The following is a 143,213-nucleotide window of genomic DNA, read 5'->3' as shown; positions in this document are numbered from 1 at the left end:
CCTGTGCTGGGTGCCCTGTGTTCAGACCCAGGGCATTGGGTGTCTGAACCTGGAGGGTGGGGTCAGGCTGCTCTGGGCCCACTGCCCCCACCTGCAAGCAGCACTGGCTCCTTCTCTCAGGAAGGGAGGCAGGTGAGTGGCCCCTGAGTCCTGCAGGTCAGGCCCCAGACCCTTTAGGGCGGGTGTGGGTTGTGCTGCCCAGCTGCCGTGGGCAGTTCTGGGCAGAGCTCTTCTCACAGGGGTAGTCCCAGCTCTATCCACTGTGATTCAGGGCTGCTCAGAATCTGTTCAGGACGTCAGGCCTTTCTTGGTGAGCAGTAAGTAAGGTCTCACGTGAGTAGGGCTGGGTAGACTGGCTCATTGGGAGGGGGGATGTGGCCGACAGGCATGGGCCACTTGGGACTAGGCAGACCCAGGGTGGGGGGGGGAGGTGGCCGGTTCCTTTTCCTGGGGGTCGTCTCAGCGCAGACAGCAGATTGGAAGGTTTGTGCTCTTCAGCCTGCACCTGGGAGCCCACGTGGCCAAACACAGGCAGCACTTCATAGTGCACCGTCACACAGCCTCGTAGCAGATGGACCAATCCTCTGGCTAAGGGTCACTTGTCCTCAGTACTCCACGCCTTCCCAGCTTCTCACCTTCTGGAGCCTAGGGGAGTTTGATGTTTCTGGAACCCTCTGTGCTGGGCACAATTCACGAGCCACTTGTCAAGCAGAAATGATCTTTATTTTTAGAACACACAGGCCGCACCACATGAGCTATTCAGGAATTCCCTCAGAGCGCAACTGCCACCACAGGCTTCTGGCAAGCCTCTCAACCGCCCACTCCTCCTGCTCTTGAGGCTGATTGGCTGGGTCACGTGGGCAGAGTCAAAATAGTCCCCCAATGAGCAGCTCCGTGGTCTGAAAGGGCGGGGAAACAGCCCAATGAGCATCATCACAGAGGAGCCAATCAACTGGCAGCTGGAAGTTTGCTGGGGTCATTGTGAGCCAATCAGCTTGAAGTTTGCTGGGGACCCTCCAGCTGTGGCTCTCAACAGGGGGGGCAGGAGGCAGGCCCCCCTGTAACTGCAGCCATAGGGCAGGTGTGAAGGTGTGGGGCTGCCCCACAGGGCTGTCTTGATGCAGATTGTGTCCTAAGGGTGTCCCCAAGGACTGCACTGGGGGGTCCTGAGGGAGGAAGATAGGATCTCTGGAAGCATCCCTGTCTTTGAGTTTGGAGCTAGCAGCTCGGTTGGGTGCCCCAGGTGAGTGGAGTGTGGTGGATGGTGTGTGGGTGTGGGGTGGGGTGCAGAGTGTGGGCATAGGGTGAGGGTGGCATATCTGCTGTTGCTGGCAAGCAGGCCATGACCAGGGGCTGGGCAGAGACAGTGCACGGGGCCACCCCCATCCTGGAGGGTACTGCAGACAGGGCCTTTAAAAATCTTTCTGCTCCTTATTATCACAGTAAACTTGGTTAAAAACTGCTAGAAATATTCTTGCCATTGCTTGAAAATTCTCCACTAGATCATCATCTTTAATTCTCATGGCATGGGAAAAAATAAGTCAACTTCTTTTCCAGAATATAACATGGTTGTCTCTAATTCAACTTTTAAGAGAATCTTCCTTTTCCTCTGAAATCCCTTGAGCCTTGTCTTTACTGTCTGCCATCCTATTGTTACCGCTGTTGACTGGAGAGGACTCCTTGCTTCCCCAATGTTGAAGAATAACACCAAAGAAGCCTGCTGAGTCAAGGTCAGGGTAGAAATTAGAGTTTATTAAAGGACAGCAGAAAAGACTTCTCCAGGAAGAAGAAGGGGACCCAAGAGGTGGAATCCATGGAAGTGTGGTTGTCTCCCCTTTTTATAGTTTTGGTGATGGAATGTAAGGGGGAAGGGTTGGGACACAGGTGGGCCAAAGAAGTAATCTGGGCAGGAAGGACTTCATTAACACTTCTTTGGGGTGGGCTATCTCCCAATCTGTTGGGGGCTGTTTCCTGAGTTCCATTAACATTCCTTTGGGGTGGACTTTGGCCTTGGGCCTTTCCATTCCATGAGCTGTCCTGCATTTTCCCAGAATCATTATCAGAATGGCCTCCATTTTGGATTTCACTGATATTAGACCCCATTTACCTAACTACACTGACTACCTAATTTTAAATCTGGCTTCATTCCCCCCTCTAATTTTGGGAACTCCTTACTGCTATAAGAAAAGGGGGTGAAGAGCCTTCTGGCTTTTTCAGGCTGAAAAGTGACGATGTGGGGCAAGCAGTTTGGAGTCCCCTTTAAATATCGGGTCCATGATAAAAGTCCGATTGAGAAGTAATAGGCTGGAGGGCCATGTGAGTGATGGGTGGTCTATAAGAGAAACAAGAATTCATTAGTACTGGAACCAGATTGGTGCAGCAATAAATGCCACAGCACAGGAATATGCCAATGAGTATGATGCCAAAGACAGATACTAACAATGTTTTCCACTAGGAAGTACCAAGAACCAGGAGCTAAGATACTGTTTCCATGACAAAGTTTCTGAGGACATGGCTTCTATCTGAGCATGTAAATCTTTAAGGATATTTGTCAGGGATGTAAACACAACATTTAACTTTTAGGGTTACAGATCTTCTTTCCCTTAAGATATAGTTTTAGTAATTTAATGTCATCTGATCTTGCAAAATCCTTTTACTAGTATGACCTCTGTGTCCAATAGAGAAATCTTTAATTCTGTTACTTAGGGCTGGATAACCATACTAGCAAATGCTAAGCCTTCCTGTTTAGGTAAGGAATATTTGTAGGCCTCAAACTAAAAACTACTCTGGCAGTTGCTTTTAATAGTTATCAGACATTTTTGTCTGAGAATCTCTTTTGCAGCCTCCAGTTTACTCATTCTTGGAAGTTACATTTAACTATTATTATCATTTAAAATGCCCAGGAATAGCTGTGTTTTGGCTTTGACTGTCTTTGCTAAGTATTTAAGATTAAGTAGTCAAACTGACTTTTGTTTCTATCTATTGTTAACCGTCAGCTGAGTTTTCCTGGGAGTCCTGGGGGAACTTTACTGCAGCTTCTCAGTTCCGCTAATGCCATTTGCGTTAGGATATGTCCAGGCCTTGCTTGACCATGTGGATTCCCTTGGAAGCTCAGGGATGTCTCCCTTTTCTGATGACCCTCCTCTTCATAGCACATGCACTGATTGGCTTTCTGTTCTCCAGCAGTCTCATTAATCTCCCTGATCGGGAGGTTATGTGGCCCAGAGTTGCAAAGCTCTTTGGAGATATCCCCTGTTCCCTGGATTCAGACTGACTCAGAGGGCAAGAGCCAAACATTGGTTTTCTTGGCCCTTTTAATTTAACTTTAATTTTAAAACTTAATCTTAAACATCCATCAAATAAGTTTCAACAGCTTTATATTAAAAGTACTGGGCTTTAATGTCTAACTCTCTCTCCTGTAGGTGATAACTCCTTATCTTAAATTAATCCAGGTTGTGTGTTCTCTGCAAAACATTAACAGGCAATCTTTAGACCATTTATAAGAAAACTACTGAGTGCCAGGGATCCCAACTGCAGCAGGACCAGGGAGATCCAGGCCAACTGATTCACGCGGCCTGCCCTGCGGCTACAGAAGGTGTGGCGCCTCAGTGAAGCCATTAATTAGCAAGCAGGGAGGTTAGGGACTGCCATTAGGTGGAATCCCGCCAGCCAAGCCCACACAGACCCTTGGGCCGAGCTGGGATCTCAGAATGGGAAGGAAGCGTTACAGTCCCATCCCCCAGAGCGGACACTCCACCGAGGCAGTCAGCGGCCACCATCCGGTAAAGCTGAAGGATACACAGCCACTCTCCTTCAGAGTTCAACATCAAAACAGGTTGGTGTCATTCAGCTCACCCCCCAGACAGCGGGAATTCGCATAAAATCTCTCCTAGGCTTGCCGGGAGCGTGAGTATCAAGCTAAGCCTCCATAAAGACTAGGGGGAAACTAGAGACACCTGACCTCCAACCCCTCCTCCCAGAAGCGGCCAAAACGAAACCTGGCTAGCCAGCGCTGGGGGAGGGGCAAGCAGAAAAAATCAAAGTGATAGAGTGCCAGGGATCCCAACAGCCTGCAGCAGGACCCGGGAGATCCAGGCCAACTGATTCGCGCGGCCTGCCCTGCGGCTACAGAAGGCGTGGCGCCTCAGTGAAGCCATTAATTAGCAAGCAGGGAGGTTAGGGACTGCCATTAGGTGGAATCCCGCCAGCCAAGCCCACACGGACCCTTGGGCCGAGCACGGGATCTCAGAAGGGGAAGGAAGCGGTACAGTCCCATCCCATCCCCCACAGCGGACACTCCATCCAGGCAGTCAGCGGCCACCATCCGGGAAAGCTGTAGGATACACCACCACTCTCCAACAGCTTGCAACATCAAAACAGCCAGCAGCAGGACCCCGGAGATCCAGGCCAACTGATTCGCGCGGCCTGCCCCGCAGCTACAGAAGGCGTGGCGCCTCAGAGAAGCCATTAATTAGCAAGCAGGGAGGTTAGGGACTGCCATTAGGTGGAATCCCGCCAGCCAAGCCCACCGCCCACGCCCAGAACAGGCCCAGCGACCTGCCAGCATGGTAGTCACGACACCCCAATTGGAATAGGGACAGAGAAGAGCCGCCTTCCACTCCCGGAACAGGCCCAGAGAGACGCCAGCGTGGTAGACACATCACCCCAATTGGAGTAGGGGCACAGCCGCCGCCCGCACCTGCAAGGGAGACTTTTCAACTATACAAGAGCAACATAAATAAATAGGGGGTAAATTTCAAAAACACAACAGTTGCACCAAGCAGAAAGAAACGTGAGCAGTATGAAAAGACAAGGAAAGAAAGGACCACAAGCAATGCAGGTCAACTCAACTTTAGAAGAGGTAATAGCTGCAACAGATGGAATATCAGATAAAGAGTTCAGGATATATATGCTTCAGATGATCTGGAGTCTCAAGGAAGACATGAGACAGCAAAATCAGACAATGAAAGATCACATTGACAAACAAATCCAGGAAGTAAAAGATCAATTTCACAGGGAGATAGAGGTAATAAAAAACAAACAAATAGAAATTCTAGAAATGCAGGAAACAATAAACCAACTTAAAAACTCAATTGAGAATACTACCAGCAGAGTAGATCACTTAGAAGAGAGAACATCAGACAATGAAGACAAAGTATTTCAACTGGAAAAGAACATAGACAGCTCAGCAAGTCTGCTAAGAAACCATGAGCAGAACATCCAAGAATTATGGGACAATATCAAAAGACCAAATTTAAGAGTCATTGGGATACAGGAAGGCACAGAGCTCCATTCCAAAGGAATAAACAGTCTATTCAGTGAAATAATACGAGAAAACTTCCCAGAATTGAAGAATGAGACAGAATCCCAAATCCTAGAAGCCTACAGGACGCCGAATGTGCAAAATCATAAGAGATCCACACCTAGACACATTATAATGAAGATGTCCAACATACAGAATAAGGAGAGAATTTTAAAAGCTGCAAGAGAAAGAAAGCAGATTACATTTAGCGGTAAACCAATCAGGATAACAGCTGATCTCTCAACACAGACTCTGAAAGCTAGAAGATCCTGGAATAACATATTTCAAACACTGAAAGACAATGGGCTCCAACCAAGAATCTTGTATCCGGAGAAATTAAGCTTCAGGTTAGAAGATGAAATTAAAACCTTCCACGATAAACAAAAGTTAAAAGAATTCGCAGCTGGAAAACCATCTCTTCAAAAAATCCTTGGCAAAATATTACAGGAAGAGGAAATGGAAAATAACATTGAAAACCAACAATGGGAGGTAGGACAGTAAAGGGGGGAAAGTAGTCAAAGAGGATAACAAATCAGGTTTAGTAACATCAATAAACAAATATGGATAGAAGAACAAACCATATCTCAATAATAACCCTAAATGTTAATGGCTTAAACTCACCAATTAAGAGACACAGGCTAGTAGAATGGATCAAAAAACAAGACCCAACAATATGCTGTCTACAGGAGACGCATTTGATAGGAAAAGATATACATAGACTGAAGGTGAAAGGTTGGGATAAATCATATCACTCATATGGACTGCAGAAACAAGCAGGAGTGTCCATACTCATATCTAATAAAATAGATTTCAAGCCAAAGCTAATCAAAAGGGATATAGAAGGACACTTCATACTGCTCAAGGGAACCATACACCAACAAGACATAACAATCATAAATATATATGCCCCAAATAATGGTGCAGCTTTGTTCATCAAGCAAACTCTTCTCAAGTTCAAGAGTCTAATAGACCACCATACAATAATCATGGGAGACTTCAACACACCTCTCTCACCACTGGACAGATCTTCCAAACAAAAGTTAAATAAGGAAACTATAGAACTCAATAACACAATTAACAACCTAGACTTAATTGACATATATAAGACTATACCACCCAACATCAAGTAGCTACACTTTTTTCTCAGCAGCACATGGAACCTTCTCAAAAATAGACCATATACTATGTCACAGGGCAACTCTTAGACAATACAAAGGGGTAGAGATAATACCATGCATCTTATCTGATCATAATGGAATGAAACTGAAAATCAATGATAAAAGAAGAAAGGAAAAATCAAGCATCACCTGGAGAATGAACAATAGGTTGCTGAGTGATCAATGGGTTTTAGAAGACATCAAGGAGGAAATTAAAAAATTCCTAGAGTTAAATGAAAACACAGACACAACATATCGGAATCTATGGGACACATTGAAAGCAGTTCTAAGAGGAAAATTCATTGCTTGGAGTTCATTCCTCAAAAAAAGAAAAAAACCAACAAATAAATGATCTCATACTTCATCTCAAAATCCTAGAAAAAGAAGAGCAAAACAACAGCAAAAGAAGTAGAAGGCAAGAAATAATTAAAATCAGAGCTGAAATTAATGAAATTGAAACAAAAGAAACAATTGAAAAAATTGACAAAACTAAAAGCTGGTTCTTTGAAAAAATAAATAAAATTGACAGACCTTAGCCATGCTAACGAAGAGAAGAAGAGAGAGAACCCAAATTACTAGCATACGGGATGAAAAAGGCAATATCACAACAGACACTTCAGAAATACAGAAGATAATCAGAAATTACTTTGAATCCTTATACTCCAATAAAATAGAAGATAGTGAAGGCATAGATAAATTCCTTGAGTCCTATGATCTGCCCAGATTGAGCCAGGAGGATATAGACAACCTAAACAGACCAATAACAATAGAGGAAATAGAAGAAACCATCAAAAGACTACCAACTAAGAAAAGCCCAGGACCGGATAAGTATACAGCAGAGTTTTACAAAACCTTTAAAGAGGAACTAACACCAATACTTTTCAAGCTATTTCAGGAAATAGAAAAAGAGGGAGAACTTCCAAATTCATTCTACGAGGCCAACATCACCCTGATTCCGAAACCAGACAATGACACTTCAAAGAAGGAAAACTACAGACCAATATCTCTAATGAACCTTGACGCAAAAATCCTCAATAAAATTCTGGCGAATCGGATTCAAATACATATCAAAAAAATTATACATCATGATCAAGTAGGATTCATCCCTGGGATGCAAGGCTGGTTTAATATACGGAAATCAATAAATGTTATTCACCACATCAATAGACTTAAAAATAAGAACCATATGATCATCTCAATAGATGCAGAAAAAGCATTCGACAAAGTACAGCATCCCTTTATGTTCAAAACGCTAGAAAAATTAGGGATCACAGGATCATACCTCAACATTGTAAAAGCAATCTATGATAAGCCACAGGCCAGCATCATTCTGAATGGAGAAAAATTGAAGGCATTCCCTCTAAGATCTGGTACAAGACAGGGATGCCCTCTCTCACCACTTCTGTTCAACATGGTCCTCGAAACTCTGGCCAGAGCAATTAGACAGATAAAAGAAATTAAAGGCATAAAAATAGGAAAAGAAGAACTTAAATTATCACTATTTGCAGATGATATGATTCTATACCTAGCAGACCCAAAAGGGTCTACAAAGAAGCTATTAGAACTAATAAATGAATTCAGCAAAGTGGCAGGATATAAGATCAACACGCATAAATCAAAGGCATTCCTGTATATCTGCGACAAATCCTCTGAAACGGAAATGAGGACAACTACTCCATTCACAATATCCCCCCCAAAAATAAAATACTTGGGAATCAACCTAACAAAAGAGGTGAAAGATTTATACAAGGAAAATTACAGAACCCTAAAGAAAGATATAGAAGAAGACCTTAGAAGATGGAAAAATATACCCTGCTCATGGATAGGCAGAACCAACATCATCAAGATGGCGATATTACCAAAAGTTCTCTATAAGTTTAATGCAATGCCAATCAAAATCCCAGCAGCATTTCTTGTAGAAATAGATAAAAGAATCATGAAATTCATATGGAATAATAAAAGACCCAGAATAGCAAAAACAATGCTAAGCAGGAAGTGTGAATCAGGCGGTATAGCGATACCAGACTTCAAACTATACTACAGAGCAATAGTAACTAAAACAGCATGGTACTGGTACCAAAACAGGCGGGTGGACCAATGGTACAGAATAGAGGACACAGTAACCAACCCACAAAACTACAACTATCTTATATTTGATAAAGGGTCTAAAAGCATGCAATGGAAGAAGGATAGCATCTTCAACAAATGGTGCTGGGAAAACTGGAAATCCATTTGCATCAAAATGAAGCTGAATCCCTATCTCTAGCCATGCACAAAAGTTAACTCAAAATGGATCAAGGAGCTTGACATTAAACCAGAGACACGGCATCTGATAGAAGAAAAAGTAGGGTATGATCTACATACTGTGGGATCGGGCTCCAAATTCCTCAATAGGACACCCATAGCGCAAAAATTAACAACGAGAATCAACAAATGGGACTTACTCAAACTAAAAAGTTTTTTCTCAGCAAAAGAAACAATAAGAGAGATAAACAGGGAGCCTACATCCTGGGAACAAATCTTTACTCCACACACTTCAGATAGAGCCCTAATAACCAGAATATACAAAGAACTCAAAAAATTAGACAATAAGATAACAAATAACCCAATCAATAATTGGGCCAAGGACCTGAACAGACACTTCTCAGAGGAGGACATACAATCAATCAATAAGTACATGAAAATATGCTCACCATCGCTAGCAGTCAGAGAAATGCAAATCAAAACTACCCTAAGATACCATCTCACCCCAGTAAGATTGGCAGCCATTAGAAAGTCAAACAACAATAAGTGCTGGAGAGGATGCTGGGAAAAGGGCACTCTTGTTCATTGCTGGTGGGACTGCAAATTGGTGCAGCCAATTTGGAAAGCAGTATGGAGATTTCTTGGAAAGCTGGGAATGGAACCACCATTTGACCCAGCTATTCCCCTTCTCGGTCTATTCCCCAAAGACCTAATAAGAGCATGCTACAGGGACACTGCTACATCGATGTTCATAGCAGCACAATTCACGATAGTAAGATTGTGGAATAAGCCTAGATGCCCTTCAATAGATGAATGGATAAAAAAAATGTGGCATTTATACACAATGGAGTATTACTCTGCATTAAGAAATGACAAAATCATAGAATTTGGAGGGAAATGGATGGCATTAGAGCAGATTATGCTAAGTGAAGCTAGTCAATCTTTAAAAAATAAATACCAAATGACCCCTTTGATATAAAGGGAGTAAACAAGGACAGGGTAGGGACGAAAGTTTGAGAAGAAGATTTACATTAAACAGGGATGAGAGGTGGGAGGGAAAGGGAGTGAGAAGGGAAACCGCATGGAAATGGAAGGCGATCCTCAGGGTTATACAAAATGACATATAAGAGGAAAGGAGGGGCAAGACAAGATAATACAAATCGAAGAAATGATTTACAGTAGAAGGGGTAGAGAGAGAAAAGGGGAGGGGAGGGGAGGGGAGGGGGGATAGTAGAGAATAGGACAGACAGCAGAATGCATCAGACACTAGAAAGGCAATTTGTCAATCAATGGAAGGGTAACTGATGAGATACAGCAATCTGTATATGGGGTAAAATTGGGAGTTCATAACCCACTTGAATCAAACTGTGAAATATGATGTATTAAGAACTATGTAATGTTTTGAACGACCAACAATAAAAAAAATATATTTCAAAGATATTTTGGCATAGCAAATACTAAAAAAAAAAGAAAGAAAACTACAAAATAAAATTATCAAGAGTAAAAACATATTTAGTTCATATAATAGCTACCTTGAATTTTGGTGGAGTTATACATTATATCTCCTGTTTGAAATCCTAGTAATCTTGACAAAAACCAACTTTTGGACACAACTTTAAATGTACTGAAATCTGGCCTACTTCTTTCATAGTCACTTTCACATGCAGTGAGATGGGACATAGAGCTTTATCACAGGTAAGGCAGGGTTCTTCATAAATCTTAAGTACTGTAGTTCTGAAACTGATCTTTGCTTTTTTAAACATCATTTTACAAAGCCTACATAAATTGTTGCTCAAGTTCACATGAATATTAGCTATCACAATATAATATCACACCTAAAACATGAATTAAATAAAAGGTGAAAGCTTTTAACCTTTTGTAGAAAAGTAGGAAAGTACTTTTGTGTTTTGCAATAAAACCTTTACATAGATTAGGCTCTCATTAACTTAAAAATACATTTAAATTGTATCTCAGTGTAAAAAGTAACATAACTTTACATAACTTATTGAAAACAAGTCCAGTTATAGAACAAAAATGATATAAATAAATCTCCAGCGTGTTTTTTCTTTTAAGACTAAAAGTACCATACAACTTTAGAACACAGCTTGATATAATGCTCTTTCAAAAGCTTCAACCTTGAAGACTTGTGTACCTGGAAGATATGAACACATTAATAGCACCACAATTACATTGATGTTTTTATATTAACCAAGTTTAGCTTTTAAAGAAATAACATACCACAGTTCTCTAAAACAACAGCACTTGTTTAACCAGCTGTTTAATTTCTTTAAGATTATTTGCTCAAAAACTTACACTAATAACCAACTTACACAGACCTTCTTTATCACTTACTTAAACCCTCTTAATTACTTAATCACATAGACTCTCTTATCCAGAAACACATTTTCCCTCTATTAAATCCATACCTAGAACCTTCTAGTTTCTCTTTTTCATCTGTTAACCCCTTTCTGTTCACATTTTGAAACAAAACAATACTTGTAAATTTTTGAATTTAGGCAGATTATTTCATAGACATCAACATTTTATTAGGGCATTTTTTGAACACCTAGAAAAACTTATAAGCTTAATTTTAAAGACATCTTTTCTTTCATCTGTTTACCAAATTTAAATTGAGCCATTTGAATTATGTGAATCAAAGATATTTGGATCCACTGTTACTTTTAATTTTTCATGAGCGCTCCTCATATATCTATCAATTGTCATATCACTGCATGATATATGGACATACACACACACAGACATACAGATGTACAACATGTAACACAAGTGTAACACATAACACAATAGTAAAGGCCTTGCAGCGTTTTCTCAGGTGAAGTCTCATTGCAATGTTGTTTTTTTTTTTTTAAACTCCAGTTGATCAAAAATAGAACTTATCAGAAAAACATTAACTTGTCTGTAGGATCAAAATCAGGAGCTCAAAAAAAAATACAGAATCTAAGAAAAGGCAAAAGTCCTAGAAAAAAATGGCCAGCCAGTAATTAGTAAATGTCATACAATTTACTCTTTGGTTTAATCTAGTTTGAGTTCAGATAAAAGACACCTTTACTTTTTTTTCCTTGGGCCTCAGATCTGTCTCCTACTGAGCTCCAGGCTTCTTCTATTTGCATTTCAACTTAAGTCCTGGCTGAGGTCTGGAAGGAACTGGGAAAACTGAATTCTGAGGAGAAGCCTCATGCCTAAGGCATTTTAACCATAAGTCACAATTTTCAGGTTTGGATGTTGAAAATTATGATACAAGTTTAAGATACAATTCACAAAATCTTATACCTTTACATCTTCCTACACTAGTAAAACTTGCTCACACAAAACTGAAAATAGGATGTTAATAATATAAAAGCTAAGATCAGAAAAAGTTTCTGGATCATTGAGCCACTTCCTTTGCTCTGAAGTTCCTAAGGTATTAAATTACATTAAATCACCTGAAAAAATTTTAAAAGAGAACCACACACTACCACGTATATCCACAATTAAGCTTTAAAAATTTCCAAGACTGTTGCTATTCAATGTTATTTTAATATGTCAGACCAACATCCCAATCCAACACTTTCCTTTTCTAAATCTTACACACTGAGGGGAACAGATACCATATCATAATTTATTATTGTTGCCCAAGTTAATGCACTGGTACACCTAGTGAAATCTTCTCAGGCAACCCAGTTCAAAAATTGATGAAAAAAATGAAACTAAATGATTGGGAGTTACTTGCCAACTTGGAAATAGAGTTCTTTTAATTTTCTATCCTAAGTATTTAAGTTCTCTGGCATGAATTATCTGAAATCACAAACTAAACAATTACCTAACCCCAACGTTTAACTGCAAGATTATGCAATGCTTCAAACTCATTTAGATACCAGATTGTTACAATAAAAAATCATCTTTTAGATACACATTCAGCCAAGATCATCCCCAAGAAACAATCTCTAATAACCTTTAAAACAGACCAGTAAGAGAAAAATCTCCCCAGGTTTCTAACTCCCATTTAATTATGACTCCTACATCAGTGGCACCATAGATTTCCCATGAGTGGACCAGATGTTTTCACATAGGGGCAACTATAGGTGTAAAATCAGGGTCTCAGTGTGGTGACTTCACTGCATTTAGTGTCCCCTTCTTTTTAAGTAGACAGAGATGGAGCAATCCTTACAGTGCAGGGGAGGAATGAGGAAGTTCCCCAAAGTGAAATGGCTTTGGCAGCTGCTGGGAGCCCCTCAGTCTCTCCTTTTACTTACAGGGTTAGCTCCATTGGTTAGATCCAATTCCAGGCAATCTGCATATCTCCTAACCTTCCAGTAGAGTCAGTTTTTATCTGCCTTCGGTCTTCGGGGGAGGGGGGTATGTACTTTGATCGGCCCAAATTCTCCTGGATTCTCCTGGAGTGGTAATATAACTGGTTTGCCTGTTGGGGCAGACCCAGAGAGGCCACCAAATGGAGATTTTGTGGATCCTCCTGATTCTTTTTCCTCAGTGAGTCCCCAAGATTTTGTCTCTTCATGGCAGACATCATAGGTAAGTCTACTTTACACTGTTGGCATAATTTAGGATTTTCCCTTAGAGCAAAGAAAATCTGAACATACGGCACCTCACACCATTTCCCATTTTTCTAAACTTTATCAAACTGTAAAACTGTATTAAAATTGATATTTCCCTCTGGGGGCCAGGTTTTCCATCAGAGAGTTTGTATTGAGGCCAGGCCAAGAAAATGAGGCACTTTTTCTTGAGCGTCTGAGGGTCAAATCTATCCCAATCTTTCAATACACAGGCTAGTGGTGCACCTGGCGTATTGGAGAGAGGGAAGCTCCCATCTGAGTGAGAAGAGAACAGGACTCAGGCACCCATGCCACACTGGAGAAAACTGTTCTCATTAGGGCCGTCTCCCTAAGCTTGAGCTTCCTAAATGGTCCAGAAAACCTGTCTTTCACCTTGGTTTGCCAAGGGTGTTTCTGGTCTCCTTTAGCAAAGTGCTAGGGTCTCAGTAGGCTCTGTGCCAGAGACCCTGGGAGGATTCAGACTTAAGGGCATTACTGCTTATCCTCCCGGCCACTAAAAACCCATTGCAAAAGAGAAACAAGCGCTCTTTTTTGCCTTTGCTCTGTAGACTAAAGGAATCGCCTAAGGGTTAAGGGAAATCTACACATTGTAAGGTAGCGCTTTCTATCAGAGATTACCAGAGGAGTTGATTCTAAAAATGTCTCTCTAGCACCTTAAAGAGAACACAGCTCATTTTAAACATTGGGGCAGTAAAACAGACTAGTGAAAGTTACCTATGCACCTTAGGGAACCTGGGCAGATTTTACTAATTATTCCATGCCTTTCTCAGTCCTACAACCTGAATTGCTAACATTTCTGACCTGCAAAGGAAGGGGAGCATCCAGGAGGAATGGATGCGAGGTTGGGATTATTGCATAGCCCATATGGAAGCAAATGTGATTGGGGCTTTCCCTCAGTGCCATTCATCTACTGATCACCCTAGATACCCCTTAGGGAGATATCTAGGAGGGGGCTCAAGAGAAAGGAACCTTAGGAATATGTCTGACTGTAGCCCAGACCGTAATTCTGCAGTTGTTCCAAACTACATTTCCCTGAGTCATTATCAGCATGGCCTCCATTTTAGATTTCACTGATATTAGACCCGATTTACCTAACTACATTGACTACCTAATTTTAAATCTGGCTTTACTATTGGTATTCTTGTCTTCCGGGATCCCACCAGAATTGCCCATTAAACTCTGCTTACCACATTCTGAAGTTTTTCCAGCTTGTATCACTAATGTTTCCAAAATTTCTCCCTCCACAAACCAGCTCCAAAACCTTCTGTACCACACGGTAAGGTTAGTCACAGCAGTGACCCACTCCTCCCACCAACTACTGTTTTATTCATTGTTTTCATCAGTGTGGCTGAGCACCTGACAAGGACAATTAGAGAAGAAAAAAAGTTTATTTTGTCTCATGGTTTCAAAAGTCTCAGTCTCTAGATGGCTGACTCCATTCCTCTGGGCCCAAGGTAGGCAGAACATTATGGTGAAGAGTATGGTGGGGAGAAAGAGCTTAGGATGTGGCAATCTGGAAACCAAGAAAGACTAAGCCCACCAGGGACAAAATATAAACCCCAAAGTCATGCTCAATGACCCACCTTCTCTAGCTACACCCTTCCTGCTTATAGGTATCATCTAGTTAATATATTCAAGTGGATTAACTCACTGACTCAGTTAAGGCTCTCATAACCCTATCATTTCCTTCTAAACTTTCTTGCATTTTTTTACACAAGAGTTTTCAGGGGACAAATTATATCTAACTTATAAAGCCTGGAAGGAGGAGAATGTGATGTAAGTCGATACCAGAAGTGACTCTACACAGGTGTTTCCATGGCTTAATCTTTGTCACCTTTCCCTGCTGAGTCCTGGGTGATATTCTCTGTGGGCTGCTCATCCTTGGGGCTCGGGGTTCAGTGGCTTCGTCTGGATATGGAGACCCCTAAGGCAGGTGCTGGACCTCATTCTGGACAGTTCTGTAGGGCCCTTGGCCACCCTATCCCCCACCCTCATTCCTTGCAAGTGTGGCTGCAGGGACACTGCAGGGAGCTGTTGGACAGCCACTCTGACCTCCTGTAGCACAACCCTGGACGGGGCTCCAGGTCCCATTAGGCTGGCATGATGGTGCTGCCATATGGCAGCCTCTGTGTCTCCGGGTTCTGCCTGAGCCACTAGGTTGTGCTTTGTAAACGCAGCAGCACTGGGGCTGGGGAAGCAAGGCTGCTGCACTTCAGCTCTGCCCCTTGTTACTTTTGGTGGTCACTCTAGAGGTTCTAACATAGCTCTTCTGCCTGGTATGCAGCCTGCCTGGCATGCACCTGGGTCCTGCCTGCCACGTGCTGCAGCCTGTTAGCCCCAGATCTTGGTGCCATATGTACGCTGTCACGTACACTCACAGCTCCCTCACCTCACCCTGATGCCTGTGTGCCCACCTTCTAAAGGCACAGGGAAGAAACAACCATGGGTCTCCTGTACTTGCACAGTGTGCTTCTGACCCCAGGCGTGTGGGGGCTCCCTGCACAGCAAGCAAAGCCACCAGCTCTGCAGCAGCAGCAGCAGCAGCAACAGCCTGGGTCCCCTGATCCTATGAGACCTGGCACTGTCCACCTGGAGACTTGCAGATCGAGGACTGGGCCCTAGTAGGTGGCCCATGTCCTTGGCTGTGATGTGTGGCTTTCAGTCAGGCTTCCCATGACCCTCTTGGGATGAGGCCTGGTGCGGCTCCCAGAGCTGGGGACTCTCACTGTTGGGCAGGTTACTGTGAAGTCATCACCGGCTTTCAGAAGAGGCTGCAGGAAGGCACAGGAAGGGTGCAGGTCCCCTGCCTCGGGCACCTCCTGATTCAGTGACAGGAGTTCCCCCTTGGGTGTCCCGAAGGCACTAGCGTGCAGGCAGGATCCAGTGCGCTGGCCATGGATGGCCCCTCAGCCTTCAGCCCCTCTCCCCTCCCTGGGGCTGGGGCAGGTGGGTGGAGTCCTGACCCTGAGATCTGACCCCGCCAAGGCCCCAGGCACACCTCCCTGTCACATGGGGACTCTCAGCACTGGCCATCCCTAGTTCAGGAGCCAGCCCCAGGACCAGAGGGGAAGGCGATCCGCGCTGCAGAGCTCCTGCTCCTGGGCTCCAGGAGGCGCTGTCTTGCCCCACGGGTACCATGTTCTGTCCTGGGTGAGTGAAGTTGTTCAAATAAATAATTCCATTGTCAATACCTATACATGGCGAAAAACAAAAATAAACAAGGCAATCCTACACTTACTTTATTCACGTGTAAATCTGTATATTTATGTAGAGTTTCCCCAGTTTGTGCATGTGGAAAATGGATTTTCAATGCAGTTTTGCTGAGCATAAAGTTCTTGGATCCTGTTTTGTTTTCAGTAGAAGTTTATAGACATGGATCACCTTATTTATTTATTTATTTATTGGAGAAATCTGAGGCTAAGTGGGTTTTCCCGTAGAAGGGATTGGATGTTCCTGCTTTGAGGGAGATGCAGAGTCCTGGGCAGTCAGGGGAGGTTTGTGAGGAGGCAGGTGAGGGAGGAGGTCGGGGCAGGGCCAGGCAAAGACGCACAGGGAGGTCAACTTCCTGCTGGACAAAGTGCTCATGGGCACACCTGGGACCCCAACAGACAGACCTCTCCCTACTCATGCCCCTAAGTGGGGGACCTCAAAAGAACTAAAACATGTGGACACAGGGGACACCCATCAATAATGTTGAGGAGCACGTGGACAGGGAGGAGAAAAGGAAAGGAGGAGACTCCAAGGACCATAAGAAGAACAGGCCCCAAACCCCCCCTGACTCCCCGCTGGGCCTTCTCTTGTAGAAGTCTGACTCTGCATCTGTCACTTGTGGCCTCTGTTTTCCTGGGCCTCACTTCTCTGCTGGACAGAGACACTGCCCCCTGCCCCCTAGAAGGTAACAGAATCGGGGGCTCATCTGGGATTGGAAACATCGACTGGGTCAGTAGCAGTCACATCAAACAGCTGATGGGCCTGGAAAGTGACCATGGTCCGCTGGCCCTTCTGTGGCTCTCTGAGGCTGGGCAGCCCAGCCATGGTAGCACTGATCCCAGACTGACTGGGCTCCTCCTTCTCTTGTCTCGGCCACACCGTCCACAACAGGATCAGCGAGGTTCCCTCCCTCCTGTGGGACACAGGTTTCAGTTAAGATCACAGTGCTCTTCACTCATCTTTACCTTATGCCGAAACCTGTCCTTTTTCAGCATCGTGATCCCTGATCAAAGGCCCCATGACAGAGGAACTCCGTGTCTTTTGGAGACATTGTGGAAACCCCTGTCTCCCCTCCTTGTGGGTTAAGGACCCTCCAGAAGGAAGAAAAACAAACAAGACTCTCAGTGGCTGATTCAGAGCAGCTGCTGGGACCCGCCTTGCACAGGAAACAGACCCCTGAATGTGGGCTGGCTGCTCTTATCTCAGACTCCAGCAGAAACCCTTTACAGACAGAGGCCCACCCAGATTCCTGTGCTCCTGGGAATTCTGAATCCCTTTTGACAGGAATAAGGTGGGAATACAGGCTTTCTAGGAGTGAAAGCACAGAGAGATCCGAGATGCAAAAAGAAATATCGGGGACATGGAGGACAGGCCACGGGTAGGCTTGGGTGGTCCCTACCTGGACACGGTCCCCTGTGGAGAGATGCTGGGCAAGCCAGTCCACCCTCTGGATTTGTCAGGGTGAGGTGGGGGTGGGCGGCCCTGTCAGCACCTCTTTCTTTTTGTTTCCAGAGGGGATCCCTTTCTTCCAAAATCCTGCGACTTACCCCTCTCCCTTCTGCTCTAGAACTGGGAGTTTGGACCCCAGTTAAAGAGAAACCTGGATCTGCTGCACTGAGGCCTGGCCCCAGTACCCATTAGGAGAGGGAGGACAGTGGCCCCTGGGGACCCTAATCACAGTACTATGCAGCAAGGAGACCTCTTCTGTAGCAGGAGGGTAAATGGATGAAGCTCCTTAGCCCACTTGATCCTTTACCTGAGACGTCGTCCTGAACTAGAGGACTGCACGCCTGACCCTCAGACCCTGGTCGGCTGCCCTGAGCCCAGAACAGGAAAACCTGGACAGAGGACAGGGACCTTACCAGCTGCTCAGGAGGTCCCCTGGGTCCATCGGAAGGAGAGGTCATGGGTCCTAAGACGGCTTTCCCTTCACATCCCAACTTAAAAGGACGGGAGCCCAGGCCCCCTCCTCCAGGGACCCTCCCCCTGTGATCCCAGAGGTGCTGGGACATCCACTGCTCAGGGCTGTGTCCTCTCAGGGCGATGCTGGGGCAGGGGTGTGGACCTGAGGTGGTACATGTCCCCTTTCTCTAGCTGAATCGGAGGACATAAAGAAAGTCCTAGGGCACTGAGCCACAGCCACCTTCCACCTTCCAGTGGACTTCAGTCTCTAGGACTGTGCAGGACAGGTCCCCTTGACCTCAGTACACTGGACCTTCCTTGAAAAGCACAAGGTGTTAGAGAGGGCTGTGCTGCATCAGGAGGAGAGCAACCCTGGCTGGCAGAGTGGGGCCTCCCCGGGGAGCCTGGAGTCCCCACCCTGGACCACACTGGGACGCTGACAGAGAGAGCAATGGGCCAGACATCACTGTATACATTGGGTCTCAAGAGGGTCTAGGACTGGGAGGGACGTCACTGTGTACACTGGGAATCAGGAGGACCCAGGACCAGGACAGACGTCACTGTATACACTGGGTGTCAGGAGGACCCAGGACCAGGACAGACGTCACTGTATACACTGGGTGTCAGGAGGACCGAGGACCAGGACGGACGTCACTGTGTACACTCGGTGTCAGGAGGACTGAGGACCAGGACGGACGTCACTGTATACACTGGGTGTCAGGAGGACTGAGGACTACGACGGATGTCAATGTGTACACTGGGTGTCAGGAGGACCGAGGACCAGGACGGATATCACTGTATACACTGGGTGTCAGGAGGACTGAGGACTACGACGGATGTCACTGTATACACCGGGTGTCAGGAGGACCAAGGACCAGGATGGATATCAATATATACACTGGGTGTCAGGAGGACTGAGGACCAGGACGGATGTCTATGTATACACTGGGTGTCAGGAGAGAGGACCAGATGGATGTCACTGTGTATACTGCGAGTTAGGAGAGGACTTCACTGTGTACACTGGGTGTCAGGAGGACTGAGGACCAGGACTTATGTCACTATGTACACTGCGTGTCAGGAGGACTGAGGAGATCCCACACTAGTTCCATTCATGCCCTGCTGACCACCGTGGTTCCAGGGGAGTGAGCCGTGGTGACCTTCCTGTGGAGGCCCTTTCCACACAGGAGCTCTGGGTCCCAGAGACGGAAGTGATTCCTACAGGTGGACTCTTTCCCAGTCCTCTCCAGACGTGGGGAGGGAGCTGTGGACACGGGCTGTGGAGCCAGACGCGACCTTGGACCTTTGGCCCAGCTGTTGGGGTCTTTCATAATAGAGGCCTGCAGAGGAGAACCAGGAGGACAACGGACAGGGAGGACAGACGGCAGCCTGCAAGGGGGTGCCCGGGGTCCTCCTCCACTCCTGTGTCTCTTGAGGGAGAGAAAGCCACTTCTAAAGGATTGTCCCCAGAGGTGTTGACCATGTGTGGACTGCCCCCCTGACCTGTCCTCTGTGTCGGGAACCACTGGTGGGCTAGAGTCCTGGGGACCTGAGGGATCGAGGCCACCCTTACCAGTTCCCAATGACAGGTCCTGAGACTGAGAACCTTGGTGTCTCCTGTGACTTTGGTCCAACCGGAGGAGCTCTGGTAACCCTGCTCATGGACAAGCCCAGGTAAAATTCCTTCTGGACACAGGAGCCCTGCTCTGGGCTGGCGGCACAGCTGACTTTTCTGTGTGGCAGAAAGGGATGGAGTGGCACTGGGAATGTCACTCAATCACTGGGGGCCCCTCCAGGCAGCGAGATACCTAAGTGAGGAGTTGGACGAGGTGGCCAGGGTGGCCTGGGTGTCCCGGAGCCGTGTTACAGTGGGCTCTTGGTGCCCGAGGCACATACACTCACCCTGGGAGGCCCCTCCTGTACTGTCCTCCCAGGGCATCGAGCATCCTGAGCTCTAAGGGCAGCTCTGACTATGGACAGCCACACTCTCCAGCAGCAGGCCCCGCAGGAAGGACCTGGAGTGACCTGAAAGGCTTGTCACGACCTCGGTGCCGCCGCGTTCTTACCTGAGGTAGAGGAAGGCACTCCACTCCGTGAGGAGTTCTAGTGGACACTTGGCAGGCCAGAGGGACCTGGTCATCCTGTAGATAGTCCAGTCGACCCTATCCACCCCGGGGGTTCATCAGTGACCCACGGGACTCGGGGATCTGGGTACGCAGCAGGGACAGACTTTGAGGTGGGATCAGGGCCACTTCCTGTAGTGCCAGAGCGCAGGAGCCAGAATCGGTTGTCCCCCGACCCCTGGCCTTGGGCCTTCTAAAGACAAGAGGGTCGAGGTGCACAGGAGCTACACATGCCCCCTCATACCTATGCTCAGGCCGCTGCCTGGGGAGGGGCTTGCTCACCCCCGCACACTCCTGTTGGCACGCCCAGGAGCTCTTGGCCTCCTGAGGCCACCTCCTCCTCTAGGCCACTCCTGCCTCATGTTCCTGGACAGGAGACGTAGCAGCCAAAGCAGCTGTTTACCACGTCCCACAGCCACCTCGCCCCTGTGGGAACTTCTCTCCTGTCCCCTGAGCGCCCCAGTTCTCACTGGAAGAGGCCCCCTGGCTGCCCCTCAAGGACCCACCTGGGTCGTAGAGGATGGGGTTCTCCCGAGGGCACCCTGTTCCTTCCCCAGCACCCGACGGGAGGTTTTCAAGTCTCCCCCTCAGCCCCACCGTTGGGAAGAGGCCATACTCGTATCCTCACTGAGAAAATCTTCTCAGGAAAAGGTGCAGAGGACACTCAGTCCCACAGCCCATCCCCAGCTGTGACACTTACCTCCCGGTTTCTTCCTGTCCTTGGCCTCGGGTGGCCTGTTCCTTGATCTTCTCTTTGGTCCTGACATTATCAATTTGCTTATTCGTGTTGTTTCCTCTTGTGTAGAGACAATAAAACTCCAGGTGGTGTTACCAATGGAGCCCGTGGTCATCCCTGCACCCTGACCACGGACCCTCACAGACCCACGGATGAACGTCATCATTGCTGGCCTCTGGACCAGCCTGCTGCTTCCCACTTGCCCTAGACCTTCTGCAGAAGGCCATCCTGGTGACTCCAACAATGCCCCTTGTCAGCTTGACGTAGAAAGGGTGGTCACTGAGCCAAATCCCAACAGTGGTCGGGGTATCCGCGAGAGCAGGGATGAGGGACATGTAGAGGCCTAGGCAGCCAGGGCAAGATGGCGAGGGAGGGGGCCAGGCAGGTTCAGGTCAAAGGAGCACGGAGAGGGTCTTTGGTGAGGTCAACTTCCTGCTAGGCAAAGTGCGCGTGGTCACGCCTGGGACCCAATCAGACAGACACGTCCCTATTCGTGCCCCTAAGTGGGGGACCTAATGAAAGAACTAACACAGACGCGTGGACAGAGGGGACACCCATCAATAACGGCAAGGAGCACTTGGACAGGGGGGAGATAAGGAAAGGAGGAGACTCCAGAGACCATAAGGAGAACAGGCCCCATGTGCACCCAGAGTCCATGCCGGGCCTTCTCTCTGCAGAAGTCTGACTCTGCATCTGTCCCTTGTGGCCTCTGTGTCCTGGGCCTCACTTCTCTGTTGGACAGAGACACTGACCCCCAGCTCCTAGAACGTAGCAGCTTAAAGGTTTATTTTCTCATTTTTAGTAATGAAATATATTTTTAATAGACTCTTCTGTGTTCTTTTCTTCTGGGTGTGGAGAGAAGTTTCTGGAACATTTGTCTCTGGACTCCTGGTTTCCTTTCCCGTATTACTTGGCGGCTGGTGTGATGGAAGTGGACATGTGGCCCTCCTGCCCTCCCCAGCCCCTGGCCACTGAGGGACACGCAGGGGGCTCTGGGGCCTCCCTGGAGAGAGAGGGAGAGTGAGGAAAACCGGAGACAGGGCAGAGGACAGAGAGTCAGTGTAGCCACGAGTGAGTGGGTCCCACGGGCGGCCGGTTCAGGAGACGCTAACCCTCCAGGGCACCTGCCCGTCTTCCAGCCTGTGGCCAGGCTCCCCTGCCCCCAGGACCCGCTCCTCCCAGGAGAGAGGTGTTAATGCACAACCCTCGGGCTCCTTTCCTGCATGTGGTCATTCCCACCTTTAGGCAGTGGGGTGAGAGGAGGGGGCAGGAGAGCAAAGGAAACCTGAAATCCAGAAAAGGGCCAGACACCCCTCTCCCTCGGGGACAGCTCTGGGTGCCCCCTCTCTGCAGGGTCCCTCTCCCTTTCTCTTTTCTGTTTCTTCACTGAAATTTGCTTTTCTCTCTTGCCTTGGAGTTTCCTGGGTGTTTAATGTCAACGTGGGGACAAGGGCTGGTCCTGACTTTAGGACCAGTTTCAGAGCCACACAGAAGGACTCTCAGGAGACCGTGTGCAGGGCAGCCCCAGGTTGGCACAAAGCTGCATCTGCCCATGTGCTGTCCTGTGCAGAACAGGAGGGAAGGAGGGCCTGGCAGGAAGGGGTGGCCGGAAGGGGGCTCTCACCGAGCTGGCCCGGAACTTATCTGCTTCCTGTGAGCTGAGGTACCCAGGGGGAGGGTGGCATCTCTTGTGCCCTAGTCTGGCTGAGCTCCAGACTCCAGGAGGGCAGGGCATTGGGTGTCTGAACCTGGAGGGTGGGGTCAGGCTGCTCTGGGGCCCACTGCCCCCACCTGCAAGCAGCACTGGCTCCTTCTCTCAGGAAGGGAGGCAGGTGAGTGGCCCCTGAGTCCTGCAGGTGGAGGCCCCAGACCCTTTAGGGTGGGTGTGGGTTGTGCTCTCCAGCTGCCGTGGGCAGTTCTGGGCAGAGCTCTTCTCACTGGGGTAGTCCCAGCTCTATCCACTGTGATTCAGGGCTGCTCAGAATCTGTTCAGGACGTCAGGCCTTTCTTGGTGAGCAGTAAGGAAGGGTCTCACATGAGTAGGGCTGGGTAGACTGGCTCATTGGGAGGGGGGGTGTGGGCAACAGGCGTGGGCCACGTGGGGCCAGGCAGACCCAGGGTGGTGGGGAGGTGGCCGGTTTCTTGTCCTGGGCGTCCTCTCAGCGAGGACAGCACATCGGCAGGTGTCTGCTCTGCATCCTGCACCTGTGAGCCATCGTGGCCAAACACAGGCAGCACTTCACAGTGCACCGTGACACAGCCTCGTAGCAGATCACCTAGGCACCGGGTGCCCACATGCCACCCTCCTGAATGGTGTCCCCACCGTTCTGTGGAAGGGGACAAGAGGACAGAAGAGAGGGAAGGGATAGATGCCGTCTCTGGAGAGAGTGCTGGCCTCATGAGGACCCCCCAGGTGACTGTCCTCCCTGTTCACACTCTGAGGGTTCCCCAGGAGCTCTGTGAGGAGTGGCTCCTGTCCCTGTGGCTTCCAGCTGGGTGGGGTGGAGCCCCTCTGCCCCCAGACAGGGCCTCTGGGGTGCGGGCACCTGGCTACATCGGGGCATTCATAACCTTTTCTGCCTTGGACAATGGGTGCCATCAGGGGCTGGGTGTGGCCAACCACCGTGTTCTGGAGCCTGCTCTGGCTCTGCAGCTCCAGACAGCAGCTGCTGAGGAGTCAGTAGCCTCCTAAGTCTATTGGGAGAACCGGTGGAGGTGACCAGCCCAGCCCTTGTGAATGGCAATGGCTTTAGGACATGGGTCACATCACTGTGGTAGTTGCTACTCCATAGACACAGTGACAGAGGCCACAACAATAAGGTATGTCCCCAGGGCCTGGGGTAGTCTGCCCCATCTCCCCTGGGCCCCTCAGAAGGATGTGCTCTGGATGGTGAGCTGTAGGTGGGGCTGGGAGGTCATCCCCCAGAAGTGACCCTGAGTCCCCCTAATGCCCAGGTCTTAGCAAGAAGGGGTTCACCTGCAGGTTGGTCCCCAAAGCATGATGTAGCCGGGTTGCCTGGCCACCTGGTCACCTGGGTCCTGTCCTCTGCCCTGACCCTAGTTTTCCTGCTGTGGGGGGGTGAGGGTGGAGCCTGGGGAGGGCCAGTTCCTGTGGGGCCCGTGAGCCCTGGAGCAGCCTGTGGGCCTCTGAGCTCCTGCTACTCACCAGGACCCTGGGCCTGGACCTATCTCCGCTCAGGCCTGGCCCTGCTGTGGCCTCTTCCAGATCACCCGGGGGCTGCAGGTACCACCTGGCCATGCTGGCGGCAGGCGCACTACCAGTCCCCTGCAGGACCCCATCCTGTCTCTGTCCTGGGCCCTCTCCCCATATAGGGGCTCTGGGTTTCTCTCTTCCTCACCCCTGCTCTGCCCCTCCAGCCACGCATGGACATGAGGACAGTTACCTCTGCTCTAGAATCTGGACCTCCCACTAGAGCGGCCTATCCTCATGGCCAAGGTCAGGTCAGTGGCCTTGAGGGTGCCCAAGACCCAGAGGGGCAGCTGCCAGGCTTGGGGCTGTGGAGGAGCATCCAGCATGCCCTAGTTTCTGCTCTGGGCAGCATCACTGTGGTAGCTATAGCCAGCTACACCGTCTGATGTCCCCTGACAATAACTGAGCGTGGCCCCGGAGGGAGGGCTGGAGGGGGCTTCTAGGGAGTGTGGGGGAGGAGTCCAAGCAGTGGGCTGCTCCAGGGGACTCCAGGGCTGAGGAGGCCAGCCTGCGAGGCTCAGCAGGACTGGAGTCCAGAGATTTGGGTGGGGTGTGAGCTGACTGTGAGGTGCTCAGGACCCTGGAGTGGCTTTGGGGGACGCCAACCTGTGCTCCTCGTCTCTGCACACTCAGAGCTGGGCCAGGGCCACTGGGGCAGCCTGGACATCAGCGTCGATGGTCTCAGGTGCTGGGGGTCCTGAGACAACCTGGGGAGCAGTCTGTAGCCTGCTGAGCTTAGGACTCCTGCCCTGAGAGCAGGGACAGTGGAGTCCGTGACGTGGCTTGCCTCAGCCTTGGAGACCCAGGAGGAGCTGTGTGGCCTTGCTGGGCTGCATTGGCAGGACAGGTGTGTTTCCTGGTGGCCCAGCTGTGACACACAGTCCTGCACCTAGAGGAGTGAACTGCGAGGGTGAGGTCGGATCAGCAGCCTCGAGCGCCCACACCTGAGGAGGGCCCCAGGCCAGGGACGGGGACTGTCTAGTGGCTCTGGTTCCTGCTATGGGTGGCACCACTGTGGTGAGGACATTGTACTTGGATATAAGACATTGTATCCAACCACAGCCTGAGACCCCCTGGCAGTAACTAGGTCTGGGCCTGGGTGGGGCTAGGGGAGCTTCTGGGCAGCAGGGGACACTGGGGTGGACGAAACTGGCACCGCAGAGGCCAGGGCTGCCCAGGGACCCAGACCTGGGCACAGTCCTCCCCTAGAAGGAGGCCTTGCAGCCCTGAGTGGTCTGAGACAGGCCAGAAGCCCCACCTTCCTCTGGTCAGTGCGGGTGGGGTGCCCCGGCCCTCCCTGAGCCCTCTGGGTGCCTACTGGGAAGCCCCCATGCAGCAGGGAGTAGGCCGGCTCCAGGGCCGTCCTGTGGCTTCCCAAGGCTCCCAGGAAAGGCCAGCACAGGCCCCGCCAGGCCCCAGGTGGTCCATGACCCCCTCTGAGGCTGCCAGTGGAGCTGGGGCTCCCAGGAGACACCCTACTTTGTGAAAGGTGGGAACATCCCCCAGACAGCCCTGGGAGAAGGGAAGGGCCTGGGGTGGAGGAGGGAGGGAAAGTAAGACATTACCCTTCCCCAGGGTGCATTAGTCCTGGAAGGAGGGAAATAAGTAAATGTGAAACTCCAGGAAACAAGGAATCCCAGAGGAAGAAGAAGAGCAGTGGGTGGGATCTGAGCCCTTACCTCCTCCTGGTAACCAGGAGTTTCCAACTTTTTAAAATTGCCTCCTCAGTTGAATTTTAACCTGCACAACTAGTTTCAGCACTGTCCAATCCCAGGTCCTCAGTCTCCAATGACTAAGTGCCCTCCTTGTACCCTGTGAAATTTGCTCCCCTTCTGACACCAGGGGCCATTTCCTGCTCATAGAGGGAGCCCTCAGGGCCTGAGGGATGGACTCTGGGAGTGAGAGCTGACCTGTGGGCTCTGTTTCCGTCCTGGTTATCTGTGCTTCCACAGGGTGCTGGACCTTGTGGCTGTTTGTGCTTACACTTTGGGTGTCCCTCCTGTGCTTCTCACACCTGTTCCTGGATGACTGAGTGGGGCCTGGAGAGTTACCCTGCTCTCTCAGAGGCAAAGGTCTCTGGGGTCCTTCCTGTTGGGAGGTTTGGGGGTGCAGCCCACTGGTTCAGGGCAGGATGAGGCTGGAGGCCTCTGGCTCCTGGGGTGGAGAGCTGGCTAGGCTTCTGCTGGGGCTTCCAGGCTCTGTGGAGAAGCTGCTGGAGGCCAAGGGCAAGGTGCTCTATGTGGCTGTGCAGTCACCTCAAAGCCCCAAAGCCTTCAGCTGGTGGGCTCCTGCTGTGCACGGGCTCCAGCTGGTGGGCAGAGATGCTGGGACCTGGTGTGGACTCTCCAGTGCTGGCCCCTGCTGCCCACAGGGCTGTGAGCTCAGGACGCCCTTGGTTCTCGGGGTTTTTGCTGCTGGGTCTACCCCTGTGGTAGTACCCATAGCTACACAGTAGGAGAGCCCTTCACAAAAAGCCCTGCCAACAGAGGCCCCTCCCATCTCCTGGGCCAGGCTTCAAGGAAGTCCACAGACAGCAGTGCCCAGTCACTGCCCAGTTTGCGGGGGTCAGGCCACTTCCTGGAAAGGCCAGCAGTGATATCCTGCTGAGGGTGGGCAGGAGGCAGGCCCCCCTGTAGCTGCAGAAATGGGGAAGGTGTGAAGGTGTGGGGCTGCCCCACCGGGCTGTCTTGATGCAGAGTGTGTCCCTCCAGGTCCCCAAGGACTGCACTGGGGGGTCCTGAGGGAGGAAGACAGGATTTCTGGAAGCATCCGTGAATTGGAGTGTGGAGCTGGCAGCTTGGTTGGGTTCCCCTGGTGAGTCGAGTGTGGTGGATGGTGTGTGGGTGTGGGGTGGGGTGCACAGTTTGGGCGTAGGGTGAGGGTGGGGTATTTGCGGTTGCCGACAGGCAGGCCGTGACCAGGGGGTGGGCATAGCCAGTGCACGGGGCCACCCCCTTCCTGGAAGCTGCTGCATACAGGGATTCCTGGACTTCCAAAGGGCATCTTGGAGTGCCCAGCTGTGGGTCCCTGTGTTCTCCAATCCCAAGCGGGGAGCCTGCTGGGCAGCCGGCCAGGCACCAGCACTCTGAGACAGTGGTGCACTTCCCCTTTTGAATACAGCCCTTGTTGTTTGAGGATTAAAAGGGCAGTTTTTTTCTCTCTTCTCCCCTCTCCCCTCCCTAAGGAGATGGGGGACTGTGTTGTCTTTTGTCCCCCTAGGTGATTGTCCTTGGACACCCCCACCTCAGGAAGGAGGTGTCTGCTGAGGGTCTCAGAAGTGAACTCACCTCAGGGCACAGCTGGGACCCTGCAGGGCACAGCTGGCCTGTAGCCTTGATTGGCTCCTTAAAGCCCTTGGCTTCCCTGAGGGGCAGAACCTCAGCCTCTGGGACTGAGTCCTCTGCCCTTCTCCTTTGCTCCTCCCTTTCCTTTTCCTGAAAACCATGTCCTCCTTATTAAATGGGCATGAATTGGCATCCAGGACAAGGTCTGAGCTCTCTGTGACAGTCTGGGTGGGTGCAGTGGAGCTCCCCCACCACCTTGGTGGTCTTGGGGCAGGAGCCTGGTGGTGAGGCCTGCTGGGTCTGGGGGAGCTGGCGTTGGGGCTTGCTTTGGCGACAGCTGCCGCTGGGGGATCGCAGGTTGCACTACCACATGACCACTGCCCCCATGGTGTGTGGCCCGTGCAGAACCCTGGCATGGTGCCAGCTGGAGCGCTGGGCTTGGCCTCCCAGGGGGGTTTTGGTGGACACTGAGATGAGGTAATGTCACAGTTTGAAGCCCCAGCTGCAGTCCCACTGCCAGCCAGCAGCAGAAGGGGACCTGGGACCTCAGAGTGGCCTGGGCAGCCAGTGCCCCATGGTGTCCTACTGGGAGCACTGGGAAGACCTGTCCTTGCAGGTGGCCAAAAACCTGCTTAGTGGTGTCCTGGGCTCCACTGCAGGCCAGGGTCTCCCCCCAAGGAACCACCCTTTGTGCTGCTTCCTGGTGGGTAAATCGCCCCCCACATCTGGGTGGGTCACTCTGGGCCTTTTTCACTCCTTCAGGGAGCAGGTGGCTCTACCCAGGAAAGCCTGAGGTCGGCGAGGTCGGGGGCCACCTCTGTGGTGGCTGACCCAGGACTCTGGATCTGAGACATGCTCCTGGGTCTGGAGGTGCCTGTGAAGGCACCACAGGCTTGGTGTCCCAGGACACAGCTCTGGGGTGCTGCCTGGGCTGAGTGGCACTCACTGGCTGTGTTCATGCCCCCGGACTTGGGCCTTCTCTAAAGTCTATCTGGAATTGGCCACCCTTGTGACCAGAGGTCTCCCTGGTTCTTACTTCCAGAGGACCGTCCCCATCCTGGATGCACTGTGTTCTTGGTACGAATCCAGTCCCAGTGGAATCTGGACCAGGCACAGGTGAGGTGTAGGTGCAGGGAAGGGCCAGGTGCAGGGAGGGCCAGGTGCAGAGGAGGGCCATGAAAGGAAAGTGACCACAACACTTGGAGCGACCAAGAGATCTTTATTGCAGCAGTGAGAAAGAGGAGAGAGAGAGAGAGAGAGAGAGAGAGAGAGAGAGAGAGAGAGGGGAGAGAGGGAGAGTGAGAGAGAGTAAAAGTGAGAGAGAGCAAGAGAGATCAAAAAGCAAGAGAGGGGCGTGTGGCAGGAGGGAATTTTTGTAGCCCCAATCTAATGGGGTCTCTGGGTCTGCAAGCTGCCTTGTTGCTGTACAGTGATCGGATCATATGGTAGTTTCTAAGGGTGTCATCTTCTACCTTCAGGAAGATGGGACAGGGGTCAGATGTGGGTTTCCTAGATGGGTGGGGGTCAAGTGTACAGCCTCGAGTGGAGTTGAGTCTTCAGACTTGATGCAAACAGATGATAAAGGACCAGACAGAGGGGGGTTTGAGTGCCTGGGTTATCCTGCAGCTAACATTCCTTCAGCATGTCCTGCAGACAACTTAGTGCAGCCTGTCCTCACCTAACAGCCCAGGACCATGAGTGGCCCAGGTACAGAGGAGGCCCATGTGCAGGGGAGGGGCAGGTGCAGAGGAGGCCCATGTGCAGGGGAGGGGCAGAGCAGGGGACAGGCAGGAGAATGGGAGGGGCCGAGCGGTGGTGGGGGTGGGGGTCACTGCAGGAGCAGGTCAGTGGATTGACTGTTCCATTAGCTGAAATTCATTGCATTCTAATGATATTAGTCCTTTACGGTTGGATTATTTTTTCTATATTTATTATTTGCTTTAATCTTTAATGGTGTTTGAAATATTAAGAATCTTACAGAAAAAGCGTTGCGCAGTTTCACAATTTGGAGTAAGAAGAGAAGCCTGTCCCACTTTGGGTGTTCTTTGGTCCATCCTGGATCCTGGCAGAGCCTCCATTTCCCTCCAGGGGTTGGGGAGATGTCAGTGCTCCTGGCTGAGAAGCAGGTCCCTTGCAGGACCAACCCTCCAAGACTCCAGTGTGCTGGGACCCCAACCAATGAGTGTGTCTTTATTTCTATGATGGTGGCTGGGTGAGGAACATGCTCACCTGTCCAAGCCCAAAGAGTGGGCTAGGAGACACGAGGGACAACAGAAAGCAACGCTTTACTTCAATGATGGTCTTGCAAGATCAGATGCCTGTTGGTCAGGGACCCCCAGAGTGTCCAACCAGAGTTTCATTCCCTGGAGCACAGGTCCCTGGCAGGGGACATTGAAGTTAAGTTATAGACATTGACGCTATCTGAATTGCTAAAAGGGGAGGACTCATTATTATGGGCAATTGCCACCTCAACAAGCTAGTATGTCTAGGATGCAGGGCAGGACCAAAGGGCACAAGAACAAAGGAAAGTGAGCCCCAAAGCTGTAAAGGGGGGTTGTGAGAACTAGGAAGTCCAGTGGTCCATATTCGGAATACAGCTTCCAGCCTGACTGTGATGTCACATCCAGTCAATGCCATTTTAACTACAGGCCCTCCCTTTCCCGCCCCAATTAGAACTAGCCAGTTGTGTAGGTGTAGCCCCAGCTCCCCCATGAGAGCCAGGGCAGAGTGGTCTGGGGACAGAGCGGGCGCACTCTGCCCAGGTGTGAGCCAGAAGCAGAGCCTGTCTGCCCAGCCACTTCCCAGCCCAGGTGGGACTCCTTGGGGCTCCAGGTGTTTCTAGTAGGAGAACACCCCGAGTCCTGCATCCTGGTGCCACAGGGGAACAGGGAAACCCCACTCCTCGGTTCTTGTGTTCCAATGAAAGACAATTCAAAGTCAGACACCAACATCCCGCCAGAGGCCTGTGTCACAAGTGAAGGGGAGGGAAGGCCAAGGGAGCCCGCAGAGCCCCTCAGGGAGAGGGCGGCTCACCTCTGAGCAGGGAAGACAGAGGGGGTCAAACTCATGGTTTGCCTTGAGGACTGGGCCCCTTCCGCAATCTTCCCTAATCAGGAGTCCACCTCCTCCTCCGCCCCGGGCAGTGGAGCTTTTGACCCTAGTTGGTCCTCTCTGGAACGGTGGTGGTGGCCATCCTATTCCGGGGCCTTCACTACAAGTGAACCCATGGTAATGTCACAGGGTCAGTCGCTGGCCAGAAGTCACCCCAGTGGACCAGGGCTACTAGAGCAACCTCCCTTCCCCACAAGTGGGGACTCCTATGGCCAGGATCCCCCGCTGCACAGCAACCCCAGTGGACCCGAGAGAGTCAGGCCGCTGCACCCCTCCTCCTGGTGTGCTGTCCAGTTGGCTTCTTCGCTTCTGCTGGGCCGACATTGGCTGTTGTCCACTTTTAAAGAAGGTCATTTGAAGAAGACTCTGAAATCATTTAAGGGGCACCTGGGACCTAGTCACGTGTCTCAGTGGTCACTCCAGCTCCTTCCTCACTCCGTGACCAGCTGCCTTCCCTGGAATGGCACCAGTGTCCAGTGCTGCCCCTGGTGGGAAGTGACCCTGCAGGCTTCTTGTTGGCCCACTGTGGGGTCTTTGGAAGGCAGACTTCTCAGCTCCTCTTTTCAGGTCACCTCCAGACCTCCAAGAGGCCAGCAGAGCCTCTCGTGGGGACCACTGCTTCTGCCAGTCTTGCGGGCAGCTTCTCTTCTGGGCAGCTTCGACTACTTGCTGTGTCTCCCAGGTTTCTGTGCTGAGCTCTGAGGTGGGGCTTTTCTTCTGGGCTGTGACCCAGTGATGCTGCACCTGTCCCCACAGTTTCCCAGACTGCCCCAGGCCATGCCCGGCCTGGTGGCCCTATGGTGGTGCCAGGGTCAGCCTTGTGTCCGGTCCCCTGGGTCCAGGGAGAGTGATGGCTGTACTGCTGCGTGCTGTGTTGGGAGGGACCAGCAGAGCCCTTCCTGGAGGAATCCTGCTGGACCCAGCCTCTGGCTAAGGGCCCCTTGTCCTCAGTACTCCACGCCTTCCCAGCTTCTCACCTCCTGGAGCCATAGGGGAGTTGGATGTTTCTGGAACCCTCTGTGCTCCCTTGGAGGACCTTAAGGTAGGTAAATAGAGGGTTGGGAAAAGCCACGAGCCATTGGTGATGACAACCTCACAGAAGTGACAAGGCTGGCCCTGGGAAAGCTCTGTCACCTCCCTGCACTCCCTGGGACTCAGCCAGTAGCGGGGCATATGTCCTTGGACTTCAGGCTGAATTCTGTACCTGCTGAGCTCCAGCGTCCCCAGCAGAGCCTCCTTGGCCCCCAAGGGCTGCCCTTGCTGCCCATCCAGGTTCCCAGGTGTCCAGGTGCTCAGGGCCCAGGGTGTAGAGAATCAGATGTGACTGCTAGCTTGGAAACCTAATGCTTACTATCCTTGATGGAGTCTGCCTGCACACGGGATGTTCTGTCAAGGTCTAGATAAGGTGACACCAAGCAGAGTTGCACAGGAGATGGTTGTTAACTTTGATGGTGTCTTGCTCACAATCAAGAGGTTCCTCCAATGTTTAGGTAGGTAACAGGGGACAGCTTGAAAACGAGGTGTCTGCTGTCCATGGGAGGACTTGCTCACAAATGGGATGTTCTGCAAAATGGGCTAGGAGGGCGCTGAGAAAATTTCTATCTGTTCTTAACAAAGAGCAGAGCTCAGCATGCTCCGGGCCAAGAGTAGATTAGCCATGAGAAGGGGGTCACCTTTGATTAGAAAGTAGGACTTGTGTATGCCATGTTTAACCAGCTGAAAGTCCTCATCTATTGCTGTTGGAAGGCCGCCTTCTTTGTTCACAATACTATAAAAGATGCTGTATTCAATAAAGGACGTTTTTCCTTCTGCTGCTTGGCTTCCTCTGCTCCTTCTTTCTTTCTCATGCTGACCTGTGAGTGAGTTACTTACAACACAAGGTGAAGTGCAGCTGGTTAAACATGCCAGCAGATGTGCCCAAGATGTCCTCATGCAAATGGCAGCTGCTGGGGACCAGCCCAGGGCTGTGGGGAAGAGGGGCCACTCTAGGTGAGGCTCATGGCGTCTTCTTGTGGGCACCCCTCAGCAGGGTCTGCACAAATCAGACCCTTCCCGTGGGCCCCTGCCCTGGGGGATCTTCCTGCTCCACTCCTCAGTGGGCTTCCTTTCTGGGTGTCCCCGAAGCTCTAAGACTCTCCTCTTTGGTCAATCTGTGAGGTATTCATACCTGTGTCCTCAGCCGCTTGGGCTTTGGGGGCAGTGGTATGGTCCTGGGCACCCTCCTTGCCCAGCCCACCTGCCCTTGTCCAGTCCCATGGGGTCGTGTGTCTGGGCTCTGCTGGTCCCACCCCAGCCCCAGCTCCACCCTCCCCAGGATGCTCTGTGGTGGCCTGAATGTGCAGGAGCCAGCCAGGGCCACCCCTCCTGTGTGGGGTCTTAGGCCCAAGTCCCTTCACCAGGATGGGGGGAGCCTCTGCCAGCTCTCAGGGTGCCCGGCTCCTTGCACGCCTACTCACAGCCTGGGGCTCCTGTCCCTACCTAGGAAGCACAGAACAGGGGACACAGTCTGCCTTGAGCCAGAGCTGGCCTCTGCATTACCCCCAGCATCGGGAGGGACATCTGCCTCTGCCTCCTCTGCAGTCAGCTCCGGATCCTGCAGGGACAGAATGTGCTTCCTAGAGTAAGTCTCAGCTAAACCAGGGTCTGGGTTGATAAAGATCTAACAAAGGGCAATAGGAGGTGACTGAGACCTAGGATCAGGGACACAGAAGGATGAAGACAGGAGGTAACTGAGGACTAGGACCAGGGACACAGAAGAATGAAGAAAGGAGGTGACTGAGGACTAGGACCAGGGACACAGGAGGATGAAGACAGGAGGTGATTGAGGCCTAGGAACAGGGACACAGGAGGATGAAGACAGGAGGTGACTGAGGGCTAGAAAAAGGGACACAGGAGGATGAAGAAAGGAGGTGACTGAGGGCTAGGACAGGAACACAGGAGGTGAGGACAAAGTGACTAAGGCCTAGGAACAGGGACACAGGAGGATGAAGACAGGAGGTAACTGAGGCCTAGAACCAGGGACACAGGATGATGAAGACAGTAGGTGACTGAAAACTAGGACCAGGGACACAGGAGGATGAACACAGGAGGTGACTGAGGACTAGGACCAGGGACACAGGATGATGAAGACTGGAGGTGATTGAGGACTAGGACCAGGGACACAGGAGGATGAAGACAGGAGGTGACTGAGGTCTAGGAACAAGGACACAGGAGGATGAGACACAGGTGACTGAGGCCTAGGTCCATGGGCACAGGAGGTGAGGACACAGGTGACTGAGGCCTAGGTCCATGGGCACAGGAGGTGAGGACACAGGTGATTGAGGCCTAGGGCCAGGGGCAAGGAGGTGAGGACACAGGTTACTGAGGTCTAGGTCCAGGGGCACAGGAGGTGAGGACACAGGTGACTGAGGCCTAGGTCCATGGGCACAGGAGGTGAGGACACAGGTGATTGAGGCCTAGGGCCAGGGGCAAGGAAGTGAGGACACAGGTGACTGAGGCTTAGGGCCAGGGGCACAGGAGGTGAGGACACAGGTGACTGAGGCCTAGGTCCAGGGGCACAGGAGGTGAAGACACAGGTGACTGAGGCCAAGGTCCTGGACACAGGAGGTGAGGACACAGGTGACGGAGGCTTAGTTCCTGGGAGACAGGAGGTGAGGACACAGGTGACTGAGGCTTAGGGTCAGGGACACAGGAGGTGAGGACACAGGTGATTGAGGCCTAGGTCCAGGGGCATAGGAGGTGAGGACACAGGTGACTGAGGCCTAGGTCCAGGGGAACAGGAGGTGAGGACACAGGTGACGGAGGCTCAGGTCCAGGGGCACAGGAGGTGAGGACACAGGTGACTGAGGCCTAGGTCCAGGGAAACAGGAAGTGAGGATACAGGTGACTGACGCCTAGGTCCATGACATAGGAGGTGAGGACCGAGGTGACTGAGGCCTAGGTACAGGGACACAAGAGGTGAGGACACAGGTGACTGAGGCTTAGGTCCAAGGGCACAGGAGGTGAGGACACAGGTGACTGAGGCCTAGTTCCAGGGGCACAGGAGTTGAGGACACAGGTGATGGAGACTCAGGTCCAGGGACACAGGAGGTGAGGATACAGGTGACTGAGGCCTAGGTCCATGACACAGGAAGTGAGGACACAGGTGACTGAGGCCTATGTCCAGGGACACAGGAGGTGAGGACACAGGTGACTGAGGCTTAGGTCCAGGGGCACAGGAGGTGAGGACACAGGTGACTGAGGCTCAGGTCCAGGGGCACAGGAGGTGAGGACACAGGTGACTGAGGCCTAGGTCCAGAGACACAGGAAGTGAGGACACAGGTGACCGAGGCTTAGTTCCTGGGACACAGGAGGTGAGGACAGGAGGTGACTGAGTCTTAGGTCCAGGGGCACAGGAGGTGAGGACACAGGTGACTGAGGCTTAGGTCCAGGGGCACAGGAGGTGAGGACACAGGTGACTGAGGCCTAGGTCCAGGGGCACAGGAGGTGAGGATACAGGTGACTGAGGCCTAGGTCCATCACACAGGAGGTAAGGACCGAGGTGACTGAGGCCTAGGTCCAGGGGCACAGGAGGTGAGGACACAGGTGACTGAGGCTCAGGTCCAGGGACACAGGAGGTGAGGATACAGGTGACTGTGGCCTAGGTCCAGGGGCACAGGAGGTGAGGACACAGGTGACTGAGGCTTGGGTCCAGGGGCACAGGAGGTGAGGACACAGGTGACTGAGCCTCAGGTCTAGGGGCACAGGAGGTGAGGACACAGGTGACTGAGGCCTAGGTCCAGGGGCACAGGAGGTGAGGACACAGGTGACTGAGGCCTAGGTCCAGGGGCACAGGAGGTGAGGACACAGGTGACTGAGGCTCAGGTCAGGGACACAGGAGGTGAGGACACAGGTGACTGAGGCTTAGGTCCAGGGACACAGGAGGTGAGGATACAGGTGACTGAGGCCTAGGTCCAGGGGCACAGGAGGTGAGGATACAGGTGACTGATCTTAGATGCAGGGGCACAGGAGGTGAGAACACAGGTGACTGAAGCTTAGGTCCTGGGACACAGGAGGTGAGGACACAGGTGACTGAGGAGTAGGGCCAGGGTCACAGGAGGTTAGGACACAGGTGACTGAGGCTTAGGTCCAGGGGCACAGGAGGTGAGGACACAGGTGACTGAGGCTTAAGTCCAGGGGCACAGGAGGTGAGGACACAGGTGACTGAGGCCTAGGTCCAGGGGCACAGGAGTTGAGGACACAGGTGACGGAGACTCAGGTCCAGGGACACAGGAGGTGAGGATACAGGTGACTGAGGCCTAGGTAGGTCCATGACACAGGAAGTGAGGACACAGGTGACTGAGGCCTATGTCCAGGGACACAGGAGGTGAGGACACAGGTGACTGAGGCTTAGGTCCAGGGGCACAGGAGGTGAGGACACAGGTGACTGAGGCTCAGGTCCAGGGGCACAGGAGGTGAGAACACAGGTGACTGACGCCTAGGTCCAGAGACACAGGAAGTGAGGACACAGGTGACCGAGGCTTAGTTCCTGGGACACAGGAGGTGAGGACAGGAGGTGACTGAGTCTTAGGTCCAGGGGCACAGGAGGTGAGGACACAGGTGACGGAGGCTTAGGTCCAGGGGCACAGGAGGTGAGGACACAGGTGACTGAGGCCTAGGTCCAGGGGCACAGGAGGTGAGGACACAGGTGACTGAGGCCTAGGTCCAGGGGCACAGGAGGTGAGGATACAGGTGACTGAGGCCTAGGTCCATCACACAGGAGGTAAGGACCGAGGTGACTGAGGCCTAGGTCCAGGGGCACAGGAGGTGAGGACCCAGGTGACTGAGGCTCAGGTCCAGGGACACAGGAGGTGAGGATACAGGTGACTGAGGCCTAGGTCCATGACACAGGAGGTAAGGACCGAGGTGACTGAGGCTTAGGTCCAGGGGCACAGGAGGTGAGGACACAGGTGACTGAGGCTTAGGTCCAGGGGCACAGGAGGTGAGGACACAGGTGACTGAGGCCTAGGTCCAGGGGCACAGGAGGTGAGGACACAGGTGACTGAGGCTTGGGTCCAGGGGCACAGGAGGTGAGGACACAGGTGACTGAGGCTTAGTTCCAGGGACACAGGAGGTGAGGACACAGGTGACTGAGGCTCAGGTCAGGGACACAGGAGGTGAGGACACAGGTGACTGAGGCCTAGGTCCAGGGACACAGGAGGTGAGGACACAGGTGACTGAGGCCTAGGTCCAGGGGCACAGGAGGTGAGGATACAGGTGACTGAGGCTTATGTCCAGGGGCACAGGAGGTGAGGACACAGGTGACTGAGGCCTAGGTCCAGGGACACAGGAGGTGAGGACACAGATGACTGAGGCCTAGGTCCAGGGGCACAGGAGATGAGGACCGAGGTGACGGTGGCTCAGGTCCAGGGGCATAGGAGGTGAGGACACAGGTGACTGAGGCTTATGTCCAGGGGCACAGGAGGTGAGGACACAGGTGACTGAGCCCTGGTCAAGGGGCACAGGAGGTGAGGACAAAGGAGACTGATTCTCAGGACTAGGGGCACAGGAGGTGAGGACACAGGTGACTGAGGCTTAGGTCCAGGGAAACAGGAGTTGAGGACACAGGTGACTGAGGTGTAGGTCCAGGGACACAGGAGGTGAGGACAGGTGGTGACTGAGGCTGAGGTCCAGGGGCACGGGAGGTGAGGACACAGGTGACTGAGGCCTAGGTCCAGGGACACAGGAGGTGAGGACACAGGTGACTGAGGCCTACGTCCAGGGGCACAGGAGGTGAGGACACAGGTGACTGAGGCCTAGGTCCATGGGCACAGGAGGTGAGGACACAGGTGATTGAGGCCTAGGGCCAGGGGCAAGGAGGTGAGGACACAGGTGACTGAGGCTTAGGTCCAGGGGCACAGGAGGTGAGGACACAGGTGACTGAGGCCTAGGTCCAGGGGCACAGGAGGTGAAGACACAGGTGACTGAGGCCAAGGTCCTGGTCACAGGAGGTGAGGACACAGGTGACGGAGGCTTAGTTCCTGGGAGACAGGAGGTGAGGACACAGGTGACTGAGGCTTAGGGTCAGGGACACAGGAGATGAGGACACAGGTGACTGAGGCCTAGGTCCAGGGACACAGGTGACTGAGGCCTAGGTCCATGGGCTCAGGAGGTGAGGACACAGGTGACTGAGGCCTATGGCCAGCGACACAGGAGATGAGGACACAGGTGACTGATCTTAGATGCAGGGGCACAGGAGGTGAGAACACAGGTGACTGAAGCTTAGGTCCTGGGACACAGGAGGTGAGGACACAGGTGACTGAGGTGTAGGGCCAGGGTCACAGGAGGTTAGGACACAGTTGACTGAGGCTTAGGTCCAGGGGCACAGGAGGTGAGGACACAGGTGACTGAGGCTTAGGTCCAGGGGCACAGGAGGTGAGGACACAGGTGACTGAGGCGTAGGGCCAGGGTCACAGGAGGTGAGGACCCAGGTGACTGAGGCTTAGGTCCAGGGGCACAGGAGGTGTGGACACAGGTGACTGAGGCTTTGGTCCAGGGACACAGGAGGTGAGGACACAGGTGACTGAGGCCTAGGTCCCGGGGCATAGGAGGTGAGGACACAGGTGACTGAGGCTTAGGTCCAGGGACACAGGAGGTGAGGACACAGGTGACTGAGGCTTAGGTCCAGGAGCACAGGAGGTGAGGACATAGGTGACTGAGGCTTTGGTCCTGCAGCACAGGAGGTGAGGACATGAGGAATGTGGCTTAATGGCTCTTCTTTCCTGTGGTTGGCCTCCTCAGTGGCATCGTGACAGATGTAGGTCTTCCTCCTCTCTCTGGCTGTCCTGCTCAGGTGACCTGGGAACCTGCACTGGGAGACTCACCTCCTCTGGGGCCCTCCTGTCTCTAGCCGTCTGAGGCTCTCAGATGGGCTGTGGCCATGAGCTGCTTGTGTGGAATATGCACGCTGAGGGGAGATGGTGTTCTTCCAGCTGAGGGCATTTGCGTTGCAGTCCTCTCTGCCGTAGTCCCACCTGTGTCATGGCTCCTGGCCTGGCTTCTTCTAGTCCCTTCCTCGTACTCCCCTCCTGCCCTCCTGCCCTCCTCCCCTCCTCCTCCTCCTCCTCTACCTTCTCTTCCTCCCTTCCTCCTCCTCCTCTGCCTCCTTCTCCTGTTTCTCGTCCTCCACCACCCCTTCTTCTTCTTTCTTCTCCTCCTCCTCCTCTTCTCTCTCCACCTCTTCCTTATTCTGTTTCTTCTTATCCTTCTACTCTACATCTCCTCCTCCTTCTCTTCCTCCTCCTCCTGCACATCCTTTTCTTCCTCCTCTTCTTCTTCTTCCTCCTCCTCCTCCTCTTTCTCCTCCTTTTCCTTGTCCTCCCCCACATCGTCTTCTTCCTCCTCCTCCTCTTGTTCTTCTTCTTTTTCCTCCTCCTCCTCCTCCTCCTCCTCCTCCTCCTTCTCCTTCTTGGTATTGGGGATTGGACCCAGGGGTGCTCTACCCCTGAGCTCTACTCCAGACCTTTTTATTTTACTTTGACACAGGGTCTCTCTAAGTCACCAAGGCAGGCCTTGAACATGGACTTGGGTGGCTCGGGTCATGGGCATGGCCCCTGCCTCTTACTCTTGGAGGAGGCTTGGTGGCCTAGACACACGCTCTCGTCCCCCCTCAGCATCCTGCAGAGGCCACCTGTTGTTCTGGTGTCCAGTGTGGATGGAGAGAGGCCCAGGTCAGCCCATTTCCTTTGTAGAGGTGATCTGGTGTCCTTGAATGTGCTCAAATGAATAATTTCCAAAATTAACTGCCGAAAGTCGCTGCAGAGGAATAATAGTTAAAATGTAACTGAAAACTCTACCTTGAAATGGAGTTGGACATTCTGTGTGTTGGGGGAAATGGCCAGGGCTGGGGGACGACTTGCCTGGTGTCCGTACCGCACTCCTGTCCGGGGATGGGCCTGAGCGATGGCGGCTCTCCACCTGACTCTGCCTGCCACCTCTCTTCAGTCTGTGGTCTCTAATGGGCTCTGCGTGTCCCCTCAGTCACCCCCCCAAGTCTCTTTCTCTCAGGCTCATTCCACTGTGGACCTGAAATCTCCTTTTAAATTTTGCTTCTTTCCATGGCCTTGGCCAGGTCCCATGTGCCTCTCTGTCCTGTCCTTCTTGGGCACAGCACTTGGGTTCTGGTTTTCCTCATGGCTCCGGTCACTGCGTCACTCACCCTGGGCCTGAAGTCACTTGTGGAGCTCTGGGGCGGTGCTTTCCTGGGAACAGGCTGTTGGTGGCTGCTTTCCTGCTGTCTGTGAGGCTGACACAGTTCACGCACATTCCTGTTGCCTGAAGCTCACTCCTCTGGCTGGCTCTTTGTGGGACCTTCCTTGGTTGGGCAGGACAGCAGTTTGGGGGTTCCATTCTTGCTCTGGGGTCACAGTGGACTAAGGACTGTGTCCTGGACATGTGTCCCTGAGCGCATCTCTCTAGGCCCAGCGGCTCTGCAACTCAGAGCCCACGGGAAACGCCTCTGTGCCTTGCTGGCTCATCCTGAGGCCTCTGCCACACCGGCAGGTCCCACCTGTGCTGGGTGCCCTGTGTTCTGTTTTCCTACATTAACGGTGTCCAGTGTGGCTGGTGAGAGGAGTTCATCCAGGGAAACCAAAGCATGTGCTGAAGGGGCATCGCCGCCGTGTCCATGGCCCCAACTCGGACTGAAGAAAGGAGGGGAAAACATGCCTGAGTGTCAGTGGAGGCTGCTCGGCCTCCCAGAGGAAGATTCTGTCGTTGCAGCCCGTGATGAACCCCAAGAGCATCAGGCCAAAGGAATGAGGCCAGGCACAGCACGCAGTCCCACCTTCTAGTGGAGCCTGAAGAAGGGAAGGGTGGTGGCCCAGGCTGGGAGTGGGCGGAGGGTGAGGGAGGGCCCCAGAGACACACTCCATTAGGGGCCAGGGCTCAAGGCTGTCTTACAACACAGTGGCTACAGGTGAAGACAATGTAACTTCACGTATTTATTTTTTGTACCAGGGATGAAACTCAGAGTTGCTCAACCAGTAAACCACATCCCCAGCACTTTTAATTTTTTATTCTGAGACAGAGTCTCCCTAAGTTGCTTAGAGTCTCTCTAAACTGCTGAGCCTGGCCTTGAACTTGTGATTCTCTGGCCTTACCCCCCTAAACTGCTGGGATTACAGGCATGTGCCATAGCACCCAGCATGTAACATGTTCTTGAAACTCTCTAACAGAGTAGAACTTAAGTGTTCTTATCACAAAGAATAAGTAGCATCTATTAATTGGTTCAATGTGGCCATTGCACAAAAATGTATACATATATATTATCAAAAACTAAATTAGTTTAAAAAACAAAAACAATGCAACTCTACATTTTGCCTCTGCAGAGTGTTGTAGTCAGCCTTTTTGCTTCTGTGATTAAAAACAAAACAAAACAAAGCAACCTGGCAAGGACAATTTTAAAGCAGGAAAGTTTATTTGGCTCATGGTTTCAGAGGTCTTAGTCCATAGACCACCAACACCGCAGCTCTGGGCTTGAGGTGATGCAGAACCTCATGGCAGAAAGGAGTGGCCACCAGGAAGCAGAAAGAGCTCTTGCTCAATAGGGACAAGTGTGACCCAAAGGCACACCCAGGGACCTATTCCTCCAGCCACACCATACTGCCTGCAGTCACCACCCAGTTAATCCATGTCAGTGGATCAGTGCACCAACTAGGTTAACACTCCCCTAACCTAATCATTTCACTTCAGTGTTCTTGCAACGTCTCATAGGTGAGGTTTGGGGGGACACCACATTTCCCGACCTGGCCCCCAGAGTCCATTTCCTAATGTACTCCATTTCCAAGAATCCCACAGTCTCAACAGTTAAACATTGTCCCAAAGTCCAAGTCCAATCTCTCCTCTGAGATTCAAGGCAAACTCTCAGTGAAAGCTCCTGAAGATATCAAAAGCCAGTTATGTGGAACAAATAAATATAAAGGCACATATTCAACATTTCCATTTCATAAGGAGAAATAGGGGCACAGAAAGAAGGTCTGTGACCAAGGCAAGACTGAAATCCATCGGGGCCAACAAGTCCTGGAGGTCCACGTCCAGCATCTTGGCACAAGGCATGTTGATGATGTGTCCAAAGGGCTTGGGTAGCTCGGCCCCATGGCTTTGCTGGTTGCAGCCCAAGGGGCCTCTCTCCTGCCTTGTCTCTGTTCAACTCCTGCAGCTTTCCCAAGCCCTGGAATTTCTTAATCTTGGAGGTCTCTACTGCAGCTTTAGCTTCCTGCTCACATCTCCACACATCACCCTCTAGGAGGCTGCCCACAGGGACTCTGACCCTGGGCACTATGCCTGGCCTCCTAGGCCTTCCTTTGACACCTCAGTGAAAGCCTTAATGACCCCCTCCAGTATCCTGCCATCCTGCAGAACCAGAACCACATGGTTGATGCCAAGGTCTGCTACTATCTTGAGCAGTAGCTAAGTCTCCAGGGACCATGTCAGCAGATTTCCCTGAGTGTAGGTGGCTGAGCATGGGAAATAACTTCCTAGGCTCCCTCCCACTACCTGTGCAAGCAGGGAGCCTCACTGGTCTCTTCTCAGAGGAACCTTTGCTTTTAACTCCCTTGAGCCAGAGATGGTGTGATCTTGAGATGCCCTCAAGCCATCTTTTCTAATGTCTATGGGTACAGTATTAGCATCTCTTTCATGGCTACAATCTCTTTAACCACCACAAATTCCTTAGCTCCCATTGTACTTGCCAAACTACAAGTTTTAAAGAATCTTTCTGTACCTTATTATCACAGTAAACCTGGCTAAAAGCTGCCAGATATATTCTTGCCATTGCTTGAATTTTTTACCTTGAAATTTTCTCCACTAGATCATCACCTTTAAGTCTCAGGGCATGGGAAAAAATAAGTCAACTTCCTTTCCAGATTATAACATGGTTGTCTCTCCTTCAACTGTTAAGAGAATCTTCCTTTTCCTCTGAAACCTCTTGAGCCTTGTCTTTACTGTCTGCAGTCCTATTGGTATCTGGTCTTCTGGGCTCCCACCAGAATTGCCCATTAAACTCTGCTTACCACATTCTGAAGTTTTTCCAGCTTGTATCACTAACGTTTCAAAAATTTCTCCCTCCACAAACCACATCCAAAGACTTCTGAACAACAAGGTCAGGTTAGTCACAGCAGTGACCCACTCCTCCTACCAACTCCTGTTTTAGTCATTGTTTTCATCAGTGTGGCTAAGGACTTGACAAGGACAATTAGAGAAGGAAAAAAATTCATTTTGGCTCATGGTTTCAAAAGGTCTCAGTCCCTAGATGGCTGACTCCATTCCTCTGGGCCCAAGTAGGCAAAACCTTATGGTAAAGAGTATGGTGGGGGGCAGCAGCTCAGGATGTGGCAATCTGGAAACAGGGAAAGACTAAACTTAGCCCACCAGGGACAAAATATAATCCCCAAAGTCATGCTCAATGACCCACCTACTCTAGCTACACCCTTCCTGTTTATAGGTATCATCTAGTTAATATATTCAAGTGGATTAACTCACTGGCTCTGTTAAGGCTCTCATAACCCCATTATTTCCTTCTAAACTTTCTTTTTTCACACATTAGCTTTCAGGGGACAAATTATATCTGACTTGTAAAGCCTGGAAGGAGGAGAATGTGATGTAAGTCGATACCATATATGACTCTACACAGGTGTTTCTATGGCTTAATCTTTGTCTCCTTTCCCTGCTGAGTCCTGGGTGATGATCTCTGTGGGCTGCTCATCCTTGGGGCTTGGGGATCAGTGGCTTCGTCTGGATATGGAGACCCCTAAAGCAGGTGCTGGACCTCATTCTGGACATTTCTGTAGGGCCCTTGGCCAGCCTATCCCCCACCCTCTTTCCCTTGCAAGTGTGGCTGCAGGACACTGCAGGGAGCTGCTGGTCAGCTACTCTGACCTCCTGTAACACAACACTGAATGGGGCACCAGGTCCCATTATGTGGTATGATGGTGCTGCCATATGGCAGCCTCTGTGGTTCCGGGTTCTGCCTGAGCCACTAGGTTGTGCTTTTTAAATGCAGCAGCACAGGGGCTCGGGAAGCAAGGCTGCTGCACTTCAGCTCTGCCTCTTGCTACTTTTGGTGGTCACTCTAGAGGTTCTAACACAGCTCTTTAGCTGGATGCAGCCTGCCTGGCATGCACCTGGGTCCTGCCTGCCACATGCTGCAGCCTGTTGGCCCCAGCTCTCTGTGCCGTATGTATGCTGTCACATACACTCACAGCTCCCTCACCTCACCCTGATGCCTGTGTGCCCACCTTCTAAAGGCACAGGGAAGGAAGCAAGCATGGGTCTCCTGTACTTGCACAGTGTGCTTCTGACCCCAGGCCTGTGGGGGCTCCCTGCACACCAAGCAAAGCCATCAGCTCTGCAGCAGCAGCAGCAGCAGCCGGTATCCCCTGATACTATGAGACCTGGTACTGTCCACCTGGAGACTCACAGATCGAGGGCTGGGCCTTAGTATGTGGCCTGTTACCTGTGGCTCTGATGAGTGGCTGTCAGTCAGGCCTCCCATGACCCTCTTGGGATGAGGCCCTGGTGTGTGCAGGGCAGCCCCAGGTTGGCACAAAGCTGCATCTGCCCATGTGCTGTCCTGTGCAGAACAGGAGGGAAGGAGGGCCTGGCAGGAAGGGGTGGCCGGAAGGGGGCTCTCACAGAGCTGGCCCGGAACTTATCTGCTTCCTGTGAGCTGAGGTGCCCAGGGGGAGGGTGGCATCTCTTGTGGCCTAGTCTGGCTGAGCTCCAGACTCCAGGAGGGCAGGGCACTGGGTCTCTGAACCTGGAGGGTGGGGTCAGGCTGCTCTGGGCCCACTGCCCCCACCTGCAAGCAGCACTGGCTCCTTCTCTCAGGAAGGGAGGCAGGTGAGTGGCCCCTGAGTCCTGCAGGTGGAGGCCCCAGACCCTTTAGGGAGGGTGTGGGTTGTGCTGCCCAGCTGCCGTGGGCAGTTCTGGGCAGAGCTCTTCTCACTGGGGTAGTCCCAGCTCTATCCACTGTGATTCAGGGCTGCTCAGAATCTGTTCAGGACGTCAGGCCTTTCTTGGTGAGCAGTAAGTAGGGGTCTCACATGAGTAGGGCTGGGGTGTCAGCTGGGCTCTGTGTGGCTTCCGGGCAAGTTTATGTGTGACATGTGGCACTGTGCGTACCCGCTACTATAATATGCACAGTGTCTCAGGCCTGCACAAATTCCCTTCCGCCTCTCAGGAGGGCCCAGCCCAGAGAGGGGTGCCTCCTGGCTGCAATGTGAGTAGGGGATGTCTCCTGGCCTGAGTTCCGAGTTCCGGCATGGGCTGTCCTTGTTCTCCTTGAGTGCAGAGTGGGCATGGAGTCCTTGGGGAGGTGTTGGGTGGCCTGCACTCTGACCCAAATGCCTCCTCTTGCCCGTGGAGCTGTCCTGGGTGCTTCTTGCTTGCTGGGACCCTGTGGGGCCAGCTACTCCACCTCACAGGGACATAAACACCAGCAGAAACCCCAGGCCTGTGGGGTCCCTGTAGGTGGGCTCAGTGTCCCTCTTGGTCCTGTCCAGCTGTGAGGAGGTGTCCCTGGACCACTGGGTTCTTCTCTACTCAGCATTAGAAGTTTCTGGTCTCAGCGCAGCTGGATCCCCTGGGGCATTCGGTCCTGTCCTGTTAGTGCAGGTCAGCTGTCTGCCAGCCTGTCCTCCTCCCAGGTCTCAGCTTGGGCTGGCCAGGTGATAGCCAAACCTCCAGCCCAGGCCTTGGGGCTCCAGTGTCCAGCCAAATCGCCCGATAGAGCTCTGGCCCAGGTGCCGTGGGGTGTCGGGTCCATCCAGTCTGAGGGGTCTGCTGCTCCACTGGTCACTTTTAGGTTAGGGCTGGGCTTGTCAGGGGGCTTTTGGTCCTGGCCTGAGCCATTGGGGGTGTCCTACTGTGAGAGAATCCCTTGCAGAACCTCCTTCCAGCCCCAGGCACTGGGCATAGGGTGAGCCTGTGGGGCCCAGTGCAATGGTGGGAGCCGGGGTGGGCCAACTCAGTTGAGCACCTGGACTCAACTGAGTGTTGTTGGAGGCCCAGACCCTTTAGGGCGGGTGTGGGTTGTGCTGCCCAGCTGCTGTGGGCAGTTCTGGGCAGAGCTCTTCTCACTGGGGTAGTCCCAGCTCTATCCACTGTGATTCAGGGCTGCTCAGAATCTGTTCAGGACGTCAGGCCTTTCTTGGTGAGCAGTAAGTAAGGGTCTCACATGAGTAGGGCTGGGTAGACTGGCTCATTGGGAGGGGGAATGTGGGCAACAGGCGTGGGCTACCTGGGGCCAGGCAGACCCAGGGTGGCCCAGGGTGGGGGTGGCTGGTTCCTTAGCCTGGGGTCGTCTCAGCGAGGACAGCACATCGGCAGGTGTTTGCTCTGCAGCCTGCACCTGGGAGCCAACGTGGGCGAACACAGGCAGCACTTCACAGTGCACCGTGACACAGCCTCGGAGCAGATCGCCTAGGGACCCCGTGCCCAAATGCCACCCTCCTGGATGGTGTCCCCACCGTTCTGTCGAAGGGGACATGAGGAGAGAAGAGAGGGGAGGGAGAGGCTCCGTCCCTGGAGAGAGTGCTAGGAGGACCCCCCAGATGACTGTCCTCCCTGTTCACACTCTGAGGGTTCCCCAGGAGCTCTGTGAGGAGTGGCTCCTGTCTCTGTGGCTTCCAGCTGGGTGGGGTGGAGCCCCTCTGCCCCCAGACAGGGCCTCTGGGCTGCGGGCACCTGGCTACATCGGGGCATTCATACCCTTTTCTGCCTTGGACACTGGGTGCCACCAGGGGCTGGGTGTGGCCAACCGCCGTGTTCTGGAGCCTGCTCTGGCTCTCCAGCTCTGGACAGCAGATGCTAAGGAGTCAGTAGCCTCCTAAGTCTATTGGGAGAACCGGTGGAGGTGACCAGGCCAGCTCTTGGGAGTGGCAATGGCTTTGGGACATGGGTCACATCACTGTGGTATCTGCTATCCACTGATACAGTGACAGAGGCCCCAACAATATGGTGTGTCCCCAGGGCCTGGGGTTGTGTGCCCATTTCCCCTGGGCCCCTCAGAAGGATGTGCTCTGGATGGTGAGCTGTAGGTGGGGCTCGGAGGACATCCCCCAGAAGTGACCCTGAGTCCCCCTGAGGCCCAGAAGGTAGCAGGAAGGGGTTCACCTTCAGGTTGGTCCCCAAAGCATGATGTAGCCAGGGTGTCTGGCCACCTGGTCACCTGGGTCCCAGCCTCTGCCCTGACCCTAGTTTCTCTTCTGTGGGGAGGCGAGGGTGGAGCCTGGGGAGGGCAAGTGCCCGTTGGGCCCGTGAGCCCTGGAGCAGCCTGCGAGCCTCTGAGCTCCTGCTTCTCTCCAGGGCCCTGGGCCTTGGCCACCTCTCCGCTCAGGCCTGGCCCTGCTGTGGCCTGTCTTAGACACCCTGGGGCTGCAAGCACCACCTGGCCATGCTGGTGGCAGGCGCACTGCCAGTCCCCTGCAGGACCCCGTCCTGGCTCTGCCCTGGCCCTCTCCCCATGCAGGGGCTCTGGGTTTCTCTCTTCTTCGCCCCTGCTCTGCCCCTCCAGCCACACATGGACATGTGGACAGTTGCCTCTGCTCTAGAATCTGGACCTCCCGATAGAGGGGCCTATCCTTCCCTGGCCAAGGTCAGGTCAGTGGCCTTGAGGGGCCCAAGACCCAGAGGGGCTGCTGCCAGGCTTGGGGCTCTGGAGGGGCATCCAGCTGCCCCAGTTTCTGCTCTGGGTAGCATCAGTGTGGTAGCTATAGCCAGCTACACCATCTGATGTCCCTTGACAATAACTGAGCGTGGCCCCGGAGGGAGGGATGCAGGGGGCTTCCAGGGAGTGTAGGGGAGGAGTCGAAGCAGTGGGCTGCTCCAGGGGACAGCAGGGCTGAGGAGGCCAGCCTACAAGGCTCAGCAGGACTGGAGTCCAGAGATTGGGGTGGGGTGTGAGCAGACTGTGAGGTGCTCAGGACTCTGGAGTGGCTTTGGGGGACGCCAACCTGTGTCCTTGTCTCTGCACACTCAGAGCTGGGCCAGGGCCACTGGGGCAGCCTGGACATCAGCGTCGAGGGTCTCAAGTGCTGGGGGTCCTGAGACAACCTGGGGAGCAGTCTGTAGCCTGCTGAGCTTAGGACTCCTGCCCTGAGAGCAGGGACAGTGGAGTCGTGACGTGGCTTGCCTCAGCCTTGGAGCCCCAGGAGGAGCTGGGTGGCCTTGCTGGGCCGCATTGGCAGGGCAGGTGTGTTTCCTGGTGGCCCAGCTGTGACACACAGTCCTGCACCTAGAGGAGTGAACTGCGAGGGTGAGGTCGGATCAGCAGCCTTGGGCGCCCACACCTGAGGAGGGCCCCAGGCCAGGGACGGGGGCCTGTCTAGTGGCTCTGGTTCCTGCTATGGGTGGCACCACTGTGGTGAGTACATTGTACTTGGATATAAGACATTGTATCCAACCACAGCCTGAGACCCCCTGACAGTAACTAGGTCTGGGCCTGGGTGGGGCTAGGGGAGCTTCTGGGCAGCAGGGGCCACTAGGGTGGACGAAACTGGCACCGCAGAGGCCAGGGCTGCCCAGGGACACAGACCTGGGCACAGTCCTCCCCTGGAAGGAGGCCCTGCAGCCCTGAGTGGTCTGAGACAGGCCAGAGGCACCACCTTCGTCTGGTCAGTGCGGGTGGGGTGCCCCGGCCCTCCCTGAGCCCTCTGGGTGCCTACCGGGAAGCCCCCATGCAGCAGGGAGTAGGCCGGCTCTAGGGCTGTCCTGTGGCTTCCCGAGGCTCCCAGGAAAGGCCAGCACAGGCCCCTCCAGGCCCCAGGTGGTCTGTGACCCCCTCTGAGGCTGCCAGTGGAGCTGGGGCTCCCGGGAGACACCCTACTTTGTGAAAGGTGGGAACATCCCCCAGACAGCCCTGGGGAGAAGGGAAGGGCCTGGGGCAGAGGAGGGAGGGAAAGTAAGACATTACCCTTCCCCATTGTGCATTCTCCTGGAAGGAGGGAAATAAGTAAATGTGTAACTCCAGGAAACAAGGAATCCAGGAGGAAGAAGAAGAGCAGTGGGTGGGATCTGAGCCCCTACCTCCTCCTGGTAACAAGGAGTTTCAACTTTTTACAATTGCTTCCTGAGTTAAATTTTAACCTGCACAACTAGTTTCAGGACTGTCCAATTTCAGGTCCTCAGTCTCCAATGACTAAGTCCCCTCCTTGTACCCTGTGAAATTTGAGCCCCTTCTGACACCAGGGTCCTTTCCTGCCCAGAGAGGGAGCCCTCAGGGCCTGAGGGATGGACTCTGTGAGTGAGAGCTGACCTGTTGGCTCTGTTTCCGTCCTGGTTATCTGTGCTTCCACAGGGTGCTGGACCTTGTGGCTGTTTGTGCTTACACTTTGGGTGTCCCTCCTGTGCTTCTCGCACCTGTTCCTGGGTGACTGAGTGGGGCCTGGAGAGTTACCCTGCTCTCTCAGAGGCAAAGGTCTCTGGGGATCCTTCCCATTGGGAGGTTTGGGGGTGCAGCCCACTGGTTCAGGCCAGGATGAGGCTGGAGGCCTCTGGCTCATGGGGTTGAGAGCTGGCTCCGCTTCTGCTGGGGCTGCCGGGCTCTGTGGAGAAGCTGCTGGAGGCCAAGGGCAAGGTGCTCTACGTGGCCGTGCAGTCACCTCAAACCCCAAAGCCTCCAGCTGGTGGGCTCCTGAGATGCTGGGACCTGGGTGTGGACTCTCCAGTGCTGGCCCCTGTGCCCACAGGGCTGTGAGCTCAGGACGCCCTTGGTTCTTGGGGTTTTTGCTGCTGGGTCTACCACTGTGGTAGTTACCGTAGTAGTTACACAGTAGGAGATTCCTTCACAAAAAGCCCTGCAGACAGAGGCCCCTCCCATCTCCTGGGCCAGGCTTCCAGAAAGTCCACAGACAGCAGTGCCTAGTCACTGCCAAGTTCGAGGGGGTCAGGCCACTTCCTGGAAAGGCCTGCGGTGACATCCTGCTGGGGGTTGGTGCCTCAGTCTGGCTGGGCAAAATTAACGAGCCACTTGTCAAGCAGAAATGAACTTTATTTTTAGAACACACAGGTCTCACCACATGAGCTATTCAGGAATTCCCTCAGAGCCCAACTGCCACCACAGGCTTCTGTCAAGCCTCTCAACCGCCCACTCCTCCTGCTCTTGAGGCTGATTGCCTGTGTCACGTGGGCGGAGCCAAAATAGTACCCCAATGATCACCTCCATGGTCTGAAAGGGCGGGGAAACAGCCCAATGAGCATCATCACAGAGGAGCCAATCAACTGGCAGCTGGAAGTTTGCTGGGGTCATTGTGAGCCAATCAGCTTGAAGTTTGCTGGGGACCCTCCAGCTGTGGCTCTCAACAGGGGGGGGCAGGAGGCAGGCCCCCCTGTAACTGCAGCCATGGGGCAGGTGTGAAGGTGTGGGGCTGCCCCACAGGGCTGTCTTGATGCAGATTGTGTCCCAAGGGTGTCCCCAAGGACTGCACTGGGGGGGTCCTGAGGGAGGAAGATAGGATCTCTGGAAGCATCCCTGTCTTTGAGTTTGGAGCTAGCAGCTCGGTTGGGTTCCCCAGGTGAGTGGAATGTGGTGGATGGTGTGTGGGTGTGGGGTGGGGTGCAGAGTGTGGGCATAGGGTGAGGGTGGCATATCTGCTGTTGCTGGCAGGCAGGCAGTGACCAGGGGCTGGGCAGAGACAGTGCACGGGGCCACCCCCATCCTGGAGGGTGCTGCAGACATGGCCTTTAAAAATCTTTCTGCTCCTTATTATCACAGTAAACTTGGTTAAAAACTGCTAGAAATATTCTTGCCATTGCTTGAATTTTTTACCTTGAAAATTCTCCACTAGATCATCATCTTTAATTCTCATGGCATGGGAAAAAATAAGTCAACTTCTTTTCCAGAATATAACATGGTTGTCTCTAATTCAACTTTTAAGAGAATCTTCCTTTTCCTCTGAAATCCCTTGAGCCTTGTCTTTACATCTGCAGACCTATTGTTACCGCTGTTGACTGGAGAGGACTCCTTGCTTCCCCAATGTTGAAGAATAACACCAAAGAAGCCCGCTGAGTCAAGGTCAGAGTAGAAATTAGAGTTTATTAAAGGACAGCAGAAAAGACTTCTCCAGGAAGAAGAAGGGGACCCAAGAGGTGGAATCCCTGGAAGTGTGGTTGTCTCCCCTTTTTATAGTTTTGGTGATGGAATGTAAGGGGGAAGGGTTGGGACACAGGTGGGCCAAAGAAGTAATCTGGGCAGGAAGGACTTCATTAACACTTCTTTGGGATGGGCTATATCCCAATCTGTTGGGGGTTGTTTCCTGAGTTCCATTAACATTTCTTTGGGGTGGACTTTGGCCTTGGGCCTTTCCATTCCATGAGCTGTCCTGCATTTTCCCAGAATCATTATCAGAATGGCCTCCATTTTAGATTTCACTGATATTAGACCCCATTTACCTAACTACACTGACTACCTAATTTTAAATCTGGCTTCATTCCCCCCTCTAATTTTGGGAACTCCTTACTGCTATAAGAAAAGGGGGTGAAGAGCCTTCTGGCTTTTTCAGGCTGAAAAGTGACGATGTGGGGCAAGCAGTTTGGAGTCCCCTTTAAATATCGGGTCCATGATAAAAGTCCGATTGAGAAGTAATAGGCTGGAGGGCCATGTGAGTGATGGGTGGTCTATAAGAGAAACAAGAATTCATTAGTACTGGAACCAGATTGGTGCAGCAATAAATGCCACAGCACAGGAATATGCCAATGAGTATGATGCCAAAGACAGAGACTAACAATGTTTTCCACTAGGAAGTACCAAGAACCAGGAGCTAAGATACTGTTTCCATGACAAAGTTTCTGAGGACATGGCTTCTATCTGAGCATGTAAATCTTTAAGGATATTTGTCAGGGATGTAAACACAACATTTAACTTTTAGGGTTACAGATCTTCTTTCCCTTAAGATATAGTTTTAGTAATTTAATGTCATCTGATCTTGCAAAATCCTTTTACTAGTATGACCTCTGTGTCCAATAGAGAAATCTTTAATTCTGTTACTTAGGGCTGGATAACCATAATAGCAAATGCTAAGCCTACCTGTTTAGGTTAGGAATATTTGTAGGCCTCAAACTAAAAACTACTCTGGCAGTTGCTTTTAATAGTTATCAGACATTTTTGTCTGAGAATCTCTTTTGCAGCCTCCAGTTTACTCATTCTTGGAAGTTACATTTAACTATTGTTATCATTTAAAATGCCCAGGAATAGCTGTGTTTTGGCTTTGACTGTCTTTGCTAAGTGTTTAAGATGAAGTAGTCAAACTGACTTTTGTTTCTATCTATTGTTAACAGTCAGCTGAGTTTTCCTGGGAGTCCTGGGGGAACTTTACTGCAGCTTCTCAGTTCCGCTAATGCCATTTGAGCTAGGATATGTCCAGGCCTTGCTTGACCATGTGGATTCCCTTGGAAGCTCAGGGATGTCTCCCTTTTCTGATGACCCTCCTCTTCATAGCACATGCTCTGATTGGCTTTCTGTTCTCCAACAGTCTCATTAATCTCCCTGATCCGGAGGTTATGTGGCCCAGAGTTGCAAAGCTCTTTGGAGATATCCCCTGTTCCCTGGATTCAGACTGACTCAGAGGGCAAGAGCCAAACATTGGTTTTCTTGGCCCTTTTAATTTAACTTTAATTTTAAAACTTAATCTTAAACATCCATCAAATAAGTTTCAACAGCTTTATATTAAGAGTACTGGGCTTTAATGTCTATCTCTCTCTCCTGTAGGTGATAACTCCTTATCTTAAGTTAATCCAGGTTGTGTGTTCTCTGCAAAACATTAACAGGCAATCTTTAGACCATTTATAAGAAAACTATAAAATAAAATTATCAAGAGTAAAAGCATATTTAGTTCATATAATAGCTACCTTGAATTTTGGTGGAGTTATGCATTATATCTCCTGTTTGACATCCTAGTAATCTTGACAAAAACCAACTTTTGGACACAACTTTAAATGTACTGAAATCTGGCCTACTTCTTTCATAGTCACTTTCACATGCAGTGAGATGGGACATAGAGCTTTATCACAGGTAAGGCAGGGTTCTTCATAAATCTTAAGTACTGTAGTTCTGAAACTGATCTTTGCTTTTTTAAACATCATTTTACAAAGCCTACATAAATTGTTGCTCAAGTTCACATGAATATTAGCTATCACAATATAATATCACACCTAAAACATGAATTAAATAAAAGGTGAAAGCTTTTAACCTTTTGTAGAAAAGTAGGAAAGTACTTTTGTGTTTTGCAATAAAACCTTTACATAGATTAGGCTCTCATTAACTTAAAAATACATTTAAATTGTATCTCAGTGTAAAAAGTAACATAACTTTACATAACTTATTGAAAACAAGTCCAGTTATAGAACAAAAATGATATAAATAAATCTCCAGCGTGTTTTTTCTTTTAAGACTAAAAGTACCATACAACTTTAGAACACAGCTTGATATAATGCTCTTTCAAAAGCTTCAACCTTGAAGACTTGTGTACCTGGAAGATATGAACACATTAATAGCACCACAATTACATTGATGTTTTTATATTAACCAAGTTTAGCTTTTAAAGAAATAACATACCACAGTTCTCTAAAACAACAGCACTTGTTTAACCAGCTGTTTAATTTCTTTAAGATTATTTGCTCAAAAACTTACACTAATAACCAACTTACACAGACCTTCTTTATCACTTACTTAAACCCTCTTAATTACTTAATCACATAGACTCTCTTATCCAGAAACACATTTTCCCTCTATTAAATCCATACCTAGAACCTTCTAGTTTCTCTTTTTCATCTGTTAACCCCTTTCTGTTCACATTTTGAAACAAAACAATACTTGTAAATTTTTGAATTTAGGCAGATTATTTCATAGACATCAACATTTTATTAGGGCATTTTTTGAACACCTAGAAAAACTTATAAGCTTAATTTTAAAGACATCTTTTCTTTCATCTGTTTACCAAATTTAAATTGAGCCATTTGAATTATGTGAATCAAAGATATTTGGATCCACTGTTACTTTTAATTTTTCATGAGCGCTCCTCATATATCTATCAATTGTCATATCACTGCATGATATATGGACATACACACACACAGACATACAGATGTACAACATGTAACACAAGTGTAACACATAACACAATAGTAAAGGCCTTGCAGCGTTTTCTCAGGTGAAGTCTCATTGCAATGTTGTTTTTTTTTTTTTTAAACTCCAGTTGATCAAAAATAGAACTTATCAGAAAAACATTAACTTGTCTGTAGGATCAAAATCAGGAGCTCAAAAAAAAATACAGAATCTAAGAAAAGGCAAAAGTCCTAGAAAAAAATGGCCAGCCAGTAATTAGTAAATGTCATACAATTTACTCTTTGGTTTAATCTAGTTTGAGTTCAGATAAAAGACACCTTTACTTTGTTTTCCTTGGGCCTCAGATCTGTCTCCTACTGAGCTCCAGGCTTCTTCTATTTGCATTTCAACTTAAGTCCTGGCTGAGGTCTGGAAGGAACTGGGAAAACTGAATTCTGAGGAGAAGCCTCATGCCTAAGGCATTTTAACCATAAGTCACAATTTTCAGGTTTGGATGTTGAAAATTATGATACAAGTTTAAGATACAATTCACAAAATCTTATACCTTTACATCTTCCTACACTAGTAAAACTTGCTCACACAAAACTGAAAATAGGATGTTAATAATATAAAAGCTACCATCAGAAAAAATTTCTGGATCATTGAGCCACTTCCTTTGCTCTGAAGTTCCTAAGGTATTAAATTACATTAAATCACCTGAAAAATTTTAAATGAGAACCACACACTACCATGTATATCCACAATTAAGCTTTAAAAATTTCCAAGACTGTTGCTATTCAATGTTATTTTAATATGTCAGACCAACATCCCAATCCAACACTTTCCTTTTCTAAATCTTACACACTGAGGGGAACAGATACCATATCATAACTTATTATCGTTGCCCAAGTTAATGCACTGGTACACCTAGTGAAATCTTCTCAGGCAACCCAGTTCAAAAATTGATGGAAAAAATGAAACTAAATGATTGGGAGTTACTTGCCAACTTGGAAATAGAGTTCTTTTAATTTTCTATCCTAAGTATTTAAGTTCTCTGGCATGAATTATCTGAAATTACAAACTAAACAATTACCTAACCCCGACTTTTAACTGCAAGATTATGCAATGCTTCAAACTCATTTAGATATCAGATTGTTACAATAAAAAAAAATCATCTTTTAGATACACATTCAGCCAAGATCATCCCCAAGAAACAATCTCTAATAACCTTTAAAACAGACCAGTAAGAGAAAAATCTCCCCAGGTTTCTAACTCCCATTTAATTATGACTCCTACATCAGTGGCACCATAGATTTCCCCATGAGGGGACCAGATGTTTTCACATAGGGGCAACTATAGGTGTAAATCAAGGGTTTCGGTGTGGTGACTTCACTGCATTTAGCGTCCCCTTCTTTTTAAGTAGACAGAGATGGAGCAATCCTTACAGTGCAGGGAGGAAATGAGGAGGTTCCCCAAAGTGAAATGGCTTTGGCAGCTGCTGGGAGTCCCTCAGTCTCCCCTTTAATTACAGGATTAGCTCCATTGGTTAGATCCAATTCCAGGCAATCTGGCATATCTCCTAACTTTCCAGTACACTCAGTTTTTATCTGCCTTAGGTCTTGAAGGGGGAAGGGGTATGTACTTTGATAGGCCCAAATTCTCCTGGCATCTCCTAGAGAGGTAATATAACTGGTTTGGCTCTTGGGGCAGATGCAGAGAGGCCAGCAAATGGAGATTTTGTGGATCCTCCTGATTCTTTTTCCTCAGTGAGTCCCCAAGATTTTTTCTCTTTATGGCAGACATCATAGGTAAGTCTACTTTACACTGTTGGCATAATTTAGGATTTTCCCTTAGAGCAAAGAAAATCTGAACATACGGCACCTCACACCATTTCCCTTTTTTGTAAACTTTATCAAACTGTAAAACTGTATTAAAATTGATATTTCCCTCTAGTGGCCAGGTTTCTCCATCAGAGAGTTTGTATTGAGGCCAGGCCAAGAAAATGAGGCGCTTTTTCTTGAGCGTCTGAGGGTCAAATCTATCCCAATTTTTCAATACACAGGCTAGTGGTGCACCTGGCGTATTGGAGAGAGAGAAGCTCCCATCTGAGTGAGAAGAAAACAGGACTCAGGCACCCACGCCACACTGGAGAAAACTGTTCTCATTAGGGACGTCTCCCTAAGCTTGAGCTTCCTAAACGGTCCAGAAAACCTGTCTCTCACCTTGGTTTGCCAAGGGTGTTTCTGGTCCTCTTTAGCAAAGTGCTAGGGTCTCAGTTGGCCCTGTGCCAGAGACCCTGGGAGGATTCAGACTTAAGGGCATTACTGCTTATCCTCCTGGCCACTAAAAACCCATTGCAAAAGAGAAACAAGCGCTCTTTTTTGCCTTTGCTCTGTAGACTAAAGGAATCGCCTAAGGCTTAATGGAAATCTACCCATTGTAAGGTAGCGCTTTCTATCAGAGATTACCAGAGGAGTTGATTCTAAAAATGTCTCTCTAGCACCTTAAAGAGAACACAGCTCATTTTAAACATTGGGGCAGTAAAACAGACTAGTGAAAGTTACCTATGCACCTTAGGGAACCTGGGCAGATTTTACTAATTATCCCATGCCTTTCTCAGTCCTCTAACCTGAATTGCTAACATTTCTGACCTGCAAAGGAAGGGGAGCATCCAGGAGGAATGGACGTGAGGTTGGGATTGTTGCATAGCCCATATGGAAGCAAATGTGATTGGGGCTTTCCCTCAGTGCCATTCATCTACCAATCACCCTAAATACCCCTTAGGGAGGTATCTAGGAGGGGGCTCAAGAGAAAGGAACCTTAGGAATATGTCTGATTGTAGCCCAGACCGTAATTCTGCAGTTGTTCCAAACTCCTTCCTCCACTTCCAAGCATCTGAGGCAGATCAGGATTCAGGACACTGTGTACTCATGCCAATTGCTCTCCGGGCCCAGACAGAAAAGTTGGAAGTGGCTTTGGCAGAACTCAACATGCCTGCTCTGTATTGAACAGGTGATTGAGTGCTGCCTAGGCCAGGAACCTCTTACCCGAGGCTTGAAGAGTGGCGGCTGCACTAATTGCGTTTAAGTGGCTGTCGGGTGCCCACCTTACCCTCCAGAAAGAAAGAGAGAGAAAGATGCACCTCAAACAGACATGGGGTGCGTGGAGAGGCGGTTACCTCGGTGTACGTGTAGAATCTCAGTATGGGACCTCCAATATGTTACTGCTGTTGACTGGTGAAGAGTCCTTGCTTCCCCAATGATGAAGAATAAAACAAAAGAAGCACGCCGAGGCAAGGTCAGAGTAGAAATTAGAAGTTTATTAAAGGACAGCAGAAAAGACTTCTCCCGGAGGAAGAAGGGGACCCAAGAGATGGAATCCATGGAAGTGCGGGTGTCTCCCCTTTTTATAGTTTTGGTGATGGAATGTAAGGGGGAAGGGTTGGGACACAGGTGGGCCAAAGAAGTAATCTGGGCAGGAAGGACTTCATTAACACTTCTTTGGGATGGGCTATCTCCCAATCTGTTGGGGGCTGTTTCCTGGGTTCCATTAACATTCCTTTGGGATGGACTTTGGCCTAGGGCCTTTCCATTCCATGAGTTGTCCTACATTTCCCTGAGTCATTATCAGCATGGCCTCCATTTTAGATTTCACTGATATTAGACCCAATTTACCTAACTACATTGACTACCTAATTTTAAATCTGGCTTTACTATTGGTATTCTGGTCTTCCGGGATCCCACCAGAATTGCCCATTAAACTCTGCTTACAACATTATGAAGTTTTTCCAGCTTGTATCACTAATGTTTCCAAAATTTCTCCCTCCACAAACCAGCTCCAAAACCTTCTGTACCACACGGTAAGGTTAGTCACAGCAGTGACCCACTCCTCCCACCAACTACTGTTTTATTCATTGTTTTCATCAGTGTGGCTGAGCACCTGACAAGGACAATTAGAGAAGAAAAAAAGTTTATTTTGTCTCATGGTTTCAAAAGTCTCAGTCTCTAGATGGCTGACTCCATTCCTCTGGGCCCAAGGTAGGCAGAACATTATGGTGAAGAGTATGGTGGGGAGAAAGAGCTTAGGATGTGGCAATCTGGAAACAGAGAAAGACTAAGCCCACCAGGGACAAAATATAAACCCCAAAGTCATGCTCAATGACCCACCTTCTCTAGCTACACCCTTCCTGCTTATAGGTATCATCTAGTTAATATATTCAAGTGGATTAACTCACTGACTCAGTTAAGGCTCTCATAACCCTATCATTTCCTTCTAAACTTTCTTGCATTTTTTTACACAAGAGTTTTCAGGGGACAAATTATATCTAACTTATAAAGCCTGGAAGGAGGAGAATGTGATGTAAGTCGATACCAGAAGTGACTCTACACAGGTGTTTCTATGGCTTAATCTTTGTCTCCTTTCCCTGCTGAGTCCTGGGTGATGATCTCTGTGGGCTGCTCATCCTTGGGGCTCGGGGTTCAGTGGCTTCGTCTGGATATGGAGACCCCTAAGGCAGGTGCTGGACCTCATTCTGGACAGTTCTGTAGGGCCCTTGGCCACCCTATCCCCCACCCTCATTCCCTTGCAAGTGTGGCTGCAGGGACACTGCAGGGAGCTGCTGGACAGCCACTCTGACCTCCTGCAGCACAACCCTGGACAGGGCTCCAGGTCCCATTAGGCTGGCATGATGGTGCTGCCATACGGCAGCCTCTGTGGCTCCGGGTTCTGCCTGAGCCACTAGGTTGTGCTTTGTAAGCACAGCACCACTGGGGCTGGGGAAGCAAGGCTGTTGCACTTCAGCTCTACCCCTTGCTACTTTTGGTGGTCACTCTAGAGGTTCTAACACAGCTCTTTAGCTGGATGCAGCCTGCCTGTCATGCCCCTGGGACCTGCCTGCCACATGCTACAGCATATTGGCCCCAGCTCTCTGTGCCGTATGTATGCTGTCAAGTACACTCACAGCTCCACCACCTCACCCTGATGCCTATGTGCCCACCTTCTAAAGGCACAGGGAAGGAAGCAAGCATGGGTCTCCTGTACTTGCAGAGTGTGCTTCTGACCACAGGTGTGTGGGGACTCCCTGCACACCAAGCAAAGCCACCAGCTCTGCAGCAGCAGCAGCAGCAGCCGGGGTTCCCTGATCCTATGAGACCTGGCACTGTCCACCTGGAGACTCACAGATCGAGGCCTGGGCCCTAGTAGGTGGCCCGTGACCTGTGGCTCTGATGAGTGGCTGTCAGTCAGGCTTCCCATGACCCTCTTGGGATGAGGCCCTGGTGTGTGCAGGCCGGCCACAGGTTGGCACAAAGCTGCATCTGCCCATGTGCTGTCCTGTGCAGAACAGGAGGGAAGGAGGGCCTGGCAGGAAGGGGTGGCCGGAAGGGGGTTCTCACAGAGCTGGCCCGGAACTTATCTGCTTCCTGTGAGCTGAGGTGCCCAGGGGGAGGGTGGTATCTCTTGTGGCCTAGTCTGGCTGAGCTCCAGACTCCAGGAGGGCAGGGCACTGGGTCTCTGAACCTGGAGGTGGGGTCAGGCTGCTCTGGGCCCACTGCCCCCACCTGCAAGCAGCACTGGCTCCTTCTCTCAGGAAGGGCGGCAGGTGAGTGGCCCCTGAGTCCTGCAGGTGGAGGCCCCTGACCCTTTAGGGCGGGTGTGGGTTGTGCTGCCCAGCTGCCGTGGGCAGTTCTGGGCAGAGCTCTTCTCACTGGGGTAGTCCCAGCTCTATCCACTGTGATTCAGGGCTGCTCAGAATCTGTTCAGGACGTCAGGCCTTTCTTGGTGAGCAGTAAGTAAGGGTCTCACGTGAGTAGGGCTGGGTAGACTCTCTCATTGGGAGGGGGAATGTGGGGGACAAGGTGAGGGCCACGTGGGGCCAGGCAGACCCAGGGTGGCGGGGAGGTGGCCGGTTCCTTAGCCTGGGGTCGTCTCAGTGAGGATAGCAGATGGGCAGTTGTTTGCTCTGCAGCCTGCACCTGGGAGCCCACGTGGTCAAACACAGGCAGCACTTCACAGTGCACCGTGACACAGCCTTGTAGCAGATCACCTAGGCGCCCCGTGCCCACATGCCACCCTCCTGGATGGTGTCCCCACCGTTCTGTCGAAGGGGACATGAGGAGAGAAGAGAGGAGAGGGAGAGGCTCCGTCCCTGGAGAGAGTGCTAGGAGGACCCCCCAGATGACTGTCCTCCCTGTTCACACTCTGAGGGTTCCCCACGAGCTCTGTGAGGAGTGGCTCCTGTCCCTGTGTCCTCCAGCAGGGTGGGGTGGAGCCCCTCTGCCCCCAGGCAGGGTCTCTTGGGAGCGGGCATGTGGCTGGGAAATCGGGGCATTCATAACCTTTTCTGCCGTGGACACTGGGTGCCACCAGGGGCTGGGTGTGGCCAACCGCCGTGTTCTGGAGCCTGCTCTGGCTGTCCAGCTCCAACAGCAGCTGCTGAGGAGTCAGTAGCCTCCTAAGTCTATTGGGAGAACCGGTGGAGGTGACCAGCCCAGCCCTTGGGAGTGGCAATGGCTTTGGGACATGGGTCACATCACTGTGGTATCTGTTATCCATTGACACAGTGACAGAGGCCCCAACAATATGGTCTGTCCCCAGGGCCTGGGGTTGTCTGCCCATCTCCCCTGGGCCCCTCAGAAGGATGTGCTCTGGACGGTGAGCTGTAGGTGGGGCTGGGAGGACATCCCCCAGAAGTGACCATGAGTCCCCCTGAGGCCCAGAAGGTAGCAGGAAGGGGTTCACCTGCAGGCTGGTCCCCAAAGCATGATGTAGCCAGGGTGTCTGGCCACCTGGTCACCTGGGTCCTGGCCTCTGCCCTGACCTTAGTTTCCCTGCTGTGGGGAGGCGAGGGTGGAGCCTGGGGAGGGCCAGTGCCCATGAGGCCCGTGAGCCCTGGAGCAGCCTGCAGGCCTCTGAGCTCCTGCTGCTCTCCAGGGCCCTGGGCCTGGCCACCTCTCCACTCAGGCCTGGCCCTGCTGTGGCCTGTCCCAGATCACCCGGGGGCTGCAGGCACTACCTGGCCATGCTGGTGGCAGGCGCACTGCCAGTCCCCTGCAGGACCCGGTCCTGGCTCTGCCCTGGGCCCTCTCCCCATGCAGGGGCTCTGGGTTTCTCTCTTCCTCGCCCCTGCTCTGCCCCTCCAGCCACACATGGACATGTGGACAGTTGCCTCTGCTCTAGAATCTGGACCTCCCACTAGAGGGGTCTATCCTTCCCTGGCCTAGGTCAGGTCAGTGGCCTTGAGGGTGCCCAAGACCCAGAGGGGCAGCTGCCAGGGTTGGGGCTGTGGAGGGGCATCCAGCTGCCCCAGTTTCTGCTCTGGGCAGCATCACTGTGGTAGCTATAGCCAGCTACACCGTCTGATGTCCCCTGACAAGAACTGAGCGTGGCCCCGGAGTGAGGGCTGGAGGGGGCTCCAGGGAGTGTGGGGGAGGAGTCCAAGCAGTGGGCTGCTCCAGGGGACAGCAGGGCTGAGGAGGCCAGCCTGTGAGGCTCAGCAGGACTGGAGTCCAGAGATTGGGGTGGGGTGTGAGCAGACTGTGAGGTACTCAGGACCCTGGAGTGGCTTCGGGGAACACCAACCTGTGCTCCTCGTCTCTGCACACTCAGAGCTGGGCCAGGGCCACTGGGGCAGCCTGGACATCAGCGTCGAGGGTCTCAGGTTCTGGGGGTCCTGAGACAACCTGGGGAGCAGTCTGTAGCCTGCTGAGCTTAGGACTCCTGCCCTGAGAGCAGGGACAGTGGAGTCCGTGACGTGGCTTGCCTCAGCCTTGGAGCCCCAGGAGGAGCTGTGTGGCCTTGCTGGGCTGCATTGGCAGTGCAGGTGTGTTTCCTGGTGGCCCAGCGGTGACACACAGTCCTGCACCTAGAGGAGTGAACTGCGAGGGTGAGGTCAGATCAGCACCTTGAGTGCCCACACCTGAGGTGAGCCCCAGGCCAGGGTCGGGGACATGTCTAGTGGCTCTGGTTCCTGCTATGGGTGGCACCACTGTGGTGAGGACATTGTACTTGGATATAAGACATTGTATCCAACCACAGCCTGAGACCCCCTGGCAGTAACTAGGTCTGGGCCTGGGTGGGTTTGGGGGAGCTTCTGTGCATCAGGGGACACTGGGGTGGACGAAACCGACATCGCAGAGGCCAGGGCTGCCCAGGGACACAGACCTGGGCACAGTCCTCCCCTGGAAGGAGGCCCTGCAGCCCTGAGTGTCTTAGACAGGCCAGAGGCACCACCTATGTCTGGTCAGTGCGGGTGGGGTGCCCCGGCCCTCCCTGAGCCCTCTGGGTGCCTACCGGGAAGCCCCCATGCAGCAGGGAGTAGGCCGGCTCTAGGGCTGTCCTGTGGCTTCCCGAGGCTCCCAGGAAAGGCCAGCACAGGCCCCTCCAGGCCCCAGGTGGTCTGTGACCCCCTCTGAGGCTGCCAGTGGAGCTGGGGCTCCCGGGAGACACCCTATTTTGTGAAAGGTGGGAACATCCCCCAGACAGCCCTGGGGAGAAGGGAAGGGCCTGGGGCAGAGGAGGGAGGGAAAGTAAGACATTAACTTTCCCCATTGTGCATTCTCCTGGAAGGAGGGAAATAAGTAAATGTGAAACTCCAGGAAACAAGGAATCCCAGAGGAAGAAGAAGAGCAGTGGGTGGGATCTGGGCCCCTACCTCCTCCTGGTAACAAGGAGTTTCCAACGTTTTACAATTGCTTCCTGAGTTAAATTTTAACCTGCACAACTAGTTTCAGGACTGTCCAATTCCAGGTCCTCAGTCTCCAATGACTAAGTGCCCTCCTTGAACCCTGTGAAATTTGAGCCCCTTCTGTCACCAGGGGCCTTTCCTGCCCAGAGAGGGAGCACTCAGGGCCTGAGGGATTGACTCTGTGAGTGAGAGCTGACCTGTTGGCTCTGTTTCCGTCCTGGTTATCTGTGCTTCCACAGGGTGCTGGACCTTGTGGCTGTTTGTGCTTACACTTTGGGTGTCCCTCCTGTGCTTCTCGCACCTGTTCCTGGGTGACTGAGTGGGGCCTGGAGAGTTACCCTGCTCTCTCAGAGGCAAAGGTCTCTGGGGGTCCTTCCTGTTGGGAGGTTTGGGGGTGTAGCCCACTGGTTCAGGCCAGGATGAGGCTGGAGGCCTCTGGCTCCTGGGTTGGAGAGCTGGCTCGGCTTTTGCTGGGGCTGCCGGGCTCTGTGGAGAAGCTGCTGGAGGCCAAGGGCAAGGTGCTCTATGTGGCTGTGCAGTCACCTCAAACCCCAAAGCCTCCAGCTGGTGGGCAGAAATGCTGGGACCTAGGTGTGGACTCTCCAGTGCTGGCCCCTGTTGCCCACAGGGCTGTGAGCTCAGGACGCCCTTGGTTCTCAGGGTTTTTGCTGCTGGGTCTACCACTGTGGTAGCTATAGAAAATCCCAGTAAGTTCATCATAGTAGCTGTACACAGTAGGAGAGCCCTTCACAAAAAGCCCTGCCAACCGAGGCCCCTCCCAACTCCTGGGCCAGGCTTCCAGCAAGTCCAAAGACAGCAGTGCCCAGTCAGTGTCCAGTACATGGGGGTCAGGCCACTTCCTGGAAAGGCCTGTGATGACATGCTGCTGAGGGTGGGCAGGAGGCAGGCCCCCCTGTATCTGCAGACATGAGGAAGGTGTGAAGGTGTGGGGCTGCCCCACAGGGCTGTCTTGATGCAGAGTGTGTCCCTCCAGGTCCCCAAGGACTGCACTGGGGGGTCCTAGGGAGGAAGACAGGATCTCTGGAAGCATCTGTGTCTTGGAGTGTGGAGCTGGCAGCTTGGTTGGGTTCCCCTGGTGAGTCGAGTGTGGTGGATGGTGTGTGGGTGTGGGGTGGGGTGCACAGTGTGGGCCTAGGATGAGGGTGGGGTATCTGCTCTTGCCGACAGGCAGGCCGTGACCAGGGGCTGGGCAGAGCCAGTGCAAGGGGCCACCCCCTTCCTGGAGGCTGCTGCAGACAGGGGTTCCTGGGCTTCCAGAGGGCATCTTGGAGTGTCCAGCTGTGGCGCCCTGATTCACCAATCCCAAGTGGGGAGCCTGCTGGGCAGCCGGCCGGGCACCAGCACTCTGTGACAGTGGTCCACTTCCCCTTTTGAATACAGCCCTTGTTGTTTTGAGGGTTAAAATGGCAGTTTTTTTTCTCTCTTCTCCCCTCTCCCCTCCCTAAGGAGATGGGGGACTGTGTTGTCTTTTGTCCCCCTAGGTGATTGTCCTTGGACACCCCACCTCAGGAAGGAGGTGTCTGCTGAGGGTCTAAGAAGTGAATTGCAACTCACCTCAGGGCACAGCTGGGACCCTGCAGGGCACAGCTGGCCTGTAGCCTTGAAGGGCTCCTTAAAGCCCTTGGCTTCCCTGAGGGGCAGAACCTCAGCCTCTGGGACTGAGTCCTCTGCCCTTCTCCTTTGCTCCTCCCTTTCCTTTTCCTGAAAACCATGTCCTTGTTATTAAATCAGCATGAATTGGCATCCGGGACAAGGACTGAGCTCTCTGTGACAGTCTGGGTGGGTGCAGTGGAGCTGCCGCACCACCTTGGTGGGCTTGGGGCAGGAGCCTGGTGGTGAGGCCTGCTGGGTCTGGGGGAGCTGGCGTTGGGGCTTGCTTTGGCCACCGCTGCCACTGGGGGATCGCAGGCTACACCACTGCATGACCACTGCCCCCACGGTGAGTGGCCCGTGCAGAACCCTGGCATGGTGCCAGAAGGGAGCGCTGGGCTCTGGCCTCCCATGGGGGTTTTGGTGGACACTGAGATCAGGTAATGTCACAGTTTGCAGCTCCAGTTGCAGTCCCACTGCCAGCCAGCAGCAGTAGGGGACCTGGGACCTCAGAGTGGCCTGGGCAGCCAGTGCCCCATGGTGTCCTTCTGGGAGCACTGGGAAGACCTGTCCTTGCAGGTGGCCAAAAACCTGCTTAGTGGTGTCCTGGGCTCCACTGCAGGCCAGGGTCTCCCCCCAAGGAACCACCCTTTGTGCTGCTTCCTGGTGGATAAATGCCCCCCACATCTGGGTGGGTCACTCTGGGACTCTTTCACTCCTTCAGGGAGCAGGTGCCTCTACCCAAGAAAGCCTGAGGTGGGCGAGGTCGGGGGCCACCTCTGTGGTGGCTGACCCAGGACTCTGGATCTGAGACATGCTCCTGGTGTCTGGAGGTGCCTGTGAAGGCACCACAGGCTTGGTCTCCCAGGACACAGCTCTGGAGTGCTGCCTCGGCTGAGTGGCACTCACTGGCTGTGTTCATGCCCCCGGACTTGGGCCTTCTCTAAAGTCTATCTGGAATTGGCCACCCTTGTGACCAGAGGTCTCACTGGTTCTTACTCCCAGAGGACCTTCCCATCCTGTATGCACTGTGCTCTTGGTACAAATCCAGTCCCAGTGGAATCTGGACCCGGCACAGGTGAGGTGTAGGTGCAGGTAAGGGCCAGGTGCAGGGAGGGCCAGGTGCAGAGGAGGGCCATGAAAGGAAAGTGAACAGGGACACAGGAGAATGAAGACAGGAGGTGACTGAGGACTAGGAACAGGGACACAGGAGGATGAAGATAGGAGGAGACTGAGGACTAAGAACAGTGACACAGGAGGATGAAGATAGGAGATGACTGAGGACTAGGTACAGGGACACAGGAGGATGAAGACAGGAGGTGACTGAGGACTAGAAATAGGGACCCAGGAGGATGTAGACAGGAGGTGACTGAGGACAAGGAACAGGGGCACAGCAGGATGCAGACAGGAGGTGACTGAGGACTAGGAACAGGGACCCAGGTGGATGAAGATAGGAGGTGACTGAGGACTAGGAACAGGGACACAGGAGGATGAAGATAGGAGGTGACTGAGGACTAGGAACAGGGACACAGGAGGATGAAGACAGGAAGTGACTGAGGTCTAGGAACAGGGACACAGGAGGAGGAAGATAGGAGGTGACTGAGGACTAGGACCAGGGACACAGGAGGATGAAAACAGGAGGTGACTGAGGACTAGGAACAGGGACACAGGAGGATGAAGACAGGAAGTGACTGAGGACTAGGATCAGGGACACAGGAGGATGAAGACAGGAGGTGACTGAGGACTAGGAACAGCGACACAGGAGGATGAGGACAGGAGGTGACTGAGGACTAGGAACAGGGACACAGGAGGATGAAGACAGGAGGTGACTGAGGATTAGGACCAGGGACACAGGAGGATGAAGACAGGAGGTGACTGAGGACTAGGACCAGGGACACAGAAGGATGAAGACAGGAGGTGACTGAGGACTAGGAACAAGGACACAGGAGGATGAAGACAGGAGGTGACTGAGGACTAGGAACAGAGACACAGGAGGATGAAGACAGGAGGTGACTGAGGACTAGGACCAGGGACACAGGAGGATGTAGACAGGAGGTGACTGAGGACTAGGAACAGCGACACAGGAGGATGAAGACTGGAGGTGACTGAGGACTAGGAACAGGGACACAGGAGGATGAAGACAGGAGGTGACTGAGGACTAGGAACAGGGACACAGGAGGATGAAGACAGGAGGTGACTGAGGACTAGGAACAGGGACACAGGAGGATGTAGACAGGAGGTGACTGAGGACTAGGAACAGCGACACAGGAGGATGTAGACAGGAGGTGACTGAGGACTAGGAACAGGGACACAGGAGGATGAAGACAGGAAGTGACTGAGGACTAGGAACAGGGACACAGGAGGATGAAGACAGGAGGTGACTGAGGACTAGGAACAGCGACACAGGAGGATGAAGACTGGAGGTGACTGAGGACTAGGAACAGAGACACAGGAGGATGAAGACAGGAGGTGACTGAGGACTAGGACCAGGGACACAGGAGGATGTAGACAGGAGGTGACTGAGGACGAGGAACAGGGGCACAACAGGATGCAGACAGGAGGTGACTGAGGACTAGGAACAGGGACACAGGTGGATGAAGACAGGAGGTGACTGAGGACTAGGACCAGGGACACAGGAGGATGAAGACAGGAGGTGACTGAGGACTAGGAACAGTGACACAGGAGGGTGAAGACAGGAGGTGACTGAGGACTAGGACCAGGGACACAGGAGGATGAGGACAGGAGGTGACTGAGGACTAGGAACAGGGACACAGGAGGATGAAGACAGGAGGTGACTGAGGATGAGGAACACGGACACAGGAGGAAGAAGACAGGAGGTGACTGAGGACTAGGAACAGGGACACAGGAGGATGAAGACAGGAGGTGACTGAGGTCTAGGAACAGGGACACAGGAGGATGAAGACAGGAGGTGACTGAGGACTAGGAACAGGGACACAGGAGGATGAAGACAGGAGGTGACTGAGGACTAGGAACAGGGACACAGGAGGATGAAGACAGGAGGTGACTGAGGATGAGGAACACGGACACAGGAGGAAGAAGACAGGAGGTGACTGAGGACTAGGAACAGGGACACAGGAGGATGAAGATAGGAGGTGACTGAGGACTAGGAACAGGGACACAGGAGGATGAAGACAGGAGGTGACTGAGGTCTAGGAACAGGGACACAGGTGGATGAAGACTGGAGGTGACTGAGGACTAGGAACAGGGACACAGGAGGATGAAGACAGGAGGTGACTGAGGACTAGGAACAGGGACACAGGAGGATGAAGACAGGAGGTGACTGAGGACTAGGAACAGGGACACAGGAGGATGAGGACAGGAGGTGACTGAGGACTAGACACAGGGACACAGGAGGATGAAGACAGGAGGTGACTGAGGACTAGGAACAGGGACACAGGAGGATGAAGACAGGAGGTGACTGAGGTCTAGGAATAGGGATACAGGAGGATGAGGACAGGAGGTGACTGAGGTCTAGGAACAGGGACACAGGAGGATGAAGACAGGAGGTGACTGAGGTCTAGGAACAGGGACACAGGAGGATGAGGACAGGAGGTGACTGAGGACTAGGAACAGGGACACAGGAGGATGAAGACAGGAGGTGACTGAGGATTAGGACCAGGGACACAGGAGGATGAAGACAGGAGGTGACTGAGGACTAGGAACAGGGACACAGGAGGATGAAGACAGGAGGTGACTGAGGTCTAGGAACAGGGACACAGGAGGATGAAGACAGGAGGTGACTGAGGACTAGGAACAGGGACACAGGAGGATGAAGACAGGAGGTGACTGAGGACTAGGAACAGGGACAAGGGGGATGAGGACAGGAGGTGACTGAGGACTAGACACAGGGACACAGGAGGATGAAGACAGGAGGTGACTGAGGACTAGGAACAGGGACACAGGAGGATGAAGACAGGAGGTGACTGAGGTCTAGGAACAGGGACACAGGAGGATGAAGACAGGAGGTGACTGAGGACTACTAACAGGGACACAGGAGGATGAGGACAGCAAGTGACTGAGGACTAGACACAGGGACACAGGAGGATGAAGACAGGAGGTGACTGAGGACTAGGAACAGGGACACAGGAGGATGAGGACAGGAGGTGACTGAGGACTAGACACAGGGACACAGGAGGATGAAGACAGGAGGTGACTGAGGACTATGAACAGGGACACAGGAGGATGAGGACAGGAGGTGACTGAGGACTAGACACAGGGACACAGGAGGATGAAGACAGGAGGTGACTGAGGACTAGGAACAGGGACACAGGAGGATGAAGACAGGAGGTGACTGAGGACTAGGAACAGGGACACAGGAGGATGAGGACAGGAGGTGACTGAGGACTAGGAACCGGGACACAGGAGGATGAAGACAGGAGGTGACTGAGGACTAGGAACAGGGACACAGGAGGATGAAGACAGGAGGTGACTGAGGACTAGGAACAGGGACACAGGAGGATGAGGACAGGAGGTGACTGAGGACTAGGAACCGGGACACAGGAGGATGAAGACAGGAGGTGACTGAGGACTAGGAACAGGGACACAGGAGGATGAGGACAGGAGGTGACTTAGGTCTAGGAACAGGGACACAGGAGGATGAAGACAGGAGGTGACTGAGGACTAGGAACAGGGATACAACATGATGAAGACAGGAGGTGACTGAGGACTGGGAACAGGGACACAGGAGGATGAGGACAGGAGGTGACTTAGGTCTAGGAACAGGGACACAGCAGGATGAAGACAGGAGGTGACTTAGGTCTAGGAACAGGGACACAGGAGGATGAAGACAGGAGGTGACTGAGGTCTAGGACCAGGGACACAGGATGATGAAGACAGGAGGTGACCTTTTAGTAGGACCAGGGACACAGGGATTGAACTCAGAGTTGCTCAACCAGTAAACCACATCCCCAGCCCTTTTTATTTTTTATATTGAGACAGAGTCTCCCTAAGTTGCTTAGAGTCTCTCTAAATTGCTGAGCCTGGCCTTGAACTTGTGATTCTCTGGCCTTATCCCCCTAAACTGCTGGGATTTCAGGCATGTGCCACAGCACCCGGCATGTAACATGTCCTTGAAACTCTCTAAGAGAGTAGAATTTAAGTGTCTTATCACAAAGAATAAGTATGCATCTATTAATTGGTTCAATGTGGGCATTGGACAAAAATGTATACATATATATTATGAAAAAATAAATTAGTTTAAAAAAGAAAAACAACACAACTCTACATTTTGCCTCTGCAGAGTGTTGTAGTCAGCCTTTTTGCTTCTGTGATTAAAAAAGAAAACAAAACAAACCAACCTGGCAAGGACAATTTTAAAGCAGGAAAGTTTATTTGCTCATGGTTTCAGAGGTCTTAGTCCATAGACCACCAACACCGCAGCTCTGGGCTTGAGATGACGCAGAATGTCTTGGCAGAAGGGAGTGGCCACCAGGAAGCAGAAAGAACTCCTGCTCAACAGGGACAAAGTGTGACCCAAAGGCACACCCAGGGACCTATTCCTCCAGCCACACCATACTGCCTGCAGTCACCACCCAGTTAATCCATGTCAGTGGATCAGTGCACCAACTAGGTTAACACTCCCCTAACCTAATCATTTCACTTCAGTGTTCTTGTAACGTCTCATAGGTGAGGTTTGGGGGGACACCACATTTCCCGACCTGGCCCCCAGAGTCCATTTCCTAATGTACTCCATTTCCAAGAACCCCACAGTCTCAACAGTTAAACATTGTCCCAAATTCCAAGTCCAATCTCTCCTCTGAGATTCAAGGAAAACTCTCAGTGAAAGCTCCTGAAGATATCAAAAGCCAGTTATTTGGAACAAATATATATAAAGGCACAGAGTCAACATTTCCATTTCATAAAGAGAAATAGGGGCACAGAAAGAAGGTCTGTGACCAAGGCAAGACTGAAATCCATCGGGGCCAACAAGTCCTGGAGCTCCCCGTCCAGCATCTGGCACAAGGCATGATGATGATGTGTCCAAAGGGCTTGGGTAGCTTGGCCCCATGGCTTTGCTGGTTGCAGCCCAAGGGGCCTCTCTCCTGCCTTGTCTCTGTTCAACTCCTGCAGCTTTCCCAAGCCCTGGAATTTCTTAATCTTGGAGGTCTCTACTGCAGCTTTAGCTTCCTGCTCACATCTCCACACATCACACTCTAGGAGGCTGCCCACAGGGACTCTGACCCTGGGCACTATGCCTGGCCTCCTAGGCCTTCCTTTGACACCTCAGTGAAAGCCTTAATGACCCCCCTCCAGCATCCTGCCATCCTGCAGAACCAGAACCACATGGTTGATGCCAAGGTCTGCCACTATCGTGAGCAGAAGCTAAGTCTCCAGGGGCCATGGCAGCAGATTTCCCTGAGTGTAGGTGGCTGAGCATGGGAAATAACTTCCTAGGCTCCCTCCCACTACCTGTGCAAGCAGGGAGCCTCACTAGTCTCTTCTCAAAGGAATCTTTACTTTTAACTCCCTTGAGCCAGAGATGGTGTGATCTTGAGATGCCCTCAAGCCATCTTTTCTAATGTCTATGGGTAAAGTATTAACATCACTTTCATGGCTACAATCTCTTTAACTACCACAACTTCCTTAGCCCCCATTGTACTAGCCAAACTACACGTTTTAAAAAATATCTTTCAGCTCCTTATTATCACAGTAAACTTGGCTAAAAGCTGCTAAAAGTATTCTTGCCATTGCTTGAATTTTTTACCTTGAAAATTCTCCACTAGATCATCACCTTTAAGTCTCAGGGCAGGGGAAAATATAAGTCAACTTCTTTTCCAGATTATAACATGGTTGTCTCTCCTTCAACTTTTAAGAGAATATTCCTTTTCCTCTGAAACCTCTTGAACCTTGTCTTTACTGTCTGCAGTCCTATTGTTATCTGGTCTTTGGGCTCCCACCAGAATTGCCCATTAAACTCTGCTTACAACATTCTGAAGTTTTTCCAGCTTGTATCACTAACGTTTCCAGAATTCCTCCCTCAACAAACCAGCTCCAAAGACCTCTGTACCACATGATCAGGTTAGTCACAGCAATGACCCTATTCCTGGTACCAAATCCTCTTTTAGTCATTGTTTTCATCAGTGTGGGTAAGGACCTGGGTGTGGACTCTCCAGTGCTGGCCCCTGCTGCCCACAGGGCTGTGAGCTCAGGACGCCCTTGGTTCTCCGGCTTTTTGCTGTTGAGTCTACCACTGTGGTATCTATAGGAATACCAAATACTATTTTCGTAGTAGTAACACAGTAGGAGAGCCCTTCACAAAAAGCCCTGCCAACAGGGCCCCTCCCATCTCCTGCGCCATGCTTCCAGAAAGTCCACAGACAGCAGTGCCTAGTCACTGCCCAGTACAAGGCGGTGAGGCCACTTCCTGGAAAGGCCTGCGGTGACATCCTGCTGGGGGTGGGTGCCTCAGTCTGGCTGGGCACAATTCAGGAGCCACTTGTCAAGCAGAAACGAACTTTATTTTTAGAACACAGAGGCCGGACCACATGAGCTATTCAGGAATTCCCTCAGAGCCCAACTGCCACCACAGGCTTCTGGGGAACCTCTCAACCGCCCACTCCTCCTGCTCTTGAGGCTGATTGGCTGGGTCACGTGGGCAGAGTCAAAAGAGTCCCCCAATGAGCAGCTCCGTGGTCTGAAAGGGCGGGGAAACAGCCCAATGAGCATCATCACAGAGGAGCCAATCAACTGGCAGCTGGAAGTTTGCTGTAGTCATTGTGAGCCAATCAGCTTGAGGTTTGCTGGGGCCCCTCTGGCTGTGGCTCTCAACAGGGGGGCAGGAGGCAGACCCCCTGTAATTGCAGCCATGGGGCAGGTGTGAAGGTGTGGGGTGGGAGCCGGATTGGGTGACCTCAGTTGAGCACCTGGACTCAACTGAGTGTTGTTGGAGGCCCCAGACCCTTTAGGGCGGGTGTGGGTTGTGCTGCCCAGCTGCCGTGGGCAGTTCTGGGCAGAGCTCTTCTCACTGGGGTAGTCCCAGCTCTATCCACTGTGATTCAGGGCTGCTCAGAATCTGTTCAGGACGTCAGGCCTTTCTTGGTGAGCAGTAAGGAAGGGTCTCACATGAGTAGGGCTGGGTAGACTGGCTCATTGGAGGGGGGATGTGAGCAACAGGCGTGGGCCACCTGGGGCCAGGCAGACCCAGGGTGGTGGGGAGGTGGCCGGTTCCTTAGCCTTGGGTCCTCTCAGCGAGGACGGCAGGTCGGCAGGTGTTTCCTCTGCAGCCTGCACCTGGGAGCCCACGTGGTCAAACACAGGTAGCACTTCACAGTGCACCATGACACAGCCTCGTAGCAGATCACCTAGGCGCCCCGTGCCCACATGCCACCCTCCTGGATGGTGTCCCCACCGTTCTGTGGAAGGGGACATGGGGAGAGAAGAGAGGGAAGGGAGAGACGCCATCCCTGGAGAGAGTGCTGGGCTCCTGAGGACCCCCCAGGTGAGAGTCCTCCCTGTTCACACTCTGAGGGTTCCCCAGGAGCTCTGTGAGGAGTGACTCCTGTCCCTGTGTCCTCCTGCAGGGTGGGGTGGAGCCCCTCTGCCCCCAGACAGGGCCTCTGGGCTGCGGACATGTGGCTGGGAAATCGGGGCATTCATAACCTTTTCTGCCTTGGACACTGGGTGCCAGCCAGGGGCTGGGTGTGTTCAGCCACCGTGTTCTGGAACCTGCTCTGGCTCTCCAGCTCTGGACAGCAGCTGCTGAGGAGTCAGTAGCCTCCTAAGTCTATTGGGAGAACCGGTGGAGGTGACCAGCCCAGCCCTTGTGAATGGCAATGGCTTTAGGATATGGGTCACATCACTGTGGTAGTTGCTACTCCATAGACACAGTGACAGAGGCCACAACAATATGGTCTGTCCCCAGGGCCTGGGGTTGTCTGCCCATTTCCCCTGGGCCCCTCAGAAGGATGTGCTCTGGATGGTGAGCTGTAGGTGGGGCTCGGAGGACATCCCCTAGAACTGACCTGAGTCCCCATAAGGCCCAGATCATAGCAGGAAGGGGTTCACCTGCAGGTTGTTCCCCAAAGCCTGATGTAGCCGGGGTGTCTGGCCACCTGGTCACCTGGGTCCCGGCCTCTGCCCTGACCCTAGGTTTCCTGCTGTGGGGGTGAGGGTGGAGCCTGGGGAGGGCAAGTGCCCGTTGGGCCCGTGAGCCCTGGAGCAGCCTGTGGGCCTCTGAGCTCCTGCTGCTCTCCAGGGCCCTGGGCCTGGCCACCTCTCCACTCAGGCCTGGCCCTGCTGTGGCCTGTTCCAGATCACCCGGGGGCTGCAGGCACCATCTGGCCATGCTGGCGGCAGGCGCACTGCCAGTCCCCTGCAGGACCCCGTCCTGGCTCTGCCCTGGGCCCTCTCCCCATGCAGGGGCTCTGGGTTTCTCTCTTCTTCGCCCCTGCTCTGCCCCTCCAGCCACACATGGACATGTGGACAGTTACCTCTGCTGTAGAATCTGGACCTCCTGCTAGAGGGGCCTATCCTTCGCTGTCCAAGGTCAGGTCAGTGGCCTTGAGGGGGCCCAAGACCCAGAGGGGCAGCTGCCAGGCTTGGGGCTGTGGAGGGGCATACAGCTGCCCCAGTTTCTGCTCTGGGCAACATCACTGTGGTAGCTATAGCCAGCTACACTGTCTGATGTCCCCTGACAATAACTGAGCATGGCCCCAGAGGGAGGGCTGGAGGGGGCTCCAGGGAGTGTGTGGGAGGATTCCAAGCAGTGGGCTGCTCCAGGGGACTCCAGGGCTGAGGAGGCCAGCCTGCGAGGCTCAGCAGGACTGGAGTTCAGAGATTGGGGTGGGGTGTGAGCAGACTGTGAGGTGCTCAGGACCCTGGAGTGGCTTTGGGGGACACCAACCTGTGCTCCTTGTCTCTGCACACTCAGAGCTGGGCCAGGGCCACTGGGGCAGCCTGGACATCAGCGTCGAGGGTCTCAAGTGCTGGGGGTCCTGAGACAACCTGGGGAGCAGTCTGTAGCCTGCTGAGCTTAGGACTCCTGCCCTGAGAGCAGGGACAGTGGAGTCCGTGACGTGGCTTGCCTCAGCCTTGGAGCCCCAGGAGGAGCTGGGTGGCCTTGCCGGGCCTCATTGGCAGGGCAGGCGTCTTTCCTGGTGGCACAGCTGTGACACACAGTCCTTCACCTAGAGGAGTGAACTGCGAGGGTGAGGTCGGATCAGCAGCCTTGAGCGCTCACACCTGAGGAGGGCCCCAGCCAGGAACGGGCAGCCTGCTAGTGGCTCTGGTTCCTGCTATGGGTGGCACCACTGTGGTGAGGACATTGTACTTGGATATAAGACATTGTATCCAACCACAGCTTGAGACCCCCTGGCAGTAACTAGGTCTGGGCCTCGGTGGGGCTTGGGGGAGCTTCTGGGCATCAGGGGCCACTAGGGTGGACGAAACTGGCACCCCAGAGGCCAGGGCTGCCCAGGGACCCAGACCTGGGCACAGTCCTCCCCTGGAAGGAGGCCCTGCAGCCCTGAGCGGTCTGAGACATGCTAGAGGCACCACCTTCGTCTGAAAAGTGCCTGTGGGGTGCCCCGGCCCTCCCTGAGCCCTTTGGGTTCCTACCGGGAAGCCCCCATGCAGCAGGGAGTAGGCCCGCTACAGGGCTGTCCTTTGAGTTCCAGAGGTTCCCAGGAAATGCCAGCACAGGCCCCACCAGGCCCCAGGTGGTCCTTGACCCCCTCTGAGGCTGCCAGTGGAGCTGGGGCTCCCAGGAGCCACCCTACTTTGTGAAAGGTGGGAACATCCCCCAGACAGCCCTGGGGAGAAGGGAAGGGCCTGGGGCAGAGGAGGGAGGGAAAGTAAGACATTACCCTTCCCCATTGTGCATTCATCCTGGAGGAGGGAAATAAGTAAATGTGAAACTCCAGGAAACAAGGAATCCCAGAGGAAGAAGAAGAGCAGTGGGTGGGATCTGAGCCCCTACCTCCTCCAGGTAACCAGGAGTTTCCAACTTTTTACAATTGCTTCCTGAGTTGAATTTTAACCTGCACAACTAGTTTCAGGACTCTCCAATCCCAGGTCCTCAGTCTCCAATGATGAAGTGCCCTCCTTGAACCCTGTGAAATTTGAGCCCCTTCTGTCACCAGGGGCCATTTCCTGCCCAGAGAGGGAGCCCTCAGGGCCTGAGGGATGGACTCTGTGAATGAGAGCTGACCTGTTGGCTCTGTTTCCGTCCTGGTTATCTGTGCTTCCACAGGGTGCTGGACCTTGTGGCTGTTTGTGCTTACACTTTGGGTGTCCCTCCTGTGCTTCTGGCACCTGTTCCTGGGTGACTGAGTGGGGCCTGGAGAGTTTCCCTGCTCTCTCAGAGGCAAAGGTCTCTGGGGGTCCTTCCTGTTGGGAGGTTTGGGGGTGCAGCCCACTGGTTCAGGCCAGGATGAGGCTGGAGGTCTCTGGCTCCTGGGGAGGAGAGGTGGCTCCGCTTCTGCTGGGGCTTCCAGGCTCTGTGGAGAAGCTGCTGGAGGCCAAGGGCAAGGTGCTCTACGTGGCTGTGTAGTCACCTCAAACCCCAAAGCCTCCAGCTGGTGGGCTCCTGCTGTGCACTGGGTGGGACCTGGGTGTGGACTCTCCAGTGCTGGCCCCTGCTGCCCACAGGGCTGTGAGCTCAGGACGCCCTTGGTTCTCGGGGTTTTTGCTGCTGGGTCTACCACTGTGGTAGCTACCGTAGTAGTACACAGTAGGAGAGCCCTTCACAAAAAGCCCTGCCGACAGAGGCCCCTCCCATCTCCTGCACCAGGCTTCCAGAAAGTCCACAGACAGCAGTGCCCAGTCACTGCCCAGTACGCGGGGGTCAGGCCACTTCCTGGAAAGGCCTGCGGTGACATCCTGCTGGGGGTGGGTGCCTCAGTCTGGCTGGGCACAATTCATGAGCCACTTGTCAAGCAGAAATGCACTTTATTTTTAGAACACACAGGCCGGACCACATGAGCTATTCAGGAATTCCCTCAGAGCCCAACTGCCACCACAGGCTTCTGGCAAGCCTCTCAACCGCCCACTCCTCCTGCTCTTGAGGCCGATTGGGTGGCTCATGTGGGTGGAGCCAAAAGAGTCCTCCAATGAGCAGCTCTGTGGTCTGAAAGCGTGGGGAAACAGCCCAATGAGCATCATCACAGAGGAGCCAATCAACTGGCAGCTGGAAGTTTGCAGGGGCAAGGTGAGCCAATCAGCTGGAAGTTTGCTGGGGCCCCTCAGGCTGTGGCTCTCAACAGGGGGGGCAGGAGGCAGGCCCCCCTGTAACAGCAGCCATGGGCAGGTGTGAAGGTGTGGGGTTGCCCCACAGGGCTGTCTTCATGCAGAGTTTGTCCCTCCGGGTCCCCAAGGACTGCACTGGGGGGTCCTGAGGGAGGAAGATAGGATCTCTGGAAGCATCTGTGTCTTGGAGTGTGGAGCTGGCAGCTCGGATGGGTTCCCCTGGTGAGTCGAGTGTGGTGGATGGTGTGTGGGTGTGGGGTGGGGTGCACAGTGTGAGCGTAGGGTGAGGGTGGGGTATCTGCTGTTGCCAGCAGGCAGGCCATTACCAGGGGCTGGGCATAGCCAGTGCACGGGGTCACCCCCTTCCTGGAGGGTGCTGCAGACAAGGGTTCCTGGGCTTCCAGAGGGCATCTTGGAGTGCCCAGCTATGGCCCCCTGTGTTCACCAATCCCAAGCGGGGCACCTTCTGGGTAGCCGGCCGGACACCAGCACTCTGTGACAGTGGTCTACTTCACCGACCTAGGACTCTGGATCTGAGACATGATCCTGGTGTTAGAGGTGCATGTGAAGGCACCACAGGCTTGGTCTCCAGGACATAGCTCTGGGGTGCTGCCTGGGCTGAGTGGCACTCACTGGCTGTGTTCATGCCCCCGGACTTGGGCCTTCTCTAAAGTCTATCTGGAATTGGCCACCCTTGTGACCAGAGGTCTCCCTGGTTCTTACTCCCAGAGGACCTTCCCCATCCTGGATGCACTGTGCTCTTGGTACAAATCCAGTCCCAGTGGAATCTGGTCCAGGCACAGGTGAGGTGTAGGTGCAGGGAAGGGCCAGGTGCAGAGGAGGGCCATGAAAGGAAAGTGACCACAACACTTGGAGCGACCAAGAGATCTTTATTGCAGCAGTTAGAAAGAGGAGAGAGAGAGAGAGAGAGAGAGAGAGAGAGAGAGAGAGAGAGAGAGAGAGGAAAGAGAGAAAGTGAGAGGGAGAGAGAGGGAGAGAGTACAAGTGAGAGAGAGCAGGAGAGAGTAAAAAGCAAGAGAGGGGGGCACGGCAGGAGGGAATTTTTATAGCCCCAATCTAATGGGGTCTCTGGGTCTGCAAGCTGCCTTGTTGCTGTACAGTGATCGGATCATATGGTAGTTTCTAAGGGTTTCATCTTCTACCTTCAGGAAGATGGGACAGGGGTCAGATGTGGGTTTCCTAGATGGGTGGGGGTCAAGTGTACAGTCTCCAGTGGTGTTGAGTTTTCAGACTTGATGCAAACAGATGATAAAGGACCAGACAGAGGGGGGTTTGAGTGCCTGGGTTATCCTGCAGCTAACATTCCTTCAGCGTGTCCTGCAGACAACTTAGTTCAACCTGCTCTGCACCTAACAGCCCAAGTCCAGGAGTGGCCCAGGTACAGAGGAGACCCATGTGTAGGGGAGGGGCAGGTGCAGAGGAGGCCCAGGTCCAGGGGCGGCCCAGGTGCAGAGGAGACCCATGTGCAGGGGAGGGGCAGGTGCAGAGGAGGCCCAGGTCCAGGGGAGCCCCAGGTCCAGGGGAGGCCGAGGTGCAAAGGAGGCCCATGTGCAGGGAAGGGGTAGGTTTAGAAGGGTACAGGAGCAGGGAGGGGCAGAGCAGGGGAGGGGCAAGTGTAAGGGCGGGGCAGAGCATGGGGGGCAGGAGCAGGTCAGTGGGTTGGTTCTTTCTTTCATTAGCTTAAATTCTTTGCATTCTAACGATATTAGTCCTTTAATGTTGGATTATTTTTTCTATATTTATTATTTGCTTTAACCTCAAATGTTGTTTTAAATGTTAAGAATCTTAAAGAAAAAGTGTTGCGCAGTTTCACAATTTGGAGTATGAAGAGAAGCCTGTCCCACTTTGGGTGTTCTTTGGTCCATCCTGGATTCTGGCAGAGCCTCCATTTCCCTCCAGGGGCTGGGGAGATGTCAGTGCTCCTGGCTGAGAAGCAGGTCCCTTGCAGGACCAACCCTCCAAGACTCCAGTGTGCTGGGACCCCAACCAATGAGTGTGTCTTTATTTCTATGATGGTGGCTGGGTGAGGAACATGCTCACCTGTCCAAGCCCAAAGAGTGGGCTAGGAGACACGAGGGACAGCAGAAAGCAACACTTTACTTCAATGATGGTTCTGCAAGATCGGATGCCTGGTGGTCAGGGACTCCCAGAGTGTCCAACCAGTGTTTCATTCCCTGGAGCGCAGGTCCCTGGCAGGGGACATTGAATTAAGATATAGACATTGACACTATCTGAATTGCTAAAAGGAGAGGACTCATTATTATGGGCAATTGCCACCTCAACAAGCTAGTATGTCTAGGATGCAGGGCAGGACCAAAGGGCACAAGAACAAAGGAAAGTGAGCCCCAAAGCTGTAAAGGGGGGTTGTGAGAACTAGGAAGTCCAGTGGTCCATATTCGGAATACAGCGTCCAGCCTGACTGGGATGTCATATCCAGTCATTTTAACTACAGCCCCTCCCTTTTCCGCCCCAATTAGAACTAGCCAGTTGTGTAGGTGTAACCCCAGCTCCCCCATGAGAGCCAGGGCAGAGCGGTCTGGGGACAGAGCGGGCGCACTCCGCCCAGGTGAGAGCCAGGCCGCGAGCGCACCTTCTGCAGAAGCAGAGCCTGTCTGCCCAGGCACTCCCCAGCCCAGGTGGGATTCCTTGGGGCTCCAGGTGTTTCTAGTAGGAGAACACCCCGAGTCCTGCATCCTGGTGCCACAGGGGAACAGGGAAACCCCACACCTCGGTTCTTGTGTTCCAATGAAACACAATTCAAAGTCAGACACCAACATCCCGCCAGAGGCCTGTGTCACAAGTGAAGGGGAGGGAAGGCCAAGGGAGCCCACAGAGCCCCCTCAGGGAGAGGGCGGCTCACCTCTGAGCAGGGAAGACAGAGGGGGTAAACTCATCCTTTGCCTTGAGGACTGGGCCCCTTCAGCAATCTTCCCTAATCAGGAGTCCACCTCCTCCTCCTCCCCGGGCAGTGGAGCTTTGGACCCTAGTTGGTCCTCTCTGGAGAGTCAGGCCGCTGCACCCCTCCTCCTGGTATGCTGTCCAGTTGGCTTCTTCGCTTCTGCTGGGCCGACATTGGCTTTTGTCCACTTTTAAAGAAGGTCATTTGAAGAAGACTCTGAAGTCATTTAAGGGACACCTGGGACCTAGTCACGTGTCTCAGTGGTCACTCCAGCTCCTTCCTCACGCCGTGAGCAGCTGCCTAGCCTGGAATGGCACCAGCGTCCAGTGCTGCCCCTGGTGGCAAGTGTCCCTCCAGGCTTCCTGTTGGCCCACTGTGGGGTCTTTGGAAGGCAGCCTTCTCAGCTCCTCTTTTCAGGTCACCTCTCGACCTCCAAGAGGCCAGCAGAACTTCTCGTGAGGAACGCTGCTTCTGTCGGTCTCGCGGGCAGCTTCTCTTCTGGGCAGCTTCGACTACTTGCTGTGTCTCCCAGGTTTCTGTGCTGAGCTCTGAGGTGGGGCTTTTCTTCTGGACTGTGACCCAGTGATGCTGCACCTGTCCCCACAGTTTCCCAGACTGCCCCAGGCCATGCCCGGCCTGGTGGCCCTATGGTGGTGCCAGGGTCAGCCTTGGGACTGGGCCCCTGGGTCCAGGGAGAGTGATGGCTGTACTACTGTGTGCTGTGTTGGGAGGGACCAGCAGAGCCCTTCCTGGAGGAATCCTGCTGGACCCAGCCTCTGGCTAAGGGACCCTTGTCCTCAGTACTCCACGCCTTCCCAGCTTCTCACCTCCTGGAGCCATAGGGGAGTTGGATGTTTCTGGAGCCCTCTGTGTGCTCTCTTGGTGGACCTTAAAGGTGGGTAAATAGAGGATTGGGAAAAGCCAGGTGCCAATGGTGATGGCGACCTCACAGAAGTGACAAAGCTGGCTCTGGGAAGGCTCTGTCACCTCCCTGCACTCCCTGGGCCTCAGCCAGTAGCGGGGCATATGGCCTTGGACTTCAGGCTGAATTCTGTACCTGCTGAGCTCCAGCATCCCCAGCAGAGCCTCCTTGGCCCCCAAGGGCTGTCCTTGCTGCCCATCCAGGGTCCCAGGTGTCTGGGTGCTCAGGGCCCAGGGTGCAGTGCAGCTGGTTAAACATGCCAGCAGATGTGCCCAAGATGTCCTCATGCAAATGGCAGCTGCTGGGGACCAGCCCAGGGCTGTGGGGAAGAGGGGCCACTCTAGGTGAGGCTCATGGCCCCTTCTTGTGGGCGCCCCTCAGCAGGGACTCCACAAATCAGACCCTTCCAGTGGGCCCCTGCCCTGGGGTGTCTTCCTGCTCCACTCCTCAGTGGGCTTCCTTTTGGGTGACTCCAAAGCTCTAAGACTCCCCTCTTTGGTCAATCTGTGAGGTCCTCATACCTGTGTCCTCAGCCGCTTGGGCTTTGGGGGAAGTGTAGGGTCCTGGGCACCCTCCTTGCTCAGCCCACCTGCCCTTGTCCACTCCCATGGGGTCGTGTGTCTGGGCTCTGCTGGCCCCACCCCAGCCCCAGCTCCGGCCTCCCCAGGATGCTCTGTGGTGGCCTGAATGTGCAGGAGCCAGCCAGGGCCACCCCTCCTGTGTGGGGTCCTAGGCCCAAGTGTCCCTTCACCAGGATGGGAGAAGCCTCTGCCAGCTCTCAGGGTGCCCGGCAGAGACTACTATGCCTACTCACAGCCTGGGGCTCCTGTCCCTACCTAGGTAGCACAGAACAGGGGACACGGTCTGCCTTGAGCCACACCTGGCCTCTGCATTACCCCCAGCGTTGGGAGAGACATCTCTGCCCGTGCCCAGCAGGGTGGAGATGGGGCTTCTTCCTTTGTCATGTCTCACCAACACCAACAGCTCCCCTGGCTCCCTCAGCACACACTGCTGGGGACCTGTGGCCCCCCAAAGGGGCAGCTGGCTCTGGTCTTCCCTGCTGAGCAGGGTGTGCAGCCCCACACACAAGCTGAAGCAGGGGGTGGGGTGCTGCTGCGGCTGGGTCAGGAGAAGGACCAGCCACCCAGGCCAGCACTCCAAGGCTCTGGAGCCACTCGGCAGCTGTGTCGCACAGCTGGGCCTTCTGGGAAACTGAGGCAGCGTGAAGACCCCCCATCCCTGATTGTTGAGACCAAGTCAGAAAGATTTCAGCCAGGTTGCTCAGAGTAGCAGGAATGAGTTTACTGAAGGGAAGGAAAGGGAAAGGGGATTCTTTTCAAAAGAGAAGGACAACTTTCGACTGTCAGCAGGCTGATATCAATTTCACGTCCCCACTGCCATGGCCACTGGAGGTCCCTGTGGCCCATGCTGGCCGGTTCCAACTGGATTCTTAACCATACATTTTAACAGACTTTATGGTTAGGAGGAGCTACCTCATCTCCCAGAATTCTGGGACCTGGTCTGTGAAGAGGGTCACAGAAGTGTCTCCATCAGGGCAACTTGGCTCCTCTTACCTACATAATGGTGGGCCTGCAATTCTCCTGAGTTAACAGGTAGTCGCTAAGGAATGTGACATATACTGTCTACCCAGGCCAGGAGGGCTGCAGGTAAAAGGATTCTTGGAAGGAAGTATATGGGGTGAGCACCGTGGGCCCCTTGTGTAGAGTTATTCCCTTAATCTCATGTTCCCAAGATCCTCATGTCTGTGACCCTCCACTGGAGCTGTGCAGGGCTGGAGAGGGAATGCACATGTTGGCTTTTCTCCTTCGATTTCTCGGTGAAGGAGGACATCCTCCCCTTGTTCACGTGCTCCACATGAATCCTCCCCTTGTTCCCATGATCCACGTGCACCCTCTCCTTGTTCCCATACTCCACATGCATTCTCTACTTGTACCCGAGCTCCACATGCATCATCCCCTTGTTCCCATGATCCATGTGCACCCTCCCCTTGTTCCTGTGCTCCACATGCATCCTCCCCTTGTTCCCGTTCTCCACCTGCATCCTCTCCTTGTTCCCGTGCTCCAAATGCATCCTCCCCTTGTTCCTGTGCTCCACATGCATCCTCCCCTTGTTCCTGTGATCCACGGGCATCCTCTCCTTGTTCCCATGCTCCACATGCATCCTCCCCTTGATCCCATGCTCCACGTGCATTCTCTCCTTATTCCTGTGCTCCAAATGCATCCTCAATTGTCTCTGTGCTCTATGTGCACCATCCCCTTGTTCCTGTGCTCCACATGCATCCTCCCCCTTTTACTGTGCTCCAAATGCATCCTCCCCTTATTCCTGTGCTCCACCTGCATCCTCTTCTTGGTCCCATGCTCCATGTGCATCCTCTCCTTGTTCATGTGCTCCACGTACATCCTCCCCTTGTACCAATGGTCCACATGCAGCTCCGCTTGTTCCCGTGCTCCACATGCATCCTCCCCTTGATCCTGTTATCCACGTACATCCTCCCCTTGTTCTTGTACTCTACATGCATTATCTCCTTGTTCCTGTGCCCCACGTGTACCCTCCCCTTGTTCCCATGCTCCATATTCATCCTCCCCTTGTTGCTGTGCTCCACATGCATTCTCTTCTTGTTCCTGTGCTCCACAACTATTTTCCCTTGTTCCCATTCTCCACGAGAATCCTACCCTGTTCCGGTGCTCCACATGCATCCTTCCCTTGTTCCTGTGCTCCACATGCATCCTTCCCTTGTTCCTGTGCTCCACATGCATTCTCTTTTTGTTCCCATGCTCCACATGAATCCTCTCCTTGTTCCCGTGCTCCAAATGCATCCTCCCCTTGTTCCTGTGCTCCATATGAATCCTCTCCTTGTTCCTGTGCTCCACATGAATCCTCCCCCTGATCCTTTGCTCCACATGCATCCTTCCCTTGTTCCTGTGCTCCACAAGCATTCTCTCCTTCTTATGCTCCACATGCTTCCTCTTCTTGTTCCCGTGCTCCACATGCATCTTCCTAATGTTCTCATGCTCCACATGCATTTTTCCCTTTTTCCTGTGCTCCACATGATTTCTCTCCTTGTTCCCATGCTCCACATGCATCCTTCCCTTGTTCCTGTGCTCCACATGCATCCTTCCCTTGTTCCTGTGCTCCACATGCATCCTCCCCTTGTTTCCATGCTCCACATGTATCCTTCCCTTGTTCCCGTGCACCACATGCATCCTCTCCTAGTTCCTGTGCTCCATGTCCATCCTCCCCTTGTTCCTGTGCTCCACATGCATCCACCACTTGTTCCTGTGCTCCGCATGAATCTCCCCTTCTTCCTGTGCTCCACGTACATCCTCCCCTTATTCCTGTGCTCCACATGTATCTTCCCCTTGTTTCTCTGCTCCACATGCATCCTTCTTTTGTTCCCTTGCTCCACATGCATCCTCCCCATGTTCCTGTGCTCCACCTACATCCTCCCCTTGTTCCTGTGCTCCACATGCATCCTCCTTTTGTTCCCATGCTCCATGTTCATCCTCCCTTTTTTGGTGTGCTCCACATGCATTCTCTCCTTGTTCCTGTGCTCCACATACATTTTTCCCTTGTTCCCATGCTCCACGTGAATCCGCCCCTTGTTTTTTTCTCCACATGCATCCTTCCCTTGTTCCAGTGCGCCACATGCATCCTCTGCTTGTTCCCATTCTCCACATGCATCCTTTCCTTGTTCCTGTGCTCCACATGCATTTTCTTCTACTTCCCGTGCTCCACATGCATCCTCCACTTTTTCTCATGCTCCACATGCATTCTTCCCTTGTTCCTGTGCTCCACATGCATCCTCTCCTTTTTCCTGTGCTCCACATGTATCCTCCCCTTGATTTCGTGCTCCACATGCATCATTCCCTTTTTCCTGTGCTCCACATGCATCCTCCCCTTGTTCCTGTGCTCCACATGCATCCTCCCCTTGTTCCTGTGCTTCACATGCATCCTCTCCTTGTTCCTGTGCTCCATATGCATCCTTTCTTTGTTCCTGTGCTCCATTTGCATCCTCCCCTTGTTTCTGAGCTCCATCTGCATCCTCCCCTTGTTCAAGTGCTCCACGTGCATCCTCCCCTTGTTTGCGTGTTCCACGTGTATCTTCACCTTGTTCCCGTGTTCCACGTGCATCCTCCCCTTTCCCCTATGGTCCCCATGCACCCTCCCTTTGTTTTTGTCCTCCACATTCATCCTCCCCTGTTCTGGAGCTCCTCCCCTGCACCTTCCTCCTGTTATCCTGCTTCTTATGCATATTCTTTCTGTTCCCGTGCCGTGCCCCTGCCTACATCCTCCCCTTGTCATTACTGTGCTCCTAAGTCCTGCACAAGTTTCATTGGCTGCAAGGGAGGACTTTGAAATTCAATGCTTCTATAAACCCCTCCTGGAAAAGGCCGTTAAACATCTAACGGCCACTAGATGTCCTCCTTACCCTTCGCATATTCCTCAGTCCACAGGGCAGAGGGATGCCCCACATCATAGGCTTTTTTTGGTGGGCCATCAAATTTGGACAATCAGAGTGGCAGGACAAGGTCTTACCTCCGTGCCTTCTGGACCAATTCCTCCCTCAGTGCCACAACACAGGAAGGGGAACGGGGAACGGGGAACGATCTTGTTCATACACTCTACCTTAAAACCTCTCCCCGAGGATTTCAGAGCTCCTCCTAATTCAGCTGTCTAAACTGACTCTAATGTGAATCGATAGTCAACCCTCTGTGATCAAGACGGTGAGTCTCATTTGTGTGAAGTTTTTACAGAGAAGACGCGCCAAATGGATCTAACATCAGTGGGATTCCTCCTAAAGGTGTTTGTTAAGCAGACAGCTGATTAAAACATCTACTGCTGAATCTAACATCAGGTCCCTTCACCTAGGTTCCAGGAGGTGAGGCCTCCAAGCACCGCAGGTGGTTCCACAGGTGGGTAAGGGACCCTCTTCTTGGCAGCCTGTGCACCAGCTTTGGGGCTCCCATCCTACACGTCAAGATTCTGTACCTTTACGGATGCAAGGCGTGCACTGTGTGACAACACACGTGATAGACCCTCGGGGACTCGCTTCTGGGTGAGATGTGAGAAGAGTGGCCACCACCCAGTGGTGATGAGCATGGCCATTGCCCAGGGGTGACGAACATGGCCATCTCTCCAGCCTGGCCTCTCTGAATCTGCTGTGGCCTGCTGTGGCTCGACGAGGTGACCCCATGCTGTCCTCTGGCACTGCCGCACTTACACGCAGTCCTGGGGATAGTGCGTGCGGCCCCAGCTCCTTGGCAGCTTCGCCAGCATTTGCTGCTGGGCACCTTTGTGGTGATGGCCATTCTAATAGGGAGGGCAGAGGGTCCCCGGCTGCGGGAGGCTGAGGTCCCTGCAGCCAGGTGTGCCCCTGGATTCTGTGCCCTGGCATTTTGTTGAGAATTTTTGAATCTATATTCTTCATTTTTATTTTAATCAGGGCAATGCTGGCCTTGTAGGATGGACCTCTGAGATTTCCCTGCCTTTCATCCTGTGCTGGTCTGTTTTCCACAGATACAAGAAAACGCGTGCGTCTGGGTATCTCCTGATGAAGAGAGCTCAGTTAAGTCAAGGTTCTGGAGGGTGCATGTCTGATGGGTGGCCCCTTTGTTCAGGCTCCCAGAGGGCCGACTGGCGGAAGGAGTCACCTCAGGCGCACACCTGAAGAGGGGAGAGCCGGGCGGGCGGGCCAGCGGTCTGGCGGCCTGCCTGGTAAGGGCCCCGCTCTTTCAGGAGCTGACTGACTCTTGGGCCCCTCTCTTGAGGGTGGCTTTCAGTGACTCAGCACCGCCCACAAGGCCTCGCTGCTTTAGGAAAAGCATTCCCACACACACTTGCCCTCCACACGTCGGAGTGGGGCCCCTCTGTTGGCCTCATTTTAACGTGGTTACCTCTGGAAAGGTCCTGTCTCCAAATAGGGTCACATAAGGTAGTCTGGGCTCCAAGCCCCCCCACCTCTCACCCCGCCACACTGGGGACATGCACCGCTGTGGGCAAAGCACACCAACCCTCGGCACCTTTCCTGGGGCGCAGTTAGGGAAGAGTGGGTGTCGGTCCTCTCTGAGCATCAGGAGCCCTCCGCCGTGGAGGCTCGGCCCTGGGCTTCTCCTGGCAGGCAGGGCCACCACTCCACCTGCTGCTGGCCCCTGCTCTGCTCACTTCCCCCTTCCCTGTGGCTGGACAGTGGTGGGTGGGAGTCCAGGGTTCGTCACTGCTTCTAGGCTTCCAGTTAGTTGGCATTCCGGTGTCCCTCCCGGTCCCCTGGCCCTGGGTTTCTGTGGGATCGTGTATCATCTCTCCTTTATCATATCCAGATTCATTTACTTGGGTCTTTCCTCTTTTTTCTTGTTCTAGCTAAAAGTTGGTTAATGTTGTCTATCTTTTCAGCAAAACAACACTTCACTGATGTTTGATGTTATCTTTTAGGTCTGGGAGCAATGCCTGTGTCCCCTTGCCACCCACCAGAACCACAGAGAGGAGGAGAGCTCGATTTCTGGCTCACGGCTGTGGAGGTTCAGTCCAGGGTCCACCACTCCAGCCCTGAGGAGGGCAGTTCATCGTGGTGGAAAGGCGCCCACGAGTGGTTGCCAGGGAGCGGGGGCGTCAAGGGACAAAATAGGTGATACCCATGCCACAGGGCACCACCTGCACTGGCCAGGCCCCACTACAGTCACCACCCAGCACAGTAGCCCTTTCAGATTATTAATCTGCCCAACAGATGAATCCACCGATTAGGCCACAGCTCTCCTAGCCTGATCCATGTCACCTCTGAACATTCCTACATTACCAGAAGCTTTGGGGGACACATTGTATCCAAACTGTAACAATACTGAGCAGACATTCAAAGGGCTCTAGGAAAAAAAAACACACATCACGTTTTAATGGTACACTCCACATTGAGAGCAAAAAAAGGGGAAAATAGGGGATTCAATGCACAGGGGAAGAGAGCGTGCACACACACCAGTGAGGCTGATGATGACACTGTGCTCCACACACATCCTGGTCATGACGAAGGAAGGAGTGAGGCCTGTGGAGCCGGGACCTGGGCTGCGGGCTCAAGCGTTCCCAGGTGTCCCTGGGCTCCTCCCCAGCAGCTGTGTCTCTGTGACCTTCCCTGGCCACAGGGACCTGACACGTGATTCAATCAACTGTCTTGAGAGGGCAGGATATTCTCCTGGACCCTCTGGGCAGACTCAATATAATCCTGAGCATCTGTATACGTGGGAAGGAGACCCAGAGCCGAGGAGCAGAGATTGGAATCATGGCCTCCGGGGGGCAGGGAGAAGCCCATGCCCAGTGAGATAGGTGGCTCCAGGAAGACGGAGAGGCACGCAGAGGACCTCACTGCACAGCCCTCGGGGGGGGGGGGGGCAGCTCTGTCTACATTCTGTCTTCAGACCAAGGTGGGTGCAGGGGCATTGAGAAGCTGTTCCTTGAGAATCTGTTTCTTGAGCAGCAAATGGTGGAGGTACTCACACCCTGGCTCCTTCCTGTGCTCTTGTCGCTGTGACCTGGCTGCCATGAGCTGAGCAGCCCTCGTCTGCCACCCCTTCCCACCTGCTTGCTCTGTCTCACCTCAAGCACCTAGAAATGGGGTCTGCTGACCATGGATACCTGTGAAACTGCGAGCCTCAAGAACCTCTTCCTTCTCCAAGCTGAACTTCTAGGTGTTTTGGTCCCAGCAATGCAAAGCTAACCAACACAGAAATCAGTGTTCAAAGTGGGTCGTTGCCGGGACTCGCCTGACCAAGTGGTTCAGGAGTCTTTGGAACTGGCTTGGGGAGGAGTCTGGAAAATTCCAGAGGTGCAGGCCGGAGAGGCGTCACCATGTTGTAGGCAGACTTAAAAAGGGAAGTGCTCATGGAACCTCCGAAGCCGAGATTGCTGGTGGAGATGCAGAGAGCCAAGAACGTGTTTGCTGTGGTTTAGAGGGAACAGGGCTCTACTGGAAGTGGTGTTAGAGGCCACTCATGCTGCCCTCTGGAAAGGGACGTGTCCTCCTGTCATCCTTGCCCTGTGACTGTAGGTGAGACCGAATTGAAAAGTGAGGATCCAATTAATCCGGTGGAAGAAATTTCAAGGCAGCTTAGCATTTGGGTGGTGGAACAGGTATTGCTGCAACTTTAGCCAGGTTTACTATGACAATCTGGAGCAGGGAGCAGAGAGGAAGGATTTTAAAAACTTGAATGATGGCCACAGAGCACATGTAAACTCAGGAGCAGGGGTGCTCTGGCTGCCGGAGAGGTTAGGGCCAGAGAGGAGAAACCAAATACTCTACATGGAGACAAAGGAAAGGTGGCTCGGGGGTACTCAGGAGGCAGCAGGCCATCCACTGCAGGTGCCTGGGTGTAAAAGTGGAAACTCACTTGAGCACCTAGGAAGCTGATTCCCCAGGCCCGTTTCCCCATGCTCAGCTGACCAGGCCACCCCAGCCGTGGTCCAAGAGGCCTGGCTACTGAGCCTGCTGGCAGCAGGTCCTGGCCTCACGCCTAGGGTGTGGGTTTTGCAGGCAGGAATGAAAACTGTTGAAGTTATGGGCCATGGAAACTTCCATGGAGATTTCAAAGGGAAGCCTGGGGCCAGGCAAGATGTGGCAGGGCCAGAGTTCCTTTGGGCAGCCTCTGACAGGGCAGTCCACGCCTCTGAGGAGTGAAGCTGACCCTTCAATGGAGAGCCTAGGAAGTAAAAGAGGTGCAGGCCGGAGAGGCGTCACCATGTTGTAGGCAGACTTCAAAAGGGCAGTGCTCAAGGAACCTCCGAAGCCGAGATTGCTGGTGGAGATGCAGAGAGCAAGAATGTGGGAGATCTGTTGAGAACACTGCAGGAGTCAAGCACAGCCAACCAGAGACAGGCTACATGAGCCACAGCAGGCCAAGCCACAGGGATCGGGCTACCCAGGCCCTTTGGCTGGTATCCGAGCAACCCAAGTCCAGGGTGCTGGACATGGAGCTACAGGTCTTCATGTAAGCCCAGTTGGGTTTTGGTCCGTTTGGTTGCATTTCTTATTTCTATGCCCTGTTCTTTCCTATTGGAACAGGAATGCTTTCTCTGGGCAATTGTCTATTTTTTTTTCCATGGGGGCAAAAAAAGAACATTTATTTATTTCCATTGGATTCCATTTCACTGGCCCGCTCTGTGCAGACCATTGTGCAGGATCTGAGAATTCCAGTTGTTCAGATCTGGTCTCCACCTGGCCTTGCTCCAACCTCTCCCTATTATAAGCAGGCATCTCTGCTTCCAACCCAACCAAATTAGCTGCATTAGGTTGAGTCAGATGCAGTAACAAACATGTTCAAAATCTTAGTGGTCTAGAACCACACATGTTTACTTCTTACTCTCACTGCCCATCTGAAACAGGTGGGATGAGGGTCTGATCATCTAGTCACTCAGGGCCACAGGGGGACAAAGAGTTAACTGTGAATGACATCACCATCTCAAACCAAGGGGAAACATAGAGGAAACGGCAGACTGTATTGAAGGGCTTCCAACCAAAAGGAAGCCAGGTCATTCCTGCTCTTAGTTTAGTGGCCAAAGAAGTCACAACACCATGCTTAATTTGATGGGATTAAGAAGGGATGCTTTCCTGTGTTTGGAAGAAGAAGAGAAACAGAACTATTGGTAATCACTACAAATAGGATCCGCAATCCACACACCCCCTCCCTAATGTTCTTCGTTCCCTGATCCTGTTTTGTCCAAATGTAATGCAATTGTCTTTTGAAAGCACCTAACTTGCTTTGAGTTCTGTGAGGACGTGAGTCTTGGAGGAGACTGGACCTGACTACTTGTTTTAAGATCTGTGAGGACTTGGGTCTTGGTGAAACTGGGCCTGGACTCCTTGCTTTGAGTTTTGTGGGGACTTGAGATGTGGAGGAGACTGGGCCTGGACTCCTTGCTTTGAGTTCTGTGAGGACCTGAGTCTTGGAGGAGACTGGGCCTGGACTCTGAGCTATGCTGAGATGGTTAAGACTTTGGGGGACTCTCTGGGAGGTTTAGACGACATCTCACACTGTGACCTGTGCTTTAGTTTGTAGGGCCAGTGGTAAAACACGTGCCTTGTATCTGGGATGCTCTCACAATGTTCCATGATCATACAAGTGGTCCATAGATGAATAAATCTCAGAGGTGGGGCTTTAGGACACACAGGTTGTGCGGGCTGTGACATTCCAGGGCACAAGTCCTCAGATGGATTAACAATTGGAATGGACTGTGAGGTGATGGCTCTGGGCAGTGGGGTTTGGCTGGAGAAGTCAGGTCACTGGGGACATGCCCTGGGAATGATAACTGTCCCTGACCCTCCCAGTTCTCTCTCTCTCTTTGCGACCTGGCTGTTGTGAGCGGAACAGCTCTCTCTGCCACACCTTCTCCCCTTGTTGTTCTCATCGCAGTGCAATGGAGCTGGCTGACTGTGGAACCAGACCTCTACAACTATAGAGTCAAAGTAGAGATTCCTCCTGCAGGTTGTTCCTGTTGAGCCTTGGGTCACAACAGTGCAAACTGACTAACCCCACCACAGGGCAGGAGGAGGCGCAGTCACTGTCCCTGAAAGGGCACCCTTAGCCGCACTCTACCATGGCTGGGGTCACCTTCCTAAGTGTAGAGGGCTCCTGAGCACCTCCCACTGTACTGAGTGTTGGCTGCTGGGCCTGGGGGACCCTGCTGGCCCTGGGTGCCCTGCAGGGAGGCTTGGTCTGGGCTCACAGTGCCATTCACAGCCCTTGCAATGCCTGTCACACAGTGATGAATAGCGCTCCACTGTGCTGGGAGAAGTGGTTCCTGGACGTGTGGGCAGCCATGCTGACGTGGCCTGGAAAGCCAGGTTTCCTCTTGGCCCCTGTCCAGCACCCCACCCACTCCAGTATTTTCCCAGGATGTTGGCAGATCCAATTCTGGTACTTCCTGCTAGAGAGTGAGGCTCTGGACACGGGGTCAGTGAGGCACAAAATCTGTGAGGGCTTTTCCAGAGCTGGGCCCAGCTCCTGCAGTGTCAACTCAGGACACAGGAGACAGAGAGCCATGGTAAGTTGGTCCAGGATTTCCACACCCAGGCCAGCAGCCAGCAGCAGAGGAGGGTCCACAGCATCTGCCTGGTGTGTGCATGGTGAAGGTCCCTACCGTGGCCTGGCCTGGGATGGGGACTTTTTCTGTCAGTGCCCAGCATAATTTGAGTGTGTGCCCTTGGGGGTGGAAGAGGCTGAGCCAGGTGACTGTCCCTGTTTCCTAGTGACCTGGGCTGCCAGGTGGGAGCTGCTGCACCTGGCCCTGGTGAACCGGCTCTCCGCCCTGGCCAAGCTGTTCTTTGTTCTGACTATGGACGCAATGGTGCTGTGGTCAGTGGGCATGTACGTAAAATATCCGAGTTTTCTCTCGGGGTGTTATGTGAAGCTGTCAGGTTGTGTGGTCAGTGGGCATGTACGTAAAATATCCGAGTTTTCTCTCGGGGTGTTATGTGAAGCTGTCAGGTTGTGCCTGCAAATTTAATGTCTGGAAATACTCTCTGTGCAGGTGGGTGTAGGGCTCTGGTGCAGACTGCAGACCTTGGCCACAGGCATGGGACGTTATGTTCTGTGCTAATCAGAGATGGGTCATGGGAAAGATTCTTAGTGATTTCCCTGGCAGTGTGTCCATCCACAAAAGAGGATAGTGTCTTGGCATTGATACAGGAAAATGACCCTACCCGCATGGACTTCTTAGCAGGAGCTTGGTCACAGACATGTCATGTCTGAGAAGGGTCTGAGGATGTGGTGGCACTGGGCCGGGATTAGTGTTCATGAGGTGCTGCTGAAGGTTGAGAGGACACCCACGAGCAGGAGGGTGACCATGACTTCCAACCCAGGACAGTACCGCTCCCACTCTGCTTGCCCTACAGAGAGCCCAGGAGGTGCAGACCAGCCCTGGGCTGGCGAGAAATGGGAAATAGAGGCTACTCCAACGGACCGGCCTGAGAATTAAAGGCCAGGACTGCACCGCCTAGTGGGTCTGGTGGGCAGCTCCCTTCAGGAGGTCCACAGCTGAAGTGCTGACCTCAGGCAGAGCCTGCCCTGGGCCCTGGGCCTCGCTCCCCACTGTGGACACACCAACACCAGGTCTGGGAGATTCTCCAAAACCAACCAAGAACCAAGAACAGGAAACTGGCAGGAAGCAGAGACCACAGGAGTAAACCTGTCTCCTCGTTTTCTCCAAGCAAAGATGTTGGCCATTCCACGTGAAAGAGCAGCATGGTGCTGAAGAGAAGGCAGGGCTGGGAAGAATGGCTCCACGGGCCTTTCCATAGCCCAGGGAAGGGGAGTGAAACTTACCTACCCGGGTCCATCGTCCAGACATCAGAAAGCAGAACACACCCCTTTTCTTTCTCGTAAGGACAGGAAGTGAGGAGAAAGGCTGCTGTCCTGCATGGCTGGACCATCTTGATGGCCCCTTCACAGATGAAGGGGCCTTCACTTGTTTGTGGGCTTGTGGGTTATGCATGCAGCAGTATGAACATCTCATGCCCAGTTTTGCTGGTACATGTTACTTTGTTTTTTCTTTTATATAAATTATATATATATATATATATATTTAGTGGTCAATGGGCTGTTTATTTATTTATATGCAGTGCTGGGAATTGAACCCAGTGCCTCACACGCGCTACGCAAGTGCTCCACCACTGATCCTCAACCCCAGCCCCACTTTTTTGTTTTATTTGACTTTAGAAAAAAAATTTTTTTAAATTGTAGATGGACACAACATCTTTATTTTGTTTTATTTTTATATGGTGCTGAGGATCAAACCTGGAGCCTCACACGTGCTAGGCAAGGGCTCTACTGCTGAGCCACAACCCCAGCCCCCGATTTTGTTTTTTAATCTACTTTTAATGAATACTTAGACACTTAAAAATTGCACATAGCCATGAGGTACCATGCAATGTTCCTGTACACGTATGCATGGCACAGGGTCTGATTCATGGTAAATATACCCACGTGCTGCAAAGAGTATTATTTCACTGGGGTGGACATTCCACGTCCCTTCTCCAGCTGCTCGGAACACACAGTGTGGTGCCCGCTCCACAGTCACCCTGCCAGGGCCTCCTGCTCCTTTCCAGCTCTGTCTGCCACCCTCTGACTGACCTTTCCCGTCCCCCGCTTCCCATTGTTTGGAAATCTGTTTGACACACATCTAGAGTCCCTGTGCTGGGTATGCTTCGTGGCTCGGGCTGGCTTTGTAAGAAACTCTCCAACAGCTTTTCAGTGTGGGTCCCACTGGCCACAAGGGGGCATTGGCTCTGGTTGGCACGCTGCCAGTGTGGCATTTTCGATTTGGGGTTGGAGCCCTTTCAGTAGGTGTGTTGTGGGTTCTTGTTGTCCTTTAATTTGCTGTTCCCAGGTGACACAGGGTGGGAAGCACGCGTTGCAGGCCATCTCTCCCCACGGATCTTCTCTGGCCTGCGTCTTTGGACATTCTTCCTACATTTCATTTGGGTTGTTCAGTTTCTTAATGTGGATTTTTCAAGAGTCATTTGTAACTTTGGACACAGGTGCTTTGTCCAATACAGTCCTCTTGTCTTTCCATTTCCGCAGCAGTCTTACACACAGGAGATTTTAATTCTTAAAAGTTCCTCTTGTCAGATTTTTCCTTTGTGAGTCGCCCATTGTGGTTAGATCTGAATCTTATAGGACATTAAGAGGAACCTAGATTCTCTTCCTCATTCATTTTCTCTGCAAATTGTATAGATTTGCATTTTGCATTTAGGTCTAAGATGCATTTTGAGCTGATTCTGGAGGAGCTCGTAGAGCCTGTGCCTGTTGTGTGTGTGTTTGCATTTGATCCAGCACCACTTGCTGATAAGACCATGCTATTTCTCAGTATGTGGCCTCAGTTACTCTTGGAGAGAGCAATTGGCCTGCTTCAAATTTGTTTGTGTGCATACTAGAATGAAGTTTGGGAGCCGTATTGCAATAATATGTTCAACTTTCTGAGGAAGCACAAGTTGTTTTTCCACAGGGGCTGCACTATTTCATATTCCACCAATAAGGCACAGGATTGCAAACTATATGCATCTTAGCCAATCTTCATTAACTTAAAGTTTTGATGATAGTCACCCAGAAGTTTCTGCGGTGTTATTGCATTGTGATTTTGATTTTCATTTCCCAATGACTGCTGGTATATCAGGAGGCTTTGCACATTCTTCTGAAACAGTCTCTGTAGTCCTCTGTCTGGTGAAGAATTTTGAAGTACAGGGAGAGATATAGACAACTGAGATGGGGACATGTTTGGTTGATATCATTCTGTGTGCAGTATATTTGTGTACCAGGCATGATGTACCCACCTGAACATGCACTAGTTCAACTTGCTTCTTTTCCATAATGCAGAGGAAACTAGGTCTTTCCTTTCCTATATAAGATGCAGAATTGCCTAAGCTGATGTCCTGAGAACTTTGCAAAATGTGTGGTACACGGGTCGTTGGGAGAATCTCCTTGAATCCTCCAAGAAATGGGCAGCTGCCAATCACAACCAGACAATACATCTCCTTTAAGAGGGAGATCAATATCAATAGATCCTAATGTGAACAATATGTCGCCTTAAACCAAATAGCTCCCATTAGATTGTTTACAGTTTTGTTGCAACAGACAGCATGGTGAGTTAGATTATTATCTACAACATTAACAGTAGATTTGCAAAGGAGTCTACAGTTTCTTTTTTAATTTAATTTAATTTAACATTTTTAGTTTTAGGTGGATACAATGTCTTTATTTTACATTTATGTGGTTCTGAGACTCGAACCCAGTGCCTCATGCATGCGCTGAGAGCACTGTACCTACCACTGAGCACAACCCCAGCCCCAAAGGGGTCCACAGTGTCTGATGGTGGACAAAGAGAACCAGGAGTGGGGTATCTAGGGTGAGATGTTAAGGAGGTAGGGGGTGAGGACACAGAGTTATTAGATCGTAGGAAGCGTGAAAGAGGAATCAAAAGAAGTTGGCTGGTAGCAGGAGAAGAGGGAGAGAAAAAACTTTAAGGAGACAGGTGAGTGGGAAGAATGTGGAGAGAGTACAACACACAAAATTATTAAGAAAAAGAAAAAATGGAAAAATGAAAGATCAAAGTGTCCACAACACAACTGCAATACAGTGTTCAGACATCCCAGTCCTCAGTAGCCTAATGCATGAAAAGCACTTGGTTTCACAAATGTTGGGGATTGAGGGCGGGAGAAGAGAGAGGAATAAAAGAAAAGAAAAAAAAATCCTGATGGACAATTAAAGGGTGGTTCCTGCTGGAGTCCAGCCTCTTCCCCGCTTCCCTTCTCATCCAGGAGGTGGGGGCCTTGCTGCTTGCTGGTGTCTCCACCCTCAGGAGGGTGCTGGTTATTAGGGTGGGAGGGTTGGCCTTGGGTGCAGGGCTCCTGGAGGTGGGGCAGAGCACTTGCCGTCCTCCAAGCATCTCCTTTGGGGCCCACTTGTGTGATGTGGCACCTGGTCTTATCCCTGTTTGTCACTTGTAGACCCCACAATTCCTGGTCTCTAATTTGGCCTCTAAACTGTATTTCTGTCACCCCTCTGTTTCTGCTTCTCAGTCAGGAACCTCTCTTTCTGGAGGTCCTGTGGGCTGAGTGCTGGGGCCTGCACATCCAACTAAAGATGGGGATGGTGGTAGCGAGGACAACCCACGATGACAACAAAGGTGTCCCAAGATGGAGGTGGCCACTTCAGAGATGGGGCTTCGGGGCAGACTGGGTGGTGTTGGGCAGCGTGTTTGGAGAGTAGCTCTCTGGCACGCAATGCTGTGGCAGTTGGCTGTCTCCAGACCCTGTCTGGTGTCCCCAGGGGCAGGCTTCAATGTGGTGGGGACTATGACAGCGGTTGAAGTGTCCCAAGATGGAGGTGACTAGGGGACCCCACCTTAGTAGATGAGGGTCCTCACGGGAGTGATGGCCTGGGCCCTGCTTGGCACAGTTGTCAAGATCCTTCTAATAAGTCAGAGAAACAGCACTCCCACTGCTTGAATCCCAGGTCACAGTGCCACAGAGGGTGCAGCCCCTCCAGCCCACCACAGACAAGGTCAACACATGGCAAGGGCTGCTCAGCAGATGGAACTGAGAATAACATGCCAAGGACCTGAGCCAGAGCCAGGAAGTCAGAGATCAAATATCTTCTCTGAGATGCAGAAGCTAGTCTGAAATAAGGAGAGGAGAAGAGAGAGGGAGGGAGGGAGGGAGGGAAAGGGAGGGAGAGAGGGTGGGAGGGAGGGAGGGGGATAGAGAGAGAGAGGGAGGGAGAGAGAAGGAGGGAAGGAAGGAGAGAGATGCAGAAGAGAGAGGGAGAGAGAGGGAGAGAGGGAGGGAGAGGGAGAGAGGGAGAGGGAGAGAGGGAGAGGGGAGAGAGAGACAGGGAGGGAGACGGATGGAGGGAGGGAGAGGGAGGGAGGGAAGGAGAGGAAGGGGGAAGAGAAAGGGAGAGAGGGAGGGGGAGAGAGGAAGGAGGAGAGAGAGGGAGGGAGGGAAGGGAGGGAGAGAGGGAGGGAAAGAGGGGTAGAGAAAGGGGAGAGAGAGGGAGAGAGAGAAAGAGGGAGCGAGAGGGGAGTCCATGGCAGGGACACTCCCTGCTCTATTCAGAATGAACATTATGCATAACTGGAAAAACAAACAAACCAGGAAGAGGAGGCTGAGCAGTACTTGCCTCAATTTCTCTTGGAAGCCTCCTCTTGAGTAGCAAGTCTTTGCCTTTAAGAGAATTTGTTGCTGTTCGGGAGTGCTGAGAAGGTGGCCCGGAGGGCATCTGGGTCACAACCAAGGCACCAGAAAGCTGCCCCCAAGTTGACTGGCACCTGGTTCCCACTATGGTGCCTGGCTCTCCAGGATGCGGCTCTTCTGTCCAGGCCAAGCCAGGCCTCCTCAGGCCTCCTCCTGCTCAGCGGGCTGCCAGGACACAGCACGATTTCCGCCTTCTGACACAGAGCAGAGGGGAGGTGGAGAGGCATCTGCACCAAGTCCACAGTGTGTGTGTGTCTGAGGGAGCCCTGTGTTCTCAGAGGAGAAGAAGGTGTCTAGTGCACTCAGTCTGCCCTCCAGAGTGGGCTCCTTGGAAGAAACCCACAATACGGTCCTTGGAAGCAGCCAGGAGGAGCGAGTCCCAGCACAAGCTGTTTGCTCATAAGGCAGAAGCATAAAGACCCCAAGGGAGCCGACCCAGCGGGCCTGGCAATCCCACTGGGTGGGAACAGGCTGGCGGCAAGGGCAGAGTATGTTTGCAAACAGAATGTTCAGGCTGGAAGACAAGGACATCTTTGTTTGGAGTTGTGACCCGCCAAGTGACCAGGGATGAAGTGTTTGTCCTGCGACACTCACCAACAGAACCGCCTGGTGTCCTCTGCTCTGAACTGATCCGCAGGTGCACCCAAGGACAGGACCCCAGGGCCTGGAAAGGAGCACACCAGGATCCGCAGGAACCACAGCTGGAGCTCAGGTAGGATCAGGACTTGATTTGGTTCCCAAAAGCAGGAGGAAAAAAACCCATAATTCAGGGCTCTTCAGACAGAGTTCCGAGAGGAGTTTTTACACAGTATTGGGGAAAAACTAACTCTATATCAGCGGTTGATTTGGAGACAGCAAGCAAAGTTCCCACCAAAACCAAAGTATCAACTTGTCCAAAATGACCTTAATCACAAACCAAAACAAGACATTTAGGTGTAAAAGAATAGAAAAAAACATTTTGAGACCTTTTAGAATGATACCGATGTCTCACTCCAGCTGTCAAATAACTGAAATGTGGCCCAGACTCAAGAAAACCTGGACCCATTGTAGCTGAACAGAGTACAGTGACAGTACTTGCAGCAGCCATGGACCTGAGGCCGGTATATATCTCCAGAGAGCAGGAGAAAATCGGGCAGCTTTGCTGAATCTGCCTCTTCCTGCCAGTGAGCACTCCCGCACAGGCCCCTGCCCTCCCAGCTGACATCATGTGCAGGCCCTACCACACCCTGTGACTCTCACCTAGCCCCTCGGGTTGTCCAGGTAACCTCCGGGGGGCCCATTGTCCTCCCTCCTGTCTCCTCAGGAGGGAAGCACCCCAGCAAAGGGTCCAGACCTGGCTTCACTGAGGACACTTTCCTTCTCCACTCCCTAGATATCCAGGGGCTGGGGCATGTGGCCGGTCGAGGGACCAGTCCCTCTCAGGGCTGCCTTCTTGCTGCTTGGGATCTGGGCACTCTGGGCTTCAGTCCTGTGTTTTCCAGGCCACCCCTCATGGCGCTACAGCTCCTCCGAGGTGGTGGTTCCTAAGAAGGAGGTCCAAAGTGGCAAGAGTCTTCATTTTCCAGGACATATTTCCTACAGCCTGCGTTTCGGGGGCCAGAGACATGTCATCCATCTTTGGAGAAAACGTCTTCTGTGGCCCAGACACATGGTGTTGGCCACTCAGGATGACCAAGGAACCCTGCAGATGGATTACCCCTACTTCCCTGAAGACTGTTACTTCCTCGGCTACCTGGAGGACATTCCTCTGTCCACGGTCACTGTTGAGACGTGCTCTGGGGGCATGGAAGGGGTCATGATGTTGGATGACCTCACGTATGAAATCTCACCTCTCAGGGATTCAAACAGGTTTGAACACATCGTTTCACAGTTGGTGGCTGATAAAAATGCCATGGGACCCATGTACGGTCTGGACCACAAGGACGTCCCAAGCCCCCTGAGCCCTGGAGTGAACTACAGTGCAGAGCCTCGGATTTCCAGCATGATGTACAGTGGCCATGAAGCTGCCCTGAAGGGGATCGTGCAGTGTTCCCGCTCCATGTACAGCAGATACGACAATGTCAGCCAGTGTGCTGAGTTCCTAATACACATGTTTAACATAGTCGACACCCTTATGAGGGGTATTGAGTTCAGGTTCTATATTTCTATGGTGGTGGTATATTCCGAGAGTGATCCTGTTTCATTTCCTAGTGGTGAATGGTATCCGTCAGGGATGGATATACACAGACATTACGAGGATATATTCTACTGGCCATTTAGACCTGCCTCCTGCACAGTAGTACTTAAAGAAAAACCACATGAATCTGCATTTGAACCAGCTCCATATAGTATGTGCAATAAAGGATCCATCACCTTTGTCGCTGCACTCTACAGGCCTGCGATATTGTTAGCTATCATTGCTGCCAACCAGCAGGGGAGAATGATTGGTGTGCTGTATGATGGAAGCAACTGTGTTTGCCAGAGAAGGGACACATGTATTATGTTCAGGTGGCCTGGGGTAACAGATGCATTCAGTAATTGTTCCTTCACACATGTACAGCATATAGTTAGTAATCCTTCACTTAATACGTGCTATTACCGCTCTGAGCGGGTTCTTCATAATAGCAGCATAACAATGAACCGCTGTGGGAATTACGTAGTGGAAGGCCAGGAACAGTGTGACTGTGGGCCCCTGAAGGAGTGTTACACCAGTGGCTGTTGCAACACCGAGTGTACATTTACAGAGGGAAGCTCTTGTGATCGAGGAGCCTGCTGTGCCAACTGCACCCACAGCCCCATGATGACACTTTGCAGAACTGTCCAAAATGTGTGTGATCTCCCAGAGCACTGCTCTGGAAGTGACAGCAACTGCCCTGAAGATACTTACCTGCAAGATGGAACTCCATGCAGTCAAGACGGCTACTGTTACAATGGCAACTGTACCGACCGCACCATGCACTGCAAGGAGATCTTTGGTGAGTCTGCTATGAACGCTGAGGATGCTTGTTACTCTATAAACTTGGCAACGCACCGATTTGGACACTGTGGGAGATCAGAGCAGGAGATGGTGTACACTCCCTGTACTGGAGCTGACAAGATGTGCGGAAGGCTGCAGTGTAATAACGTCACCCGCCTCCCCATATTACAGGAGCACGTTTCGTTCCACCAGTCTTACATCGACGGGGCCTACTGCTTTGGACTGGATGAACACCGTTCAACAGGGACCACTGATGCTGGAAAAGTGAGGACAGGAACCCCGTGTGGCAGCGGGAAGATGTGCATTGGCAGTTCATGTAACACATCAATAAATGCACTGGATTATGACTGTCTCCCTGAAAAGTGCAGTTATAAAGGGGTCTGCAACAATCACAGGCACTGTCACTGTCACGTAGGCTGGGAGCCTCCGAATTGTGACAAATTAGGTCATGGTGGGAGTGTGGAGAGTGGGCAGCTTCCAAAGAGAGTGCGGACGGTAGACCGGAACCCAGAACTGATCATCTACTTGAGACTGCTGTATGGCCGTTTCTATGTCTTCATTGCAGCACTGCTCATTGCATATGCATTGAATGCAAAGACCATCAAGACTGTCAAAGAGGAAGAAGCAGCAGCAGGAGGAGAAGAAGCAGCAGGAGGAGAAGAAGCTTAATAATAGACAGACAGACAGCCTCCTGACCCCTGTGGAATACAGAGCACCCAAAGTGACATCCATGAAGAAGAGGCAGAGAGAGAGATGCACAGTCCTCCTCCTCCTGGCACAAGTTGACCTTGAGAGATCACCGATCAGCACTCTGAAATAAACATTTCCACACCACACGTGGGTGTCTTCTATATCTTTGGGTGCTGGTTAGGTCTCCAAGCTGAGCCTGAGCCTCTGGCTGCAGGAGACCAGAGGCTGCAGGCCCTGGGCCCAGTGGGAGTCATCATGTGCACGGTATTTCAACACTTCCTCTCTTTCTCAGGGTGCTGAGCCCTGACCCTCTAGGTGACCTCTCCTCTAAACCCAAAGGGAGCTCAGAGAATTGAGGCCTGCCTCCAGCTGAAGCAGCCTGTTCCACAGCGGCAGTGGGGGAGGGCTAGGGGCTTAGGAAGCCAGGGAAGTAGCCTCCAATGCCCACCAGGCCCAAGCTGAGTGCAGATTGCACTTGGTGGAAGATGGAGCTCTGGGTGGACACTGCCTTCCACAGAAATCAACCAGAAAGGCCAGTGGAGGGGAGCAGCAAGCCTCTGGCCCTCATGGGGCACTGTCCAAACCTCACTCCTCCTCTCCATGCTGTGTCCACATCCCCTTGAACTCAGGGTGGAGGTAACAACCGAGAGCCTAGGAGCAGCAGGGCCAGGCTCCTGGGAGAGCAGGCTGGTGTGGAGGGCATCCGAAGCTCTCTGTGTCAGCACCCTTTAAATAAAGAGAGAAAGTGAAAACGCACAGCGCAGAATCTCCCCTGCAATGTAGGTGCCGATCCCCACCCACAGACCTCAGAAATGAGGCCTCTGCACCTCCCAGGGAAGACGAGTTCCAGGCCCCGGTAAAGGGCACCTTTCAAACCACCCTGCTCCCTCGAGTGTTGGTGAAGGACTTCCTCCTTTCTCCAACACATCTGGATGCGCTGCCCTGAGCTTTCTCCCAAGTACACCCCTCGCTGCCCAGCTCTGTGCCTCTCCCTGTACATATGATGGTGTCATTAGGGAAGATAAAGGGGAAGGTTGAGCGGAGCTCAGCTGTCAAATGCCCATGGCTGCCTGTCCTCGGGCTGTGGTGTTTGGGCCTGGGAGCTCCAGCTGCTCCGTGCTTCCTCATCTCCCCTCCGTTATCCTCAAAGCAGTCCTGAGCAGGGCCAGGACGTGCTCCCTGTGGGGACTGAGTCCCCTCTCTCCAGGTCACTGCCCAGCTGCACCCTGGAGCCTGCCCCGGGCACAGAGCAGGTCCCACCTGTGGTCATGGCCTCCGCCACTGTGTCCCTCCTCCCTCACCTTGCACACACAGGGCCGTGAGGAGACAGGGAGGAACAGGGAAGGCAGCTATGGGGTTGGGTTGAAGAGATGGCAGGTGGATTGGGCTTAACAACTGAATCCTGGGTGAACGTCACGGCAGTGCCTGCTTTATCCAAAGTGGGTCTAGCAGCCACATCCTGAAGTCAGGGCAACCAGGCTGAGATGAAGAGCCGCTCCAGGTCCCAGGTGGAGTGTCAAAGACACACTTCCATCATCCGAGGGCATTGCCCATCGGAGGCCTGCCCTGTCATGGGGTCGTGCCCCAGCGCCTGTGGCTCTGTGCTGTGTTCTTGCGCCTCGGGAGATTCTGGAGCCCTGAGGAGGACAGCTGAGGCTGCCCAGCAGTGGACCACCATCTGCTGCACTTGGCCTGACCTCCTGTGGATGCAGCTGTTCCCAGCTCCACTCCTGAAGTCCCAGCAGGTACTATTTCAGCGAGGTCGGCATCCCGGGTGATTTCATTTCCCTCCTACAGTTTGACAGACTGAGACCTGTTGGCAGTGGCTCTGCTGCCCGGGCCTGTTCCCCTCAGCTCTCTCCTTGGGGGGCGATCATGGCATCCTGACCCTGGCATGATGGGGCTTCATCACTGAAGAACAGGAGGCCCTCAATGTGGAGCTCCTTGTGAGGTGTTGCTCCTGCGGGGGGGAATTCTTGCACACCAGCCCCCGAGGTCAGGAGGGAGTCCCAGACCCTTGCTGCCTTCTGGGCCTGAGCTCGATCCAGGCTGGCTCCAGGGCCTGTGACCTCTCTCCTGGTCTCACCTCTTTAACCTCGGGGCACAGTCTTCTAGGGACCTGTGTCTGTGTTCTCATCCCTTGGGAGGCCATGAAGTCCACTTCATCTAATTGGGACCCCAAGGTGAGGAACTCATGTTAGCACCTTCCTTTCCCCAAACACACATGTGTAAGTCGGTGTGCAGGGTCTCCCTTGGGCAACCGTGTGGATGGATACTTTTCCTCAAATGCTGCGGCAAGAGCAGAGTTCATCCAGCCTGATGGAGGCACAGCAGTCATCGGCTGCGCCTGAGCAGCAAGCCCAGCATTGGAAACAGCCATGGAAGGGTGACACACGGGGCTGGGAGGGGTCCTCTGAGGAGGTTGTGCAGTGGGCAGTGTTAACTCCCCACCTGGCCTTCTTCTGCTCTGGGCACAATTAGCTATCCCCAGATCCCCTTTTGCACTTTTGGGGGGAAAGTAGCAGACATTAAGATGCATCAGGACAGCCAGGACTTGGGTGCGTTCCTGCAAACCTGGAGACGCTTGTCCAGTGTCTCTGTTGCTTGCTGGACTGCTCCCTGGCCTCTGCCCTGTGGGGCAGGAGGGTGTGCTGAGTCAAAAGGGCCATGGCCTCCACCCCTGCATCCCACACCTGCCTCCTGAGCTCTGCATCACACATTCTGAGAGGTGCAGACAATGTGCCTGCCCAGACAGCGTCATCAGCAAAGCCAGTCTGGAACTCGGTGGCTGTCCTTCTCCCTGACCTCCCCGACATTGTTGCTTCATTCCAGTATTTTCTCCACTTCACACCAGGCTTTGCTTTTCTCAGAAATAGAAAAAGAAAGAAGCAACTTTGCATAAAAATGATAAGGGGCACAGAACAGGCTATGTAGTGCAGACGGCCCAACTTTCCAGACTTGGACCCTTTTTTAATAGTAAATGTCATCACACATTCAGTGTTTCAGGTACCTGCAGCTCCAGCACGCCCACAAAGAGAGCTCAGGCCAGGGAATCCTACAGAAGAATCTCTCTCCATCTGTCAGGGCCACCTACTTTGACCAGCCAGATCTTCAGAGATGACCTGGGGAGGGTGGAAGTAGCCTCCAGTCTTCCATCCAGTTCCAAGATGACACCAGGAACTTACCCAGGGATTTTGTCAGATGACCTCCTTCAGCAACACACACACAGAGTCTGTTTCTGCCCAGGTGATTTGGATTAACAAATCCAGCAGAGCCCTCCTCCCGCTGTTACGGGCCAGGCTGTATGGACAGTGACCAAACTCCATTTTACCCTGAGGCTCCACGGCATGTAAGAGGTTCTTCTCCCATGGGAACACCTCCCTGTGTCCCCATCTACAGTGGCTTAGCACAGCATGTTTGGTGACATAAAATGGCAATTCTTATACAATGTGAAATTGTTCTCTCTTGGGTTCCCATCTTTCTTGGACAATAGACCCTGTCGGAGTTTAATTGTCTAGACGTTGGTAACCATCCTTTAACTTGTGCTAAACTAGGGACGTGTTGGCCCACTCCCCCTTCTGCTTATGATTTTAGATCTCATGATGTTTGTTTATGGTTTTGAATCATAGCAGCAGCTACTTATGATTCATGTGGTTTTGGACTATAAAGGTGTCCTCTAACCCCGGGAGGAGGGCGAAGGGTGTAGACTGGCAGCCCTCCCTTGGCCTGCCAGCTGGTGCATGCAGACCCCCAGGTGGCCAGCAAAGGTTCTGTCTTCTGCTTTAAGATCGACTCAGATGCAATCTCACCATAACACCGGACAGTCTTCTCACTCCTGGTCCTTCTGCAGGGTCTCTGGTTCTTCTAGGAGCAGCTGTAAGGACTTTGAGAGTCCAATTGGCAAGGGGCAGAGGCCAAATCTGTCCTGCTGGGGGACAGGGGCCCCACTGCTGCCAGGAGAGCAGATCCCAAGAGCCAAGGCAGGGCGCTCTCAGTACTGGGCCCAGGACTGGTTGCTGAGAGGGCAGGGAGAGTGAGCCTGGATAAGGTGTTCACTGAGTGACTCAGAAGACAGAAATGGATGAGTCTGCTGCTCTGGACTGTGTGGTATCCCAGGGAGGGGCCGTTTCAGACAGCGTCCACCTTGCTGCCATCTTGGTGGTGGATGTTTTCAGTTTGTTGCTGAAGGCAGGGATGGTTCAAGGCAGAGCTGATCCTGCCTGAGAGCTTCCGACCTGGCTGGAGTACAGGGAAGGTGGGTGATGGTGCAGACCCCACTGTGGGCAGGAGGCAGGACCCCTCGCACCCCTGCACTGGGATTCCCCAACCCTGCACTTCCTGCAGCCCAGCTGGGCCTAAGTGTTGGGGACCTTGTTCCCCTCCACCCCTGGGTGATGACAGTCCTTGCCTACAGGTGTGTGGGAGAGAGTGTGAAGGGCACAGGCCATGACAAGGTCCACTCACAGTGCCAGAGGCATGCCCCTCTCCAGCTCAGTCCAGTTCCCACCCTGGGGTGGACACAGTCCTTTGGGACTGGTTTTAGGTGGCAGAGGCCTTTCAGGAGCCTTGGAGCTATTGCACCTGAGGGGTCTTGAAAATCTTTGCGGGTAGAAGGACCCTAGAGGACTGTGGAGCTGCATGGGCCAGAGGCGAGGGCATGGGGTGCTCTTTGCTCATTTCTGTTTGAGTTACTTGTGGTGAACCAGAGGTCCTGTGTGTGGTAGGTGAGTCGTCCACCACCAGGCTATACTCCCAGCCCTTTTTACTTTATATTGGCACAGGCTCTCGCTGAGTTGCCCAGGCTGACCTTGAACTTGGGCTCCTCCTGCCTCAGCCTCCCAGCAGCTGGGATGGTGCCTCTGTGCCCAGCAAGGGCATGGTCTTTGAGGACTGTCAGCCCTGGGGTCTGCAAGGCCCATCTGAGGAGATTGGAGACACACGCACCCTCATCTGGACCCTTGGGTGCCCATAACCTCAAGACCACAAGCAGGTCAGGGGTCAGACTGAAGCACAAATGAGAAGCCGTCTGACATGGATGAGGTTTCCTCTGTCTTCAGAGATGTGAGGTGCAGTTTGGAGAACAGTTGCACGTCCTCAAAGCCTAGACTTGCTCTTACAGATTGGGGTGCAGACCCCCTGTGCGGCACTGAGGTCACCAGGGGCACAGTCTGCTCAGTGCACTCACAGGGAGGAGACCCAGCATACCTCCCTGCCCTACTGGGCAGCAGTCCTTGGGCCCCTCTGCTGCCCTGGGGCTCCTGAAGGCCGGGTGCCTCCAGTCCGTCCACCCAGCGGTAAGAGGCCACCAGCACCTCGGTGTGGGTCCCCAATGAAAGTCCACCTGGTATTTGGAGAGTGTGAGGCTGGGGTCTGCCTGACAGCAGTACAACTCCAGGCTTAACACAGCTCACAAAGCAGACTTCAGATGCCTTGTTCCTCACTCACTAAACACTGGAAAGCTTTTTAGGCTTTTACTCCATCCTTTTGAAACCCCTCTATTGAGATGTGATTGTCACAAAGAATGCACGCGTCCTGAATGGACCGAGTTCTATGGGCTAGAACACGGCAGCACTGCTCAACTGCAGGGATGTCTGCAAGACCGCCTCGGCAGGTGGCTTGTCAAGGCTCCAGCATCTCAGAATGTACCCACACGACCCCAGTGGCCCGTGACCCTCTGGGACCACTGCTGCATGCATGACGGAAGCAGGGCTTCGTGGCCTGTGGCCGACAGCATCAGCACAAGAAGCAGCCACTCTGCCACACTCGCCTCCTGACCCTGGGGAAGATGAGATCTGCTCTTTCAACCACAATCTCAGTTTAAATGCAGTGTCCGTTCTCTGTGTGGACGACCGTCTGGCTGTCTCAATGTGGGTTGTGATTTTAATATCCAGAAAAGCCTCCATCAACATGGTGTGGGGGTGGACATCCAGTCTCTGGGGTCACATGCCTTCCTTGGCTGATGGCAGTCCACCTCAGATAAGACGTGGAGTTCTGGAAAATGTCCCTTCCTATCTCTACCTGCCAAAGAGGATAATGGAGGAGCCCTGTCCTGATATCATATAATAGAGTGACCTCATCTGTGTCTTCTTCCTGGAAAGATGTTCTAACTGGACACACCAAGAGGCCAGGGGAAGCTTAGGAGAGCAGGTACGGTAAAGAGAAGGGTCCTTCCCATGGACGGCAGGAAGCTGGACACTCCAGGGACATGCATGGGGACTCCTTTGGGAAAGTGGCCCAGAGCAGGAGTGTGGGGTGGAGCAGCCCCTCGACCTGGGGTGTCCTGGGGAGCCAGCGCTGTGCTCCTCGGGGTGGCAGAGCTGTCCTTCTGTGCTTAGTAGGTGCCTGCCATCAGGTGTGGACGTGGAGTCCCTCTGCAGGCTCACATGCTGGAGGCTTGATCTGCAGCAGTGTTGGCAAGTGGGCTCTGAGGAGGTGACCGGAACACGAGGGCTCGGAATCACTGGGTCAGCCCTTCAGTAGCTGGGTGGACACAGGGAGATGGTGGAAACCACAGCACTGGGCATAGGTGGACAAAGCAGGTGTGGGGGGTGAGCTGGAGGGGAATTTCCTGCCTCTGGCCTCTTTCTCTCTCTGCCTCCCGGCTGCTGTGAGTGGAGCAGCCTTCCACCTGGACGTTCTGCTGTAAGATGGGCCAGAGCAATGGAGCCAGCCCAACACGCACTGGAACCCTGGACACGGCGGTTATGGGTGAGGACTCTGCTCCCCACAGGTTGAAGTCTGAACGTTAGAGAAGCACAGGGAGGCCAGCATGTGAAGCAGGGCTTGTTTAGAAAGGGGTGACCTAGACTTCTCCCGTGGGGGAGAAGGGGCCCTAGCTGGCATCCTAGTATCCCGAGAAGCGAGGTGTTCTGCCCTTATTATATGTCCCAGGATTCCTTTGTTCTCTGCCTTTCCCCCTTATCTCTCTCCTTCCTGTGGACTAGGCCCAGGAGTGCTGGGTTGGAGGGCCAACAGGTGGGAACAGGTGGGCTGAAGGGGGAAGGGCAGGTGGTGCAGCCCAGGACACATGAATTCACAACCCTAGAGCTCCCTGGAGGGAGGGCAGTTCCTGGGGCAGCTCCCCATTAGGGTGGGGGAAGGCTCTGAAGGAATTCACATTTCAGTCCCTCACCGGACAGTCTCCAACTTCCTGGACTCTCTGGGAAAATTGGCCTCCTGGACCGACCTGACTTGATTACCCCCTATACCCTCTGCCTGTCTGATTCCGGCTTCACCAGGAGCCACAGGGACCTTTGCTCCTTCCAGTTGTCCTCAGGTACTTGTCACAGAGATGGAAAGCGTGACCCTGGATGAGGGGCCTCAAGTCGCAGATGGAAGGAGCTCCACCCACAGTGGAGCAGGGGTGAGAGGGGCCTGGGGTCTCCCTGGCTGGACCCGCACAGCTCCTGAGGAGACAGGTCCCTCCGGGACCTGCCACGCTGTCCTACCCAGACCGTGATCTTTCTAGAGCCCAAGGAAATGGGGGAACCTCACTTGGCAGGACATCCAGTGGGGACCTGGGTGTCATGTGAACGTGACAAGGAAGAGATGAGTCTCCCTTCTGCAGATTGGACCCTCCACACCGCTGGGCGACTGTCCTGAGGGGGCAAAATTGCGACATATGCAGTCGAGGGCAGAAATAAAGGATGTCCACGCACTTCTGCCCCTTTCAATGCTTTGTTCACTCAGATTACTCAACACAATTTTACTCCTTAATGCTGGGCACTGCGTAGACATTATCAATTCACAGGGAACAATTCTAGATCAATTCCACGCACTGCAAAACACACTGAATCATGACAGGCTAATGACGGACATTCCCTCTGCATGCTCAGTTCAAAAGCCTTAAGACTTAGGAGCAAGGGAGATCTTTCCATCTTCTGAGGATTTCTTCAGTTTCTTTCTTTAGTGCTCTCTATATTTCATTGTTACAGGTCTTTCACCTCTTTTATTAGATCAGTTCCCAAGTAATTTGTTGTTTTGTTGTTGTTGTTGTTGTTTTTGAGGCTGTTGTGAATGGGATAGTTTTCCTCACTTTTCTTTTTGCTGATTCAACTTTGGTGTATAGGACACAATCAATTTATGGATGTTAAGTTTCTATCCTGCTACTCTTCTAAATTCATGTACATGTTCTAGATGTTTTCTAATGTTTTTTTGGGTGGCGGAGGGTCTTCTATACATAGGATTGTGTTGTCAGCTAACAGAGATAGTTTGAGTGCAAGGGAGACGGACACACCCCTGCACAAACCCTCTGCTTCCTTTCCCTCTGTCCCTGGACATGAATGATTCCTGGCCACGTTGGTGGAAATGAGGGCACCTCCTCATCCTCCTGATTACAGACAAGGACGTTGTTTACATCCTACTCAGTGCAAGTGCCCAGTTAGGTCTGTGCACCATGAGAGCCTTGTCCTGCTGCTCTGAGCTCTGTGTAAGGACGGCAGGGACATGGGGACAGGGGGAAGTCTGATAGGCACATAAAGCCCAGGTTTCTGGGGAGGAAATTGGACAATTTAGAGTAGTGTTGCCATGGAGACAGTTTCCACAAACCAGAAAAAGCAGAGAATTAAGGTTGTGGTGGGAAATTCCCAAGGGGAGAGTGTGTGCTCTTTCAGAACTACAAAAACTCCAAACTTCCTCCACTTCCCTCCAAGGAGTCATTGCCCTCAGAGTTTGGGGCCAGGTACCAAGGCTGAGAGACCCCTGAGGGCACACTCCTCTCCACCCTCCTCTCATTCCCCCTTCAGCAATCACAGCCTGCATGGGGGCTTGGCCAGCCTCAGTCCAGGAGCCCTGGGCCAGCTGGCCTGGTCGTGGAGGGTGCTGTGCTAGGTAGTCTAACAAGACACAGACGCCTTTCCCATGGGCTTTGAGAGCACAGGGCTTATGTCATGTTCAAGGCCTTTAAATACAAAGCAATAAGAGCAAGACCATTTCTGGTTTCCTCTGGCAAACTCCCTAGTTTTCCCATGACTTTATAGAAATTAAATTTATATTGACAGTAGTTTCACTGAAGTCAAATTAAAGGGACATTGAGAAAACAGGGAAACTCTTACAGAGACGGATGGTCTGCTTCCTTTCTGCACCAGAGTCTCCCCGGAAGGAACAAGGGAGTTCTGTAAGACGCTCTCCCAAAGCCCATGTGGCTGAAAACAGATCCTTGTCCAGTACGTGAGACTGTTCTCTTCCTGACAGGTTGAGGGGAGAGGCAGGGATCACTTTCTTCTGTGCAGAAGGAGGGAAATCCGTGGCAGGGAGACCAGGACTCTGGCACAGAGGTCAGCAGGGAAGGACATTCATGGAGCAGTCTGCGGCTTCCAGGGTTTGGCCTCATGCTGCAGCCACAAGGACACGGCTGAGCAAGACCTGCTCACTGTCCCCCAGAGCTCAGAGCCCACGGGGGTGTCCTGCAAGTCACCCTGAAGCCCAGGAGGTGGCAGTGACTGCAGGAAATTTTGAGCAGAGCAAGTTCCCTTCCACAACCAGGCCACATTTTCCCTGGTCACTTGCCCTTTCGAAAACTGTCCTTCCAGGGGACACCAGGAGGGTCTGGGCAGTGGTGACTAAGAAATCCCCTCTGCCTTACCCAGGGGCCTGCAGTGGCCGAGGCTCACCACACCTGCCTCCAGCTAAGTGCCTGAGCCCTGTGACCCCAGACAAGAGCCTGCACTCTCTGGGTGAGGACAGGGAAAGGGAGACGTGGAGAATGAATATGAGTTGGTTAAAAAGACAATTTGTTCAGTTCTGAGTCTGGTATGGGCAGGTCTGCAGGTGGAGGAGGGAAGACTTGAAACCTGTTGCATTTAAGGGTTACAGAGCTTGGATGCCCTTGGCTTCCTCTCAGCCCCCAAGACCATCCTGATGAGAATCCAGGAGTCTGCTGCTTGTCTGGTGGGAGAAGACCAACCAGGTTCCCCTGAACTTCTCAGATCTGACACAGAGACTAGGGCAGAGGCACTTCTGCCCCCATGTTTGAAGCTCTGCCTCTGTTCCTGTGAGAATGAGCTCCTGTTTCCTCGGAACTGTGCTATTCTGGAGCACTGTCACACGGCTAGTGTTGCTCCCTGGGGACTCCTCTCTAGAAAGGAGACTGCGAACCCTGAGTACCAGCATGGACTGCCTGTGCACCTGCCCCTGGTTCTGGCCCTGCACTCAGTTTCCCCTGCCCTTGAGCTCCCTGTCCTTGTCCTGGGCTTCATGTCCTTGTCCTGGGCTCCCCCTGCTGGTGTTGAGACCCCTGCTGTCCCTGAGCTCTCTTTTGGTCTTGATGCCCCTAATGTTCCTGAGCCTCCTGCTTCTCCTGAGCATCTGGGGGTCCTAATCTCCACTTGCTGGTCCTCTGCTCCCCCTGCTGGTCCAGAGCTTTCTGCTGGTCTTGAAGCCCCGACTGTCCCTAAGCCACCTGCAGGTCCTGAGCCCTCTCTGCTCCTGTTGATCTTCCCTGCTGGACTCTAGCTCCCTCTGCTGATCTGGGGCACCCTGCAGGTCCTGAGCCTCCTGATGGTCTCAGTGCCCCCATGGATCCTGCGCTCCCCCTGCTGGTCCTGAGCTCCCTCGGCAGGCCTTGAGCACCTGCTGGACCTGAGATCCTGCAGGACCTGATCTCCCTGTGGGAAGTGATCTCGCTGCTGGGACATTGTGTCTTGACCACACACATCCCCAGGTGTCTCCCAGTGAGACTGAACATGCCCTCAGCTTTTAGACAGTGACGCTGATGAAAGATCACTTTGGGTGTGTCTGTGGTGACCCTGACCCTTGATTCAAGGATGGGGCTATAGTATGTGATGCTACCACCAATGATCCAACCCACCCACTGCAGGGCCTGGCCATGTGCAAGTGGCCATGATCACTGCTGCTCTGTGTTCCTGTGTGAATGCACCTGAGTTAAAATGCACATCCCTGGGACTATGTTCAGTAGGAGTGGTGAGAGGGGCCATCTATGTCTTGTTCCTATACCTGGGGAAATGTTTTAGCTTTTCCATTCAGTATGATCTTGGCCTTGGGACTGGAATGTATTGCCTTTGCAACAAGATTTCCTCTCACTGTAGGCAGAAGGGCAATTTCCAAAAACACAAGTGGTAATAAATTCTGGTGAGAATTTGGGGGATTACACTCATTAATTGTTGTTAGAACTGCAAATTAGCACAAGGGTGACAGTGGCCACCTTACTCTGTGGGTACAACCCTTGCTGCTCTGACACTGCACTCATGTTAAAATGGACACATTTCCTTCTCTTCCTCTCTCCCTGCTCCTCCCCAGTCTCCCCCTCCCTAATCTCAGGGGAAACAGGATTACCTCCCTTCCCCATCCTAGGCAGAGCTATCTGTCCTTGAGCACACACCCACCACAGGAAGGAAGAACTCCAGACTTTGGGGATGGCACCAAAGACCACAGAAAGGACTCTCTCCCAAGTGAACAGGTGAGTCACAACTGCAACAGAGAAGAGGTGGAATGTGGCCTTGGAGGCACCTCTTTAACAGCCCCCTGCTCCAGCTGATGGGCAATATTGGCATCAGATCCATATTGGCCTCAGTCACCATTTCAGGTCAGGAGTCATTTTATCAAAAGTTCCAAAGTTTGGATTCTGAGGCAGTGCTGCTTAACTTTCCCTAAGAAGATGTGCCTGCTTAATAATCACCCCCCCACCTCAGCTTAAACTCCTAATGTTACCGCTGTTGACTGGTGACGGGTCCTTGGTTCCCCAAGCTGAAGGATAACACCAGAGAAGCAGGCCGAGGCAAGTTTAGAGTGAAAAGTTGAAGCTTTACTAAAGGACAGCAGAAAAGACTTCTCCCGGACGAAGAAGGGGACCCAAGAGGTGGAACCATGGAAGGGCAAGATCTTCCCCCTTTTATGGCTAAGGCTCTCTTTCAGCTTTCCCGCATTCCTGTCCCATGCCTGTCCTTGATTCTGTCACCTTGCAGTGATACAATGCAGGTGGGAGGGCAAAGAGGTGAGGGGCAGATGGGCTTAGGAGTAACCTGGGCAGGAAGGGCTTTTGGATTAGCATCTCCATGTTGGCTGAGAGCTGCTTCATTCACATTTCCGTGGGATGGGCTCCCAGCCTTGGGGACTTTTTCAATCCCCCTTTTCCTGGACTCCATTCTCAATATGACCTTCAACCTTGATTTTAGTTGATATTAGATGGGATTTATCTAACTACACTAAATACTATCTTTAAATCTGGCTTCACTAAGTACATAAGAATCCCCCACCCCAACTTAAACTCCTAAGTACCCTAAGATTCCCCACACCCCAGATTAATCTCCTAAGTACCCTAAGATCACCACCATTTCAGCTAAAACTCCTAAGTACCCTGATATCACCCCACCCCAACTTAAACTCCTAATTACCCTGAGATCACCCCCATCACAACTTAAACTCCTAAGTACCCTGAGATCAACCCCTACGCAACTTAAACTCCTAAGTACTCTAAGTATCTCAGGAGATTCCTCTTGAGGGCTATAAGCTGCTCTCTAAGTGCCACATGCTGCTGCTCTCCTGGAGGGACAGCCTTGTTGCTATGCCTCCTGTTACTGACAACAAATCTCTGTGTGACCTTGTGGTGTGTGGCCTAGTCCTTGGACTTTGTGTGGACTCTAAAGGTGTCCTTTCAGGTACAATCACACCTTTGGGACAAGAGTGTCCTGTTTTTTTTTTTTTCTGAAAAGCAATAAACCTTGTTTCCTTTTTCTCAAATCTGTGTCCTCTTATTAGATTGGCATCTGGGACAAGGACTGAGCTTTCAGCAGCACTTTGGAGAGAACGTCACCATGCCTTGTGCCCCAGATCCTGGACGTGGAGCTCCAGGACTTGCTGCCCAGCTGGATTTCAGTCTTGTGTTGGCCCCAGCCCTTCCTTCTGTGCCCCTATTTTTCTGAATGGAGATGTTTACTCTGAACCTCTATATAGTGGATTCTTGTAAATGGCTTTGATCTTTAGAGCTCACAATGCTGGTTTGCCCTGAGGCTCAGAGGAGACCTTGGCCCTGAACCTTGGGGCAGGGCTTGAACTATTGGGACTATGGGGAATCTTGGAAATGGACTAAATGTATTTTGAATTGTGAGGTGGTCATGAGCTTCTGGGGGCCAAGGGTGGAGTGTTATGGTTTGGATGTGAGGTGCCCCCCAAAAGCCCCTGTATGACTGCAACAAGGGTTAGAGTGGAAATGATTGGGTAAGAGAACTTAACCCATCAGTGAATTAATCCCCTGTAAGGGATTAACTGGGAGGTGACTGAAGGTGGGCAGGTGAGGCTGGAGGAGGTGGGGCATGGGGGATAGCCTTGGGGTATATACTTGTATCTGGTGAGGGTCTCTCTCTGCTTCCTGATCATCATGTGAGCAGCTCCCTTCCTCCACAGCATTCCACCATGATGTTCATCCTCACCTTGAGATCTGAGGGATGGAGCCTGCTGTCCATGGACTGAGACCTCTGACACTGTGAGCCCTCAAATCAACCTTTCCTCCTCTAAGTGGTTCTGGTCAGACCTTTCAGTCACAGCAGCAAAAAACCTGACTAAGGCACCACCACATGACCAGGTATTCCAGTTTTGTTACAGTCCTAAGGATGTAAACTGAGCATTCTGTAGTGACACAGCCACACAAGTGTTTATAGCAGAAACTCACAGCCCCCAAGGGATGGACCCAGTCTAGATGCCTGTCACCAGATGGATGGATACAGAAAATGTGGGGCATGTACAGAGTGGGGTTTTACTCACCATAAAGAGGAATTAAATGAGAGTATTTCTGGTAAATTGGTGGAATTGCAGAACATCAGGGGAAGTGAAATAAGTCAGGCTCAGAGAGTCAAGGGCTGAGGCTTTCTCTCAGAAGTGGAAGGTATAGTAAAATAAGGGGACAGAGGGACATTAAAATAGAGTGGATAGTAGAGCAGGGGAGGAAGGGAATGGAGGGTGAAGGAGGAGGGAGGGAAAGGAGGAAGGTGGAGGGAAATTGAGAAAATGCCCCATTTGCAGATATGAACACACCAGAGTAAATTCCATGTAAATACCTTTCACTGAAGTAAAGAAAAGTGTAAACTAATAGAAGAGAGGCCCCCAGAGGCAGGATCCAGCACTTGCCCTTGCTCTGTCCTGCTCCTGGTTGACCTGGGCTCCCTGTGTGCTGAGCGCCCCCTGCTGGCCCTGGACGCCCTGCAGGAGGTTTGTGTCTGGGCTCACACTGAGGTCCCCTCACTGTGTCTCTGGCACAGTAATAGGTGGCCGAGTCCTCTGCTCTCAGACTGCTCATTTGCAGGTTCATTGTGTTCTTTGAGTTGTCTCTGGAGATGGTGAATCGGCCCTTCACAGAGTCGACATAGGTTATGGTACCACTGTTATAACTAATGAATGAGACCCACTCCAGCCCCTTCCCTGGAGCCTGGCGGACCCAGTGCATGTTGTAGTCACTGAAGGTGAATCCAGAGGCTGCACAGGAGAGTCGCAGGGAACCCCCAGGCTGCACCAGGCCTCCCCCAGACTCCACCAGCTGCACCTCACACTGGACACCTGCAAACACAGAGGCAGCCTGGTCAGGACACTGTCACTCATCCACTCTTTCTCTCACTCCTTTCCACTCACACACTCAGGATCTCTGCTTCTCCATTCATTACCTTTGAAAACAGCCACCAGGAAAACCCAGCTGAGCACACTCTCCATGGTGAGCAGCTGTGTTCAGTCCTGATCCCTGAGTGGGCTGAGCTGGGAGTCCAGGGTTGGGCTCCTGTGCAGAGCTGCAGGGTCAGGTGGGCTGGTTTTCATGGGCAGAGGGAGGCCCTATTTGCATGTGCTCCTGCTATATAGCAGCCCTGGGTGGAGGCACAGGTAGAACAGTTCTGAGAGCAGGTGGGAATGTCATGGGTTAGAACTGTGTAAATAGTAGGGTTAAGAGAATATGATTAACTTTGCTGATTTTTCTGTTGGCATTTACCACCCTTTAATTTCTTTTACATGTATAAAAAATCATGATCCAGGGACAGTGTCAACTCCATGATACAAATGTAAAATCACACACAGCAGCATGAGTTGTGGTCCTGTGTCCAACAGCACGTATCTGGCAAGAGTTTGAGGAGTATTTGTGCTTTGCTCTCACCTTGGACATGACTGCCCCACAGACCTTCCTCCAACTCCCAGGCAGACACACCTGGTGACCACAGAGCCCTGTTTTGTGTATGACCTCACACTTGGTGGGAGCTGGGCTCACTCAGGCTGGAGCAGACTGTGGAGTGGACAATCTCAAGGGCACAAGTGAGGCCCTGGCGTGTGACCCCCTGACTGATGTCAGGCCATGTGCAGGACAGGGAGGGGCAGATAGGGGCAGTGCAGGCAGAGCTGGTGCTTTGCAGTTCAGCCAGGAGAGTAGCACACTTGTGGTGCTGCCCAGGACCTGTGGGAGAGAGCTCTGGGCTCCTGACCCAGGACTGCCCAGGGCATGGTTTCCCCTGTTCAGCCAGCAAGGGGCTCAGAGGTTCCCAGCCCTGGTTCAAGGGAGGCCAGGACCTGCTCCCTGCTGAGGGTGACCTTGTCCTCAGCCACACCATGCTGGCTTTGCAGGTGGCAGACTGTGAGAGCTACAGGGTCAGGGAGGCTTACATGAATACTTGAAAGGAAGGGCTGGGAGGTCAGATGGGGGTCAGGAGTAAGGGTCCATGCTGCCAAGAGCCCTCCCAAAAAACATAGGAGTATGGAAGCCCTCTTTGATTTTTCAGGCACACAGTGGGGTTTCCCTGAATCGTTTGGAGTCTTTGCACTGGACTTCTGAGCTAAGATGAAGTATTTGTGCCTTTAGCGACTCAAGGAAGGGGACGGAATATGTCGTGCATTATGAGATGGGCATGAGAGCTTTGTGTCCAGGGATAGAATGATTAGTGTGCATGATTGTCCTCTCAACATTCCATGTGCTAAGGTTGTTCTGCAGCCCCTTGAGCTTTGGGGGAGTGGGGATCCCTAGGACATGGGGACTCATGGGATATCTGTCAATCACTGTGGACATGCCCTGCAAGGGGACTGTCAGACCCCATCTCTGCTTCCCTCCCTTTGGAGTCCTTCAAACCAGGTGAGTGTCTGTCCCCACAGTGGGCTCTCTGCATTGCCCCTGGCACACCCAGTAAAGGTGTGAATGCAGTGGACTCCTCTCTTCATGGACTAGAGCACTGGAAGTCAGGAGCCAAAGGAAAGCTCCTCTTCATGTGTTGATGGCCTCAGGCACTTGCCACAGGGGTGCACAGCTGAGGACCCCAATTTAGGTTGCAGTGCTAGGAGAAAAGGCCAGGCCTGAGGGACAGCCTCTTCCTGGCCTCAGTCTCCTGTCCATGTAAGAAGCTGGCCTCACAGGGGCAGAGCTGGACAGGGGCTGTGGTGGTGAGCAAGGTCAGGAGAGGGAGGGGCTGAGACAAGAGGCACATGGCCATGGCTGACACAGGAGCACTTGTCTGTCCTCACCCAGAGGGTGGCTGTGGGCAGCACGCTCACCCTGCAGACCCAGCAGAGCCAGCAGGAGGGACCAGGAGGGCTCTCCTCCCAGGAGGGAGTGTGTGGGGTGATGGGTGGACCACGTGTCCTGAGCTGACCAACAGGCCATGCTCGGGCACCTGGACCTCTGCTCCTGCCTCCCCAGGACTGTTCAATGGTGCAGCAGGGATTGGAATTTCTCAGACCACGAGGACAGGCATGAAGCCCTCATTCTTAATCAGAGACACAGAGTCCTGCATGCAGCTGTCCCTCTTGATGACAACACAGCAGACTGACCTTCAGATGAGGGTAATGACTCTGATGCTTTCATTCTCCAAAGGCCCTTGAGTTGTGCAGACTGCAGTCTACTTTCAGTTGTGTACAAGGTGTTTGCCTCTCAGAGAAATTCATAAGAATAAGATGAAGAAAACATGTACTTACAAATGCAGGAAAATTTAACAAAGAGTCTGCTCCATGCCAGGGGCTTGGACATTCCCCAGGTCCTCTACAGCAGGTGATGTGGGCAAGACCCCCTGAATTCAATCTCTGGTGCTCACTCTCCAAATCTAAGCAGATTTAATCAATCAAATACAGACTGTGTGCAATGAGAGGTGTCGTGTTTAGGGAAAGTGATCCCAGGATTCACCTGTGCCAGGAAGGAGCTGAATGAGGCTGCCAGAGAAAGTCCAGAGGATTCAGTGAGACACAGGAGACAGAAACTAATCCATTGGGAAAGTAAATAGTTGGTAAAATTTCATAGAGATAGAGTTGGAGAAATTTCATAGAGAAAACACAGGCAGGAAAAAAAGAGTCTCCTACAAAATTTTGTGAATGCATTTTGAATTTTGGATATGCCAATGTAAACCACATAATTATATATAATTACACTGCTCAAATAAAATATTAAAAATATAAAAGTATTGTTGATTGGCACAGAAATGTCTTGCATTGATATAAAATATAAAAGACTAAATGAGGGACTTATAAGTTTTGTATACAAAAATCAGTGTTTTAACCACCAATGAACATCTTTTGGAAAAACAAAAAAGAATTTAACTTTCTAGAATGAAGCAGCAGTATCTAAGACTATCTGGGATATAAAAATTGCCATTTCTCATCCTCACGCAGACTGGAGCTGGACTCTCAGGACAGGCTGGGCACTGACATGAGCAGGAACAGAGCTGAGGTGTCCCTGTCTGTGACCCTGCAATGCAGCCACAGTGGCTGGAAACCCAGGCGGGCTCCAAGCTGCTTCCCCCAAGCAACGAGGTGTCCTGAGGCTTCTCAGGCTCGGGGTCACCTACCATCAAGATGGGGTCAGAGTGGTCCCGGGCACTGTGTTTTCATGGTCTTGAGGCCAGAGGCAGAGCCAACTGGAACCTCCCACAATCAGTTTAGGGCTGAGCACCCTCCCTCCTGGGTCTTTGCCAAGGAAGCCCCTTTCTCTCTGAGATCTTGATCAGGCCACCCCCATCCACAATCCATGCACAGCTGCATGAGGAGGGAACATCCCTGCCTTTTGGGGACCTGGGTGTGGGATGTGTGTGTCACACAGCCCCATTGTTAGGGTCAGACAGCTCACAAACACCAAAGTCCACTCTAATTTATATATTTATCTACATTATGAGCAGGCTTAGGGGTTTCCTTAAGGTTTCTCAGATAGGTCTTGGACCTTTTGGGGTGGAAACTGTGAATTGTATACAACACCAGGAGGAGTCTACATTATGCACCTCAGTAGGGGAATGTGCACCTCTGTAGGGCAGTAGTGTACCTCCTAGGGGAGTGTATACCTTTGTAGGGGAATGTGCATCTCTGTAGGTGAGTGTGCACCTCAGTAGGGCAGTGTGCACCTCTGTAGGGCAGTGTGCACCTCTGTAGAGGAGTGTTCACCTCTGTAGGGCAGTGTGCAGCTCAGTAGAGGAGTGTGCACCTCTGTAGGGGAGTGTGCAGTTCGTTAGAGGAGTGTGCACCTCAGTAGGGAGTGTGCACCTCTGCAGGGGAATGTGTACCTCTTTAGGAGAGTGTGCACCTCTGTAGAGGTGTGTGCACCTCAGTAGGGAGTGTGCACCTCTGTAGGGGAATGTGCACCTCTTTAGGGGAGTGTGCACCTCTGTAGAGGTGTGTTCACCTCTGAGGGAAGCATGCATCTCTGAGGGGAGTGTGCACCTCTGTAGAGAAGTGTGCACCTCTGAGGAGAGTGTGCACCTCTTTGTGCACCTCTGTAGAAAGTGTGCACCACTTTAAAGGAGTGTGCACCTCTGTAGAGGAGAGTGCACCTTTGTAGGGATGTGCACATAACTGGAACACCCAAACCATAATGAAAAAATATCAAGAAGTGTAAAAGTGCTTGGAGCAGACCAAAGTGGAAGCTCAGCCTAGAAACACCTGCAGGAAAGAGCAAAGAGCACCAGGGAAAGGTCAGAGTGGTCAGGGCCTCCGCTCAGGACACAGAGACTCAGGACAGACAGCTGCCCCAGCTCACCCAGCTAGAAGGCAAGAAGGAACCAAGCTCCAGGTCCCAGAAGGGAAGGAAAAGCAAAGCTAAAGTGGACATAAATGAAAGAGAATAAAATCCACAGAATATCAATGAAAAGAGCTTTCAATTTTAAAGATAAATAAAATGGACAGATCTTTGGTGACACTAACCAAGAAAAAAGGACAGAAAATGCAAATAAATAAAATCAGAGAAAAAGGCTTTCCCTTACCAGATACCAGCCCTCTCTGAAGCTTTAGTGATGCCGCCTAAATCTTGGCCTTCCCTGACCAGATAATGACCCTCTCTGAGGCTCTAATGACCTTCATAAATTCTGATGTCAGGGCCAGAAAATTTTAAACTAGCCTTTGTGTTAGGCTTGTCTCAGTTTTGTTATCTGTAACCCCCTTTTTGTAACTATCTGGGCTATAAAGCTGAGCTGCAGGAAAGCTGCAGTGCTGTCTTGTTCCTGCGGTTTTTGAGGGGAGAGGCAGCCTGGCCGGTTGAAATAATAAGCTTGCTTTAATTTGATTTTAAATGGAGTCAGTGGTCTTTTCCTTGTGTCCTGGTCTAATATTTTGGACGCCCCAGCGAAATGAACCTGCCACACCAGACCACAAGACCAGACTGCTAGAAATTCTAAAGCCAGCCTTCGCTCCCAGGCTTCGGGATGGAGAGCCACTCTAGGGGGTGCACACCTTGAGGCATCCCTAGGCCTCAGAGTGAGCCTTCAGTCCCCAGAGTACTGCAGTGAACTGCCACCTAAAACAATTAGCATCTGGTGGAGGAGGCCTCCATAGGTAAGTGGCACCTTTATAACATCTGGTATTCGGTTTAGAGAGACGTCTTGTGATTTGCGAGGAACACACATACTCCTGGCCGGGACAGGAATGAGATAGCATTCTGTCCTCTATACTGTTCTGTAGGGAATTCCTCTGGTAGGGTAGTGAGGTGCCAATGAGCAAACACATGCTCATTGGCACCTCACTAACAAGTCAAGGAAGTCCCTCACTAAGGGAGCTTTAGCAAGATGTTGCATTGCTCCTCAGTTTTTTCGGTTTCGGCGCCAGGTTTCTGTTTTCTTGTATTTTGTTCTGTGTTCTATATATTGTTTTGCCTTTTGATGTATGACTACTGTGGTAAAAACTTAAGGAAATTGGATTATGAAAATGGGTAATAAATCAAGTAAGCCTGATATCACTTTAAAATGCGTTTTAAGGAACTGTGATAAATTTTACCCCCCTTTGTTAAGCAGGATTAGGAATGCAATATTTTCTTCCCTTCCCCTAGTTCGCTGTCTTAAGTACACCCACTGCAGAGGGAAATGCCTGCTGGGGATCTAAGAACTGAATATCTCCCAAATTAACAAGTGAAACTCCTTTAAAACCCTTGTCCCTCCAGATCAAGAGAGTCTCAACCTTTGCAGCAGAGTCCCCTGTGCTTCTCCTTTGTTAGCAAAGCAATAAACCTCCCTTTTTCTTTATCTCAAAACCCTGACCTCCTTATTAAATTGACATTAATTGGCTTCAAGGTCAGGAAACAAACGTTCAGTTACAAATTTTGACACCCCTAGAGGAATTCTAAAGGAGCCCCCAGTGTTGGAATAACTTTCAATTTACAACTAGCAGCTAGCAGCTATGAGCAGCTCAGAGTGCTTGAAGAATCTGCACTCATTCAGGCCTGATAGGAAGGCCTGCAGGATGGGATGCTCTGCTCTAGGAGGCCATCAATGAAACCACATCCTTAGCACTGTGGTTAGCATTGCCAAGCTGTCAGGCTGGAAACTGGTAGCCAGGAGCTTCAGGAATGGAACGTCTAACATAGAAACCCGCTCCCCTAGGGACAGAGACCCTTCCTGATGATAGCAATATTTAGAGCATCCTCCTAGTGTGGTTACATTAGGCATAAGATGATTGGCTTATGGATACTATCTTGCTTGTGTATGATTGATGGGCATGCCCACTCGAACCCTATACCAATTAAATGCATTCCAAAAATAAACTGAGCTACTGGACAATGACCTGAGGTGGGTCTCCAGCCAGTTCTCTCACCAGCTCCCAGAGCCTCTGTGTTGACTCTCTTACCCCCTTTCCATGTCCCTGTCATATCTTTGGTAACCCAAGTTGAGGCACACACTACCATAAGTTTGGTGTCACCTTATGTCCCCTCCTTCCCCCTGGTTCACCCGGTGAATTCCCATAAGGGACTGGTCCTCCCAGAATTTGGAACCTTGGTTTTCTCTGTTAAAGGGAACTTTGCTCCTGAGACACTGAGTGGGCCTACGGCCTTGGTCTAACAAGTTAAGGAAGTCCCCCACTAAGTACAAGACTTTGGATCCTAAACACATCTTTTGTTTGTCTTAGTCAGGGCCCTCCATGTCAGCGTCTTGGGCCCCTATATTAAGCATCTTGTCAAGTCAAAGACATTGCTTTAAGAACTCTCTCTCTCTCTCTCTCTCTCTCTCTCTCTCTCTCTCTCTCTCTCTATATATATATATATATATATATATGAGGAATTGTTCAGAAATATGATCCAAAGCCCACATGAGTGGTTTCCTGACTTCTTATCTAGAGTATCCAGGCACTCAGGAAGTTCATTCAACCTGGCCCTACTCAAGGCTCATTAGTTAAACATTTGGCATGGGAAGGAGCAACTGCAGGAACTAGGGCTGCAATCGCCCCAGTAGGCAGCGAATCCCTTTCAAAATTGATCTCTGCTACAAAGGAAATAGCCCCCTCTTCAGGGCCCATTCAAGCATTAATGGCTTCCATTAACAAACTATCAGTTAACAAAGTTCTGATCCCATTGGCTAGGGCTGCAATCAACCAGGTCACATCAGAAGATTCTGTCCCAGGAATGATAGTCCCCAAGACCCCCTGCATCCAAGACTCTTTGTCCTAGATGTAAGAAGGGTTATCACTTGGCAAGATATTGCAAAGCCAGACCTTTAAACTCCCATCAGGGCAACCCTCAGCCCTGCCAGTAAGAGGGAAGAAACGTCTTCAAATCCATTGGACGCTGCCCATTTTGGACATCAAGCCCAGAATGACTCTTATGCTTGACGATGTCACTGTAAGGGCATAGTGGACACAGGGGCTGATGTTTCTATAATAGATTCCAACTCAACATCTAAGATGACGAAGTGGAAGACAGTACCAGGTCCCAAAATTCAGGGTGTTGGTGGGTTACAAACCACCAGCAGAGTCATCTCCCCTGTTATCTGGCAGGACACTGATGGGGAGAAAGGTGCCTTTTATCCTTTGATTACAGAAGTCCCTAACACTTTATGGGGAAGGAATATATTGGTGGAAATGGATGCTGTCATAACTACTGATGATAAAGCTCTTTATGATGAAATTATGATACATGACAAAATAGGACTGTCAGGAGACCAGTGCCCTCCCAATTCTAGGTGCCACTGGTCTGCTGACCACTAAGCAAGATCCCATTCCCCTTGAGTGGGACACCACAGATCACATCTGGGTGGAGCAGTGGCCTATCCTAGAACCCAAATTAACAATTCTTAAACAGGAGCACCACTCAGGCTCAGTGCAACTGGGAGAACTTAGTCCAGAATCAATTAGATCTTGGGCATATTGAACCCTCCACCAGCCCTCACAACATGCCTATCTTTGTAATCCTCAAGAAAAATGAAAAACATAGGTTACTTCAAGATTTAAGGCCAATAAATAAACATATGAAAAGGATGGGTTCTTTTCTATCAGGTATTCCTCATCCAGCCAGCATCCCAAGCAACTATTTTATTGTTGCCATATAACTCAAGGATTGCTTCCTTTCCATACATATAGCACATCAGGTCAGACCCTTTTTTGCATTTATGGTGTGGAAACCTAACACTATGATACCTGCCTGGAGATATCACTGTACAGTCCTCCCACAACGGATGAAAATTAACCCACCAATGTGTCAGCCCAGTGTTTCTCATGCGGCCAGGCCTTTTACACAGCATTGCCTGGTCGTACATTATATGGATGACATATTTCTTGCTTGTGCATATTCTGATAAATTGCCCTGGTCAGGAGCAGCACCTGGGTGTTTGCACCCTGGTCTCCAGAACCTGCTGAAGCACAGCTCTCTCCTTGTGAACCCTCAGCCTCAGGAACTGCCTAGAGTAGCAGGGGGTGATGCTGGACAGGACCTCTGCCCAGTGAGCACTGAGGTGTTAAAGTACTTTTCATGATCACCATGTTGTCCCTTAATGGAGGTATGGATAATATGTTGTCCAGCAGGGAAGAATGTCATTTATCCAAGAAGAATGGCATCCTGTCCCTCCTGGCCCTGGGCATGGCCCTGGAGCACATGGACCCAGATGAAATGGGTCAGGCAGAGGGAGACCATCCCCACATCATCACTCATGTGGGGAAGCAACTGCAACAGATCATGGAAAGAGAGAGGACAGTGGCCCCTGGAGATCAGAAGGTGCAGGGAGGGCAAGGGTGAGGGTGGGTGGTGAGAGAGCCACATGCAGAGAGGGCCTTGTCCTGGGGCTCTGCAGCTCACAGGGCACCTGTGGCCCACAGCCAGGCTGTGCTTCACAGTGACTGGGGCAGAGCAGCTGGTGGGCTCCTCACACCCAGGAGGGACAGGTGATGGACAGCTGGGTGTGCACAGCCTGGGACCCATCATGGCACCTGGTACTCCTGTGTCAGGGTGCTGTCCTCTGCCTCACTAGGACTAGGTTTCAGTGTAAGTGTGAAAATACAGCTGGAATAACCAGCTGATGTCTGATGGAGAGAGATGCTGACATTCTTAGTGATGCTGATAATCAAATACCATCACCTGAGAAAGATAACAACATATAACACCTCATTGCTTGGTTCTTCTGGTCTTTCAAAATATATTCAGCTTTAAAATTTCTAAATCTAATTTACATACCTAAAACCAAATATGCTTATAAATATAGGCTTAGGCAGTGAAATACAGAGGTTCTGCATGTTAGGGGCATCATGCTTAGGGAAATATATCCCAGCATCCACCAGGGCTCAGGAAGGAGCTGAGTGATGCCCTGCAGCAAGTCCTGATAAATTCATTGAGACAAAGGAGACAGAAACTAAACCTTGGGGAAAAATTCTTTGGGAAAATGCCCTATGAATGCAGATGGAATTTCACTTTTCTTTTATAATGCAAAGAAGAATTGTATAATGCATGATGATTAGTGAGGTGTGTGTAAGACCATTAGAGACATACAATCATTAAAAATGATGGTATTTGTGTTTTTCATAAAGAGTAATTGATAGTAATTTGAGAAAGTGTTGCTATGTAAAGAAATTTCACATATTCCAAATGCACAGGAAGTAACTTTTCTCTCATAAAATTTTGTTTTTTCATTTATGAATATGTCAAAAGCCACCATTCTGTAAAATTATGATGCTCCTACAAAATGTAAAAAAGATTAAAATTTTGAAGTAGTATTGATAGAAACCAAAATGTCATCAGTTGTTATAAAACATAATTCTATAACTTTGTAAATTATTATTTTATGTAAAATTAATGATATATTTATTATTAACAAGCATGTATTTCTAAAAATGCAAAAATCATTTAATTTTCTGGAATGAACCAGGAGTACCTTAGGACAATCTTGGATATAACAATTTTGCATGTGCGTCCTCACCTAGACTGGAGCCAGACCCTCAGGACAGGGTGGGCACTGACATGAGCAGGGACAGAGCCCAGGTGACCCTGTCTGTGACCCTGCAATGCAGCCACAGTGACTGGGAACCCATGCAGGCTCCACGCTGCTGAGTGTTGAGGACATTTTCATGATCACCACGTTGTCCTTTAAAGGAGATGTGGATAATATGCTGTCTACAGAGGAAGAATAAAGTTAGTCAACAAGAATGGCATCCTGTCCCTGCTGGCCTTCGGCATGGCCCTGGAGCACATGGACCTAGCTGAAATGGGTCAGGCAGAGGGAGACCATCACCACACCATCACTCATGTGGGGAGGCTACTGCAGCAGATCCTGGAAAGAGAGAGGACAGTGGTCCCTGGAGATGGGAAGGTGCAGGGAGGGCGAGGGTGAGGGTGGTGGTGATGGCCACGTGCAGAGAGGGCCTTGTCCTGGGGCTCTGCAGCTCACAGGGCACCTGTGGTCCACAGCCAGGCTGTGCTTCACAGTGACTGGGGCAGAGCAGCTGGTGGGCTCCCCACACCCAGGAGGGACAGGTGATGGACAGCTGGGTGTGCACAGCCTAGGATCCATCATGGCACATGGCACCCCTGTGTCAGGGTGCTGTGCTCTGCCTCACTAGAGCTAGGTTTCAGTGTAGGTGTGAAAATACAGCTGGAATGGCCAGCTGTGTGTCTGATTGTGTGGGCTTTCTCTTGTCCAATGAGGAGGTCCACGGACCAGGCTAGAGGAGAGTGTGTTTGCAGAATCGCTATTTAAGACCTCAGGAGGCCAAGCAGGAAGCAGGTCTGATTTTATTGTGCAGTTACTGTGTATATATACTCAGGCAGTACCATAGCAGATTACAGGCAGCCACCAATGCAGGTTCTGCTAACTGTCCTTGCAGCGACCAATCCAGGAGTGGACCATGGAGCAAGCACAGGGACTGCACACATGGTCTCAAGCCCTGGGCTATGTCTATGGGGTAAGCGGCCTGCTGCTCACATGCCTAGCACAAGGGGAATTGCCTGCCACTCAGACACCCTTAACATATGCCACACATGCAGTACTCCATGCACCTGTCCCCTCATCTCCCCCCTCTGACTGTGCCACAAGGACCTCAGCCAGCATTGATTTTTTTTTTCATTTGGTTGCCCTTACATGGCTACATAAACATCTCATAACAAAAGAAAAAATTGTCACTATTATAAACAGTAGCCCCAGTGTAATAGCATTATAAGGATTAGTTAATTTTGCGATCAGGTTTTTTCCAATGTTCAGTTAATTCCTGGAAGAAAGAAGAGGTTGTCAAAATAGACACCTTAGTCTCACTGACTTTGACAATGTCTTAGTAAGGTTTTGCATAGTCACAACACAGTTAGCCTCCCACGTGTCCTTAATATACTGAGAAAAACTGGAGAAATGTAAGGTTACATTTTAAGATACAGCATATTGGGTGACACAAATAGTATAAAACTCAGGGTCACAGTGAGCCTTGAAACATAAACAGAATATCTAGTTGTTCCTGGTGAAGGTCTATTTCTTGCTTAATGACTAAAATAGCACCTCAGAACATTTTATTTGAGTAATTTTGAATTACAAAGGCTTCTGCTGTGGCAGTAGACACATTGTCACAGTCTGAGCAGTCTGGATACTCTTAGTGAGTGAAGCAGTGGCAGTGGCTGTGGTGGTGATGGTGGCTACCAGGTCGATAATTCCAGCAATGATGAGGCTAATTGCACACCTTGTCTGGTGCAGGATCTCATTCAGAAGACTCTTCATCTCCCTGTCCCAAGGTCTCTTCCACTCTCTGGACAGGATCATTGGAAGCCAGATTGCTGGGGGAAGTTTAAGGGTAAAACATACATTTAGCTTTCATAGCAGGGGTTAGGCAATTTGTGAGCCAGCAGGATGTGGTGACTGCTCACGTGACCTCTGTATGAGTGCTGTTTATGCCATCAGTATCATTGATTATTAGCATGGCAAAGGGTGGTGTAACACAGGCTTGTGCCTAGTGGGTATGGGCATAATTTGGAACAAGGGCAAATCCATGGTCTGGAACTGGACTCAATATCAACCCATTCATCCAGCCATCTGCTGCCCATTTGTGGGCCTAGCCACCAGCAATATTGGCGTGATATCCATCATCCATACTGATTTCCTGCATACCGGTTGGTAATGGCTCGTCCTGTGTAGCAGGTAGTGCAGTGGTCCATATGGTTTTGGGGCACATCAGTTAAATTCCAGGGAGCTGTGGCCACCTAGGCACATAGGTGTTATTCTTCCCCAAAGAAATTCCTCTTATCAAGGAGATGAAGTATGGCAGTGACACATTATTCCATGGGATGATATCATTATCTGAGGGGGGCTTTCCATCAAGCATTGTTGGACATGTTGGTTACAAGGGTTTCTTGCATTTGCCATGGGGGACTCTGTGGCTATAGGTAGTATTAACTATACCTCTAAGGTCAGTGAGAGACAGCCCAGCATATGACTTATCATAGTTATCTACAATAGTTTCATTGGCAAGAGCAAAACACAGTGGACTCTCTGAATTATAGGTTTCGTTGTCTACTATGGAGAAAAAAAATAGGCAGAAAAGGTATAGAAATGCTGGTATTCTAGGGTATGGTTACCTCCTGGATGGATAATCAAGATCAATAAGGTTGGGATTATTGGAAAAGAGCTTGGGTAAAGCCTGTCCCAATTAGCAATAGCCAGAAAGGGTGGTCTAGTAGTTAGGGCCCAATTTACCTGATGGGAGGCTTCACTGTTAGCAGTGAGCATTGCACACAGTAGGACCACCATCATAGGCCCAGGATGGGGTTGCCACCAGGCAAAGGGGCTAATCTGGTGGCTTGGTCAACAGGACCTTTAAGATCACCCCAGTTACTTTACGTGAGGTCTGCTTGTGTTGTTGAGGTCTTTGCCTGTGAGGTTTTTCCTCCAGAGTTAGTTCCTTCATCTCCTGGTGGGTGGTTCTGGGGGTCCAGGGCTTGACTTTCTGCCAGACACCAGCTGGGGTGAGGCTCCTGTTAACATATGCAAACCCTCCACCCGTGGTTAGGAGGGACCCCAGACCATCCCATGCACTTGTTATGGGATCCCTCCATGAGACCATAGGTAGAGGGAGGGCCTCATGAGGGGGCCCCATGTTTATAAGCTGCTGTGACTGTAGAACATTTTGAAATTGAAAGAAAATTTGAAGCAAGTAAGGTTCTTTTCAAGGCATCATAAGGGACTTGGTATAGCTTTCCCCTCATTTTGTAGCATTTCTTTAATTCCTTGTGTGTTCTTTCTATGATGCCTTGAGCCTAAGGGTTGTATGGGATCCCAGTTCAGTGCTGTATATGCCAATCACTGCAAACTGCCTGAAATGCCTTGCTAGTACAGGCTGGCCCATTGTCAGCTCTAATAGAAATGGGAAGCTTTGTGATTCAAAAACATTGAAGTAGGTGGGTGATGATGCTTTTTTTTTTATTTCTCCTGTGGAGGCTGTGGCCATTACACAGCCTGAATAGATATCAATGATCATACACATGTATTTTACATTTTCAAAGGTGCATAATGAGTGACATCCATTTGCCATAAACATTATATGTTAACCCTCAGGGATTCACTCCAGCAGGTTGTACAGGGCCAATGGGGAGAAAAGGTGCACATTTTTGCACTCTCTGTCCCAGCTGGCAACTTCCCCAGGCTCTCAGAGCACAGAGCCACACCTGGTTGAAATACTTTGATGGGCCTGTGGCCTGTAACCCAGGGGAACTGTAGACCCCCTCTCCCTGCAAGCATTCATCTGGGAGGCTAACATTTGAGGTGTGGTTAGGATCCCCCTGCTGTTCACATCATCATAGAAGAATTCCTTCCACTTCAAAAATGTCATGCGCTCAAGAGCCACTCTGTCTAGGTCTTTCCAGTCTTGAGGGCAATTAAGTTCCAGACTGAGTGATTCCAGCATTTGTTCCCTCTTTCACTACCTTCTTTACCTCCTTCAGGACAGCCAATGCCTGTGGATACCACGTGGCAGGGTGCTGTGGGGTGGGGGCCCTGTTGACTGGGAAGGCTTGTCCTCCCTTACCCCACTTCTCATCTCTTATCCTCCCCAGCTGGTGACTTCCCCAGGCTCTCAGAACACAGAGCCACATCTGGTTGCAATGCTTTTGTGGGCCAAATTATTGATCTTCAAAAGGATCTCTGCCTCCTGGAAGGGTTTCTGGGAGTCCATGGCTTGGGCCTGCCTGGTGGCCTGGTCATTTCTAAGCTGCCATAGTCTTGCTGGCTTAGGCATTGCCTCATAAGGAGGCAGTTGCCGTGGACTCAGGGAAGGATATAACCTTTTCCTGTCAGTAGAAGGTGCCCCTGCACCTGAAGGCCAGCAGCACCATGTCCTGCCTCTCTCCCTCCTGCAGCTGTGGGGTTGCTGGCTGTGCAGTAGATTCTGGCCCCTTTCCTGTGCCTGCTGTGGGTGCTTGCTTTGAGGTAGATTGCCACCCCACCTTTTTCCTCTTACCTGTGTGTTTTCTTGATCAGTCTCACCAAAGATTTGTCCATTTTATTGATCTTTAAAATGACAGAGCTTTTTTTCATTGATTTTTGCACTGTTGCTTTTATTCTCTGTTTCATTTATGTCCACTTTATGTCAACAAGACTTCTTTATATTTTTATATTTTATTTGATCAGCTCAATTACATATAATTATTTGTCATATTAAAAATAAAAAATGCATAAACAAAATGTTATAAGAGTCATTTCTTCCTGACTGTATTTTCCATATAAAATTTCTCTGTCATAACCTTCTCAAATCATTACCTGTTCTTCATACCAAATACGAATACAGTAATTTTCCTTTGCCTTAGTCTCTAATATGATTATATATCTAATTAATAATCATATTTTGTACAATACCTTTTCATAAGTGAACAAACATGATATTGCAACTAATAAACAGAGTTTTACCAATTGTTTACTTTCCCAGTGGGTTAGTTTCTGTCTCCTGAGCCTCACTGAAACCTCAGGACTTGCTCTGGGGCCTCACTCAGCTCCTTCCAGGGCCCAGTTGGATGCTGGGATCTCTTTCCCTAAACATGATGCCTCACTTGCACACACTCTGTATGTGATTGCTTAGGCCTGCTTTATTTCTAGGGGTGGGTTTCAGGGGTTCTCCAGCTCTGAGCCACATTCCCCACTGATTTGTATATTTAGAGGTAGGAACTTTTGAGTTTCTTAGTGCCTTGCCTTTTCTGAGGCTGGATTTGAATTTACAATCCTCCTGCCTCAGCCTCCCGAGGCACTGGGAGTACAGCTGTGTGCCATTGCACCCTGTGTATGCCTGCTTCTATGAGTGTAATATTTGGACTTAGTTATATGAATTAAATTCAGGGATTTGACAGTTGGAAAACTTTTATTTATTTTTTCTTCTAATTTGCTATATGTGACAGCGATATGCATGACAATTTATATTACAGATAGAGAACACAAGTTTTCCATATCTCTGGTTGTACACAAAGTATAGTCACACCATTCATGTCCTTATACATGTACTTAGGATAATGATGTCCATCTCATTCCACCACCTTTTCTACCCCCATACCCCTCAATTACCCTCTCACCTATTTGCCCTATCTAGAGTCCCTCCCATCCTCCACTCCCCCCAATGCAATTATGAATCAGCATCATTATATCACAGAAAACATTCAGCTTTTGTTATTTTGAAATAGGCTAACTTCATGTAACATTGTATTCTCCAACTCTATCTATTTACCTGCAAATGCGATGATTCTATTCTTTTTTAATGCTGAATAATATTCCATTGTATATATATATATATATATATATATATATCATATTTTCTTTTTCCATTCACATACTGAAGGGTATCTAGATTGATTCCACCATTTAGCTATTGTGAATTGTGCTGCTATAAACAATGATGTGGCTGTCTCTCTGTATTATACCATTTTTAAATCCTTTGTGTATAGTCCTAGGAGAGCGATGGCTGGGTCAAATGTTGGTTCCATTTCCAGATTTCCGAGGACTCTCCATACTGCTTTCCATATTGGCTGCACCAATTTTCAGTCCCATCAGCATTGTATGAGTGTGCCTTTTCCCCACATGCTCCCCAACACTTATTGTTGTTTGTATTCTTGATAACAGCCATTCTGACTGGAGTGAGATGAAATCTTAGAGTAGTTTTGATTTGCATTTCTCTACTAGATAGAGATGTGGAACATTTTTCCATGTTTGTTGATTGATTGTAGATCCTCTCCTGAGAAATGTCTGTTCAGTTTCTGAGCCCCTTTATTGATTGGGTTATTTGTTTCTGTGGTGTTTAGATATTGGGGTTCTTCATGTATCCTAGAGATTAGCACTCTACCTGAGGTGTGTGTGGTAAAAATTTGCTCTCAAAATGTAGCCTCTCTATTCCCTGCACTGATTGTTTCTTTTGGTAGGAAGAAGATTTTTAGTTTGAATCCACCCCATTTATTGGTTCTTGATTTTAATTATTGCTCTATAGGAATCTTATTAAGGAAGTTGAGGCCTAATCAGACATGATAGAGATTTGGGAGATTTGTGCCTGTTTCTCTTTTATTAGATGCAGTGTCTCTGGTTTAATTCCTAGGTCCTTGATACACTTTGAGTGGTGTGAATAGTGAGAGATAGGGGGTCCATTTCATTTTGTTGCATAGTGTTTTTCAGTTTTCCCAGCACCATTTGTGAAGACACTGTCTTTTCTCCAATATATGTTTCTGTGCCATTGTCTAATATTAGATAACTGTAATTGTGTTACATCACAACATCACAAAAGCTATCTATGCTAATCTATGCTAATCTGTACCTCTACTCTGTACCATTGATCTGAAGGTCCATCTTCGTAACAATGCCATGTTGTTTTTGTTACTATTGCTCTGCAGTAGAGTTTAAGGTCCGGTGTAGTGCTGTCACCTGCTTCACTCTTCTTGCTAAGGATTGCTTTAGCTAATCTGGATCTTATGTTTTTCTAGGTGAATGATATGTCTGCATTTTCTATTTCTATGAGGAATGTCATTGGGATTTTAATTGGAATTGCATTAAATCTGTATAGTGCTTTTGGTATTATGGTCATTTTGACAATATTAATTCTGCCTATCCCAAAACAAGGAAGATCTTTCCATCTTCTAAGGTCCTCTTTAATTTTGTTCTTTAGCATTCTATAGTTTCTGTTGTAGAGGTCTTTCACCTCTTTCATTCAGCTGATACACAAGTGTTTTTAATTTTTATTTTTTGAGGCTGTTGTAAATGGGGTTAGTGTTCCATGTTTCTCTTTCAGAGGATTTGTCACTAATATACCAAAATGCCTTTGACTTATGTGTGTTGGTTCTATATTCTGCTACTTTGCTGAATTGATGCACTAGCTCTAGAAGTTTTCTATTGGAATTTATTGAGTCTTCTATGTATAGAATTATATCACCAGCAAAAAGGGCTACTTTGAGTTCTTCTTTTCCTATCCACGTTCTTTTAATTTCCTTTCTGTCTAATTTCTCTGGCCAGTGTTTCAATAACTATGCTATATAGAAGTGATGAAAGAGGTCATCTCTGTCTTGTTCCAGTTTTTAGAGGGAATGCTTTCAATTTTTCTCCATTTAGAATGATGTTGGCCTGGGATTAGCATAGATAGCTTTTGTGATGTTGAGAAATGTTCCTGTTATCCCCAGTTTTTCTAATGTTTTGAACATGAAGGGGTGCTGTATTTTGCCAAATGATTTTTCTGCATCTATTGAGATGATTAAATGATTCTTATCTTTAAGTCTATGATGTGATGAATTACATTTATTGATTTCCATATATTGAACCATCCTTGCATTCTTGGGATGCACCCCACTTGGTTGTAGTGTAATATCTTTTTGATATGTTTTTGTATTTAATTTGCCAGAATTTTATTGAGAATTTTTGCATGTATGTTCGTTAGAGATATTGCTCTGAAATCTTCTTTCTTTGATGTGTCTTTGTCTGGCTTTGGAATCAGGGTGATATTGGCCTCATAGCAAAGTTTGGAAGTGCTCCTCTTTTTCCAATTTGTGAAATAATTTGAAGAATATTGATATAAGTTCTTTTTAAAGGTCTTGTAGAACTGAGTTCTGTATCTTTCTTGTCCTGGGCTTTCTTGCTTGGATGGATTCTGATGGCATCTTCTCTTTCATCACTTGAAATTGATCTGTTTAAACTCTATAGAGCATTCTGATTCAATTTGGGCAAATCATATGACTCTAGAAATTTGTCAGTGCCTTTGATATTTTCTATTTTATTGGAGTATAAGTTTTCAAAACAATTTTAAATTATCTTCTTTATTTCTGGAGTGTCTGTGGTGATATTTCCTTTTGTATCATGTATGTTAGTAACTTGAGTTTTCTCTCTCCTTTTCTTTATTAATGTGGCTAGGGGTCTGTCAATTTTATTAATTTTCTCAAAGAACCAATTTTGTTTTGTCAATCTTTTCAATTGTTTCTTTTGTTTCAATTTCATTGATTTCAGCTTTGATTTTTAATTATTTCCTGTCTTCTACTGCTTTTGGTGTTTATTTGTACTTCTTTTTCTAGGGCTTTGAGATGTAAAGTTGGATCACTTATTTGTTGACTTTTTCTTCTTTTAAGAAATAAATTCCATGCAATAAGCTTTTCTCTTAGAACTGTCTTAATAATGTTTCAGAGATTTTGATATGTTTATCAGTGTTCTCATTTACCTCTAAGAATTTTGAAATCTTTTTCTTGGTATCTTTTGCAACACATTGTTCATTTAGTAGCATATTATTTAGTCTCCAGGTGTTGGAGTTGCTTTTATTTTTTATTTTATTGTTGATTTCTAATTTTATTTATTTATTATCTGATAGAATGCAGGGTAGTATCTCTACATTTTTATATTTGCTAAGAGTTCCTTTGTGGAATAATATACGTTCTATTTTAGAGAAGAATCCATGTGCTGCTGAGAAGAAAATGTACTCATTCATTGATGGATCAAATATTATATATATATCAGTTGAGTCTAAATTTTTGATTGTGTTATTGAGTTCTATGGTTTCTTTGTTCAGATTTTGTTTGGAAGATCTATCCAGTGTTGACAGAGGTGTTTTAAAGCCACTCTGAATTATTGTGTTGTGGTCTATTTGACTCCTGAACTTGAGAGGACTTTTCGTGATAAATGTACATTCTGCATTTTGGAGGACATATATATTTATAATCATTATGTCTTGTTGATGAATGGTTCCCTTAAGCAGTATGAAATCTCCTTCTTTATCCCTTTTGATTGCCTTAGGCCTGAAGTCTACTTTATTTGATATGAGGATGGAAACCCCTGCTTGCTTCCACAGTCCAGGTGCGTGGTATGATTTTTCCCAACATTTCACCTTTAGTCTGTGTATATCTCATCCTCTGAGATGAGTCTCTTGAAGGCAGCATATTCTTGGGTCTTTTTTAATCCAATCTGCTAGCCTATGTCTTTTGATTGGTGAGTTAAACCATTAACATTCATGGTTATTATTGAGATATGTTTTCTATTCCCAGGAATTTTTGTTTATTTTTGGTATTTAACTTGACTTGGTTTTTCCTCTGATTGGTTTTTCCTTTGGTGCAATACACCTTCTGTTGATTTTCCTGGATTGTTTTCATTTTCTCCGCATGGAATATTTTGCCGAGTATGTTTTGTAATGCAGGGTTTCTAGCTGGAAGTTCTTTTAACTTTTGTTTATTATGGAAGATTTTTATTTCATCATCAGTTCTAAAGATTAATTTTGGTGGATACAAGATTTTTGGTTCACATCCATTTTCTTTCAGAGCTTGAGGTATTTTTTTTTCAGGATCTTCTAGCTTTCAGGGTCAGGGTTGAGAAATCTGTACATAACCTAATTGATTTGTCTCTGTATGTAATTTCTCTGATTCCTTTCTCTTGTAGCTTTTAAAATTCTCTTCTCATTCTTTACATGAGGCATTTTTATTATAATGTGTCCTGCATGGATCTGTTCTGGTTTTGTACTTTTGGCATTCTGTAAGTCTCTTGTATTTGGTTTTCCAATTCATTCTTCATGTTTGGAAATTTTCTCTTATTATTTTATTGAATAGATTGTTCATTCCTTTGTTTTGGAACTCTATGCCTTCCTCTATCCCAATAACTTTTAAATTCAGACTTTTTATGCTATCCATATTTCTTGAATGTTCTGCTCATGGTTTCTTACCATTTTCACTGTGTGGTCTACATTCTTTACAAGATTATATATTTTGTCATCATTGTCTGACATCCTGTCTTTCACATGGTCTAACCTGTTGGTAATGCTTTCAATTGGAGGTTTAATTTGGTTTATTGTCTCTTTCATTTCAAGGATTTCTGTTTGGTAATTTCTTGGAACCTCTATCTCCCCATTGAAGTAATATTTTCTTCCTGTTTTTGCTTATGTAGCTCTCCATCAAAATGATCTTATGCTCCTGAAGTGGCTCTCTTATATCATCCATTCATCCACAGAGCATTTTAATTATGTGCATCCTGAACTCCCTCACTGTGATTCTTCTGTGGTGCTGGCCATGGATTCTAACAATGCCATATCTTGATTTGTTTGGGTTACTTTCTTCCTTGGTCTTTTAATTTACAATATAATTATATATTATTTACAATTCTATGATTATTTGCAATATATATTATATTGTAATCAGTTTGCTCAAGGGCTTACAGGTTGTGATGGTGGACAAAGAACCGGAGGTGAGGTGTAGGATGTTATGCCTACAGAACTGGTGAAACATTGTGGTTATTTAGCAAGGAAGTTCCTTCATTCCCAGGAGCTGCTGTGCTGAGAAAAAGGTCAGGGCTGCTAAGACTCTAGCATGGAGGATATTCCCATAGCAACCAGGCATTCTATGCCTTTGCACAGAAACTTTCCCTGTCACCAAGTGTGCCACAGCCATGAAGTCATCAGGGACCCCAATATCAGACCCTGGTCTCCCAGTAACTGTTACCACTCCCCATGCTTTGTCCTGGTGCTCTGCAGCTCACAGGGCACCTGTGGCCCCCAGCCAGGCTGTGCTTCACAGTGACTGGGGCAGAGCAGCTGGTGGGCTCCCCACACCCAGGAGGGACAGGTGATGGACAGCTGGGTGTGCACAGCCTGGGATCCACCATGGCACCTGGCACCCCTGTGTCAGGGTGCTGTCCTCTGCCTCACTAGAGCTAGATTTCAGTGTAAGTGTGAAAATACAGCTGGAATGGCCAGCTGAGTGTCTGATGAAAAGAGATGCTGACATTTTTAATCATGTTAACAATGAAACACCATCACACATAAAAGAAAACAAAATACAACATATTAATTTATAATCAGGTTTTTAAAAATATATTCAACTGTCAATTCCTAAATCTAATTTACTTACCTGAGTACAATTGTTATAGTCAGAAATGTGAGATTAAACAATCAAACACAGAGTCTCTGCAAGTCAGGGGCACAGTGTTTAGAGGAGATAATCCCTGCATCCACCAGGCTCAGGCATGAGCTGAGAGAGGCCCCCAGAGATAGTCCTGAGGTTTCAATAAGACAAAGCAGACAGAAAATAGACCAATGGGGAAGATAGGTATTGGTTCTGTCTTTGTTCAGATGAAATATCCCTTTTTGTTTACTAAATTACAATAAATTGTACAAGGCTAAACTATTGTTCAGGTTTGTCACAGGTCACCAGAGGTATACAACAAAGGAACATTAGTGTATTTGTATTTAATATGAAGAAAAATATAGGGATAATTGCAGAGATGATATCAGGCAGAAAAATTTCAGGTAGAAAATATGGGCAGGAAGCAACCACTCTGCTATAAAATTTTGCTTATATATCTATAAATTTGTCAAAATGAACCTCACATTTTGCACAATTATATCCAAAATAAAATATTAAAATATAGAAAAACTTGGAAGTATCATTGACAGAAATATAAGTGGCACAAGTTGTTATAAAACATAACACTGTAATTTGGCAAGTTACAAATTTATTATGCAAAACCAATACTAAAGTTCTAAACACATATTTTGAAAAAACACAAATGATTAATTCTGTGGAATGAACAAGGACTAGCTTAGGACAATCTGGGATATAAATATTGCACTTCTCATCCTCACCCAGACTGGAGCTGGACTCTCAGGACAGGGTGGGCACTGATGTGAGGAGGGACAGAGCCCAGGTGTCCGTGTCTGTGACCCTGCAATGTAGCCACAGTGGCTGGAAACCCAGGCAGGCTCCACGCTGCCTCTCCCCAGCAGCCAGGTGTCCTGGGACTTCTCAGGATCGGGGTCACCTCACAGGAAGATGGGGTCAGAGTGGTCCTGGGCACAGTGTTTCTTGAGAGTCTTTGCCCAGGGGCAGAGCTGACCCACAGTGAGACCTGGAGAAGAAACACCTCCATGAACAGCTGACCACCGTCTCTCCTGGGTCTTTGCAAATGGAGACCCTGTCTCTCCAAGATCTTGTTCAGGTCACCTCTGTCCACAGGGCATGCACAGGTTCATGATGAGTGGGAGTATCCACATTTTGGAGCCCTGGGTGTGAGTTTTGGGTGTCATAGAGGCTCATCATGAGGGACAGACAGCTCACACACACCAAGGTTCACTCTGAATATACACATTTCTATGCATTTTAATAAGTTTTAAGGTTTTCTGTCAACATTTCTAGCTCAGTCCATGGATATTTGTGTCAGAAAATTCCTTTCTGTGGTCTCTAAAAACTAGAAGCCAGGACAATTCATCCTTAACAGGTGAAAACAACTTCCTCCATACATTGCCAATGGTCCCCAGGGGTAGAAAGTTCTGGCACTAAGTGGGCTCCAATGAGAAGTGTGCATGTGACCTGATCAAAGAAGGACAGTAGGTGAAGTGGGAATGGAAAGGAGTCATGGGAAGGGGACAGAGGATCCACCTGAACAGGCAGGGACTAAGACATGGCGTCAGGAGTTTGTAAAGTTCAGCAGGTGTGGGGGGAACTCACCTTTATCCCCAGGGACACTGAGGGCTGAGGCAGGAGAATCATAACTTCAAGGTCAGCCTGGGCATCTCAGGGAGAACCTGTCTCAAAATAAGACACAAATAAGTCAGTAATGGAGCTCAAGGGCGGAGCACTCTGGATTCAATCCCCGGTGCTGAAAAGAAAAAAAAAAATGTAAACTACACTTGAAAGGTGCTGTTCAGGAAATGTCACTGAAAAGTAACCTCCATCTGCAAAATTGCCTGGCCTGTGCTGAGAGAATTACAGACAAGACCTAGAGAAGAATCACCTCACAGAGGGTCTGGCAGAGGAGGGACCTCAAGAATCTGCAGGCAGGGTGTAGTCCCGAGGTGCTGGGTGGGCAGGGACCTCAGGGCCTGAGCTGAGCTGCTCCCTCCTCCTTCTGCACCTGCTCCTGGACTGACCTGAGCTCCTGTGTGCTGAGCACCCCCTGCTGGCCAAGAGCACCCTGCAGGAGGTTTGTGTCTGGGCTCACACTGAGGTTCCCTCACTGTGTCTTTAGCACAGTAATAGGTGGCTGTGTCTTTGGCTGTCAAACTGCTCATTTGCAGGTACAGTGTGTTCTTGGAGTTGTCTCTGGAGATGGTGAATCTGTTCTTCACGGAGTCAGCATAGTTTTTGTAACTGCTATCATACCTAATATATGAGACCCACTCCAGCCCCTTCCCTGGAGCCTGGCGGACCCAGTGCATGCTATAGTCACTGAAGGTGAATCCAGAGGCTGCACAGGAGAGTCGCAGGGAACCCCCAGGCTGCACCAGGCCTCCTCCAGACTCCACCAGCTGCACCTCACACTGGACACCTGCAAACACAGAGGAAGCCTGGTCAGGACACTGACACTCGACCACTCTTACTCTCACTCCTGTCCACTCTCACACTCAGGATCTCTGGTTCTCCATTCATTACCTTTGAAAATCGCCACCAGGAAAACCCAGCTGAGCACAGTCTCCATGGTGAGCAGCTGTATTCAGTCCTGATCACTGAGTGGGCTGAGCTGGGAGTCCAGGGCTGGGCTCCTGTGCAGAGCTGCAGGGTCAGGTGGGCTGGTTTTCATGAGCAGGGGGAGGCCCTATTTGCATGTCCTCCTGCTATATAGCAGCTCTGGGTGGAGGCCTCCTAGAGGAGCATTGAGGGTAGAAGTGAATGTCAGGGCAGTTAAGAACACACAGCAGCATTCAGGAAAGTAAAACTTCTTTTGCGTATTTTTTCTGTTCTTCCTAAATCATCCATTAATTTGTATTCCACATCTACAGAACCATGACAGAGGGATCAGGGTGAATTCCATGATGCAGTTCTGAAATCTCACAGGAGCTTGAGTGGTGATCCAGTGTGCCCAACAGCTCTTATCTGGCAAGAGCAAGCTGAGTATTTACGCTTCTGCTCTTACCCTGGATTGGTGTGGTCCCCTGAACCTCCTAAAACTCACAGGTGGACACTTATTGACATCCTCAGAACCTGTTTTGTGGATGATCCCACACTTGGTGGGAGCTGGGCTCACTCAGGCTGGAGCAGACTGTGGGCTGGACAATCTCAAGGGCACAGGTGAGGCCCTGGCGTGTGACCCCCTGACTGATGTCAGGCCATGTGCAGGACAGGGAGGGGCAGAGAGGGGCAGTGCAGCCAGAGCTGGGGCTTTGCACTTTGGCCAGCAGAGCAGCACACTTGTGGTGCTGCCCAGGAGCTGTGGCCAGGAGGGTGAGGCCAGCAGCTCTATTGGGAGCAGCCCACGCTTTGCACCCAGAGGATGGAGGGTGTTTCAGGATCCCAGGGATCAACAAGGCCCAGCTTCCCCAGCTCAGAAGCAGAGATGAAGATCTGAAAGACCCTCCAGGGCAGGGCCTGTGGGAGAGAGCTCTGGGCTCCTGACCCAGGACTGCCCAGGGCATGGTTTCCCCTGTTCAGCCAGCAAGGGGCCCAGAGGTTCCCAGCCCTGGTTCAAGGGCAGCCAGGACCTGCTCCCTGCTGAGGGTGACCTTGTCCTCAGCCACACACAGGTCCTCTTCCTGGCTTTGCAGGTGGCAGACTGTGATAGCTACTGGAGCTGCAGTGTGCTCCCGGGCACTCTCCCCAGCATGTGCAGGTGTGAACCTCTTCTGCTGCTCAGTGGTGAGGCCCTACCCCTTCCCTGCACAGGCTGTTGGTGTGTGATGCAGATGTTTCCAGAGTCTGGCTTCTTCACAGCCACGTGGGGTGAGGTGGTTTCCAACTTGGTGGACCACAGGGATCCTCTCTTCTCCTGACCAGAATGTCCCTTTTGATGACCTCTGCCTCCTGGTAATAATTTCCTGGTGCCACAATCCACATACAAACCTTGATTTACCTCGTCCCTCCTCATGCTGACCTGGTCACTCTCTGAACCCAGCCCACTGTGGAATGGCAGGAAGGTTCTCATAAAGTGGTGGGCAATTCTGTTTTCATGCCTAAATTTCAACCTAGAGATTCTTGTAAATGCATTTCCATATTCCTGCTTCATTAACTGCCAATTTAAATATTAATTTTTTAGTTGTAGTTGGACACAACACCTTTATTTTATTCATTTATTTTCAAACCCAGGGCCTCCAACATGCTACGCAAGCACTCTATCACTGAGCCACAACTGGAGGACTTTATTAACTCTTTGACAATTTTCTAGATTTCCAGTTTCTCTTTTATTAAGTTGTTTATAACTTGCTAATGCAGCTGGTTAGATGGGCGTCTGACATGGAGCACACACATTCTGCTTCAGCTCTCAGGCTGTCCCCTTCTCTGAGCACCCACTTCTCTCCTGGCCACGAGCCCCATCAGGAGCAGATCCCAGGGATCCCTGGAGTCGGGTTTGCACAGTGCCTGCACCAGGCCTGCACAGTGGGGGACCTTGGACCTGCCACCACCTCATGGGTTGTGCCCTCAGTGCCCCTGGGGACACATGTGTCTCTCTTCACTGCAGGAAGTGGTGTCTGTCCTGCCTTCTTGCATGGGCTCTGATCCCCAATGTCAGTGCAGCTCCTACACAGCAGTTAATGAAGGCACAGCTGTGCTCAGTGGTGTTCTGCCACTGGGTGGGATGGAGCCCCTGTAGCATGTGGCCTGTGCATCCGTGTGATCAGGGGCCTGGCACCCTGCATGCTGCCTTCATGAAGCAGAGCACAACAGGACACCTGCTTGTGCAGTCCAAGGGACATGGCCAGAGAATTAGAGGAGGAACAGGATTCCAGGGCTCTGAGGCTCTGGGTGGACAGGGAGCCACAGAGGCTGGCAGGAAGGCCCTTTCATCACACTGTCCCCATAGGCAGAGGGGCAGGTCAGAGCTGAGGCCACCTGAGCCCTTGTGCAGGAAGCCCCAGGCTGTGACTTTTGCACCCAGAGAAGAGTCATGGGGGCTGTGTGTTCAGGGTCCAGGCTGGACACAGTCATGGGGGCTGGGTCTGCAGGGTCCAGGGTGGTCACAGTCATGGGGACTGTGTCTGCAGGGTCCAGGCTGGTCACAGTCATGGGGGCTGGGTCTGCAGGGTCCAGGCTGGACACAGTCATGGGGGCTGGGTCTGCAGGGTCCAGGCTGGTCACAGTCATGGGGGCTGTGTCTGCGGGGTTCAGGCTGGTCACAGTCATGGGGACTGCGTCTGCAGGGTCCAGGCTGGTCACAGTCATGGGGGCTGCATCTGCAGGGTCCAGGCTGGTCACAGTGAAGACCTCCTGGTTGTTGCAGGGGTCCTAAGAGTTTGTGAGCCAGCTCCTCAGGGCTGTGTGGACCAAACACTGGCCAGCCACTGCAGGGCCTTCCCTGTGTGACATACCCAGCCCAGTCCCTGTTAGTAGAGCCCAGTGAGGACCCAGAGAAGGAGCAGGTCAGCCTGTGGTCATGGTGGGTCCTCCATCCCAGGGCCAGATTCCTCCAGGGAGACTGGGGGCAGGTGCTTCATCACCCAGGCCCTGACTATTTCAGCTGCACCTGGGAGAGGACCCCGGAACAGAGAAGCAGAGTGAGTCTTGAACTCAGATGCAGCTGTCCCAGGTCTTCCTCCCTGAGTCCCTGAGACCTCACATCTGGGAGCCTCCAGCAAAAGGAAGGAGAAGCACAGAAGGTTTTGTGCTCAAGTTTTTCTGTCAGGTCTGTCCATGACAGTGACCTAAAGCTGACTCAGGGTATGAGCAGACACCCAGAGTCCTGAAGCAGCAGGATCTGGATGAGTGGTCACAGGTCAGAGTCTCAGTCCTCTCTTGCCTGTAGCACAAACCCCCAGAGTGGGAAGATGCTCATGTCCCCTGTTGTTCTCAGTCTCTGAGGTGAGCAGGCTGAGCCCCTGGGGAGGTGAGCTGTGTGCCAAGGGCCAGCTCCCACTGCCCACAGTGCTCGGTGGCTGCAACCTCCCAGGACAGAAGATGGCCATGGATTCCTGAGATGTTAAAGGCAATGTCAATGTCCTTCCCTGAAGGCCCTCACTGTGGCCCTCACCCTATACAGGGGTGACAGCCCTCCAAGGTACAGTCTGACCCAGGAGAGCACCTCTTAGTGGTACCAGGGGGGTTCAAGTGCCAGCACATGAAGGAGAAGAGGTCCCTGCTGTCAAGCCCTGTGGATTCCAGGACACCCATCCCCATGTGCTAAATGCTCCAATTCCTCCCCAGGGCCACAGGGTCTTCACTCACTCCAGCTCCAAGTTTGGAGTCTGGGTCCACAGTGTCACCTATCCCCATGTAGTCAGGTGTGGGTGTCCCCAGGGTCATGCTCCTCAGGTTGGAGCTGGGAATCACACACTTCATGTGCTGCAGACACCATGCTGGACCTGGCACAGGTCACCCTCCATTACCACCGTGGAGACTGGACAAGGTTGTTCCATGGCAGCTGGACCAGTATCAACCTCAGGGCCCCAGAAGGCCCTGCTGATGTGACAATGGCCGCCCTTCCTCACTGGGCATGTGCAGGGCGCAGACTCCAGCAGCCCCACCCTGTGCCTTTCTGGGGCAGCCAAGGGGGGTCCCTGCTGCCTGTGATGTCCTCCCTTCAGCTCCTGCAGCCTGGCTCTGTG

The 143,213-nt window shown here is 51.2% G+C and overlaps 1 protein-coding gene across 1 annotated transcript; it reads left to right on the top strand.

The window, feature by feature from the left end:
* Window positions 1-63,027: 63,027 nt before the first annotated feature.
* Window positions 63,028-100,637, top strand: LOC144255319 (disintegrin and metalloproteinase domain-containing protein 21-like). Its single transcript, XM_077799699.1, has 2 exons — window positions 63,028-63,175; window positions 98,494-100,637. The coding sequence occupies exons 1-2, from the start codon at window positions 63,028-63,030 to the stop codon at window positions 100,635-100,637; spliced, it is 2,292 nt and encodes a 763-aa protein (XP_077655825.1).
* Window positions 100,638-143,213: the final 42,576 nt, after the last annotated feature.

The sequence above is a fragment of the Urocitellus parryii genome, chromosome 6 (genome assembly GCF_045843805.1).
Source record: "Urocitellus parryii isolate mUroPar1 chromosome 6, mUroPar1.hap1, whole genome shotgun sequence".
In the NCBI taxonomy this organism is placed as follows: Eukaryota; Metazoa; Chordata; class Mammalia; order Rodentia; family Sciuridae; genus Urocitellus; species Urocitellus parryii.
This window is presented reverse-complemented; position numbering and strand designations above follow the sequence as displayed.

What these genes read in the sequence shown, in the direction of transcription:
- LOC144255319 (XM_077799699.1), top strand. Translation starts at nt 63,028, where the DNA reads ATGAGGCTGGAGGCCTCTGGCTCCTGGGTTGGAGAGCTGGCTCGGCTT. An exon ending in AACCCCAAAGCCTCCAGCTG is followed by an intron (nt 63,176 to 98,493) that starts GTGGGCAGAAAT and finishes TGTGTTTTCCAG; the next exon opens with GCCACCCCTCATGGCGCTAC.